This window comes from Gorilla gorilla, chromosome 14, assembly GCF_029281585.2.
Source record: "Gorilla gorilla gorilla isolate KB3781 chromosome 14, NHGRI_mGorGor1-v2.1_pri, whole genome shotgun sequence".
NCBI lineage: Eukaryota > Metazoa > Chordata > Mammalia > Primates > Hominidae > Gorilla > Gorilla gorilla.
In genome coordinates this window covers 93813284-93957462 of record NC_073238.2, presented here as the reverse complement: position 1 = coordinate 93957462, position 144179 = coordinate 93813284, and the positions used below count along the sequence as shown (strand labels likewise).

Sequence of the window (144179 nt, the reverse complement as noted above, 5' to 3'; positions counted from 1 at the left end):
TAATCCATAAGCATTTTATTGAATGCTAATTAAGTTTCAGTTACTTTGCTAGATGTTATAGCAGATATAAGAATGAAACAAGTACTATTCTTACCTTTTATTTATTCATTTGATAAATATTTGCTATCCACTGGCAACACAATACCATACCAGCAGCCGCAGTGGTCTTTTCAGTCCAGGGTGGAAGACGACCTGAGTAAATGATGGGCAATGTGACAGAACAGGATATGTTGTGCTGGCTGTCATAAAAGTAGAAGTGTTGGGTGCTGTGGGAGCATTAAACATGGAACATTAACTTAGTGTGTCTCTGCCAGGGTTAGCAAAGTTCTCCCTGAAGCAATAAAGTTTATGTTGAGACTGGAAACGTGACACCAAGTTAGCCCTTGGAGTGTAGGGAATGGAGTGTCCCAGGAAGATGGAACAACAGTTTGGATGAAGGTTGAGGTGAGTCATGCATTGGAGGAACTAAAAGAAAGTCCTAAGCCAGGTAGGACTCAATTCCTCTTTCTCATCCAGATGGTGAATCTCGAGGGCTGCTCTGCAGTGGCTGCTCGTGGCTGTCTTCAGTGACTGGGAAATATGAGCTGGTTAGGAGCAGCTCACCATCTGCAAATCACATCTCCCTAAGAGTGGGGTAGCACCAACCCCTGTCCACCCCAACTCAGCAGAGATTAGGGGAGGGGAAAGAGAGTTCAAAAAGTAAATTGTTTGGGATGGAGGTAATGTAAAGAACAAGCAACCTATAAAATATTAATTGATGATAAGAGAAAATTTCTCTCCACAAGCAAAAGGAATCACTGAGCTCCTGAGAGTGACATGAATTGTATTGCAGGCTCCTTCTCGGACATTATTAGCAGCTTCCTAGGAACAAGTTTTTAGCTGTTAGTTTAAGGCAGAGGACTAAGAACATGGGATTTGGGGCAGGAAATTCCATGCAGGATTTGGAGAATGGAGAAGAGATGGGACTAAACTACTGAATAAGAGAGGGAGAAAGTGTAAGACTTGGGCGGCCAGAGGCTCCATGAGGATAAGGGGGCACAGGGGCTTCAATTACAGCACTCATCCATCTTGTCACTATCCAAACCACTCAGGGTGACAATAGATACCTCTATCTGCATCTGAAGGTAGAGGCATCATAATTTATTAGAGATGAAGTTTGACGTTGTTCCCTCTTCTACGGTTATCAGGAAAGCCATTTTCCACCACAACAAAGGAAATTTCAGCATCAGTAGAAAGAGATGTGGTTGGGATTGAGAATAAGGTATAATAGAATAGTCCTGGAAGGATATTACCTAAGTGTCTTCAGGAGAGCAGAACAATTTTTTTAAAAACTTATAATTGTCATGGAATATTGCGCTAAATGGCACTGCATTTATGAGTTTCTTGTTATTTTAGTTAGGGCATTTGTTTTCCTATTCCTTTTTTTAAAAAAACACTTCAAATATCAGAAGTAACTTTAGGGAAAGTGATCTCAGAAAAATCCCTCATGGCTTTAATTTATAATGGGTCGGGATTATTGTTTAATTTTTGAGATGAAGAAACTACAGAAGAGACCCTATTTGGCTACTTTTTTTTTTTTTTTTTTTTTTTTTGAGACGGAGTCTCGCTTTGTCGCCCAGGCTGGAGTGCAGTGGCGCGATCTCGGCTCACTGCAAGCTCCGCCTCCCGGGTTCACGCCATTCTCCTGCTATTTGGCTACATTTATGCAGCAGACCAATGGTGAAGTATGCAGTGCAAAGTGGGGATCCTAGGAACACAGAAAGAAAACTAGTTTGAGAACAGTTGAAACAAAGGGGGAGGTATACATTTTAAAAAATAATAAAAGACTTCTTAAACTCATCTATGCAAAAGTGCCGGGATCCCCTTAAGCAGAGCATGTCATTTTTTACTGACATTATCCGTGCATGTGGTTTTGACCAATTAATGCTAGTTTCAGATGGATGGGTTTCATATTAATACTAATCGCTGAAAATGACCATTGAATCTGAAATTTCTGTGTTCCAGGACGACAGCTCCCTTCACAGGGCACATCTATGAGAATGCAGTGCTTATTTATGGCATTCTGGATAAGGCAAGCTATCTTGTTCATGTGTGAGAAACTATAATGCATCTTTCACATTTAAAGTGCCCTCTGAAGCTTTCTGCTTCACAACCTCTCTCCTTCTTTCCTTGTTACCTTTAAATTTTTTATACTTGAGCATCTCTCAAAGAATTGCAAATTCTAGCCAGAACATGATTAATTTAGTATTCAGCCTCCTCCGATGGAGCGCACTGCCGTCTGTCCTCCTTAGATAAGGGTACCTCTCCTCTTGGCTCTTACCAGGAAAAGTGAATTAAGGCAAAGACCCAGGCTGTTCCGGTGGGCTTCTTGAAAATGAATTTTTACGGGCAGTGCCACGAAGTCAGAAGTGTGGTGTTGCAAAAGCGAAATTACAATATATAGTTGATGTTATTTTAGTTGGGAAGCTCCGTCATCCCATTTTCTTCGCTCAGTTTGCCAAGGAAATATCTATTATTCTTTATTTGGAGGTGAAGGGATAAATCCAGGCGTTTCTCTTTCTGAAATTCCCTACCTTTATTTTGTTCATGTTTCCAACATCTTCTTTATTTATTTCATCAGCTAATATTTTCTTTGAGAAGGTCACTTGTCTTTAATGTTGAAATAAGAGGCACATTTATTTCCATTGCTGGGATTCTTTTAATAGAACTCAATGAAGCTGAACTATGAAGGCCAATGCCACTATAATCACGATGACTTCCGGTAATACGCACCAAGGAAATCTTCCCCAGAGTATCTTTTAGACTTGGGTCCATTTGGCTTAATCTTTATGAAGAAGGACAGCAGAAAATACAAACTTCCTCTTTGAAAGGTATTATAAAATCTCATTTGAATATATATTCCATAATTTAATTATTTGTTTAGTAATACTTCCTGTACAGAATGTGATTATCAGGTATTTAAAGCATTTAGCAATTACCTGGTATGTAGTCAGAGCTCAATCCTTGTTAGTGATAGTGATGATGATAATGTAATACTGGCACTTCAAAAATATCACCAAAACAACTTGTTGATAAGAAAAGGCTGAGTTTATTCTTACTTCATCCTAGTTTAATTGTAGGACCCCACAGAGCTCTAGTATTGAGTGGCATGGTAAAATCAGGAAGTCTGGCTTAAGAGAGGTCTTTTCAAGCTGAGGGGTAGTGGAGATTGGGGAGTTTGGAGGGCTAGGGCTTAGGGGAGTGTAGGAGGGTGATGTTAATTGGGACTGAATAATGATTATCATATAGTAGTTTAAAACTGGTAGAGTTGAGAGTTTTGAAGGATCTTGGGGAGTAAGCAGTCTTTTGAAGAGGTGAACAGGTAGATGTTTGCTTAACTGGGATTTCTAGGAAGTTGCTGAAACTAACAATAAAGTTACCTGCAACTTTTTTTTATCTTCTTGGGCAAGAGTTTTCTGAATTAGTAAAGTCACTGAAGACAGGAAGTAATAAAACAATGTTAACCGGAGTAAAGATAGCTAGTAGTGAAGCAACGTTAACATAATACATGGTAAGTTGTGTGGATATAGATGGCTTTGATTCTTCTTCCTCCTCCTCTTTTCTTCCCTCTTCCTCCTCCTCTTTCTTCTCCTTTTTCTGGCATTTTGTTGTTGAAGCTATTTACTACCAGGGAATTAGTTATTTGAGACTAGGTTTTGTGTGTGTGTGTGTGTGTGTGTGTGTGTGTGTGTGCGTTCTATAATATGGTAAATATTCTGTGCTAATTTGAAAAGAAAGAAGCTGTGTTAGGGAAAACATTTTTTGAGGCCCATTTCCAATGTGACTCTTTATATAAAGAGTGTAACCAAAGTACTGGTGGACTTCTATATGTCCTTCAAAATCTAGCTCCTCATGGACACTCCCAGGCATGCCCGAGAGGTATTGGGCTTTGCTACTTTCTTGCCTCGTCCTCCTCCTCACATTTCCAGATCCTCAAAGCAGGAGTTGCATCATCTTTGTACTTGATGCCAGGAACGTATTATGTGTGGAAGATCCAATGAAGAACAAGAAGCAGTCCCCGACCTCTTCGAGTTCTCATGCTAGCAGAGAAGGTAAATAAAACAATGGTCATTTATTTACCTTTTTAATGTTTCTGTGTGCCTAACAGAGCTGTGTAGCTAGGAATGACCCAATACATCTGTGCTGAATGAATAAATGACAAATGAAATGGGCTCTGTGATCGTTGAGAAATCTATGAGGTGGGTGTGAAAGTGGTTTTATTTTCCTGAGAAATTTGAACACACACACACACACTGCCCATTTGTTATTTCTCTTCTAAAACTGACTATTTATATCTTTAGTCCACAGTTTGTTATTAGGTTGCTGTATTTTTAAAAAATAGATATGTGGGATTTTATTCCCCCACATATCCAGTTGCCCAGGCTGGAGTGCAGTGGTGTGATCTCAGCTCACTGCAACCTCTACCTCTGGGCTCAAGCCATCTTCCCACATCAGCCTTCTGAGTAGCTGGGACTACAGGTGTACACCACGATGCCCAGCTGATTTTTGTATTTTTTATAGGGATGAGATTTCACTTTGTTGCCCAGGCTAGCCTGGAACTCTTGAGCTCAACAATCCGCCAGCATTGGCCTTCCAAAGTGCTGGAATTACAGGTGTGTGCCAGCGTGCCTGACCCAGTCTCACTTTTTATATGTTGTCTTTTGTAGCCCAGAAAGTTTAATTTTAATGTACACAAAGGTATTAATCTTTTCCTTTATGGTTAGTGTTTTTTTGTGTCTTGTTTAAGAAAAATTCTCTACCTTGATGTGATAGAGATATTCTTTATTTTCCTCTCAAAGCTTTAACATTTTGCTTCTTGAATGTATTTTATTTTATTTTATTTTTTATTATACTTTAAGTTTTAGGGTACATGTGCACAACGTGCAGGTTAGTTACATATGTATACATGTGCCATGTTGGTGTGCTGCACCCATCAACTCGTCATTTAACATTAGGTATATCTCCTAATGCTAACCCTCCCCTCTCCCCCTACCCCACAACAGGCCCCGGTATGTGATGTTCCCCTTCCTGTGTCCATGTGTTCTCATTGTTCAATTCCCACTTATGAGTGAGAACATGTGGTGTTTGGTTTTTTGTCCTTGTGATAGTTTGCTGAAAATGATGGTTTCCAGCTTCATCCATGTCCCTACAAAGGACATGAACTCATCATTTTTTATGGCCGCATAGTAATCCATGGTGTATATGTGCCACATTTTCTTAATCCAATCTATCATTGTTGGACATTTGGCTTGGTTTCAAGTCTTTGCTATTGTGAATAGTGTTGCAATAAACATACATGTGCATGTGTCTTTATAGCAGCATGATTTATAATCCTTTGGATGTATACCCAGTAATGGGATTGCTGGGTCAAATGGTATTTCTAGTTCAAGATCCCTGAGGAATCGCCACACTAACTTCCACAATGGTTGAACTAGTTTACAGTCCCACCAACAGTGTAAAAGTGTTCCTATTTCTCCATATCCTCTCCAGCACCTGTTGTTTCCTGACTTTTGAATGATCGCCATTCTAACTGGTGTGAGATGGTATCTCATTGTGGTTTTGATTTGCATTTCTCTGATGGCCAGTGATGAATAGCATTTTTTTATGTGTCTTTTGGCTGCATAAATGTCTTCTTTTGAGAAGTGTCTGTTCACATCCTTCGCCCACTTTTTGATGGGGCTGTTTGTTTTTTTCTTGTAGATTTGAGTTCATTGTAGATTCTGGATATTAGCCCTTTGTCAGATGAGTAGATTGCAAAAATTTTCTCCCATTCTGTAGGTTCCCCATTCACTCTGATGGTAGTTTCTTTTGCTGTGCAGAAGCTCTTTAGTTTAATTAGATCCCATTTGTCAATTTTGGCTTTTGTTGCCATTGCTTTTGGTGTTTTAGACATGAAGTCCTTGCCCATGCCTATGTCCTGAATGGTATTGCCTAGGTTTTCTTCTAGGGTTTTTATGGTTTTAGGTCTAACATTTAGGTCTTTAATCCATCTTGAATTAATTTTTGTATAAGGTGTAAGGAAGGGATCCATTTTCAGCTTTCTACATATGGCTAGCCAGTTTTCCCAGCACCATTTATTAAATAGGGAATCCTTTCCCCATTTCTTGTTTTTCTCAGGTTTGTCAAAGATCAGATAGTTGTAGATATGCAGCATTATTTCTGAGGGCTCTGTTCTGTTCCATTGGTCTATATCTCTGTTTTGGTAGCAGTACCATGCTGTTTTGGTTACTGTAGCCTTGTAGTATAGTTTGAAGTCAGGTAGTGTGATGCCTCCAGCTTTGTTCTTTTGGCTTAGAACTGACTTGGCAATGCGGGCTCTTTTTTCCAACTTACAAGGGACGTGAAGGACCTCTTCAAGGAGAACTACAAACCACTGCTCAATGAAATAAAAGAGGATACAAACAAATGGAAGAACATTCCTTGCTCATGGGTAGGAAGAATCAATATCATGAAAATGGCCATAATGCCTAAGGTAATTTATAGATTCAATGCCATCCCCATCAAGCTACGAATGACTTTCTTCATAGAACTGGAAAATACTACTTTAAAGTTCATATGCAATTTATTTTATTAAATTTACCTGGAATTGATATTTGTGTATGGTATACATGGCTATCTGATTTTATTTTGGTTTTCTCACATGTATATGCTGATCCGTGTCAGCTGGATACTCAAGCAGGACCATCTGCCAATCGCTGGGGGTTCTTCCTTTGTGCAACTCTCTCTTCCCTTTTACTTTGTCTTCTAGCTCTAGGCTCCTTAGTTTCCCTGAACTCCCAGCTCCATCTCCTTAGCTCAGAGAGTACACTAGGCTAGGCCTGGGTTCCTCTTCTGTGTGCCGTGACTTCAAAACTCTCTCAAGGCAGTAAACTAGAATGACCACAGAGCCCACTTCATTTGTCTTCTGTCTCCCAGGGATTATCATCTGTAGCTGTCTGATGGTGGATGTCTTGACAACATTTGTTTCATATATTTTGTCCATTTTTGTTTCATTCAGATAAGATGGTAAATCTGGTCTGTTACTTCATTTTGACGGGAAGCAGAAGTCTGAGGAGGGGAATGAGATTTGATCTAGTTAAGATCTGAAGCTGGAGAAGGCAATTTGCAAGACCTAATTTTATGGATCAACAATCTGAGAATTTGCAATGATTCAGTACAACTAGATGAGTAAACTAAGGCTAGGAGAAGTTTCTTTCTTGCTTGCTTTTTCTTTTTCTTTTCTTTTCTTTTCTTTTTTTTTTTTTTTGAGATGGAGTTTCACTCTTGTTGTCCAGGCTGGAGTGCAATGGCGTGATCTTGGCTCACTGCAACCTCCACTACCCAGGTTCAAGTGATTCTCCTGGCTCAGTCTCCCAAGTAGCTGGGATCACAGGTGCTGGCCATCACGCCCAGCTAATTTTTTGTATTTTTAGTAGAGATTGGGTTTCACCATATAGGCCAGACTGGTCTTGAACTCCAGATCTTAGGTGATCCACCCACCTCAGCCTCCCCAAATGCTGGGATTACAGACATGAGCCACCACACCTGGCCAAGAAGTTACTTTCTAGGTGTGATCTGTGCACCAATTACAGTCAGCATTCCATATCTGTGTGTTCTGCCACTGCGAATTCAACCAACATCAGATCAAAAATATTTGGGAAAAACCCAATAAAAATGATACAAATACAAACCAATACAGTATGACAACTATTTACATAGCATTTACATTGTATTAGATATTATAAGTAATCTAGAGGTGAGTTAAAGTACACAGGAGAATGTACATAGGCTATATGCAAATATTACACAATTTTACAAGAAGGACTTGATCTCCACAAATTTTGATATTTGTGGGAGGTCCTAGAACCAATCCCCAATTGATACAAGGGACAACTGTATTGCAGGTTAAGTTGCCCTTATCTGAAATGCTTGGGCCTACAACTGTTTTAGATTTTGTATTCTTTTGGATTTTGGGATATTGCATACATATAATAAGATATCGTGAGGAATGGGACCCAAGTCTCAACATGAAATTCATTTATGTTTCATATACAACTTATACACATAGCTTGAAGGTAATTTTATAGAATGTTTTAAAATTATTTTGTGCATAAACAGGCTTTGTGTACAAATGTGTCACAAATGTCATCGAAAAGCAAAGGTGTCATTATCTCAGCCACTCACACAGGCAGTCTGTGGTTGTTTGGCATCACCATTATTCCTGATTAAATTTATATACCTCTAATAAGCAATAATTTTCTTACACTTATTCACTCAGAAATACCAATAAATACCATTAATACAGGTGTATTAATGTGTTCAGGGTACCTATGCAGCAGAGTAGCACCACCAGAATACTTGAATTAGCTGCTAACAACAGCAACAACACACAACGTTGGGTTTTGGTCTCCACCTGTGAGGCTGTGTTTTGATTAAGAGGTTACTGTCCACTGTAGTTTATTTTTTTAGGTGAGAAAAAGCATCAGAGGCAGTTGCAGGACCAGGAAGGGAATCCTTTAGGGATGAGGAAACCTTCTGCTGGATGGCTTTTTAAAATGTTTCCTCCGGAGTCATCTGCCTCATTAACAAAAGTTTTTGTCTGAGAAGTCTCTCTTTGATTTCGTGAGCTGACATGACATCTTGTTCTGTTATGAATGCATGCTGCTCTAGTCCTTCAATAAGCTCATTACACATTTTCACCATGTTATCTGCAGGCACTTTTTCTGCAGTGTCACCAACAACATCATCATCATGTTGGCCCTCATTGAATTTTGAAATATTTCAGAGTTTGGATTTTCAGATTAGAGACTGTCAATCTGTACTATACAGGAAATCAGATGGCATCTTGAGTTGCATTTTTCCTGAGCTCTGGCATTACGTTTGGAAAGACAAGACAAAAAGGATCTTTTTTCTTGTGTTCATGGGACCTAGGAGAGAAGTTGTGGTTTGGACTAGGATGGAATCAGAGCAGTCCTAAGAAGAGAAGCAGCCTTCCTGAAAATTGAAGCCTAAGTTACTGCAAGGCATCTTCTGACCTATCCTCCAAAGTCCTGCAGCTTCACTTCCATCACAGTTCATTGGTAAAAATCAAGTCATAGGCCCAGCCCAGAGACAAAAGGTCACACAATGATATGAATACCAGTGTGGTTGTACAGTGGAACATCTTTGGAGACAATTACCACAATAACCCACTACATGTTTTGGAGAAATGAGAAATAAAATGAGAGACAGGATGTGACCGGATTGTGAGAACTTTGAATGCCAGAATGTAGGCAAAGAGAAATCAAAGGCTGTTGTGCATAGGATGAATACAGGGAAATTAGTGTTTTAGGAAGAGTAACTTAGTCGTGATACATATGTCTGATTAGAAGAGGGAGTAACTGGATGCAGATGGAGATGTTAGAAGGCTATTGCAGTAACTTAGGTGTGCAAAGGAAGAATTAGAGCAAAGGTGGATGCAGTGGAATAGAAAGGAAAGGATATTTTGAATATGATTTGATCAATCATAATTTTGCCTGCAGAAAGATGGCACATGACAGATATGGAAAGCAAATAAAGAAATATGCCAACTCAAGAAATACATTAAGCCAAGAAATCTTTGAGAATTCATAAAAACAAGAGAGAGAGGATAAGAGATGTATTAAAATGGGAAGCAGGAAGGAAGTAGCCGAGAATAGAAACAGGGGTCAATAAAAGTAGAAAAGGACAATGATTATACTGACCTAAATTATAAAGCAAAAAAGGATATTAACAGGGGAAGAGAAAAGAAAACACTGAGTAGAAATGCATACCATTCTGTGTAAACTCAGCATAGAAGCAAGTAGGACATAACTCTCAATGACACCATTAAGAAGACAATAATTAACTTTCACTAGTGATAATATGTAATATGTTTATGTAATAAATATTTCTAAATATTTACTATGTACACACAATGTACTTATCTCTGATACTTTTATGTACAGAGAGACGATCTTCAGACCCACTGTGCAAGAAATCTTCAATTTATTGATGTGTACAGAAAAAATGGTAGCATTGCAAGATAAATGCTAAGTGCTAAAACAGTAATAAGAAAAGATTACTTGCGTGATGGAGGAGGGAATTAATGACTTTGCCTGAGCATATCAGAGATGACATCACAGAACACTTGAGGTGAGCAGGAGGAATAGAAGTTTGGCAACTAGAGAAGGTGAATCATTGCATTCCATGTAGAGGGGATGGCTAGTGTGTGCAAAGGCAGAAGTCTTCAGAAAACATGGTGGATTGGAAGACCCAGTCTGCTCTGGGTAGAAGCCCTATACTCTGCTCACCAAGAAAGGGAAGTTGGGAAACCATTAAACTATTGAAAAGTACTTGAAATCTTTGGCATCCAGAAGGTTAAAATATCAGTTATCTGGGAGCCTGTTGGTCCACAGTAGCTCTATGTTGCTGATACTGCCTGAAAACCAAAGTATTTTTTAGTTGTATTGACAACTATTGACTACTTCTACTCTCTTTTCTTCAAAATAGTGACGTGACTTCTGGAATATTCGTAGAATTCCTAAGCAAATTAAGAGGCTGCAGAACCCAGTTATCTATATTACAGGGCAGAAAGTGATACATGTAGACAGGGAGGTACAGAAAGTATGAGGGCCTGGGGAATGCGGATATTAATTTCAACCAGATAAATAAAAATAAAGATCATGAAGGAGATTTCTTGGAGCTGAGTTTGCCATATGGGTAAGAGTTCATGAAGTCTCAATCTGTTTGGGGCTGGAGAGGTAGAGCAAAGGACATTTGAGGAAAAAAGTGCAGGGTAAAGAGTTGAAAATGGGAAGGTGTTTGAATAACTCTGTTGACTGTCTGATGTCAATCCAGCAGAAGATTTTCCCAAAGGTGTAGGGCAAGAAACAAGTAGCACGGAAAATTAGGGGCAGGTCATGAAGGCCATTAGATGCCTCTATGGTGTTTGTTGTGTAAGCCTGGGAAGATGTCAAGATCCTGAGCAGAAGAGGGGTACAACTGAGCTGTGTGTGAGAAGATTGCTCCAGGGGCTGTTTACAGAAAGGATGAATGAGGGCTGATTATTCTGTGGAGAGACTAAGGATTGAAGAGGAGGGCGATAAAGAGAGGGAGACAGCTGGGTAAGATCCTGATGAGATCCGTGCTTCGGAAATGGCAATAGGAACGGAAGAAAAGACTGTCTGGGAAGGATGGTCAAGTAGTGGGCTCAAGGAGAGGTAAGAGCCAAAGATAATGTTGAGGTTTTTTAGCTTTGATGAAGATGGTGTTGATGGAGAAGAATTGAGATATGGAATAAAAGAGTGAGCTAGGGAACATACATTTGTTTTGTTTCTGTTTTGTTTTTGTTTTTGTTTTGAGACAGGATCTCACTCTGTTGGCCAGGCTGGAGTGCAGTGGCATGGTCATGGGTCACTGCAGTCTCCACCTCCTGGTCTCAAGTGATTCTCTCCTGCCTCAGCCTCCCAAGAAGCTGGGACCACAGATGTGCACCACTGTGCTCGGATTTTTTTTTTTTTTTTTTTTAGGTGTGAGGTCTCACTCTGTTGCCAAGGCTGGTATTGAACTCCTGGGTTCAAGTGATCCTCCCACCTTGACCTCCCAAAATGCTGGGATTACAGACATGAGCCACTGTGTGTGGCTGTGTTTTTTCTTTCTTCTAAATTCTCATAGAATTTTAGTTTTGTGGATAAAGCACAATAATCTTTTTTCTTTTGAAAAGAAAATCGGCAGGCAAGAACTATGTATTCTGTGGACTATGATTTATAGCATGTAGTTGTTGGGTAAATTTCACTGTCTTTGGCCTAAGCACTCAAAAGAGAACTCTTGCTGGGACACATATTCCAATTTTGTGTTTCTGTATTTTACAAGGGAATTGAAATGCACCACTTCAGAGTGAATTAGAAGTGAATTTGTACATGTTTCTGCTTAGTGGAACTCAAATAGTTTCCCAGGGAATACGTTCTCTGTTTTTCCAACACCTTTCCCTTATTCCCCAAACAGATTAGCACATGTCTCTCATACTCCCCACATTGCCATCAGAGTAAGAGAGTGAGAGGGAGAGATCGGGCGCAGGGCATGATAATTTTACACTTGAGACAGTGATGTGTACAATCTGAAGTTTTTAAACTCTTGGAAGACTCTTGGGTGCGAGATATATTTGTGTTGCAGCACAAAACCAAACAGCACATGCAGTAATCCCTAAAGGTATCTGGGCCCATAGACTCTGCACCTGAAAGCTCTTACTGTTCAGCATTTGGAAACATTTCAAATCATTTCCTCAATGCCCAGTTTCACATTTATAACATATGATAATTAAAAAGAAAGCCCTTGTTAATATTTAACAGGACTGACAGTAGGAAATGTAGATGCAGTTTCTCTTACCTCTTCTTTTAACACCCTTCTCCCATATTTAATCTCAGGGGGTCCTTTCTCTCTTTCTTCCACTCTCTGTACTACAGTCCACAGACCCCCAGAACTCTCACACCCTCTAACTTCCCTGAGCCACAGCTGGGAGAAATTCTCTGATCTAGACCTGGTAACACTTAGAAGAGCTAGTTAATAAATTTCATCCTGAAGAAGGAGCTTCAGAAGTTACCTGTATATGTATCATACACACACACACACACACACACACACACACACACACACACACACACACACATACACACACACACACACACACATATATATGAGGCCACTTGTGTAGTAGGGTTGTGAATTTACATGCATTACACCCAGATGTGCTTGGAAAAATAAGTAATCTGATCAAGATAGTGGAGGAGAAAACAAATAGCTAAAGGTGGCATATAGTTTAAACCTAGTTTGATAGAATTTAAATAGGCCTTCGTGCTTGCTCTCCTCCCTTTTCTTTACCCCAAGAGGTGTCTGTCTGTCCTGGGAGTGTTTTCTGATGTTGGGGACGAGCCCCGGAGTTTCTCAGTGTATCCCTGCTCTGTCCTGTGTCAGTGGCACTTGTCCTGTGGGTGCATGCTGCCCCACTGGTTATCAAAGCTGTGTGAACTGGTTTCTCTTGCTTGGCCAGGACCTGGAAATTTTCCATCAATGAATCAGTTTCCTCTCAGGCCTGAGGCAGGTCCTGGTCAGATCCACAGCTCCTTGTGCCTTTGGAGCTTTCCCTCAGAGGAGGGCGAGGATCATGGGGCATCCTGAGTCCCATCCTTACACCCCTTGTGACCTGCAAGTGACCAAGAAAGCGCTACTTCACTACCTTCTGCCTGTACACTATGCAGTTTGTTTGCTGTGGCTAAGTGTTGGGTTGGTGTGAATTGCCTTTAAGGATTGTTGGTTGACTGCAATGACCCTGTGACAAAGGGGGAAAGATGGGTGATATGGTTTGGCTGTGTCCCCACCCAAATCTCATCTTGAATTGCAGCTCCCATAATTCCCAGGTGTAGTGGGAGGGACCCAGTGGGAGGTAATTGAATCATGAGGGCGGGTCTTTCCTGTGCTGTTCTCGTGATAGTGAATAAGTTTCATGAGATCTGACGGTTTTATAAATGGGAGCTCTCTTGCACATGCTCTCTCTTGCCTGACACCATGCAAGATGTGACTTTGTTCCTCCTTTGCCTTCTGCCATTATTGTGAGGCCTCCCCAGCCATGTGGAGCTGTGAGTCCATTATACCTCTTTCCTTTATAAACTACCCAGGCTCTGGTATGTCTTTATTAGTAGCGTGAGAACAGACTAATGCAACGGACTTTGCTCTTCATATGAATTTAGATCTCTGCTCTTCTGAGCGCTCATCATCACGTAAAGTGACCATGGAATTTTGGGTCCCATACTGCAATACTTTTGAGATGGAAGGGGGTATTAAAATAACTATAATTATACAATATTTTCAAATATATTTTTACTGACTGATACACTGATTTTATAATTTTGATGGAGTAATGAAATAGTTCTATTCAAAATTATTTCAAAATAAAATGCTTTTTACTAAAAATAACAATGACCTTTGTCTGTGTACAGGTAAAAATGGGAAGAATAGGCATCCCTAACCATGAGCTGAGCCTGCAAGAACCTCAGATTCACATTCCCAAGAGAGCGTCTGGTGCAGGAGCAGGGCACTCTAGGGTTGGGGCTGCAAAGCTAATGGGCACTGAGGCCGGTCCTTGGGGGGCCCCTGTGCCAGGGCTGAGTCATCCTTATAGGGTTTCTAGATCTTGGCGACATCAAGAGACACCAAGTCATACACCTCAATTGATTTTGGAGCAGTGCCCACTTGCTGGGCAAGGACCACCACCACAGCAGCAAAGGGGCCAGTGAAGCCAGTCTTACTCTACAGCTGGTTCTGCATGCCAGAGCAAAGTCTTGAGATGCTAGGGCTTTGGGTCTTTTGCTATCTTTGTAGGAATTATTACAGCCAGAAAGTATAGTCTGCAGAGAAAACACCTAGAGCAGCAGAAGAAAGAGGCCTCCCACAGAATTTTTTTTCTGCTGAGAGCCTGATGACCACAGGAAAGTACAAAAGCACTAGCTACAGCTCTTCAGTGAGACAGGGCCCTTTAAAGCTAGTAAAATATCAGAGTCAGAATGATAGTCATGATCTAGGAAATACTGCCTGGTAGAAAACAATGAAAGGAAACCAGATATGTTGGGATTAAGCAGAACAAACACTATGCTGAAATTGATCAGATGAAGGAAGTGAAACAAAGAAAGCCGTTTACTTTATTGCCAAATGAGTTGGAAAGGCTCTCTGAGCACTGTCATTAGCTACCTGCCTTCAGCTGCCACTGAAGTTTTCAAATAATTAATATGTTAGAAATAGCATTCTAGTAGTATTTTTCAAATAACTTTTGGCTTTCATTGAAGGGAATGCAGAAGCTCTGACAGAGAACATTTAAATCACAAACCCAGCACAGTTCCATGCAATGCGAGTCTTTTTAGAAATGGCTGTCATCAGTTAGTAGTGACCTCGCAAGCTCTTGTACCAGACAGCTCTCCGTTTTCTCACGGGGAGATGGAAACCAGGCAGCACCAGCCGGGCTGGTCCTTCCAGCCTTTCTAAGGATATTGAGCTTTTTCATCTGGGGAAGATAGGGAACGGCCACAGGGGTTTAAGCAGTAGAGGCATAATAACATTTGGGTTTTAGAAATCACTCTGGCGCCATTCTGAGGCAGAATAGGACAATGACTGAAGGTGATCAATACTTCTGGGATGATGGCCAGAAAAGGAGTTAAAGACTCCAGAAAACAGCATTTCTCTGCAACCAAAGAGCACTAGCGCATGACAGAAGAGGTCTGTGAGGTCAAGTCATACCAAGGGGAGTCTGCTGCTCTTGAAGACACCAAAAAGAAAAAAAAAAGAATAATTCTTTGCTCATACAGAATTTCTCTAGCTAAAGGGATTTTTTTTTTCTGTCTAGATTTGATCCAAATCGTGTTCTACAGGGTTCATTCTATTATTGTTTCAAACTGAGAGTCAAGTGTTTTAAAAATTTAGATACAATATTTCTATTTTGGACCTCTCAAGCAAACATTAAGATCAATACCTTGAAGTGAATTCAAGATAACTTGAATCTTTAAAAAAGGAAGTCAGCCATTGTTTTATAGAACTAAAGGTAAAAATCTACCAAAAGCAATAATGTGGAATGCATATAATTTTGAAACAAACGGCAATTGGGTTACAAAAATGTAAACATTTACAAACACCGTTCTGCAAATTATGTCTTATCTCCTGGCAAAGTCATTTAAGGCCGAGTAAGGGCAATGCCTCGTTATGACTCCATATCCTGAGGAGTGCTGGTCTTTCTCATTGTCTCGTAATTGCATGCGTTTTCCCTACTAAGCCAAAATCTCATATAACCAGGGTCACTCTTGGTAATCACCTAGCATTTAGTGCAATTTGCCTTCCTACCCTTTGTTGTTATTGTTTTAAAAAACAAGGCACACACACTTAATTCTTTTTTTCTTAGCACAGATTTTTTTTTTTTAAACTTGATTGGTCCACATGGTAGAACTCTGCCAGTGGAGATTTTGAAATGAGGATGAGTTTATCTGAGCAGCTGTATTCTGTTGTAGAGTATCTTGTGACTTGCCTCAAGGAAAATGTCTATATTCCCCACACTGTTTAATTGCAGCTCTTGTTTTTGACTCTTTGGGGTTGGCTGTCTCTTTACGCTATCTGATACCAGCTGTAGCAAGCAGTGGGAGAGATATCTTCTCTGAGGCCTGCTGATGTCAGGGTCTTGGACAGCTCAGATTTGAGGTCAAATCGGCCCTGGCAGGAGTTTTTCATTTGTATTGCTTGTGTACCCCACATTTCCCAGATCAGAATACTGGGAGTCAGGATAACAGCTATAAAGCAGTATTTTTTTTTTTTTTCTTTTCTCGAAGGTCTGTTGCAGTGCATTCAGAGGGACTTACAACCCATGGCAAATTGCTTTCCAGTAATCCTAGGAGCCCTCAGGGAGTGTCTCATGCTCTGTAGTCTTACTCACCATCAAGCATGTCCAGCATTTTCCTCCTTTTGTGATCCAACTTGCTGTGATGATGTTCCTGTTTCCTGGGAAACTGTGCGTGGCTACTCTGTCCCTATCACTCACCGGCAATGCTATCTTTGAGACTGGTGCTTACTGGGTGAAGCCTGGGTAGAAGATGTCTTCTGTTTCCCCATAATGCTGGTGCCCACTGAGGGGGAGATCTCAGCAGAGGACACATCTTCTGTCACCATAAATGTTGGTGCCCATACTGTGAATGCTTTCCTCTGAGTGAGACATTGCTCTCAGACTAGAGATTAACATTTTCATGGGTGTCCTCCTGCTCACAGAATAGCGTCAGGCACGGAGGGCCCATGACAATTCTTGCTCCCTGCAGGACTCTGTTTGAGGAGAATGTATACAGCTCCCTATGTCTGTCTTTCCTTGTACATTCCTGGCCTCTTCCCAGAGGAATATGCCCTCCTCCCCCTCCCTAGGAAGCATCCCAGGATCTCGCAACCTGGCTCACTCCAGACATAAGAAGACAGGCTTGAGATCTGGGTTTCTCAGAGCTGAAGCTCAAACTGGGATCCCTGCTATTTTCAGTGAGTAGACCTAGGAGGGAAATTGTGCAGGTTAAAGCCTCTTTCTTTTTTTCCAAGGGTCTGGCTTTGTCTTTGTCTTACAGCTTCTTATTGATCTACTCCTAGTCCTCAAATCAAATGGAAATGATAGTCAAATCGGTGTCTTTACTGCCTCCTACTTTTTTCTACCTCGTCCCCTCTTCTCACTCAATTTTCTTTTCCTAAGTTAACACTTTCTCCTCTTTTCTATCAATCCAAGTCTATTCTCTCTTACTCCTCTTACTCTTTTTTCCTCTCCTCCCTCCCTCCCTTCCTTTCCTCCTTCCTTCCTTCCTTCCTTCCTTCTTCCTTCCTTCCTCTCTTCCTCTCTCTCTTCCTCCCTCCCTCCCTTCCTCCCTTCTACAAATATTAATTGTGTGGCTACTGTGTAAGGTATAGTGTTATATTCTAGGGATAGAAACGTGATTCAGTCATAATTTCTTCTTCTAGAAACTTAAAATTCAACCTCACATTGTCTCTTTTCTGATTTCTTTAGTTTGTCCTGCTTTAAAGGTCCTTTCCTTCTCTGAATTCCTACTGTACACATGACATGCACTGTAAGCTTTTTCATATTTCATTATTATTTTTTAAATCCCTAGCTGTCTTGGACTTGATTGTCCCTGTTTGCAGACACATTGGATTTGGTTGATTTATATGAACGACATATAAATGTAACCATATTTTTGTCATGAAAGTCTTTTTTTGCCTTATGATATGACTGTGTGCCAAAAGTACTTTTATATACTATGTTCCTATTCTGTAAGCTGGGGTGGGGGTGGAGAAGCAATGATTGATAATGATAACCTGGAAACAACATTCTCTGAATATAAAAAATCTATCCATTAGGTGGCATTTACCTTTCCAAAATTGTTTTGCACCATCATCTCTTTTGATACTCATGGCAGATTTTATTTGCTATCATTTTAAGTCCCATTTTAACTAGGGAGACTGAGGATCTTAGAATGTTAAGTGATTTATTCAAAACTAGAGTATGACCCCTGTTCTTCTGAAAGCAAGACCAACGCAATCTCCAACACCCCTTGCCTCATCTTGCCCCCCATCACTTCTGCACACCCCATCTCACCTTCCTGCTCTCACCTCACCTCTCTCACTTTGCCAGAGGAGCTCTTTAAAAGTGATTTAAAGGCTCTGTAGTGCTCACCCTCATCACATCACAGTGCAGAAGCACATTGTAAGTCAGTTAGGTACACCTTTTCTTTGTGGTTCTAACATTGAATTTTACCTCTTTAATAGGACAGGCTATGTGCTGAAGCCATTTGCACATCTACCTATGTCTGCAAACAGCCTGTGAGCTTGAGGAGAGGGGCTGTCACTTGCTCATCTCTGTGTCTCTAGCTCCATGCACAGAGCTTGGGCCCACCAGTGTGGATTCTGGAGTAGAATGTAAGATGCCTGCAGGGTGCTTAAAGTTATATCAAGGTTCTGTGTAGAAGCAAAGACTTGAGCTCTTGCCTTGAGCTCTTGCTCCCTTATAGCAGGACTGGTCTATCCCGCTGGTGTGCGCTGAGTTGAGAGAGGGGGACTCTATGGATGAGATCACACAATATTTTGGAGACCATGAGTAACCCTGATGATTAAAATGTTTCCTTGTCTCGATCCTGAGGTCTCACAGCCCAAATGGAATCGTTCTCAATGGGTTTGGGGTATGCCTCAAGAACCCTCACTGTAGAGGATGCCAGCAAAAAGGTAGCATATATAACCTTTAATATTTAATGCAACACAACATTCCCATTCCTACATTTGATGGCACTACTTTATATCTTTTCTGGAATTCCTACCCATTGTGTCCCTTAGTTATGATGTTAATTTCCAGAGCTGCTGTAACAAAGTACTGTACCACAAACTTGATTGCTTAAAACAACAGAAATCTACCCTCTTACAGTTATGGAGGCTATGGGTCTGAAATCAAGGTGTTGGCTGGGCCATGGTCCTCTGAAGTCTCTAGGGCAGAATCCTTCCTTACCTCTGCCAGCTCCTGGTAGTCCCCTTCCTTGACTTGTGCCTGCATGACTCCAGTCTCTGCCTCAGTTTTCACATAGTCATCTTCTTCCTGTGAACATCAGTCATGTGGGATTAAGGGCCCACCCTACTCTAGTATGACCTAATTTCAACCTGACTAATTACATCTGCATCAACGCTGAACTATAACATACTTTTTTTTGGGAAATCCATTCATTCCCTAACAATTATTACAGAGGAGGGGAAGCATATTGTGTCTCGAAGGCAGTGAAAATTAGCCAAACCTAAGATTAGTCAGGATGCTTAGATGTTCTCCAGGAGCAGAGATGCCTCCTGGACCTGCTGCCCTAGAGTGGTGTGATGGTTAATACTGAGTGTCAACTTGATTGGATTGAAGGATGTAAAGTATTGTTTCTGGGTGTGTCTGTGAAGGTGTTGACAAAGGAGATTAACATTTGAGTCAGTGGACTGGGAGAGGCAGACACACCCCCAATCTGAGTGAGCACCATCTAAGCAGCTGCTAGTACGGCTAGGACAAAAAACAGGCAGAGGAACGTGGAAGGACTAGACTGGCTGAGTCTTCTGGCCTTCATCTTTCTCCTGTGTTGGATGCTTCCTGCCCTCCAACATCGGACTCCAAGTTCTTCAGCTTTTGGACTCTTGGACCTATATTAGTGGTTTGCCAGGGGCTCTCAGGCCTCTGGACACAGACTGAAGGCTGCACTGTTGGCTTCCCTACTTTTGAGCTTTGGAGACTCATACTGGCTTCCTTGATCCTCAGCTTGCAGAGGACCTATTGTGGGACTTCACCTTGTGATTGTGTGAGTCAATACTCCTTAATAAACTCCCTTTCATATATACATCTATCCTGCTAGTCATGTCCCTCTAGAGGACCATGAATAATATAAGTTGTAAAGTGCAAGAGTTCCTTGGGTTCCACAGGGGAGAACCTGTTCCCATGGGTTGACGGTGGGAAAGGGGAGCGTCAAAGGGGAAGCTCAGTACAAGCGGCCTGAGTGGGTGGGGCCATGGCAGAAAGACCTGATGGCAGATGAGGGATGTGGGAGGGGACTGAGAACTGACACAAGATATGCTGGGAGAGATTCAGGATGGATCCTTCCAGCCAGTCTGTTCTCCTGTCCAAGACTCAGAGGGGTGCTCTACACACTGTTCACCATGCTTCTGGGAAGGGAATTTAGAGTACTCAAGCATCAACTTCACCACAATAAGTGTGTTCTCATGTGAAGCCTTGAGGCCAGCTCATTTCCATTCTCGATCCATATCCAGGACTCCCCTTGCCACTGCCTCTGCCCACTTAGTTTACTTATATTACTTCTGTACATGTTTGTATGCTCTATTAGATTTTAAATTCCTTTGAGGGTAGTCATTGTATCCTCTCCATTTTTATTCCATTCTCCAGAATTTAGCACTGAAATTTACATATAGTAGGTGCTCAATAAATGTGAAGTTAAAATAAGTGTATCAGTGTATGAGGCTATTTTTGCATTGCTGTGAAGAAATACTGGAGACTGGGTTACTTAAAGAAAAGAAGTCAATTGGCTTATTGTTCTGCAAGCTGTAAAGGAAGCATGGCTTTACAGGAAAGGAAGGCCTCAGGAAACTTATTATCAAGGCGAGGGCCTCGGGAAACTTATCATGATGGAAGGTGAAGGGGAGCAGGTGCATCACATGGTGACAACAGGAGCAAGAAAGAAAGGGGGGAGGTGCCACATGCTTTTCAACAACCAGATTTTGCGTGAACTCAGAGTGAGAATTTACTAATCACCAAGGAGATGATGCTAAGCCATTCTTGAGGGATCTGCCCCAACAGTCCAAACACCTCCCTCCAGGCCTCACCTCCAATACTGGGAATTACAATTCAGCATGACATGTGGAGGAGACAAATATCCAAACCATATCAATCAAAGCATGGGAACATTTTGCTTATTTCTATAGTATGTTAAGGGCTACACCTGGTGAGAAATTCTCAGCTTAGGACACAGTATATCTGCCATCTGTGAAATGGAGATAATCTTAGTCCTTCATCATGTAAGTAATGTTATTATGAATTTTAGGGAAAATAATCCATGTTAAGGACATGCCATGTTGTTAAGGCTTAATACATGTTAATTAATATGATTTATGTAAATGCTAACAAAGCTGACCAAATCTGAGAATGACTAAGGTTAAATTGTCCATGAAAGTTTAGAACATTGCTGATTTCATTAGTTTGAACAATATCAAATGCCAAAGGAAACTTATGTGAATAAATGGTGTTTCTAGTCTTTTTTGTTTGCATTAAAATATTTTGTAACAATTTGTTCATAGCTAGTTTAACTTACCAAGTTTGGCAGGGCTGTATGTAACCTGGTGATTAAGCCAGTCAGGTGAGTGGAGAGGAATGTCTCTTGACAGATAAAACTGATACTTCTACTAAACTTCAAGTCCTGTGAGGGCTGCAGAGGACTTGGTTATACTCACCTCTGAATCATCAGACCACAGGAAAGCACTTGCTCTTAAAAGAGGCTGAATATATTTGATAAAAGAATTAATGAATGGTCCAAAGTAAAAATTCCTTGAAAATTCTAAATTATACAAAAAATATATCAAATATATCACATGAAAAAAGTTTTATGTATGCGGCTTTGAGATGTGGATGTTTATAGCAAGGTGATTATTTCTGATGGCAAACCAAAAGATCAAAGTAGTTCAGCTATTTGTGACTGAATATCTAACTAGAGTGATCTGAGTGGAAACAACCTGCTATGATTTGAGTGTGTTCCCCCTGAATTCATGTGTTGGAAATTTGGAAAGTCCCCACAGTTCGCCACCCCAGTGTGGTGGTGTTGGGAGGTGGGACCATTACAAGGTGATTAGGTCATTAAGGAGGATTAATGCTGTTCTTTGGGACTGGGTTAAATCTTGAGGGAATGAGTGAATTCTCACTCTTGCAGGACTGATTTGTATTATACAAGAGCAAATTGTTATCAAGTGAGGCCACCCCTTTCTGTTTTGCCCCCTTCTCACGCACCCACTTCCCCTACCACTTTCCCACTATGTTATAATGCAGCATAATGCCCTCACCAGAAGCAGGCCAGATGCAGCCGCCTGATCTTGGACTTTCTGGTCTTCAGAACCATAAGCCAAAATAAACTTCTTTTTTTTTTTTTTTTTTAAACAGTCTTGCTCTGTCACCTAGGCTGGAGTGCAGTGGCACGATCTCCGCTCACTGCAACCACCACCTCCCGGGTTCAAGCGATTCTCCTGCCTCAGCCTCCTGAGTAGCTGGGACTACAAATGTGTGCCACCATGCCCAGCTAATTTTTTTGTATTTTTAGTAGAGATAGGCTTTCACCGTGTTAGCCAGGATGGTCTTGATCTCCTGACCTCCTGATCTGCCCACCTCAGCCTCCCAAAATGCTGTGATTACAAGCCTGAGCCACCCACCTGACCATAAAACTATTTTCTTTATAAACTACCCACTTGTAGGAATTCTGTTATAGTAACAGAAAATGGACTAAGATACAACCTAGGAGGATTTCTGTAAAGGACATTGATTTGAATGTTTGGATCAAAATGCTTTTGGTGAATGTGAAACAGTAGGAAAGCTAAGCAGTTTAACAAGTAATAATTTGTGAAAGAATACTTACATAGACCTGGATTTCAATGTGAGTAGAAATGCTGATTTGGAGTCCTCTTTCCAGGGCCCTTAAAGTAAATATAGTGCTCCTGCTGTGTTTGCCTAGAAAATTGCCCCGCCATGTTCCTTTTACTTTGCTACACTGTACAGCCATAGTCCAGACCAAAAGGTCAAAGAAAGGCTTCTATTTTAAATGTAATCTATTAGATTGGTGCAGAAGTAATTGCAGCTTTAAATAATAATAATCACAATTACTTTTGCACCAACCTATACCAAAGAGTTTTCTCCTCCACTATAAAGTAACAGAGTTCACAAGCTCATGAAGGATATTAAATTAGGTCATCTATATAAAAACGCTTTTTGCCAACTCTAAAGTGCTACTTTTTCTTTTCTTTCTTTCTTTTTTCTTGTTCTTTTTTTTTCACAAATTACAAGGTAATTTTACATACTTGACTTTATTTGATCTTCATAATAATTCTGAGTGGCGGGTACTATTATCAACCCCAAAAGATAAAATAGCTGAGGATAAGAGATCAAATGCTTGTCTACTATAGGTCCTGTTTGACATTTTGAGTGTCTTAGTAACTGCTGAACAATGGTTGAGATGGAGGCAGGATGAGGGGGAGTCAGCAGTATTGTTGATGAATAAATGAGACCATGACGTGTGAGCAATACGAGGGTGGGGAGCCAGCTTTCCACTTTGATAAACTCGTGTGTGCAGCCACACCTGCACAGCCAACTGAGGACTCCATAAATACCACCTTGAAAGTGCAAGCAGCTTAGGCTCCAGGACACTACCTCAAAAATAAAGATCTGCAAAGGGAGGATTAAACTGCTATTTAATTGTTGCGGACACGTCCACAATGTAACAAATGTCCTGAGAGAAGCAATTTGGAAAAGAGTGAGTTGGAAACCTTGGGGGGAGAGTCAGAATCTTTAGTCATAAAACACCTGAACAAGACATAATTATTAGCCCCAAGCTTTATTTTAATGATGTACTATGTCTTAAATATAATACCAGTAGTTTGCTGAAAGATACCAGCTGCTCAGAAGGAATGAAACAAAAGGAAAAGGAAGACCATTTGTAAGGAGTCTTACAAATGGATCTTTGTACAACCTGTCATTTTGATTGCCTGGTGCTCTGGTACCCTCAAGAGACTGACAGAATGTGCTGGCATATGCCACGGGACATCTGCCAATGATCCCCTGGTCTGTGAGTGGTCCCCACTTTGATCCTTCACCCTAGTATGTGCCTCAATGCATTTCCATCATGAGAGTTGGTTGTGAGAGATGACTGGTGGCCGGTGCTCGGAGTAGGGCAATCCATCAAACATTTTCCTTGGCATTTGGAGATCTGGATTCAAAATCTGACTCTAAATCTGACAGATAACTTAGCTTTTTGACCTCTCAATTTCTTATCTGAAAAACAGGATTGAATCTAGATATTTTAAAGGATTATGGTGAGGATTAAGTAAGATTCTCTTTGTGAAAATGTCTGGAAATTAGCAGAAGCTTTTCTGAAGGAAAGGACATTTTTCACTATCCCTTTGGGAAGATCAAGTCTCCTTATTACAAATTTAATATTTATCTGCACAATCAGAACTTTTATTTCTATTATCTACCTTATTTTCTCTGTTATAAAAATATATTCTCCAACTTAAATTCCTTGAGGCAATGTGCCTTGGTGACCTGGGTGAATGAACAGATGATTTCATTTAGAGAAGGGAATAGGTTTGTGATCTTCTTTGGCCCTTTTTACTTACAGCCAATTAGAATTATTCAGTCTTTCGTTAAAGAACGAGATAAACAATAACCTCTGATGCATTTAAATATTAACTCAGTCTTGATACTCTCAAGAAGCCATTCACAAACATCCAAACTGGGTTGACATATTCATTCACTGGTTCCATCGCCAGGTATTCACTCACACTTCTCTGCTTCCATAATTGCACACACATATCTCCATCATTGTTCTTATTATTTATAAAGTTATATACAATTAGCTTTTCATAGGTTTCCTCTTCTCCACTAGATTAACGTTAATATTTGTAATAGCAAGTAGAATTCAAATGGCACGTTGCAGTTTACAAAGTGTGGTCTCATACATTTACTTCTTTTGGAGCCTCACAAGAACACCCTAAAGAAGATGAATGAGTATTGTTATTGCTATTATTATTGTTATGCTCATTTTATAAGAGAACAAGATCAACTCCAAAGACTAATTATAGGCTAGGAGAAGATACCTGTAATGGACTTCCACTTAAAGGTGACAGGTAAGTAAAGATAAACTTAGCATTTATCTATACCCTCTCCTACAAGATCCACAAAAACAGAGTTAGGAAATGGCCAAGGACAAGAGACAACTTCACATTTTGGGAAAATGTAAAACCAGTGGAGGAGAGGTAACTGATGTAGGAGAGTAGAGAAAACTGAAACTCGACTGCCTGGAGAGAAGATTTCCCAAAGAAACAGGCTGATTCCTTTCACAGAACCCTAGAAGGGCTTAGGAAAGAGAGGCTTTTGGGACTAGAAAGAATGAGATTAGAGCTGAGCATAGGAGACTTGACTGAAAGTCTATCCAAGGAGCACTTATGCCCTTGACTCCCAATCTTACCCCATATTGCGTGATAACTGTTTCTTGGACGATGGCAAGAGACATGCGTTTTATTCTCCAGAGTAGTCTCTGGCACAGCAGAGGGTCATCTTAAGGCTCTTTGTTGAAAACAGAAGGGTTAAATTAAATTATATTGGATGAATGGAGAGACTCCAGCCCCGCTGCAACCAGGTGGTTACCCCCTGCATCCAACCACCACCCTCAATTGGTATCCAGAATTTTGAAAGCCAGGTTTTTATACTTCCGGACAAACTGCATGGTAGCAAAGAAAATAGATATAGACACTGATATTTGGTTCTCCTAAATAAAATTACTCCACAATGCAACCTTAAAAGTCTATAAGCCTTATCCACTTGCACAAACTTTCTAAGCAGCTTTTTAGTAATTCACAATCGACCTTTATTATATATTTAGGGAAAGCCTCTATCATCAAAGATAGAGACAAAAACAAACATGGGAACAATATTTTGGAGGAAATATATGCAAAGCAGGATGTATAAGAAAAAATCAGAAAGATGAGAAGATATTGCATTCATGAAACAAGAAGAGAATACCATCAAAGGAATAAAGAACAAGAAAGAGTTCTTGGAAGTGTATGTGTGTGTGAATATATATTCATATAAATGTATGTTCTGTGGACTGAATGTTTGCATGCTCCCAAAATTCATATGCTGAAATTCTAACTCTCAATCTGATGGTATTAGGAGTTGGTGCCTTTGAGAGGTAATTAGGTCACAACAGTGGAGCCCTCATAAATAGAATTGACGCCCTTATAGGAAGAGATGAAAGAGCTTGTTTCCACTCTTTCTTTCTTCTCTCTGTCTCTACCATATGAGGATACAATGATAAGGTTGTTGTCAGCAAACCAGGAAGCGGATCCTCATCAGACAATGGATTTACCAGAACCTTAATCTTGGGCTTCCCACTTTCTAGAACTGTGAGAAATAAATATTTGTTGATTAAGCAACTAAGTCTATAGTATTCTGTTATATCGGCAAATAAGAATATTAGGAGATCATCCCATGAGTTCCAATATAAAATGAACAAAAATTCCAGAGAGAGAGAGAGAGAGAGAGCACATGTGCTGAGAAAACGGAGAGTATAAAATTATCAACCAAATAACACAAATGATTTTTCAGAATTAAAGAACTTAAATTTCTACATTTAAAGGGGCCCAAGCCAGCCATCCTAAGTGATTAGCATCATGAACAAACAAAAGACCAAAAAAGGCACAAACATTACTACGAAATTTCAGAACACTGGGGATAAGAAAATAATTTAAACGCCCTTAGAGGAGAAAAGAAAAACAGGTTAAATATGGAGGACTGTGAATGATAATTATATTAGACTCTTCAACAACAACTTCGGAAGCCAGGCCAAAAAGGAGAAAAACTGTCAAAATAGGAGGAAAAATAATTTTCACCTCGGAACTGTATACCAAACTATGGGTTTGTATGCATATATTACTTTTGAGAATGGAATAAACATTTTCAGATTTGAAAGATGTCAAAAAATATCTCACAAAGGTACTAGAGGATGTGCTCCACTAAAATAATAAAATACATGAAAAAACAAGACAGAATCCCCAAACCCAGAGGATTTCACAGAGTGGAGTAGCAAAGGGAATTCCCAGGGTAAAAATAAGGGGTTCCAGGCAGAGAGCTGTGTACCCAGTTAAAACAATGAGAAGTCCAAACTGGAGCAGAAGGGCAAAGGGGTGCAGAAGAAAAAGGAAGATCATTTGATATATTTATGTAGAAAATAGTACTGAGAGAGGCTGGAAACTTTATAGAGAATTAATGAAAGGAAAGCATATATATTCTACTATATGCAGAAATTAAGCAATTATTAACTCCAGGAAGACAAAAGTTATGTTTTTTTTTAAAAAAGGAAATACAGCTGAGTACAATGGCTCATACCTATAATTCCAGCACTTTGAGAGTCTGAGGTGAGAAGATTCCTTGAGCCCAGGAGTTAGAGACTAGCCTGGGAAACATAGTGAGACCTAATCTCTTAAAAAAAAAAAATTAGCCATCACCCAGGTGTAGTGACACACACCTGTAGTTCCAGCTACTTGGGGAGGCTGATTCAGGAGGATCACTTGAGCCCAGGAGATAGAGGCTGCAGCAAGCCATGATCCTGCCACTGTACTCCAGCCTGGGCAACAGAGTGAGGCTTTTGTCTCTAAAAAAAACAAAAAAAAAAGAAAAGGAAAGAAAATATGATAATAGTAGTAATGATCTAAACAGTGATCAATATTTATATGATCATAACATTCTAAAGTATAATATTTTTAAGAAGAAATCGAGTTATAATTTTATTGGGAGGATAAGGTAATGTTGCAAGAATGCTAAACCCTTACCTTCCATATAGGAAATCAATAATAACCACACATATAATTATATTTCTTAGAAATATGAAGATAAATATTATAAAAAGCAGTAAAATTATATAAAATGATTCATTCTCAAGAGAAAAATTCAGGAGTGATATGGGTGGGCATAGGATTTTTCATTTTTATTTTATTAAGCTTTGTAATATTCAACTTTTTAGTTTCCAGAATATATATTCCTACAAATCAATAAGAGAAAACTCACTAGAAAAGAGGCAAACAATTCACAGAGAACATTCAAATAGCCAATTATGGGTAAAAGTTTGCTCAATTTTACAGGTAAACAGAAAGCAACTTGAAAATTAAAACAACAATGAAATACTGTTTTACTTCTACCAGACTGGCAAAGACCTAAACTTTGACAATGATAGGTGTTGACAATGATGTGGGGAAATTACAATCATATCCTGTTTGTGGGCATGTAAATTATTCTACTTTGGGGAACAATTTGGCAATATCTTGAAAAGTGGAAGATGAGCACGTACTATGATGCAAGTTTTACTTCTGTCTAAAGTGGTTTTCCCAAAGCTTCCCTGAGGTTAAGAATCACTCAGAATGGCTGAGTGGGGGACTTGTGAAACATACATCTTCCCAGTTTTATCCCTGGAGATTATGATCTGGAAAGGCTGAGATGAAGCTCGGCATTCTGTCTTAAAGAAATGTTTGACTAAGTGTGCAATGCTGTTTGTTGCAGCATGGTTTTTAAAAACTATAATTTGGAAATTACTTAAATATCTATGAACAGATTTATGAATAAATTTTGATACAAGGAAAAATGTTGAAATAAACTATATACATTACTACATATGTATTCATTAACATGGATAAATCCGGCCAGGCATGTGGTGCACACCTGTAATCCTCGCAATTTGGGAGGCCAAGGCAGGCAGATCACTGAAGGTCAGGAGTTCAAGACCAACCTGTCCAACATGGCCTGTAATTCCAGCTACTTGGGGGGCTGAGGCACGAGAATCGCTTGAACCCAGGCAGCAGAGGTTGAGCTCAGATTGCACCACAGCACTCCAGCCTGGGAGACAGAGTGAGGCTCTGTCTCAAAAAAAAAAAAAAAAAAGATAAATCTTGAAAATGTCATACTGAATTAAAAAAATCACAAAATGGTAAGTACAGCATATCATGTATGGAAAATTTAAGCACACAAACAGTACTATATAAAGTACTGTTATATATATATTTATTTTAGTACTATATATGCTATTTTTATAGTACTCTTACAAATATTACTTATATTTATATTATATATAATATAAAACAATGGAGAAGAGTGATACATTTAAACTTCAGGAAAGTGGTTATTTCTAGAGAGAGAAGGGGCTTCAAATCTATGTAATGTTTATTTAGTGACTAAAAATGATCTGATACAAATATAACAAAATTGTGCATTGGGTACACTGTGTTATTACTTTTTTCTCTACCCTTTTTATGTTTTGATTATTTTGTTTTAAAAAGCAGCAATCAAGTAGGCTTAAAAAATTTCAGTGGTTTGTACAATGTCTCATTATGATGGAAGCACAGTTTGAAGCCACATGTTTTCAAAATCTCTTTCTTTAAGAAGTAGAAAAGGAGTAGATAGAAAATCAACGAATTCAGTGGAGGAGTATATTGGAAAAAAGCACAGGACGTTGTGTTAAAACTCCTGGGTTCTAATCCTGAAACAAGTATTTTCAAGTTATATGACTGGGGAGAGTAATTGCAGCTGGTGTTACTTTTTTCAGCTGTAAAGAATAGAGATACATTAAATACCTTAATGTAGATGGAGCACCTAACAGTGCTTGGAATGTGGTTGCTTCTCTGAATTCCCTTCTTTTCGCCTTCCCTCCTTAAACCAAATCAACAACCATGTATCTAAAGGCCGTGTAAATGTGCAAACTGCGCTGTTCTTTGAAGTAACATCAAATTCTAATGCGATAAAAGGTTATTTGACCGATCTCTAACTGTACGGTTTGTTCTTATCTAAATGCTCTTTGAACTATAGAAATCCAGGTCTGAATGACATACCTGTCTTCTCAGAGAAGAGTTGTTTGCTTTTCCTCACAAATTTTGCCTCCTAAACAAGGTGCGTGCATTAAAAAACAAACAAACCGTTAATCATGCACCTTTATGCATCTTCACATGAAAGATTGACTTTCGACTCTCTCCAGCTCTGTGGAACCTCTCAGTGTTTGCTTTACCCTCTATGTAGTTAAGCTGTTTAAAAGAACTGCCATGAGATAGCACACCTGTTAGAATGGTGGTTATTAAAAAGACAAAAGATAAATGCTGGTGAGGATGTGGAGGAAAGGGAACCCTTGCACACTGTTGGTGGGAATGGAAATTAGTACATCCATTATGAAAATCAGTATGGAGTTTCCTCGAAAAATTAATAATAGAACTACCATATGCTCTAGCAATCCCACTATTGAGTATATATGCAAAGGAAATGAAATCAGTACGTAGAAGAGATATCTGCACTTCTGTGTTTATTGCAGCATTATTCACAATAGCCAAGACATGGAATCAATCTAAGTGTCTGTCAATGAATGAATAATTAAAGAAAATGTGGTGTATATACACAGTGAAATATTATTCAATCATAAAGAAGGAAATCCTGTCATTTATGGCAAATGAATGAGCTTCAAGGACACTATGCTAAGTGAAATAAGCCAAGCATAGAAAGACAAACACCACATAATCTCATTCAAACATGGAATCTAAAAATGTTTATCTCATAGAAGTAGAGAGTAGATAGAATAATGGTTACCAGGGGCTAGGGTGGTTGGGGGTGGGGCTTGGGAAGATGTTGGTCAAAATATACAAAATTCAGTTAGACAGGAGAAATAAATTGCACAAGAGATCTATTGTGCAATAATGTGTTAAATTCTTGAAAAATGCTATGAAAGTGGATGTATTCTCACCGTAAAAATAAGTATGTGAGGTTATGCATACATTAATTAGCTAAATCTAATCATCCATCAATGTATATATACAAAACATTATGTAGTACACAGTAAATACACAAAATTTTATCTGTTAATGTAAAAGCAAAAGAGAGAACTGCCATGAATACATCTCTATTTTGACTTTTTTATTAAAAAATTTGAAAAGTTGTATAACTTTATTTCTCATCTTGACTATATTGTCAGGGCCAGCTGGTATGGTAGAAGCTTTTAATGGGGCTGTGATTAAGACTGCTCATTTGGGAGTTAATTGGAAAAAAGAATCACTTAAAGCAGGACATTATTGAAAATTGATTAAAGGTTTAACGATCTTTTAAAACTCCATATATAAATGTGCATACTTGTGAATTCATTGACCAGTAAGATGGAGCTGAGGTCTATCCTTTGTGTATGATTCTCATTGCAGGGCCAGGATTTCTTGTGCACACCACACTGATATTGGGTCCTTGATAATTCCAAGCTTGGGATTCTTTAAAAAAGAGCAAAAAGTTAAAGACCCCTGGAAAGCAATTTGAGAGAGCACAAAATTCTCTTAGAATTTTCCTATTTTTCTTTTCGTTTCATAATTCTCTATAATTTCTGAGTGGTTTTTTTTTTTTTTTTTTTGGAGACAGAGTCTCTCTCTGTCCCCCAGGCTGGAGTGCAGTGGCGCGATCTTTGCCCACTGCAACTTCTGCCTCCCAGGTTCAAGAGATTCTCCTGCCTCAGCCTCCCAACTAGCTGGGACTATAGGCACACGCCAGGATGCCTGGCTAATTTTTGTATTTCTAGTAGAGGCGGGGTTTCACCATGTTGGCCAGGATAATCTTGATCTCCTGACCTCAAGTGATCTGACTGCCTCGGCCTCCCAAAGTGGTGGGATTACAGGTGTGAGCCACCGCTCCCGGCATTCAGAGTATTTTTAAAAGAAGCTTTACATTAGCATGTCTCTTCAAAGTATTCATCTTAGTTTTCAAAGAAACATCTGTTTTAGAACTTGTATTTAGAGGTTGATGTAATAACATTAAATAATACAATAAAAACTGAGATCATGGACAAGCCTTGTGAATATAAACAACTAACTCTTTTAATTTATTTATTTTTTTTAAATTTAGAGACAAGGTCTCACTGAATTGCCCAGGTTGATCTCGAACTCCTGGGCTCAAATGATCCTCCCATCTCGACCCTCCAAAGTGCTGGAATTACAGGCATGAGTCACCGTGCCTGGCGCACAACTAACTCTTGACGGACTGTACCACCCACCTGGAGGAGAGGAAATGGATGGGCATAGTAGAGAGAAACCTAACATTCGAGAGTATTCTGCATACTGTCAATAACTGCTGGACTATTTCATAGAGGGAATGGAATGTGTAGTGAATCTGATAGATTAGTTAATTAGAGGTTGGTTAAGACCACTTCTAAATTTTCATGTATCTGAGTATAACTACAAATAAGAACTGTGAGCTCTTAACAATTGAAGTGATCAAAAATATACTTTCTCTGAAGTACAAGGAAGCTTGTGTGACTTTACAGACATAAGTGATTTTAAACAAATCTCCACTTTATGCCATATGACAGAGTAGAAATGTTCATAATCGCTTAGAGAAGAAGATAATGTTTTATGTGTCACTGGAGGAAAGTGTAAAACAAATATTTTACAGTTTTTCTCTAGCCTATTTATTGTTTTGAGTTGACTCAAATAACCTTTTTTTGGTTATTGTAATAGACTTCGTAATGCATCTTCTCAATTGTGTGGGCAGATACACAGAACTTTATATGCATGAATAATACAAGTTGACCTAGCAATATATTTTATTTGTTTTCACATTATACATAAGGCACAAATCCTAATAAAACTAGACTGGAATATATTACAAATTCATTTGGTTAGGATTCAGTTACTGAGTGAGTGAATAAATATATATGATTTAAATTAAGAATGTGCAGTCCATTACTTTCATGCCACCTCTCCTACTTTATTTTGACTTTTGCACTTATCATGTTTTATTAACATTTTGAAGTCGCAAACATGAGTAGAGTGAATGTCATATCCCAAAGTTGAGGTTAGAGGTTTGTTACATGTTAGAATATGGAAGACCCAAGAGTAAATGCAGAGAAACTTATACTCAGCATTGACTTGAGAGCATTGCCATGTCTGTGGTGCTTTGAGCTTTCCTTTGTCGACAGTGTGTACTGATGATCTAGACCAGTGGATTTCAGAGTGGTCAGTAGACTGCTGTGTTTAATCCATATTCAGAGTTCTTAAAAATACCCAACTCCAGGCACACCATGTGTGTATTTACTTCTTCGGAGGTAAGGTCAAAGAATCTGCATTTTCAATTAACCCTCCTATTGATTACCAATTCTTATACAAAGTAAAGTTTGAGGTTATCTTAGTTCCTGTTCCTTAGGAGCGGAGCCTTTGATACGGTAGTTGTAATCATGGCACATGATTTGTTGAGGAAGTTATTTTCAGAACAATCTGTGAGGTTGAGAGTGAAGCAGGATGGAGAAGAGGAAAAAGTGGAGTGATGGTGTGGTCTCAAGTAAAACGGATCCTCAGGGACAGGCTGTGAAGTTGTCTCCCTTTGAGGCAAGGGTGGCAGTATTTAGTACCTTCAGTTCAGCCAGTCACATGTCGTGGGATGCATGGGGTTAGGAGGTAGGGGAGATTTATGCAGTTCTTCCCTGGTGCCATGTTGAACCCCTACTAACTTCAACAGGGATGGCATCAAGTTCAAGAGGCTGAAAAAAGACCTGGAGCCAGCGAAAGAGACATATGGGTTTTTGAGGGAAATTACAGGGCAGCCCTGTGGTGGTGGGCTGGACGGAAGAACCACTACCACTTGTAAAAACATGCGGTTTATATAGCATTTTCACATAGCACCCTCCTCCTAGCAACCCCCACCTGGCAACCTTCCTTTAACCTAGAACAAAGGGCCTCAATCCCTGTGCAGCCTGCATTCCACAGCATGGGCCGGGGGTTCCAGATAAGGAATGAACCTCCAGGTTGGCCATTCCTGATTTCATAGCTCAGAACTCCAAACACATAGTCGTCTTAGGCCATTGGGTCATTCTCAGGTTATGCTTAAGTTATTGCTGTCAGGTGTGTCTGTCGTACACCTGGTGAGGCAGTTCCTATTCGCAGAGGGTGATCTTCAGAGAAGCAGGTGGGCAACCGTGTGTCCTTGGCAGCCAAAACTCACAGCAGCTGAGAGATGGATCCTCTGATCTGGTTAAGAAGGGTTAAGGAGATGTCGTTGGGGTATCAAAACAGCACCCTCACAGTCCACCCCTCCCCAGGTCCACTTGCATCGCATATTAAATTCACTTCAAACATGTGAATCCTGAGATCACAATTCCTAGGCAAATGTAATAGAAGGATTGATGAGATAAACTACAACCCCCACTACTGCAATTGATACTCATCATCTCCCCTCTGTATTACCCATTTCTGATCATCCTACCCTCAGCTGGCACTTCCAGCTGATGTCTAGGTGGCTTGCATTTTGGGTTTATATAGCCTTCATCCCTGCAGGGCCTGAGTTCCCAGTCAGCATGCCTTTGTGAAACTGGGGTTGTTAAACTTGCCCATTTATAGTAATAAATGGGCACGGATGTACCAAGAGATGTACCGGCAGGTGACCAGACATATTAATTTATGTTCTCATTATTAAGTGACAGTTCTACTTCCTCATGATGATGATGGTTAATTTTCCTGGCCATAAGAGTAGTTCCTTTTTCTACCTAATGGCCTATTAACATAAAAAGCCAAATGTGACTAGGTGGCAGTCATTGCCTTGACTTTAGTTGGAGTTTTGCTGTGTCCTTTGGGTGGGCATGTTCCCCATCTTGCAATAAGAACCTCTAGACTCCTAGACCTTATACATAGGGGGATGAGAAACACAGATTCTTTAAGTGAGTCATCGGAAGTGAGGTGAATGGAGCTACTTCTACCTTTCCATTACTTGATAACTGCTCAAAGGTATTCTATCTATTGGAGACACAGCACTACGTAATGGACATTCATTGAAGAAATTTACTAAATCCTGAAGAATAGCACCTATCCTCATAGGATCTCATCTTCAAGCTGGTGTCTCAGCTACATCTTTAAGAGACGGGTTCATCACTCTGTTTGGATGGGAGCTTCTTTATGATGTAGAAAGTGGTAGGACAGTGTGCCCCACATAGATATGCCCATTGCCACACCTTTTAGCCATAAAGTGGGTCCGTCGATCTGGAGTGATACTACATAGATTCCATGACTGTAGATCACACATTCCGTGAACTCTTTGATAGTGGTGCTAGCTCAGTACCTATGGGTGACAAGGGCAAACCTGTACTGTTTATCAATCCTGGTTAGAAGGCTCTGCTTCCCTTTCCAGAATGGGAGATGTCTGATGCCACCAATTTACCAGTAGGTAGTTAGCTGGTTTCTTTGAGAGTATATTGTATGCCCTAGTAAAGGAAACCTGGGTGAGGCACCAAAATTCATTCTGCCACAGAGACCCACTGGCCTTTTGTTTCAGAGTACAATTTTAACCAGATTTAACACAAGTTTGATCACATTTTTGGATCAGTTTATTGATTGCATACAGGCTATTTGATTAGACCAAAAATATGACAAATTAGTTGAATTTGTAGTTATTTTCAATTCAGTTTGGGTAAACCAAAACTACATCTATTATTAGACCAGATAATTCAGTAAACACAGATGCTAGGTATTAAATATTAGCCAGTTAATAGGGGCAAATGTATAGAGTCAAACTTTGAAAAACTTAGCTGCTATTCACGAAGAAAAAGCTCAGAAGCAGGAACTGCAGAGAGGTGGCATGGCCAAATGAGGACCTTTCTGATTTTGAAAATCTCGTTTTATAAAGTATGTTTCTTTAAAAAGTTACTGACTGATCTATAATTTTGGAATAGAAGAAAATAATTACTACCATTTTTTCAATTGTCAAATTACTTATACATTTTAAAATATAGAATAATCAGAGTTAATGGTATCTCAGAATTGGGAGGGCTTAGATCCTTACGTATATCTTTCTTTCTGGTAAAGGAACCCTGTTTATTATAGGCTGATAGTCAAATATCTTCAATTAATCATGTGATAGAAAATCTAGTACTTCACAAAATAATATACTTAATTTCTTTTAAACATTATCTTTTTACAACTGTAAGGATAATACATTTTTATAATAGAAAACATTTGGACTCAGAACTAGAAAGTAAAACAGCACTTTAAACCCCCTATTAAAAAACTGTTGCTATTTAGCATTTTGTTGTTTTCTTTTCAGTATTTTTACATGCTTTAATCTTCCACCAAAGCAGTTACAATCTTGTTACACATACAGCTGTATACCTTGCTATTTTTTACTTTAAATTATAATAAAAGCTTTCCTATGTTATTATAGATACTTTTGAAGCATCTTTTACAATGATGCATAACATTCTGTCCTGTGGTTCAACCACAATTCTACTTAATCATTCTCTTCTGGTTAGACAATTAGATTATTTCCATAAGCTAAATTTCAGAATGACAGATAATTTACCTATATATACTTAAAAAGACCCATACACATGAGATTGCCTTCTGAAAGTTATGCCATAATATTAAGACATGATGGACAATTATGTCTTTATTCTTCTGCGAATCCTAATGAGCTTTATGCTTCACTTTCAGTTTGCATCTAATTCCCCTTGATAATGTATATGCAAGATAAAAATTGAATAATTTCATTTTCTCTGGTGTCAACACATACTTCAAAAGCATAGGAACTTGTTTTACTTTGATCTTCTTGCTTTGAAAGAGCCAACATGTCCTCTTTACTGTACTTAGTTTCTTTTTTCTTTCTTTCTTTTTTTTTTATAGGACCCAACTCCATTCTTCAGTTTTTTTCTTTACCTTTGGTTTTCAGCAATTTGTCTATTATGTTCCTAGGTTTGGTTTTCTTCGTTTTTATCCTGTTTGGGTCTTCTTCAATCTGTTTGTGGATATTTATCATCAAATTTGGAACATTTGCCACCATATTTCTTAAAAAATTTTTTTCTATTCCAATATTTCTCTCTTCTGTGACTTTAATTATGTATGTATTTGACATCATTTGGATATTTGTCTCCTTTAAATCTTGTGTTGAAATTTGATTGCCAACGTTGGAGGTGGAACCTGGTGGGAGGTATTTGGGTCAGGGGGATGGATCCCTCATGCATGGCTTGGTGCCTTCCCTACCATCACCATGATAATGAGTGAGTTCTTCTCTTAGATCCCCCCAGAACTGGTTGTTAGAAAAAGAGTCTGGCACCTCCTCCCTGTTCTCTTCCTCCCTCTCTTTCCATGGGACATGAAAGCTCCCCCTTCCCTTTCCACCATGCTTGAAAGCTTCTTGTGTTCCCTGCCAGAAGCAGATGCTGGTGCCAAGCTTATTGAACGGCCTGTGAATTGTGAGCCAAATCAACCTTTGTTTATAGGTTACCCAGCCTCAGGTATTCCTTTACAGCAATGCAAAACAGACTACAACAAAAAATCAGACTCCTTGATATTTTTCTACGAGTCACTGAAGCTCTTAAAAGTCACCTTTTCTTTTCTATTTTTGTTTTGTTTTGTTTTGAGACAGAGTCTTGCTCTGTTGCCCAGCCTGGAGTGCCTGGAGTGCAGTGGCACGATCTCAGCCTCGCTGCAACCTCCGCCTCTCAGGTTCAGGCAATTCTCCCTGCCTCAGACTCCCGAGTAGCTGGGATTACAGGCATGCGCCACCACTCCTGGCTAATTTTTGTCTGTTTAGTAAAGATGGGGTTTCGCCATGTTGACCATGCTGGTCTTGAACTCCTGTCCTTAGGCGATCCGAATGCTTCTGCCTCCCAAAATGTTGGGATTACTGGTGTGAGCCACCACAGCTGGCCTCTTTTCTATTTCTAAGATGGAATCCAGGGTGTTTTTTTTTTTTTAATATAACCTTACCAGTATTTCCTTCCAATGTAAAAACTTCAATTCTGATGATGAAAAATTTACTTATTTTTAAAATAATAGTCATCACATGTTTTGGTAATATTTGTTTTTCCTTTTAGTTTGTCAACTCCATAAGGGAAGGACTCTGTTTTCTATTGAACTGTTAACACACAGTACTGTGCCTGAACATAATAGATACTCATTTGTTAAATAGAAATAGTAACTGATATTATAACTAATCTTTGTCAAGAGCTATATACTAACAGTCCTTCTAAGAAACATGTATTATTTTTAAAAAATTACTTTGTTGTGTACATAGTCATGTGTTGCTTAATGACAGGAATACATTCTGAGAATTATGTTGTTAGGTGACTTTGTTGTTGTGCGAACATCATAGGGTATATTAACGCAAACCTAAGTTGTATAGCTTACTATATACCTAGGCTATATGGTATAATTTATCGCTCCTAGGCTACAAACCTGTACAGCATGTTACTGTGCTGAATACTGTAGGAAACTGTAACACAATGTTAAGTACTTGTGTATCTAAACCTAGAAAAAGCATAGTAAAAATACAGTTTAAATAATTAAAAATCGTACACCTGTGTAGGGTATTTACCATAAATGGTACTTGTAGAATTGGAAGTTGCTCTGGGTGAGGCAGTGTGTGAATGTGAAGACCTAGGACACTACTAGACACTACTGTAAGCTTTATAGACATTGTACATTAAAACTACAATAAATTCATTAAAAGCTATTTTTTCTTTTTTTTTTGAGACGGAGTCTCACTTTGTTGCCCTGGCTGGAGTGCAGTGGCGCCATCTTGGCTCACTGCAAGCTCTGCCTCCTGGGTTCACGCCATTCTCCTGCCTCAGCCTCTCAAGTAGCTGGGACTACAAGCGCCCGCCACCACGCCCAGCTAATTTTTTGCATTTTTTAGTAGAGATGGAGTTTCACTGTGTTAGCCAGGATGGTCTCGATCTCCTGACCTTGTGATCCACCCGTCTCGGCCTCCCAAAGTGCTGGGATTACAGGCGTGAGCCACTGCATGGGGCCAAAACTATTTTTTCTTAAATAATAAATTAACCTTAACTTACTGTAACATTTTAATTTATAAAATTTTTATTTTTTTAGCCTTTTGACTCTTTTGTAATAACATTTAGCTTAAAACACAAACACATTGCCGAGTTGTATAAAATACTTTCTTCCTTTATATCCTTATTCTATAAGCTTTTTTTCTATTTTTAAAAATTTATTTTTTAGCATTTAAACTTTTTTGTTACAAACTAAGACACAAACATTAGCCTAGGCCTACATGGGGCCAGATTTATCAATATCACTGTCTTCCACTTCCACATCTTGTCCCACTGGAAGGTCTTCAGGGGCAACAACACTCATGGAGCTGTCATCTCCTATGATAACAATGCCTTCTTCTAGAATACCTCCTGGAGGACCTGCCTGAAGCTGTTTTACAGTTAACTTTTCTTTTATAAGTAGGCATACACTCTAAAAAGGTATAAAACTACATAGTAAATACATAAACCAGTAACACAGACATTTATTATCATATCAAGTATTATGTACTGTGTATGATTATATGTGTAATACTTTTATACAACTGGCAGTGCAATAGGTTTGTTTATACCAGCATCACCATGAATGCATGAATAACGTGTTGTGCTATGATGTTATGATGCGTACAATGTGCTAGGTGATGGGAATTTATCGCTCTATTACAATCTTAGGAGACCACCATGGCGTATACAGTCCATCACTGAGCAAAATATTTTGTGGCGCGTGACTGCATTTGATTTTTCTTTCTTTGACCCTTCAGGTGTTGGCTGTTGGCAGGAGCATCTCCCCAACAACATAATGTAGGTGATTGAAGAAAATTTTTAAGTTTTGAAATTCCAAGGGACTTAGAGGAAATGGATTTTCCTGGAGATGTGGCTACCTGAAAAAGAAACAGTATTAAGCAGGTGGATTGGATCCTATTTTTCAATAGGTAGACTGTGTGAGGAAGGGTTATACATCAACTTAATGGAGGGAGCCGGTGAGATGGGGAAAGCTGTGTGAAGGATGATACTCTCTGTAGCCTGTTAGAGCTTCAGACACATTGTTGAATTCACTAAGTTGACGAACGTAATTGCATTTCTTGTGGAAAACAGTGAAATATTTTTGGTCTGTACAGTGACTTGTGAGAGGGCAGAACTTGGGTGTCAGATCCCCATATAGGAACTGAGAGCAACCAGAGGAATTAAGGTCAAGAGTCCACAACAAACATCAGTGTTACCCTTTTTGAGAAAAAAAAAATCCATAAAAATTATAGGGAGAGAGCTCAATTCACAGGTGCTATGAAGCTGGGCATTTTGATTAAAGTTGAGCTAATATTCAGGGGACAGAAAGGCTGTATGTGACATTTGGGCCACATTGTCTGACAGTACTCATTCAGCCATGTGGTTGTTGCTGGGACTCAAAAGTGAGTTAATTACTTTGGTACCAAATATTGGACTCGTGTGCATCCTAATGTCCAGCTCCTGCTCATAACACAAAATAGAGAAGAAAGGGTCACTACACACATACCATTATTTGAGAGCCTCCTGCAATGGGCCATTAGAAAATATGTCATAGCATGTGTCCTAAAAAATTAGACTAATGGTCAGTGCTAGTTGCGGAAGAAGCCCTTTGTAGATAAGCATCACTGGAGAAACACAGACCAAGAGAGGTAAGGTCTCTTTAAATGCCACTTTGGCCGCCCTAGATTTCACGGTTGATAAAACTGATCTTGGAAGAGGAAAAGATGGACACGAAATTCGTTAATAGGAGGGAGTAAGACTGAACAAAAGTGTCAATCCAGGGTACCAGCTCAGACATTAACAGTGGGTTGATATGGGAATGATTGCTTTCCATGTCTCCATTCCCACTGCCAAGCTGTCTATATAAGAAGCAGCAGGGAGGAGGGGAAGAACAGGTACCTCTCACCATTGGTGCGGAGGTGACTCAAAGGTGGCCCAAGCCTGCCAACAGTGATTATTCTCACATCTGTGATTCTCTTGTGAGAAGCTGATCTCTCTAACATGTGTAAACACAGGAATTTATTTACCTCCTGCCCTTTGGAAGGCTTCAGCATCGTGTCAGATAGATTAAGAAAATATTTAAACTGCCTCGGATTCCATAAATCAATTGTCAGGTTCATTTGTGGTTAAGGCAGCCACCTTGTTACACGCAGGTTGTCCCTCAGGAGTTTCCAATAAATGAACATCTGGATAGAAGTAGGAAGAGTGATGAGGTCTTCTGGGTTTAAGAGAGGAGAAGCTCCGGAAACCATTATTGTTTTTCCCGGAAAGAAGTAAGACCACTTGTGGGGTTGGGCCTAGGGGAGAAGCCTCAGCCACAAATAAATATGGCTCTTCTCACCAATTCTTCAGGGTGAGAAGTTGTAGTGAGACAGCAGACGTGTTATTCCACTGAATTCCAGAGTGAAAGTGTAGGGCTGCTCCATATCCCAGAAACAGTGAACGTAGGCCATGGTGGGCGTGGACATCTCCCAGAAGCAGTGGACATAGGCCATGTGGGCATGGACATCTCCCAGAAGCAGTGGACATAGGCCATGTGGGCATGGACATCTCCCAGAAGCAGTGGACATAGGCCATGTGGGCATGGACATCTCCCAGAAGCAGTGGACATAGGCCATGTGGGCATGGACATCTCCCAGAAGCAGTGGACATAGGCCATGTGGGCATGGACATCTCCCAGAAGCAGTGGACATAGGCCATGTGGGCATGGACATCTCCCAGAAGCAGTGGATGTAGACCATGGTGTGCGTGGACATTTCCAAGAAACAGTGGACGTAGGCCATGGTGGGCGTGGACATTTCCCAGATGCAGTGGATGTAGGCCATGGTGGGCATGGACATTTTTTAAGGGTCTTGGTTCTCTCAGAGGTGGAGGAGCAGGAGGCAGGCCTGTGGGCTAGAGAATGCTGTGTGGGGAACAACAACCTCTCTTTCTGTAACTGTCAAGCTGAGCTGACTTACTAAACTCACAGTATTCATGAGTGTCATTGGCTTTCTCATGGGAAATAGTGCAGGGCCAAACTGAGATGGCAGATCTCATTAGGAATGGAAAAGCAGACAGGTCAGAAATATGCCAAAAATGTATGGAGGATTCTGGACTCACATAGAAGTGAAATCAGGGGAGCCAGCTTGACAACTCTTTGAGGGACAGGGTAGCCCCAAATGATGCCTGGTTTATAATAGATGCAATTTTAGTAAGATTTCTAAAGGTTACTTCTTATAGTTTTCAGTAGCCAACATGGCATCTTAGCACTCCAGACCCTTTTGGATACTATAAGTGCCAATAATGATCTTTCTGGATTCTACCTTCAACCTGATGGAAGAGACATGATATGCAATTAAAGAAAGTAGTCTCAGAAACATGTTTTTCCTACTCTTAGAGCAAGGTAGTCCACCAGAAATCTAATGCATGGCTATGTTGCCTTATTTATGTGTAATACATTTTACATTTATGGAATGGCAATGGGTTTTGAGATTTATGACTAAAAGAAACAAAGTGAAAAGCACCACCACCACCACCACCACCAATGATAGCAATACTGTTATTGAAGACTTTTTGTCCTTTGCTTTACTCGGAGTACTCTTGATAAGGTTCTACTTGAGAACATTATTTACAGATTTAGTGCCCAGAAATACATTTCAACCTCAAAGAAAATTGATGTTTCCTCTATGAGATAATTAAAATAAAATGAAAGTGAAATGACAGAAATGTTTCCTTTCTGTCCTTGTTCAATGGATGCTGACAGCCAAATTTGTTAATTATTTGTAATAATGTTATCATCTTCACAGTTAGCTTAACTTGTTGGCTACCTATAATTTTGAATTTCTATTTTCCATTTTATTAAGCTTGTCTAAATAACCTTTGTTGTAAACTGTCACAAATCCCAATTATTATTATAATCCATTCCTTTGGGGATAGAAATAAATTTGGTAAATTAAATTACTAATAACTTTATTAATGATTTGTGGATTAATATATCATACATGCTCATCATAATAGCTTAATTTTTATCCACTTGATATCAAAAGTAAGTTAATTATTTTGGTACTCAATTTTGAACTCATGTGCTTCCTAATTTTGATTATAGAACTAAAATCAATGATGTGAATAGAAAACATGGAAAACACTTACATTGTTTGCCCATATGCATGATATTTTATATTCCTTATTTCCCACTTTTTAATTTCTTTCAGATGGTTTCTATGTAAACTGAGACATTACATTTTCTATTTATCCCTTTCCTCTTTTTCTCTTGTCCAAAATAGCTGCATTTGGTCTGTTACACTTAGTTCAAGAGTAATTATTTTTCAGTTCAAGGTGACAATTTAATCTATTTTATTACAAACGAATCAAATTTTCCAGGCAGTATATTTATTTGGGGACTTACTATGCTCCATCGACTGCCAGTATAAGATTCAATAGTTAATTTATTCCTTTTGAGGAATTGCATGTCCACAGCCTCTGGGGTTTGCACTGAAACACTCCTTTAGGAAGGGGTAACACGGGACAACTTTTAAAGATAAGACAGATTTGCAGAGCTGGAATTTCATTGTAACATCAATTAGATTGAATTGTATTATATAAGCAAAGGTTATTTGCAGAGCTCCTAGTGACAAGAACAGCATTATTCTGAAATTCTCTGTTGGTTTGTGCAGCAGACTTCCCATGGGAATTCGGGGCTCATGTTCCTATTCCCTTCAGGGAATGCGCAAGGGTATGAGACTGGATTTAGTGTAGGACTACCTGAATGAGAGGTAGACATTTTCTTGAAAAGGATGGTAAAATCTGAAATACTTTCAAAAAAACTGATGGAAAGGTAATTTTCCCTGTTAAAGACTCCTAAACAGACAAACAAATGAAGTTGCAAGAGACTATGAGTTTACCATCCAAACAGAATGCTTCAAAACATCCCCTAAAATTTATATAACTGCTTAGCCATGGAAATTCTTATTGCATAGTTTTTTTCTCTGTATCTGTCATTGGCAGAGTAAGGATGTATTGGATGGAATAAATGTAATTGAATGTATTTCCAAGGCCCATCAGACTTTCAAGCATGTATAGCCATTACTTAAATGCATTCTAATAATCTAAAAGTAATAAAGGTCACAGACTCCACTCATAGGAACAAACATCACCTTTCTTTGCTCCGCATAGATCTGTGTCTCCCTTTGCTGGCACAGGACTCTTTCCACTAAATGGCCTAATTGTAGCTCAGGTATCTCCAGTATTTCTTGGGCACATAGAGAAAAGAACTCATTAATTGTACTAACTAGTGTATTAATTAGGGCTAATTACAGTGGCCTTTTCTAGCTTGCCTACTATTGCAAATAGAAATTCAGTATGGGGACCTCAAATGTAAACTTAGGGTTCAATGACCCTGAATTAAATACAAAGTCAAGTTAATTTCACCAATATAAAATGTAAATTCAGTGTATACCAAACTGTACCCTGTCATGAAGGCTTCACAAAGCAGAGAAAGGAGACAATGGATCCTGTTTTGTTTCTCATTTGGCCCTTGCTGGGTTTACTTTCATCCTTCTGATCCTGTAGGCAGCTGTGGGAGAGAGAAGGGCTTAGGACCTGGAGGAGGATACCTGGGTTTGAGCCCAGCTCTGAAATTCATTATTCACGTGACCTTGGGAATATCACTCAAACTTTCTGAGTCTGTTTCTTGACCTGTAACCTGGATACTCAATCGTTTTCACCATTGGAAGGCTGGGAAGATTAGATATGTACAAGTTTTCATAAACTAAAATGTGTACTAGCAATATAACGAATTTTAATACTTATTACATAATGACATTAATTTATATCTTACAAGGTATTCTGATAAAATTTGGGAGAGCAACCCACCAGATTTATTTCTTTCAAAGGTGTCCTGGATGCCTATGGTGGTAAATAAGTAATGATGATAATAAATAAATCCAGGAATTAAGTATTTATGTATAATACTTTACAACTTCATTTGGTGAAGCATCTTTCATGCCAACTGTATCCCCAAACAGATTACATTCAATAAAGACTTACAGTGATAAGCAATAAATACTAGCAGTGAGAGACAGACATTGAGATAAACAGGCAGCAAAAAGTGCTTTTCAGCTAAATTCTGAAAAGAAATGAAGAATTTAGGGTTGCAGAGACCCAGGAGAGATGTCACAACAGGCAGACACTTTTGGAGATAAAGTTCTCACACTCAATTTTCTTAGTGAAAGGCCTGAGGCACGAAGTACCAAAGTGTTGAACTTCTGCCTGGGTCATCTCACAGGCGGCGGGTCTTTACTGTGGGAAGAAAGAAACAATATTAAGTCTGAGAGAGGTGAATTTCAACTTCATGGGGATTATGAAGCAGGAAAATCTTTTGTAAATGGCTTTGCTTTGATCTATATGGACCAGAAGAGAACTATGTATTGGTATTTTATTGTCCATAAGCTACCCAAAAAGTGTACCTGCAGTGTTCATCACTAAAAATCAGCTGGAAATTTGATTTGCAGTCTAGAGTAAGGATTTTCAAGTTAGTTCAGGATAAACTGATTTCTGATTCTTCCATGGGTTTGCCTTTGTCTCAGTCAGTTTTGACACAATAGATGAGAATGATTTCCTTAAATGTTAATTTGACTTTTTAGTAGCCATGTGGATAACAGAAGCACTCTGAGTAACACTATGTGTTGTGTGTGTGTTTGTATTAGTCAGTTCTCATGCTGCTAATAGAGAGATATCTGAGACTAGGCAATTTATAAAGGAAAGAGGTTTAATTGACTCACAGTTCCACATGGCTGGGGAGGCCTCACAATCATGACAGAAGGCAAATGAGGAGCAATGCCATGTCTTACATGGTGGCAAGCAATAGAGCTTGTGCAGGGGAACTTTCCTTTATAAAACCGTCAGATCTTGTGAGACTTATTCACTGTCATGAAAGCAGCATGAGGGTAACCACCCCCATGATTCAATTACCTCCCACAAGGTCCCTCCCATGGCACAAGGGGATTATGGGAACTACAATTCAAGATGAGATTTGCGTGGGGACACAGCCAATCCATATCAGTGTTTGAAAGACGAAGTGGTGGCATACACAGCAGCCTCTCGAGGAGGGTACTAAAATGAGTTTCTATTTCTATATCACACTGACTGAGATTGGGGAAGATAAGAGTGGGGTAAGGTGAGCAAGCTCAAAGACTGAGGAAATGTTGCTTGGTATGAGAAATTTTACTCAGATAACCTCAGGAGTGTATAAAGAAGAGTTATTGTATTCTACTCACAAAGTGTTTTTGTTGATGATGGCCTGATTGGAAGATGAACTACCACCTGCCAATGAAAGGCAACCTTACAAAACCATTTGAAACCCAACTATCTCATGTTATATTGGGTTGTGGATAGTACAGTTCAACTTCAACAGGATACCTTTGGCTATGTGGGTGCATGTTGACAGCTTTAAGGAGGGCCACTAAAGTGTCTTTCATAGTGCTAAAAGCACCTCAAAATGAGTAATTTATTTTGGAAAAGCATATTAGGAGAGAAAAAACGTTTCATCTAGAAGCACTGATATGAGGAAGAGACTAAATAAATGAATGAAGAGATTAGTGCGGAGTAGAGACAAGCATGAACTGGTTTCACAGCTGCTTCTGATATGGCCAATAAAAAAGATAAAGAATAAAAAGAATCAAGCAGCCAGGGAAAGGTCAGCTCCTTAAGGGCAGGCCTCCTGCCTAGCAGTACACAGTTATCCCCAGTGCCTAGAATATGGTAGGCACATGGTAATCTCACATTTTGCAGTAAAAATAAATACATATGTACAGGAGCTAAAAGTATATATTAAGAAGGGAGTTGCTTGACATTAGATAGAGTCTTGATCATTTTAGCTCCATGATAGGGGTTGTCTTTGACAAAATTTCCTCTTTTTTACAGTTGTCATCTAGGTAGCTATCTCTATTGGTGGTGTTCTTTAATAGGTGTGGGAGAGAAGCCTCAAGGGACAGAGTGATCTGAAGTTGTTACATTAAATAGGTTTCCCAGGCAAAGCAAGAAATGGCCTGGAGTCTAGTCCTGGTTACAACTTTAATCATTACATACAAGCTGGCTGTGAAAATCCATCTGAATGATGAACAAAATACTTTAATCTGGACTTCATCATGTTACTTTTGCTACTTTGGAGTTCTGAATTCATCATAAGAATGTGAAAGATTTACCTGCAATGGCAGTTCCCTCGAATTCCAGTAAATCCATGAAAGAATGTCTTGCTTCATGGAATGGATGAGAGAGGGAAAACACTCTCTCAGGGAATCAGAAATAGGAGAGATTTGGGTGGCTGGGGGTGGAAGGGCAGTTCAGGTTCCAGAAAACAGAGCTATTGAAATTTGGATGAGGGTTTTAAAATATGATAAGGCCTATCAGGAGTCATAGGTTGATAGCAATCAATGAGTAAAATGACTCCTTGTGTTTGGAAAAGAAAATCAAGCAGATTTGTGGAAGTCTATGGTCTTGGATGCAAAAGGAAGCTAAAGCTACAATAGTCATTAAGTCAATGGAAGTGAGAAGGAACTTTCAGAAAATTTGATTAAGACAGATAAGGGACTGGATTCCAGGAATTAGGTTAAGAGAATGACAGTACCCCTCAGAATATAAGGTTTGTCTAATTATTCTGATATAAGGATTGTTAGTTATAAAGACTATTCTCATCATGTAGGTGGAGGACCTGGTGCCCCAATACTACAGGCATAACAGCGTGGAGATGGTTCCTCTCTGCAGAGCCCTGCATTTAGCCGCATGCCTAGGACAGTGGAAAGTGCAGGGATGTTCTTTTGCCTGTTTACCTGTGACAAGATCATCGAGTTTCTCAGCTCAGAGGGGACACTTAGAGTGGGGGAATGGGTAAGACTTTTCTGCTATAAGCGAGGAAAAGGAAGAAATGAGGAAAATGACAGAACAATCTATTCCAGGGTCAACTCTAGTATATATTATAGGAGAATTGTATTTCTTGCAAATAAAAGCAGAGACCTTCTGATGTTTGTCTTTTACTTTAAGATAAGAGAAACTCAATTGACTCTTCCTACTCTAGATCTTAAATACACACAAGGAAGGTGTCCTGAGCGAGCCACTCATGAGAAGTTAGCTAAAGTCATTTTCAGATTTAATGATTGCAGGTGTCATAATGAGTGTGACATCTCTCTAGTTCTTTAAATAGCACTGCGGATGTTCTGTGGTTAGACTGGCTGCCCCAAATTACCCAGAAGTGAAACTGCTTTTTTGGTGATGCCTATGTCGGATCCATAACCTCCATCTTTTCTGTATCCTTTTTTTTCTCTTAAGATAACACAGCACATTTGAGGATGCTTAAAGTATTTGAGTGGTGCTACTGGCTATAATTAAGTTCTTTCAGCCTTTCCATTACAAATTCTTCTTTCCGAGGTTTAATATCTCAGAGACTTCTAATCCCACTGGGCCAAACTTAGTATAGAAGCTGTCAGCAGAAATGCAAATTTTTTTGCTCACCCCTAAATATTTCTAATCAAACAATTTTTTCCCCTCATTACAGCATAGGTATAAGGAAATAGGTTTCAGGCACTTTTGAAAAGCAAGAAAAAAAAGTAATCTAAGCACAAAATCTGAGAAAAATGCATAAGAATGCAAAACCTGTCTAGTTTCGGGGTAGGTGGGCAAATATTGAAGACTTCCAGCATCAGAGAATTTTTACCTTATGTTTTTTAGCTAAATTCAAGATGTAGCCATGAAATAAACTGACAGCATATTGTTTGTTGGTTTGAAATTTTGATTTTTTGTTTTAAGGAGAAGTCCTTGTTACTTCTGTGAAAATTTAAGATGAAAAAATAATTCCAATATATCCACATAACTTGGGCTATGGTTGAAATTTTTTTTATCTTTTCCTTTGTGTCTTGAAGATAATTGAATGAAAATCATTTGTAACATTATTGGTTTATTTAAAAAGGTTTAAAAATTAAACATTTTATTTTTATTTTTTGTTGTGGTAAATAATGCATAACATGAAATTTAGCACCTTAGTCATTTCTAAGTGTACAGTTTAGTACTATTAACTATATTCATGTTGTTGTATAGCCAATTTCCAGAACTTTTCATCTTGCAAGACTGGCACTCTGTACTTATTCTGTTTTGATGAAGTTGAGTACACATAGAAACCTCATATAAGTGAAGTCGAGCAGTATTTGTCTTTTCATGACGGGCTAATTTCAATTGTCAGGATGTCCTCAAGGTTCATTTGTGTTGTAGCATGTGTCAGAACTTCCTTCCTTTTCAAGGCTGAATATTATTCACATTTGACTTTTTGGATGCTTATTCCATATTGTCTTATTTTTTTATTATTAATCAAAAGATTCTATTTCTTAAGTAGAAGGCCTTGTTATGTCCTCAAATTATTTCATAATTATTAAAATCCCTCTTTTGGGGTTTTAACTCATTAGTTTAAGGGTACAGGTCTTTGAACTTGGCTTTACTGCTTAAGAGAATGAACATCTTTTTGCAGCCAGTTTTCTAGATAGTGAAAGATGGACCTTCTAAGGTCCTTGGCAGTGGTTGTTTGCCCCTAGGTCAGAGCAGTCCTAATCGTGTCTTGTCCTTGTCCCTGTTAGCACTGCTATTGCACAGCCATTCCCCATGCTGTCTCTTTGGGGGAATTTTGCTCTCCCATATCACATTTCTGAGTATTCTAATCTCTTTGACACTTCTAAATGTGGCTGTCATGTTCTCATCTACCCCTAAAGCCATTTCTATTGTGTTCTGTAACCTTTCTTTTCAGTTCATCTTCTTTCTTCTGCCTCCTAGAGCCTCTCTAATATTTCTTGTTTTTTCGAGAAAAGATTAATACTTTCAAAATAGGTGAGCCTTTTTATTCTCTTTCTCACTGAACTCCTACCATTTGGTACAATTCCATCCAACTCTCCCCCCAATTTATGGAATACTTCTGGCTATCAGACTGATATGCAAAGACAATTGGACACTCCTTGCATTCTTGAGGGGATCAGAAACTAGTGGGCAGATGAATATGCAGACAATCCCAAGGCACTGTAATAGAAAAAGGGGAGAGAAGAGTCTTGTGATTTCTGTGAGGAGCACAGGTGAGGAAGAACTGCCCTATGTAGGAAAATGAGGTCAGATCTTATCAATAAGACAACATTTAAAAAATCAGTCTTAAAGAATAACTACCAGTAAGCTGGGAAAAAATACTATGGTTTTGGCCTAGTCTCTCTCCAATTATTTTCGTATTTAGTAAAAATATTCTTTGAAATGCACAGACCCCAAATTCCATCCCACCACAAAGACACACTGGGTACAATCCGTAACTTCTCTCAGGTGCATTTGTTATTTGCCATTACCTTGATGCCACTATATTTTCTACAAGGACATTGTATTTTGAGGTCTTCTGAGTCTAAAATGTTAAAGAATCCTGGGGGATCTGAAAAGCTGAATTCTGATGAGCTAACATGTTAGAAATTGTTATTAGTCATTTACATCTAGATACAAATAAACCAAATGAAAGCAAGCTTTGATGGGGCAGGAAAGACAGCAAGAGGGTATGAGGAGCTTGGGAAAGGGATGGTTAGAGATTCACTGGTGGAAAAGTAGTGGTAAAGTGGAAGAATAGGAAGCTTGAACAAGTGACCTGATTCTCTCTAGAAAGAAGGATACACCCTGAGTATTTTATTTTAACAGTGAAAGTTTGAGGGCTTTCCATGGTGGTCTCTAATGAGTGGCTACTCTCTTTCCCATGTGGGTTCCAAGCAAATTGAGAAATAGAGCCCAGAGCAAATATGGAATAAAAAATGTCCCTATTGCCACTAATAGAATTCAGATTGGATGACAGAGCTTAGAGTCTATTACTCTAGTGAGCTTGTTGATTTTGAACCTAGAACTGGACAGACTTGCTCCTCACTCCCACATTTTGGTGTCACTTGACTGGGATAGGCCAGATAAGTTCCCAAATTCTTCTCCAAATTTAGCAAGCACACATGCCACTCCTCTTCCCCTAGACTGCAATGAGGAAGGGGGCAGGGAGAGGCTGGAGTGACACTAACATGTTTGTTTCATAGGAAGAAAACATAAGAAATTAAGAAGAGCAGAGCATTCCCCTCCAACAAGTTCCTCCACTTAATTTCTTCTTTTTCTAAAATGGAATTCAGTATCAGCATAGATGGCATTGCCTTTCAGTTCTTTTATCTTTAACTTTGTTTTGCCCTGTGTTTTTGGCTTTGAACTTCCTCATAAGTGTGACAAGCCTAACTCTATCCCTCTTTGATTGCAGAAGTCTCATCTTTAGTTGTTGTTGTTGTTTTTCTTATGGAGGGACCTATTTCTTGAAGCACTATACAGAAGAGGATAGGAACAAGAAGTGCTAGAGTTGTTGGTGCTATTGCCAACTTCTGCTTTGGCACCATTGAACTCTCTGCTGTTCAGAGGTTGATTCTGTCAGGTATAATGCTGATATGCTGACATCTTGGCACAGTGAATGCGAAAGCAATGGCTTGTTCACTTGGTTTCTGCATTGCAGTGTGGCTGGAGTGTGTTGAATTATTATTGCATTTGTTTTAGGGAGTCACCTCCCTTGTTGTTCACTTCCCTCTACATAACATTTCCTCTGCGAGGTTTACTGGCACTGCAGGAACTGAAAAAATGAAGTAAATGGCTCCCTAGAGAAATCTTTCTAGGAGGTGTGAACCACCTGGAGTCTGTAAATGCTTGAAATTTGGTTCTCAACAGGAAAGAAAATCAATGTAAGATAGAAATATAATGAAAACAACACTTTTTTCCAGTGGGTAAATTTGGATTGGTGACAATTAGGTGTTCTGATCATCAGATTTCATAATCTGGATTGATTTGTAGAGAAATTTAAAAACCATCAATTGTTACAATGCTATGAATATGTAAGAATACCAGGAGAGGGTATTCTAATCTACGTGAAAGCCAATGCCATCGATGCTAATTTGTTTTCTGTTTTGCTCATGACACAACAAAGCGGCTGAATATAGTTTTTGCTGTTGTTGTCACTCATCTTTCAAATGAAAGAATACTGATAGTTTCAACATCATACTTTTAAAAAGTAACTTCTGCATAGATGGTACATATTGATTAAGCACACAGAGTAGTGCCTGGCAGACAGTGAGCACTGCATGAGGACTTCGTTAAATAAGTAAAGTGTTAGAGTAAATTAAACCACCTTTGCCAAAATTCACAAATAACTTAGCATTGATCATTTACAAACCAGGTGATCTTCCCTGTGTTTCATATTTTAAAGCAGCAGGGTCTCTTCTGCTACTCTCCAATAATATCAATTAATACCACTCACAAATAGCCTTCTAAGGTTATCCAAACTTTAACAAACCAATGTAAATGTAAGGAAATTATAGAGAAGACTAATGAGAATTTATATATTGATTAACAAAGGATTATGGTAAGTTAACTAAAGGCAAAGTGATTTAATTAATTTGTTTTTATTTATTATTATTTTTTTGAAGACAGGGTCTGTCTCTGTTGCCAAGGCTGGAGTGCAGTGGCATGATCTCAGCTCACTGCAACCTCCACCTCCTGGGCTCAAGCCATCCTCCCACCTCAGCCTCCAAAATAGCTAGGACCACAGATGCACACCATCATACCCAGCTATTTTTAAAAGATCTTTTGTAGAGATGGGGTTTCACCATGTTGTCCAGGCTAGTCTTCAACTTCTAAGCTCAAGAGATCTGCCCACCTCGGTCTCCCAAAGTGCTGGGATTACAGGCATGAGTCACCGTGTCTGGCTGTAATTTAATTTATAAACAAAAAATGTCACTGTTAATTCTAGAAAGAGTCAGTTATAACATTACTTACATTTGTCAAATTCAAGAATGGAAGAGAACAATGTGTGTTGCTGTCCAGTGATAGATTTCTCTGTGGAAATCAGTCCCACCACTTTGGGTCCATGGGCTATATGAAACAAATGAACCAAAGGCCTTAGAACCTTGAGGTTTGGCTAATTTGCCCATATTTATACAATGTATAGAGGTTGTTTCTACTCTGTGTAAGGTTCTATACTAGTAATCTTGTAAACAAAGACCAATATAAGAAGAGAGGAGATGGTTTGTAGTCTACTGTGTTTTGTGAAAGTTTGGGATGTAGTTGATTTGGACAATGCTTAGAATTTCATTTTGAAACATTTTCAGTTATAGCATGTTTAATTGGTTCTTTAAAATCTCTTCTTAAAGGATCCTGAAACTTAAAGAGGGGGAACGCTTATATTTTGTATAAACAAAAGTGGTGGTTCTATGATAATAGGAATCATTTGAAGATCTGTTGTTTAGAAGGTGATAAATAAAAAAGTTGTGATGAGAGAAAACATGGAAGAAGGAAAAAGCATAAAAAGTAAGTTTGGCAGTGTCCTGCCTACCAAGGAGAAATTCAACTTGGTAAGAGCATATTTTGACTTTGGGAGGCCACGGTGGATGGGTTGCTTGACCCTAGGAGGTCGAGACCAGCCTGGGCAACATGGTGAAAACTCGTCTTTACAAAAAACAAACAAACAAACAAAAACAAACAATTAACAAAACCAAAAATTAGCAGGGCATGGTGACATATGCCTGTAGTCCCAGCTACTTGGAAGGCTGAAGTTGGAGGATCGTCTGAGCCCAGGAGGCGTAGATTGCAGTGAGCTGAGATTGTAACCAGCCTGGGTAACAGAGCAAGATATTGTCTCACCCTCCTCTGCCCCACTAAAAACATATTTTTGAGGCTCAAATGGATTTTGGGAATACCTGGGGTGTAGATTGTAAATACTTAGAGCTCTTAATCAAAATCATCTATAAAGTCCTTTTTTTGTGTGCTTGACCAAAACAGTCTTTGACTTTGGGACCCAAGATAGGGCATGTCCTAGTGCTAGACAAATTTGAAGGTGGTTTTCAGACTCTTAAGCTTATAGAATTTAGATTACCCAAATTTATCCCTTCCCCCTCCATGACATGTAAAGTTTCTGGCAGCCCTCTGCTTCACACTAATGTTCATCTCAAAGAAAGGATGGAAAATCAGCTACAACGTTTTGAGTATCTTCTCTGTGCCTTGCACTTCCACATACTAATTTTTGCATCAGCCCTTTCAGGAGTATTTTATTATTTCCAGTTTGTCTGTGAAGAAACAGAAAGTCAGTGAAATGAAATGCATTACTCATCATCATACAGCCAGTGACAGTGATGCTAGCAGTCAACACATGTCCTTGACTCCAGACACCTGCTCTCTCTGCTGTTCTAAGTACTCCCCATGAAATTCACTTACTTTATATTTTGCCTGGTGCTCTGTCATGCTGCTGAGAGTTATGAGTCCTGACTTCTGTTCCATGGTGCATCTCTTTCTGCTGGTTTTTCTGATAATCAAAATCATGCTATGGTATTTAATGGCTATCATTGTCTTTTAGCAAAGGCATAGGTCTTAACCCTGAAGAGAACTAATGACAGAAATGTAAGTCTTGTCATCACTCTTTACATTGCCTGTACAATGCCTGTGGGTGGGAGAACTTAGGATGTATTTTCTTTTAAGAGTCTGAGGATAGAGCACTGCAGAACACTGTGTGTATAGCACACTGTCAAAATTGTATTGTGTGGATGAATGAATGAGTTGATGGGCAGCATTCAACCTCAACAGAAAGGCAGTTTAAGTGGATTTCCACTTGTGACAGCCTCCTTTTTACTCTTCATGAATAGCAATGTTATCTGTACAAATATATGTTTTGAGCCAAATAGAACATGGAATCTAAGAAATCATATACAGTGAGTGTGGTTGGAGCTTTTATAAACTCTGAGCGATTTACAAAGTCATGTTTTCTGACTGCAGATAACTTCTTTTGTCCCTTGGAGTGTATTTTGGTATTTGAATTAAGATAGTAGTGGAAGGCGGTTGCTGAATTCAAGCTGTGTTAAACTGCCTGGCTACCCTGCTTTATTGTTTGTGACGAGGGGTAAGGCTGGGTGATAGCAAAATAAAATATTGATGAAAATGTACTGAAAATGTGTTAAAGCAACATATTTTGAAATGTATGTAGAGCTCTTTGAAGTGAAATAATGGTTTTAAGTGAATTAATAAAGATGTTAGCTCATCTCTTTAGTGATAAAATTGTGGTGACATGTAAATTCTTAACCTCACCCAAGAGCGTAGATTCACTACAGGGTTTATTTATTAATTTTCCAAATTTCAGAATAATTTAATAGTAACAACATAGGAAATACATGCTACAAGGACTGAATTTTTTTCTTGTTAATCTCTTTAATATTGGCATGACCTAATAAAGATGCATGTGGCTATTATGAGATTTACACAATGCTAAATATTTTTAGATTGATTTCAACAAGGAAGACCGAAGACTATTCCTTCAGAAGTCTCAGGAGAACTGTTTTAGCATATTTTGATAAAAACTTATATGCACATAATAAACAACCTCAAGTGTAATATTATTTGAACAGTTAATCTGGTTGCCTTTTAACCTTCATGAAATATTAGACCTAGATTTCAAATGTAATAAAGGAAGTGAAGTGTGTGTTTGTGTGAGGTAGTTTTAATATAATGCAGATCTTAGTTTTTCCTCAGAATAACCAACTCCATTTATTTTCTTGGAAGACAAAATGGAGAAAAATATGATAGAAACAAATGGATATGTATGAATATCTTTAAAAGAACATTTATACATGAGGCCACCAATCTGTCCATTTGGCAAGGATCCATTTTAGAAGAAACTGTACTTTGATAATAGCTTATACCCATTATTTTATGTTGATGGAACATAGACAGAGACATGGAATAAGAAGGAAAGCTAGTTGGAGCTGGCTTTCCATAAGTCACAAGCTTTTTCTTTAATAGAAAAGCAAACTCCAATGTTTCAGATTCTGTTCTAAAGAGAAAAATAGAACACTGAAGTGTTCTTGCTGGTGGACTAGTAATGACAGTAAAAGATGAGTCCCATTAAAAACAAAACCAGAATAAATTGTCACTTAATTGAACACAACAATGCAAAGATTGCCAAGGGGTTTGCTTTCCCACAAGAAGTATTTTGTTAAAAGCATCCAAGATCACAATTGAACCCTAAATTTACATCAACTCTAAATCTTTATCATGTAATTGCCTTACCACTAGGTAACTAGATTAAGATGGTGACATATTTTAAATGGAATATCTAGGGATATATACAGCATACTCAATTTCCTTTATTAAAGGAATTTATTTCTGGCTGCTTTCTATTTCATTATAGCAGCTATAAATTCCTTCTTATAACACATTAATGAAAATTTTTTTTGAAGTTGTTAGACCCCAGACTACCATATTTAGATTTAGAGAGCAAAGGCCTAACATTATTTTGCTAAAGACCAAAATAGCTGGTAAAACTCTTTGCCTTCTCCTCTTTTCCCCTCAGATTTCAATTATGTTGAGTCTCAGGTTCTAAGGATTTCTGTAGGTCTAATAACTTGGCACAAATGGCAGCATTTCCATTATTTTCTGCTGAGATCTCACGGCACTGGACATCATCCTGTGCTTCTAGAAGAGGGTCTCAAACACTCTAGAACTTTCTAGGGGAAACCCCCAAAGGCATCCTCTTTTTGAGAGAAGAAAAACAATGCATTACCCTGGACACTTATTCACATAATTTTAACCCATTTTTCAGGGAGAGCAGCAAAGAAATACAGAACCACTGGACTCTTAATCTAGGTGCTCAGTTTATCATAATGATTTTTTCACAAATAGCCTTCTTGTGTTGGGTTTTGGATACTCTCTCTCAGCTGTTATCAAAGCATGGTCTGAATTGCTGGGGGTTCACTGAGATCTTCTCTGAAGTCCCGCAGTCAAAATTATTGACATAACCATGTAAGACATTATTTGTCTTTTGCACTGTGTTGATGTTTGCACTGACTGTGCAAAAGCCATGCTGGGACAAAGTGGTGGTGTCGCAACACCAAGAAAGGCAGTGATGCCTGCTCTGGCGGTGGTCATTTTGTTCTTCACTGTCAGTCACTCACAGGATGTCTTTGATGAAGCAGTAGAAATTACAAATATTACTAAGTATCCGTTCTAAGTATACCTCTTTAATATTCTACTGTTGAAGGGGGAAGTATTCAAAAAACACTGCTGGCATAACAAAGTACCATGGACATTTCAGGAAAAAGAACTGGTGGGATGGTTTGCCTTGTGAGCTGAATTAGCTCCCTTTCCATGAATTTCCATTTGTACTTGAAAGGATAACTAACAGATATACCAGAGTTACTCAGACTTGGATATTTAGCAGATATTTCTTAAAAGTAAACAAAATGAACATGTCCCTTTAAGGAAAACAACTGACAATTTTTGTTTGCAATGATAAAATTCAGGCTTTCAAGCAAAACTTAGAATTTTGGAAAACTTGTATATGCCACCATAAACCAGACAGCTCCTTAACACTTAAAGACTTTTCAGATAAAATTGGTAGCGACATTAGCAAATGTAATTTTTTGATACATTACATATATGTGTAATGGAACACATGCGTTATAATGCATTAGTTACACAAACATGCAGGAGTAAAAGATCCATTTGAAATGTAAGACCAATCGATATATTTCATTGTAACAGAGTAGTGATCAAAGTTGTAAAGTTCATTCGTATGATTTCGGTTTCCACATTACAACTAGCTTTTAAGAAACTACCTCTGCTGGGTGTGGTGGCTCGCCTATAATCCCAGCACTTTGGGAGGCTGAGGTGGTCGGATCATGAGGTCAAGAGATCGGGACCATCCTGGCCCTAACATGGTGAAGCCCTGTCTCTACTAAAAATCCAAAAATTAGCTGGGCATGGTGGTATGTGCCTGTAGTCCCAGCTACTTGGGAGGCTGAGGCAGGAGAATCACTTGAATCCGAGAGGCGGAGGTTGCAGTGAGCCGAGATAGTGCCACTGCACTCCAGCATGGCGACACAGTGAGACTCGGTCTCAAAATAAATAAACAAACAAATAAATAAATAAAATAAATAAATAAAAATAAAAAAAAATAAAAGAAACTACCTCTTGTTGAGTTTTGGGGCATATTGAAGAAGAGTGTTCTTAATTAACTGAAAGGCTTTTATTTTATTTTTTGAGACAAGGTCTCATTCTGTTGCCCAGGCTGGAGTGCAGTGACACAATATCTGTTCACTGCATCTTGACCTCCCAGGCTCAGGTGACCCTCCCACCTCAGCCTCCCAAGTAGCTGGGACTACAGGAACACACCACCATGCCAGGTTAATTTTTAAATTCTTTGTAAAGATGGGGGTCTCCCTATGTTGCCTAGGCTGATCTTGAATTCCTGGGCTTAAGTGATCCTCCCACCTTGGCCTCCCAAAGTGGTGGGATTACAGGCACGAGCCACTGTGCTCTGCCTGAAAGTCTATGAAAATGCATTTTCCTTTTTCAGCTACATGTCTGTGTGAGGACGTATTTCCTTCACATACTTCAACTAAAAATAATTATTGAAATAGATTAAATGCAGAAGTAAAGTATCCAGGAGAATTCCACCAAGTCAGACAAAAAGAGATTGACAAAAAAAATGTAAAAACAATTTCAATATTATCATTAATTTTCTTGTTTTTGAAAATATAGTTTTTTTCCAGTAGATAATAGATTTTTATTGTTATTTAAAAATAAGTTAATAAATATTTAAATATGTTCTTAATTTCTGTTTTTCTTTTTTAGACAGAGTCTCGCTCTGTCACCCAGGTTGGAGTGCATTGGTACAATCTTGGCTCACTGCAACCTCCGCCTTCCGGGTCCAAGCGATTCTCCTTTCTCAGCTTCCCAAGTAGCTGGGACTACAGGTGCCCATCACCATGCCTGGCTAATTTTTGAATTTTTAGTAGAGATGGGGTTTCGCCATGTTGGCCAGCCTAGTCTCGAACTCCTGACCTCAAGTGATCCACCTGCCTCAGCCTCTCAAAGCGCTGGAATTACAGGCGTGAGCTACTGGGCTCGGCCTTAATTTTTTTAAAGGTAAATATAATCTATCTAAATATTGCTTGGAGTCCTCAATAGTTTCTAAGAGTGGAGAGGGATCTTGAGACCAAAAAGTTGGATTGCTGCTGTTCTATCTTCCAAATAGAGAGATGCAAATCTCAAGTCTAGATCACTAATGTGTGAGAACACTGAGATGTGCTGTGATCTCCCCTTTGAGGAAGAACATATTGCCCTAGTTGCTGGGAGTGTTGTTCACTGGCAGCTTTCAGCTATTAGTCCCTTCAAGGATTGTCTCAGCTGCAGAGAGCCACCTCACCAAAGGTCGCATCCTTTCCCAGAGTGACCCGCATCTAGTGGTTGATGGATGCAGGTGTATAAAGACATGGCCATTTTTGTGTAACTCAGGGCAACTCCTAGAGTTCATTCCAACTCCAGAGCTCCTGGTGGGGTCAGCTGAGCTGTCAATTGGCCTGCATCAGTGCTTGACTTCTCTCTTTGCCCTTTCCTATCTCCTTCCCCTCCCTCCTCATGTGTTAATTCCAAGGTCTCTGCTTGGTAAAAATCCTGCACAACAAAGCCCTTAGGGTCTACTTCTCAGGGAACTCAATTTGCAACAGCATAAGGGCACCATAATAGGTTAAAAGTCAATTCTCTTTGCAGTTTTGAGTAAGGTGCTACACTTTTGGCTGTATCTCCGTACAGGGTCCTAAATTCCTTCTTAACAAGTCGTGCAAATCCACTGGCCTGTAAAAAGCTTTATATGGCCTGGAACACTGTAAGAGTTTGGAGTGAAATAACACTGTAAGAGTTTGGAGTGAAATACTGAAATATATTGATCGGTCTTACGTTTAAAATGGATCTTTTACTCCTGCATGTTTGTGTAACTAATGCATTATAACTCATGTGTTCCATTACACATATATGTAATGTATCAAAAATTACATTTGTTAATGTTGCTACCAATTTTATCTGAAAAGTCTTTGAGTGTTAAGGAGCTGTCTAGTTAAGGAGCTTTCCTAATGCATATCCTTGTGGCCTGGGACAAGCTAGTTCTGGATCCAGCAGGGTCAGTTCAGGAATGTGCACAAAAAAAGCAGGCTTCAGCTTCTGGAGAACATAGGTGAAAAAAAATGGATGCTCCTTTTTGTATGCTCTTGGATTAAAGCATCTTCCAAATTTTAGGTGTTGATGAGAAGACAAGAATTGAATAGAGAAGGGGGTCAAGAGGACAGACCAATCTCTTCATTTAACTCATCTTCACATTAAATATGCACCAACAGCCTAAGCCAAGCCAATTTAGCTGTGACCTGGACCAATAGTTAATACCATCTAAAGTGAATGGCTGTTCCCTAATCTGTCTTTCTATCAGGCATTCCTATCTGATGTAGAAAACAGAATTTAGGAGTCAGCCTCAGTTGGATTGGAGAGCATTGCATACTTTAACATTTTAAAGAATGAGGAAGCTTAGGTGAACTGTCTGTAGCTCCGTTGACATGGCGGTAACAAGAGAACATTATTTCCACTTTGGTAAGGTTAGCTTTCTTGCTCTGTGTAAGAAAACTGTTTAATAGATTCTAGATAAACAGAGGACACATGATTTGAAAATGAAGCGAAGTTGTAAACACTCTACCATTTGAAAATGACCCATCTGCATGCTGGTGAGCTAAATATTTATTCATTCATCCCATGAACACTTACTATGTTCCAGTAAATATTCTAGGTTCGGGGGTATATACTGGTGAATAAGACAAAGTCGCTGACCTTAAAGAGTCTCTTATGACAGAATAACGTTGTCTGGGTCTTAGTTCATTTGCCTGTGTAGGTAAACCTACCCATGGTGGAACAGGAAAGAATTAAAGAACTTGAAAATGTTGAAAAGCTTTTCTATTGAGATGGCAAAGCACTGAATGTAAGTCACATAGTTTGCATACTGAAGGCACTGTTCCACATGCTGGGGACTCAATAGTAGAAGCTATTTTTTCCCTGCCCTATGTTTTATGAGAGAAAGTGAAAAATAGGACACGAAAAAAATAGATACCTCTTTAAAAATTAATAGATCAAGAAAACAAAGAATAAACAAGAACCTAGAATATCTGAATAACAATCAACATGATTGCTCTATTACATATGCAGTTCTTGAAGGTGTACGCATTCTTTTCACAATACAGAGAACTTTTCAAAAATTAATCATATAGTTGATTTAAAAAATCCACAAAATAATTATCCAAAGCTGAAATGATACCGGTCAAAATATTTGCCCATAATGCAAATCATATTAGAAATAAACAACAAAAAGATAGTTTTTTTTAAAAAAAAACCCAAACATTTTTAAAGAGGGAACTAAAGCTATAATTATAGGCCATTTAGAAACAAAACCAGCAAATGGATTTGTATTTATTTCAAACCCATGGGATACAGCCAAAAGTGTACTTAGGAAATTTTATAGACATAAATGCATTGATTAGGAGATAAAATTTGAAAATGAATAAGCAAAGTATTCATCTCAAGAAGCGGAAAAAAGGAAAACAAAGTAAACAGAGTAGAAAAAAGGAAAACAAAGTAAACAGAGTAGAAAAAAGGAAAACCATATATTTGTCATATAAAATGAAGCCAAACATAATAGAAATGGTAAATAATACTAGTCTAAAATTTGTTCTTTGAAATAATCAGTAAAGTATTTAAAAACATTTGTCAAGTTATATCAAGAAATAAAAGGTGGTAAGTGTGGTGGCTTGCATCTGTAATCCCAGCTACTCTGGAGGCTGAGGTGGGAGGATGGCTTGAGACCAGGAGTTTGAGGCCAGCTTGGGACATAGTGAGACCCTGTCTCTAGAAAAGTTTAAGAAACAAAGGGAGAGAAGGCATAAATAATATCAGAAATGAGAAAATATAACATAAACTCAGATATAAAAGATATTTTAAAAATTTGAGATACTTTAATTATAATATATCAATAAATATAAAAATATTATACAATGGATGATTTCATGGGCTACTATATATAGTAGGAATCACTTGAGAAGGAATAATAAATGTAAATAAGCTAATGAAGACAGAAGAAAATGAAAATGTAAGGAAAAACAAATACTCATTTAAAAAGCACCAGAAAAGGAGAGTTTAGTGTATGAGTTCTATCAGTCCTTCAAGAAAAAAATAATTTATTTTCAGAGAATGTTAAAGAGGAAGTGCTTTTTACCTTGTTTTATAAGGATAGAATAATCTTAGTGCCTAAATTAGATAAGCATAGCTTCTAAAAGAAAGCTACACAACAATTTAACTTATGAACACAGAAATAAAAAATCGTAAATTGAAGACTTCCAAGATTGTTGGTGAAAATCTAAATTAGCGTAAGCCATTATGGAAAACAGCATGGAGTTTCCCCAAAAAATTAAAAATAGAATTCCCACATGATCCAGCAATCCCACTATTTGGTGTATCTCCAAAGGAAGTAAAATCATTACATCAAAGAGCTATCTGTAATTCCATTTGTTAGATATGAGTTCTAAATTTCCTTTCAAAGAATTAATATATCCGTATGTTCAATTCTTTGCCTTCTACTTGTAAGCTTAACTTCTTTGTAAAGCAACATTTTTTTTTCTATTTTAGATTAGTTTCTTTTTTATATACATATATTTTTTATTATACTTTCAGTTCTAGGGTACATGTGCACAACGTGCAGGTTTGTTACATATGTATACATGTGCCATGTTGGTGTGCTGCACCCATTAACTCGTCATTTACATTAGGTATATCTCCTAATGCTATCCCTCCCCCCTCCCCCCTCCCCCCACCCCACAACAGGCCCTGGTGTGTGATGTTCCCCTTCCTGTGTCCAAGTTGTTCTCATTGTTCAATTCCCACCTATGAGTGAGAACATGCGGTGTTTGGTTTTTTGTCCTTGCGATAGTTTGCTGAGAATGATGGTTTCCAGCAACCTTTTTCAATTACCTACTCCACCCTGACTCATTCTGATCACCTTCTCTACCCTACATTCCAATCGCCTGCTGCATCCTAACTCATTCCAATTACCTGCTATCTGCTCTGCCCTGACTCCTGCCCACCCCATCACTCACCCCATCATTCTCTTTAAATTAGCCAATCAGAATTAGTTTAGCCTGTGTGGTCTAACCCTAGCCAATAGAGGAACGACACACCAGCAGGGGCCACGTGCGTCAGGGATAAGAACCCCTTCCCTGCCCTTGTCCAAGTGTGCACTCACCATTGTTCCATCTGTAAGGGCACACCCTTCTATATAGAAGTAACTTGCCTTGCTGAGAATTAAAAAGAAAATTTTATATTCGAGTGCTATTACTTTTGCGGCACCGAAACTTTATGTATAACACATTTTTATTGCTGCATTATTCACAGTAGCCAAGATATGAAATCAATTTAACTGTCCATCAACAGATGAATAAATGAAGAAAATGTAGTATATATATACAATGGAATACTATTTGGCCATTAAAAGGAAAGAAATCCTATCATTTGTGACAACATGGATGAACTTGGAAGACATTATGTTAAGTGAAATAAGACAGGCACAGAAAGACACATACTTTATGATATCACTCATATGTGGAATCTAAAAATGTTGATTGTATAGAAGTAGAGAGTAGAATGGTGGTTACCAGGAGCTGGCATGATTGGAGAGGGCGGGTGGGTTGGGGAGATGTTGGTCATAAATTTTAGTTAAACAGGAGCAGTAAGTTAAGAGGTCTATTGTACAACACGACTATAGTTAATAGTGCACTGTAATGATTCTTTTTCTTTTTTTTTTTTTTTGAGACAGGGTCTCACTCTGTTGCCCAGGCTGGAGTGCAGGGGTGCAATCATGGCTCACTGCAGCCTTGACCTCCTGGGCTTCAGAAATCCTCCTACCTCAGCCATCTGAGTAGCTGGGTCCACAGGCATGTGCTACCACGCCTGGCTAATCTTTTGATCTTTTTGTAGAGGTGGCGTCTCACTATGTTGCCCAGGCTGGTTTCAAACTCCTGGGCTCAAGCAATCCTCTTGCCTCACCCTCCCAAAGTACTGGGATTACAGGGCTGAGTCCCCATGCCCGGCCTTGTATTGAATTCTTGAAAATGCTCAGGAGTGGATATAGTGTTCCCACCACAAAAATGATAACTGTGTGAGGTATTGCATATATATTAGCTAGAGGTAGTCATTCCACACTGTAGATGTACTTTAAAACATCATGTTGTACCTGATAAATACATACAATTTATCCACCAATGTAAAAAAATATATATTAACACAGTGCTAAATTAAATCCAGCAATATATCAAAAGAATAATTCATTTAGGATTTATCCTAGGAATGCAAATATGAATCACCACTACAGCTCCATCAATGAAATTAATCACAATCAATACATACTTTATTAACATTTATATAATTATTCAGGAAATATTTCTAAAATGTCTACAGTGAGGAGGGCACTATTCTAGGTATTGGGGGAAAAGTGTGAAAAAGATAGGCAAGATCTCAGGGAATTTGCATGAGATGAAAATTTAAAAATCCGTATAAATCATCTTGATAGATGCCAAAAAAACCCCTGAGCACAATATATGTGATATAATTCAATTCAAACTCAATACAATTCATTTTTCTTAAAAAGCCACTAGCAAGAGAAGAAACATTCTCAGTGCAAAGATAACCACGGATAGAGCAAACATCATACCTAACATTTCTTTAAACTCAGGAACTGGGAATGGATCTTGGTCTTACTCTTAATGTTTGTCTTTCCAGCGCAAGAAAAAGAACTAAGATGTGTGTGTGTATGTGTCTGTGTGTGTATAAAAGAAGGAGGTAGTCTCCATTTGTAGAAGAAAAGGTAGCTTAATCTAAAAACCCAGGAACATTAACTAATAAATGGTTAGAATGAATTAGAGGGTAAATGAAGTAGAAATAGAGTCCATTTGCAATATCCACAAGCTACTGAAGATACTAAGGGTTAAACTAAGTGCAAACTCATAGGATCTATATTGAGAAAATTGTAATGCTCTATTGAAGAATACAGGAAGATCTAAGAAATGTAAAGGATAGTATGCTCCTAGTTGAGAGGATTCAATAATATGAAAATATCAAATTTCTTTGTGATTTATCTATAAATCAATATAAATTCTGATAAAAATAGCTATGGTATTTTTGGAAGTCGATCCACTGTGTAATCTTGAAGAGAAATAGAAATAATAAAAAACAGATTGAAAACAAAATAAGCAAGAAAATTAATGAAAAAACAATGAGGGAAAGGACTCACCTTATCAGATGTCGCAATATTCTGTTGAGATATAATGAAAAAGGTGTGTTTATTGGTGCAGATATACACAATACAGAATAGAGACTCTAGAAACAGACATGGGCACGTGTTAAAATTTAATATAACAGTGACATTTCAGATCACTAGAAAAATGTACATATGTAACTGCATAATATTGACCCACAAATACACTAAAAGACCAGTAAAACAAAATAGAAGACCCAGAAACAGATCCCTCTTCTTTGGTTATTTTTCTGACATCCCATGCTCCAACATCTTGTCTATCTTTCTTTGATATTCTATGTTTCCTGAAAGGCATCACCTGCGCTCTCTTTCTAATTGCATTTGGACAATGGATAATGGGAGACACTAGCAGGAGATGAAAGAGCAGGAGGAGAGAAAGGGCAGGGAATTTCTTCCTCCTTTCTTTCCCACTAGCTCTATTTCTCTGGCTGCAGCTGAATTTCTCTACAACTTTAGCTCCAATGGGAAGCTTCTCCTCCATGGTTCCAGTTCTCATTGGGTTCTGGTACTTGGTTCTTTCCCTTTTTTTTAATAGCTTCTTGGTTTAAGTAATCCATGGATGCCTCAATGTCCTTTATTTATTGCCTTGACTCTGCTCAGACCTCTGTAAATATCCTCACTTAAATAGTCTGTGTGATTTCTCTTTTCTGCTGGGATCCTGTTTGATAATGTAGTTGGTATCAGAAATGAGGAAGACTCATTTCGGACCTAATAACTCATTTAGAGAACTTTTGCTTCTTGTCTCTGCAACTTGGGGCTCAACCGTTTAGAAAGCCTAGTTCTCAAGGAAGAAACTTTTCCGATGGTGATGGCTCAAATAATATGTAAGCTGAGACTACTCCTAAACTTTTTTAGTTCCTCATGACACTAAATCCTCAGACAGAGAAAGCAGAGCTTACTCTTCTTACCAGGGTGCTTGATCCTTTTACCAAGGGGATTGGGGTTGCTGTTATGTCATGAAAAAGAAACAGTATCTCTGAAACTCAGGTCATTCACTAGCGCACCTCTTATTACAATGTTTGGTGATCTCCCTCAATGGAAAACTGTGATAATGTATTTTTAATACCAGTACCATGCTGTTTCAGTGACTATGGCTTTATAGTGTAGTTTGAAGTCAGGTGATGTGATGCCTCTAGATTTGTTCTTTTTGCTTAGTCTTGCTTTGGCTATGTGGGCTCTTTTTTGTTCCATATGAATTTTAGAATTGTTTTTTCTAGTTCTGTGAAGAATGATGGTGGTGTTTTGATGGGAATTGCATTGAATCTGTAGATTGCTTTTGGCAGTATGATCATTTTCACAATATTCATTCCACCCATCCATGAGCATGGGATGTATTTCCAATTGTTTGTGTCATTTGTGGTTTCTTTCAGCAGTGTTTTGTAGTCTTCCTTGTAGAGACCTTTCACCTCCTTGGTTAGGTATATTCCTAAGTATTTTATTTTATTGCAGCTATTGTATGGCATACTACTAAGTATTTTATTTTTATTTTTTGCTGCTATTGAGTTCTTGATTTTATTCTCAGCTTGGTCACTGTTGGTGTATAGCAGAGCTACTGATTTGTGTACGTTAATTTTGTATCCTGAAACTTTGCTGAATTCATTTATCAGTTCTAGGAGCTTTTTGGATGAGTCCTTAGGGTATTTTAGGTATATGATCACACCACCAGCAAACAATGACAGTTTGACTTTCTCTTTACTGATTTGGATGCCCTTTCTTTCTTTCTCTTGTCTGATTGCTCTGGCTAGGACTTTCAGTAGTACTATGTCGAATAGAAGCGGTGAGAGTGGGCATCCTTGTCTCCCATTCTCCAACTTTTCTCCATTCAGTATAATGTTGGCTTTGGATTTGTCATAGATGCCTTTCGTTATCTTAAGGTATGTCCCTTCTCTGCCGATTTTGCTGAGGGTTTTAGTCATAAAGGGGTGCTGCATTTTGTCAAATGATTTTTCTGTGTCTATTGATATGATCATGTGATTTTTGTTTTAAATTCTGTTTATGTGGTGCATCACATTTATTGATATGCAGATCTTAAACCATCCCTGCATCCCTGGTATGGAACCAAATTGATCATGGTGGATTATCTTTTTGATAGGCTATTGAATTCATTTAGCTAGTATTTTGTTAAGAATTTTTGCATCTATATTCATCAGGAATATTGGTCTGTAGTTTTCTTTTTTGTTTTGTCCTTTATGGGTTTCGGTGATACTGGCTTCATAGAATGAGTGATACTGGCTTCATAGTATGATTTAAGGAGGGCACTATTTTCTAACTTGTGGAATAGTGTCAATAGGATTGGTACCAATTCTTCTCATTTTGAATATCTGATAGAATTCAGCTGTGAATCCATCTGGTCCTGGACTTTTTGTTGCTGTTGGTAATTTGTAAAATTACCGTACAAATTACCACTTCAATCTCACTGCTTGTTATTCGTCTGATCAGAGTTTCTATTTCTTCCTGGCTTAATCTAGGAGGGTTGCTTCTTTCCAAGAATTTATCCATCTCCTCTAGGTTTTCTCATTTATGCACATAAAGGCATTCATGGTAGCCTTGAATTATCTTTTGTATTTCTGTGGTATCAGTAGTAATATCTCCCATATAATTTCTAATTGAGCTTATTTGGACCGTCTCTATTCTTTTCTTGGCTAGTCTTGCTAATGGTCTATCAATTTTATTTATCTTTTTAAAGAACGAGCCTTTTGTTTCATTTATCTTTTGGATATTTTTGTTTCAATTTTATTTAGTTCTACTCTGATCTTTATTTCTTTTCTTCTGCTGGGTTTGGGTTTTGTTTGTTCTTGTTTCTCTAGTTCCGTGAAGTGTGACTTTAGGTTGTCTATTCGTGCTCTTTCAGATTTTTGGATGTAGGCATTTAAGGCTATGAACTTTACTCTTAGCACTGCCTTTGCTGTATCCCAGAGGTTTTGATAGGTTGTATTACTATTATCATTTGGTTCAAATAATTTTTTAATTTCTATTTTGATTTCATTGTTGACCCAATAATCATTCAGGAGCAGGTTACTTAATTTCCATGTTTTGCATGGTTTGAGGGTTCTTTTTGGAGTTGATTACCAATTTTAGTCGACTGTGATCTGAGAAAATATTTGATATAATTTCAATTTTCTTAAATTTAATAAGACTTGTTTTGTGCCTATCATATGATCTCTCTTTGAGAATGTTCCATGTGCTGATTAATAGAATGTAAATTCTGCAGTTGTTGGGTAGAATGTTCTGTAAATAACTGTTAAGTCCATGTGTTCTAGGGTATAGTTTAAATCCATTTTTTTTTGTTGACTTTCTATCTTGATGACCTGCCTAGTGTTGTCAGTGGAGTATTAAAGTCCCCCACTATTATTGTGTTGCTGTCTATCTCCTTTCTTAGGTCTAGTAGTAATTGTTTTGTAAATTTGGGAGCTCCAGTGTTAGGTGCATATATATTTAGGACTGTGATATTTTCCTACTGGACAAGTCCTTTTACCCTCTTTGTATAATGTCCCTCTTTGTCTTTTTTAACTTCTGTTGCCTTAAAGTTTGTTTCATCTGATGTAAGTCTAGCTACTCCTGCTCACTTTTAGAGTCCATTTGCATGAAATATCTTTTTCTACCCGTTTACCTTAAGTTTATGTGAGTCCTTATGTGTCAGGTGAGTCTCTTGAAGACAGCAGATGGTTGGTTGGTGAATTCTTATCCATTCTGCCATTCTGTATCTTTTAAGTGGAGCATTTAGGCCCTTTACATTCAATGTTAGTATTGAGATATGAGGTCCTATTTTATTCATCATGCTATTTGTTGCCTGAATACCTTGGTTTTTTATTTTAGGCTATTTTTTCTGTTTTTTATAGTGTCACTCTCATGATATGAATACCTTTTTTTTAAAATAGGCACATAAACCAATGGAACAGAATAGAGAACCCAGAAATAAACCCAAATATTACAGCCAACTGATCCTCAAGAAAGCAAACAAAAACATAAAGTGGGGAAAGGACAGCCTATTTAACAAATGGTGCTAGGATAATTAGCAAGCCACATGCATAAAAATGAAACTTGATCCTCATCTCTCACCTTATACAAAAATCAACTCAAGATGGATCAAGGAACTTAAATCTAAGACCTGAAACCATAAGAATCCTAGAAGATAACATCGGAAAAACTCTTCTAGACATTGGCTTAGGCAAAGACTTCATGACTAAGAACCCAAAAGCAAATGTAACAAAAACAAAGATAAGTAGATGGGACTTAATTAAACTAAAAAGCTTCTGCACAGCAAAAGAAACAATCAGCAGAGTAAACAGACAACTCACAGAGTGGAAGAAAATCTTCAAAATCTGTACTTTCAACAAAGGACTAACATCCAGAATCTACAAGTAACTCAAACACATTAGCAAGAAAAAAACAAACAATCTCATCAAAAAGCAGGTTAAGGGCATGAATAGACAAGTTTCAAAAGAAGATATACAAATGGCCAACAATCATGAAATAAATGCTCAGCATCACTAATGATCAGGGAAATGCAAACCAAAACCACAATGCAATACCACTTTACTTTTGCAAGAATTGCTATAATCAAAAAATTAAAAAAAATAGATGTTGGCATGGATATGGTGAAAGGGGAACACTTTTACACTGCTGGTGAGAATGTAGCTAGTCCAACCAGTGTGAAAAGGAGGGTGGAGATTCTTTAAAGAGCTAAAAGTAGAACTACCATTTGATCCAGCAATCCCACTACTGGCTATCTACTCAGAGGAATAGAAGTCATTACACAAAAAAGATACTTGCACACAGATGTTTATAGCAGCACAATTCACAATTGCAAAAATATGGAACCAATCCAAATGTCCATTAATCAATGAGTGGTTAAAGAAATTGTGATTAGGGCTGGGGGCAGTGGCTCACGCCTGTAATCCCAGCACTTTGGGAGGCTGAGGGGGTGGATCACTTGAGATCAGTAGTTCAAGACCAGCCTGGCCAACCTGGTGAAACCCTGTCTCTACTAAAAATACAAAAAATTAGCTAGGTGTGGTGGTTGCCTGTAATCCCAGCTACTCTGGAGGCTGAGGCAGGAGAATCACTTGAACCCGGGAGATGGAGGTTGCAGTGAGCCAACATCATGCCATTGTACTCCAGCCTGGGCAACAAGAGCGTAACTCTGTCTCAAAAAAAAAAAAAGAAAAAAAAAGAAATTGTGATTATATATATATATGTATATATATATATATATACACCATGGAATACTACTCAGCCATAAAAAGGAATGAAATAATGGCATTCGCAGTGACCTGAATAAAATTGGAGGCCATTATTCTAAGAGAAGTAACTCAGGAATGGAAAACCAAGCATCGTATGTTTTCACTTATAAGCGGGAGCTAAACTATTAGGATGCAAACGCATAAGAATGATACAATGGAATTTGGGGACTCAGCGGGAGAGGGTGGGAGGGAGGTGAGGGATAAAAGACTACAAATTGGATACAGTGTATACTGCTCAGGTGATGGGTGCATCAAAATCTCAGAAATCACCACTGAAGAATGTATTCATGTAACCAAACACCATCTGTTCCCCCAAAACCTATGGAAATAAAAAAAAGTGGGGAAAATATTAGGGCCACTAAGGGCTCAGATCCCCAAAGAATGAAGTTTTGGGTCACTTTGTAGCCAAAGTGATAAAAGAGGAAATGAGTGGTGGAAAGAGGAAGTTGTGATTGCCAGTTTTTGCTTGGAAATCAGCGACAAAAGGGACAGTAATCAGAGTAATTGAAAAGAATAATCAGAGGAGGGACAAAAGCAGCCATGGATATCTTATGGAAATTGATGGTTTGTCTTTTACTCCCCTTTCCTATTACCTTTTGTCAAGAGGACAGGTGGAGGCTAATGTTTTAAGTTAGGTTCCAAGTGGGTGTATAATTGAATTAACCTCATCCCTTGATAATACTGTAATTGACGGGATTATGTGGATCCCCTGTGTGGAGAATGAGGGCTTTATTTTTTTATCTTTTTTTTTTTTTTTTAAATCCACTAAAAGGCAAGAATAGATGCTGAGTGGCAAAAGAAGTTGACTGTGCTGGTGACTCCCACACACTTTCTCTATCCTCTACTTACCTCTACTTAGCCCTGCTCTATAGGAAGCTGAAATCTACAGAATGCCAACCTGACCTTCCCGACCTCTGGCTTCACTTTGGATTTGACTGATGGATGGCACCTGCAGAGAATCAGAGGGTAGGAGGAGATTCGAGATTGCTTCCAAGGCAGCAGCTCTGTTTCTCTGCAGTTACAGCTCCACTAGGCAGCCCTCCTCCAATACACTGCTCTCAGTGGGATCCAATAACGCTAATTCCTCCTTTTCCCTTCTGTGCTAAGGGTGGAAAGGACTTCCTGCAGTCATCGGTTGCCTCCATACCACTGTTTGTTTTCCTAACCCTGCCCTTATCTCCCTAAATTGTCACCCTCATTAAAGACTATTTAAAGCACCTGATCAAATCCTCTTCTTTGATGGGACCTTTAAAACATACATACATGAAAATTTAATTTATGTCTGAGGTAGCATTAGAAATTTGTGGTGAAGGACTGGATTATTCAATAAATGTGCTCTGCTAGGATAAATAATTTTCCACACAAAAATTAAAATTCGATCTAGGCCTCATTCTGCACACAAAAATTAATTCTAGATGCATCAAATCCCTGAATGAGAAAAAACTTTTAAATTTAAAAATAGCATATTTATGAAACCAGAATGGGGGAATATTTTTTTCAACAAGACACAAAAACCCTAAGCACAAAGGAAAAGGATGATAAATTTGAATATGTTACAGGAAATTTTTTTGTATAGACATCAGAAAACACCATTTATAGTCACGCCACAGACTGGGAGAAGATATGTGAAACATACACGACTGACAAAGATTTGTATCTAAAATATACAAAGAACTACAAATCAAGAAGAAAAAGACAAACTAACAGAAAAATTGGCAAAGGATGCAAAGAAACAATTCATGGGAAGAATATCCTAATGGTGGGAAGTCATGTGGAATGATGGTCAGCTCATTTGCAGTCAAATAAATTTTAAAAACTCACAAACTTCAGCAGGGTAGCATTTCTTAAATATCAACTTGGCATTTAGTCTGATAAGATCTAATGTTTCAAGAAAATGAGGAAAGTGGAACTCTCATAGTGTGCTGGTGGGAGTGCAATTGGCCCAACCTCTTTGAAGAGGAGCTTGACAATATCTAGTGATGAAGATTTGCATGCCATCTGACCTCATGATTCCTCTTCTTGCTATATAGTCTAGATGAAACTTTTGCATAGTATATATAAGCACACATGTACAAGAATGTTTATAGGTGTATTGATTGTAATAGAGAAAAATGGAAAACAACCCAAATAAGCTATTATGAATGAATTATACAATGTAGTTTACCATATGGCAATTAAAACGAATGAAATGAGAGCTCTATGTGGCAAAATGGATAATAATGTGAAGAGAGCGCTGAGCCAAAAAAGTGCAAGCTGCTAAAGCAATGAAAACTATTAGAGATGTATCTGAAATCTAGATTCAATACTTACATTATGCCCGTGTTCCAGGTTTACCCATGACAGTTGTTGTGTAGTTTAGTTGAATTCAAAATATGTTGCCTATTCTGGGTACATACTCCTTCAAAACCAGAAAACTGAGAAGTAAATATTAGAATGTGCTACATTTAAATTTTTATTAAAAAATTGTAATAAAGTCATTTTCACTATCTATTGATTCTTCCTTGGGTAGATTATTTTAAAAAGATTTATATTTTTAAATTTTTAATTATTTATTTATTATTATTTGTATAAATTTAAAGGGTACAAGGGCAATTTTATTACATGGATATATTATATAGTGGTGAAGTCTGGGCTTTAACACAACCACCACCCAAATAATGTACATCGTACCCATTAAGTAATTTTTCATCCCTCATCCAACTCTCATCTTCCCACCCGTCTGAGTCTTCAGTGACTATTATTCCACACTCTATGTCCATATGTATGCATTATTTAGCTCCCAGTTATGAGAACATGCATTTTTGGACTCTGTTTCTGAGTTGTTTCACTTAAGATAATGGCCTCCAGTTCCATCCATGTTGCTGCAAAAGACATGATTCCATTTTTCATGGCTCAATAGTATTCCATTATCTATCTATCTATCTGTCTATCTATCTATCTATCTATCTCACATTTTCTTTATCCAGTCCTCTGTTGATGGACACAGGTTGATTCCATATATTTCCTACTGTGAATAGTGCTGTGATAAACAACTGAGTGAAAATGTCTTTTTGATATAATGATTTCTTTTCCTTTGGGTAGACACCCAGTGGTGAGATTGCTGGATTGAATGGTCATTCTATTTTTAGTTTGAGAAATCTCCATACTGTTTTCCACAGAGGTTGTACTAGTTTACATTCCCAACAATAATGCACGTGTTCCCTTTTCTCCCCATCCTCACCAGCATCTGTTATTATTTGTCTTTTTAATAATAGCCATTCTGACTGGTGTAAGATGACATCTCATTGGGGTTTAAATTTGTATTTCTCTGATGATCAGTGATGCTGAACAGTTTTTTCATATGCTTGTGGGCCATTTCTATGTCTTCTTTAGAAACATATCTATTCATGTCCTTTTCCACTTTTAGTGGGTCTATTTGTTTTTGTTGTTGTTGTTGTTGTTGTTGTTGTTATTGTTGAGTTGTTTGAGTTCCTTCTAAATTATGGATATCATCTCCCTGTCAGATTCACAGTTTACAAATATACCATTTCATCCTGTAGGTTGTCTGTTTAGTTTTTAAATACTTTATTTCTTTATTGCAATTTTGGGTTCACAGCAAAGTTGAGAGGAAGGTACAGAAATATCCCACATATTCTCTGCCCTGACACATGAATAGCCTCCCTGAGGTAGATTATTTTTAGTATGACTTAAAATGTAAGAAAATTAAGAATAATGCATTGGCCCAGATAGTAATTGGTGAAGACTATTTTTCCTGGCAGACTGATGGCATCACTATCACTGTGTTTCCAAATGCAGACTTAGGAGCCATATTAGAGTCTTCCTTCCTTTTTACTCTCTTCATTAAAATCCAATTGCTTCTAAGTTCTAAACATCTCCAGATTCCTCCATTCCCACAGATACAGCCTTAATTCAGAAGATATCATCATTTTTTATTTGAACCACTGCAATAACTTACATGTCTTCTCTTTTTTTTTGAGACAGAGTCTTGCTCTGTTGCCCAGGCTGGAGTGCCATGGCACAATCTCGTCTCACTGTAACCTCTGCCTCCTGGGTTCAAGCAATTCTCCCTTCCTCAGCCTCCAGAGTAGCTGGGATTATCGGTGCCTGTCACCATGCCCTGCTAATTTTTGTATTTTTAGTAGAGACAAGGTTTCACCATATTGGCCAGGCTGGTCTTGAACTCCTAACCTCAACTGATTCACTCACTTTGGCCTCCCAAAGTGCTGGGATTACAGATGTGAGCCACCGCTCACATGGCCTAATTTACATGTCTTCTTGTCTCAGGTCTCACCCCTTTTCAGCTCATTTTCCATACTGCTAACAAAGTAATCTTTCCAATACCCCAAATTGGACCATATCTTAGCACCAACAAACACCCTCCAGTATCTTTCCACTCATGTTAAAATCCAAGCAACTTAGCTTAGCACACAAGTGTCTGCAGGAAGAGACTTTATCCCACATCTCCAGTTTCACATGCTGGCCCACCCCTTCCCACTCTCCCAGTTCCAAACTTTCGGAACTACTGTTTTATATCTCTTAGTCTTTGGGCAAGCAGCCACATCTACCTACAGTGCCGTGATCTTTCGAAATTTAACTTGTGAACTGCTTCCAAGAAGTCTTTCCTTGCACTTCCAGGTAAAGTTCCCATCTCTGTGCTTCCTCTGCATTATACAAGCCTCTGTTGTCGCATCATTCTTTTGTTATAACTATTGGTTTGCATGTCTGTCTCTTCTTGTTTCAACTGTCTTGTCGAACTCTAGTAAATTCTCAAAATGTATGGTGACTCTGTTGGTTGCTCTATGTAGATAATCACAGTGTTTGTAAATAAACAGATATTTTTCTCTTCCCCTTAATCCTATTTCTTTTTCTTTTAATATGACATTCCCTCCACCTTCCTATCCTAAAATAGATGTGTTTTTCTACTAATTGCTGCCAAGCTGCTGTTTTGTAACTTTGATTGAATTAATGAATTCCTTTTTATTCTTATTTGCTAAGAGCCTTACAAAATTAACATATGTAGAATTTTGTGTGTCTGTTTAGAAGTATCTCTTTATTAGACAAAGACATAAACTAAAAGTTTCCAAATTCCTGTACACGTTGAAAGGTTTAAATAAAGATTCTTGGATACAAAATATGGTCTACACAGCTCAAAATTAATTCAGTGACATAATATTATGCTAAAGTTATACTTATTTTGAATGTCTAGAATTTTTTGTTAATGGTTATAAAAATACCACCAACTTAGATATTTTTGTTTTGCTAAGATAGAATAGAATTACTACAACCGTCCACACATTCTAAACATTTAAACATCAATGGTTTCTGGAAGATGCTGTTGTCCTTTATAGTTTGGAGAAAGTTCAGATGGCTTTGGTGAAAGCCAAACTTTTCTTCCACCCACAAAACTGTCTTTTTCAGAAGTCTTGCTGGATGTTTTCTTTGTTTGCCTCTCCATATTGCCACTTAATTTGATGGTTTTCATTTTCTAGTTGAACAATTGTTCAATAGTCTGTTCAATATTGTAATTCTTACTGATCAGGGATATCCAATTTGATTCGATTTCTCTTGATTTAGTTCCAGCTGTGAGTTGCATGTCCTTTTGCTGCTAGTTTAAATTTTGAATATGTTTTCTTAACTTCTGAAGTGCTTCTTTCTGTGCATGTTCAATCATATGAACTAGATTTTCATTATATACCTTCCAGGCATTACATCCACACTGTGACATTAGGTCTAGATTCTCGATTCAAATTGCTTGATGCTCTAGCTGGGCCATAGAATTGTTTACACATTCTTGCCATGCAATAATGTCGTTTTTCTGACCGGAGGAAGGGGTTGGAAGCTCAGATAATTTCATACGGAGCAATTCAATTGGCTGTCGAGGGGTCAGTCTTTCAAATCCATTTTTCATTATGTCTTCAAAAGCAGAATAATCCAAGGTGTCAGGTAGCTCAGGTAGTTCTTAGTAGTTCAGTGTCTGTGAGTGTCCTCTTCCACAAGCACTGTACACCAGGGGTTTCATAACCTTGATAAAAATACAGCAGCACATCCACCACAACCTCTCTGGCCACCAAACCCATGACCATCATTTTGGAGACCTTAGGTTTCTATGCATTATTTTGATACACTATTGATACAGATAGCTAATATTTTATTTTTGATATTCATATCTACAATAACAAGTTAAATAGGCTTGTGATTTTCTTCAAGTGCTCTTGCTTGGTTTTGAGATCATATTTATAGCCTTATAAAATGAAATGGGCAGACTTTCATGGTCTCTCTAGTTTCTGGTGCAATTTAGAAAAGTCTTACAGATTTCTTGAAAATTTGGTAAAACTTGTTTATTATAAACCTTCTAGATTTGAGGTTTTTTTATTTTTATTTTTTATTCTTCTTTTTTTAATGAAGGAAGTCTTTTATTACTACTTATATTTCTTTATGTTCATTGTTCTGGTCAAGTTTCTATTCTACTTTTTTAGATATTTCATTTTTTTTAGATAGTTCATATTTTAACCTAGGTTTACAAATTTGCTAACAGTTGTTAATAATACCCCTTTAGCATTTTAATGTATTGTGTTTGTACTTATTTATGTTATTTCATTTTGAATTTATCTCACTCAAAATAAATTTATTTTATTAAATTTTCCAAGGAACCACATTTTGGTTTTTTGTTAAACTCTTTCTCTCTCTCTCCTATATTGTAATATATATATATATACTTTTTTCTTTTTCTCCTTTGTCTCCCAGGCTGGAGTGCATTGGTGTGATCTTTGCTCACTGCAACCTCTGCCTCCCAGGTTCAAGCAACTCTCCTGCCTCAGCCTCCTGAGTAGCTGGGATTACAGGCACGTGCAGCCATGCCTGGCTACTTTTTTTGTATTTTTAGTAGAGATGGAGTCTCACCATGTTGGCCAGGCTGGTCTGGAACTCCTGACCTCAAGTGATCCACCTGCCTTGGCCTCCCAAAGTGCTGTGATTACAGGCGTGAGCCACCACGCCTGCCATGTGTATGTATTTGATGATGTTTCTCCTTATCTCTTCAGGTTTGCAATATTGCTTTTGTGCCAACATCTTGTGAACACTGAGTTGGTTGTTTTCTGTCTTTACCTTGTCCAATACATGTATTTATATCTGCATATTACTTTAAATATTATGCTTACAAAATTTCAACAAGGAACATTTATATTGTCATCAGCTTGTAAGTATTTAGTAATTTCTCTTATTTTATTTTTAATTATGGCATTTTAATTTCTAAATATACAAGATGTTTTAGCTATATATCTGTTGTTTATTTCTAATTTTATTACATTTTGATCAGAGAACATAGTTTATATAGTATTCAATTTCTAAGAATTTGTTGAAGTTTCCTTACGGCCAGTACATAGCCAATATTTATAAATATTTTCATGTGCTCAAAAGCAATATATCTTTTTTGTTTGTTAGATTAATAGTTCTATATGTCTTATATAGTTTGAGCTAATAATTGTGTTTTTTAGATTTGTATTATAGCTTTTTGATATGCTTGATCTATGTGTCTCAGAAAGAGATATGTTGATTTTTCTCATTACAATTGTTGATTTATATATTTTGCTCTGCAGTTCTTTTTAAAAATTAATTAATCATTATTTAACTTTTATTTTCTGTTTGGGGTACCTGTTTGTTACATAGGTAAACATGTGTCATGGGGGTTTGTTGTACAGATTGTTTCATTACCCAGATATTAAGCCCAGAACCCAATAGTTACCTTTTCTGCTCCTCTCCCTCCTGTCTCAGGTAGACTCCAGTGTGCTCTGCAGTTCTATAATTGCTGCTTTACACATGTAGAGACTCTATTGTTCAATTCCTGTAAGCTCATGATGGTTGTCTTCTTGCTCTATTGCTTCTTATCAGTAAATATTGTCTGTCTGTTCTTATTAATATTTTATGTTCTAACTACTACTTTGTGAGATATGATGATTGCTATATGAGCTTTATTTTAGTTAATATTTGTCTAGTACATCTTTTCACAACCTTTTATTTTCAACCTTTCTGTATCATTTTGTTAATCAATATGTCTTTATAGATAAAATATTGGTGAACCTTCTTTATTTAAAAATCTAGGTCAAGAATTTCTTTTAATTAGTGAATTTAATCCACTTATATTAGTAAGTGGATTAAATAATTATTTTAATTGCTGTCACATAATGAGTAGTTTTTTTGATATTTTACTTTTTTTACTAATTATACTTTTAAAAAAATTTTCTCTTCTTCATTTCTGTTAGATGAAACTTTATTTTGTTGGTTTAAAATTAATGCGTTTTCTTATGGTGCTTGCACATATCCTAACATCAATATTTATGTTAATTTATTCTATTATATTCTTAAACATAAATATCGCTATAAAAATACAAGTTCTTTAGCAAGATCTTCTCCCACTCTTTTTTTTTTTTTTTTTTCTTGAGACAGAATCTTGCTCTGTCGCCATGCTGGAGTGCAGTGGCACGATCTCAGCTCACTGCAACCTCCGCCTCCCGGGTTCAAGCGATTCCCCTGACTCAGCCTCCCAAGTAGCTGGGATTACAGGCACGTGCCACAACACCTGGCTAATTTTTTGTATTTCTTTTTTTTTTAGTAGAGATGGGGTTTCACCATGTTGGCCAAGATGGTCTCCATCTCCTGACCTCATGATCCGCCCACCTTGGCCTCTCAAAGTGCTGAGATTACAAGCATAAGCCACCGTGCCGGGCATCCTTCTCCCACTCTTATCATCTTGGTATTATCTAGAATTTTAGTTATGAGTTATTACACATTTTTTTCTTTGGTTAATAGATTAATAAGCTTTTTTTTTTTTTTAACTTCCCTTATCTCTTGCAATATCCTTCTGGTTGTATCTGCTTGTTTGAGTATATTTTGCAAGAGTGTTTCCAAAATGCATCTAAGCGAGGATTCCTCTGCTTGAAAATATGGTTCTAATATTTGAATGGCAGTTGGTTGCATATAATATCTTAGGTACAAAGTTTTTTCTTCAATATTTTGAAAATATTATTCCATCCTTTTTTGTATCCAGTGTTGCTGTTGAGAAATCTGTCACTCAAATCATTTTTCTTTTATAGGTGGCCAGCTATTTCTTTGGAAGTGTTGCATTTGATCTTATTTTTATCAGATACATTAGACATAATGTGTCTAGGTATGGATCTTCCTCATCTGTACCTTTTAGCATTAAATGAGCACTTTTAATTTCAGGTCTTTCTGTCACTACTACTGGAAAATGTAATTGTTTTCTTCTTTCTATTAATTGTTTTCTTTCATGCTTAGACTGTTGCTATTCCATTAGCACTTCTATCTCTATCCTTGATGTACCTTAGCTTTCTTTTTTCCTTGCTCTCTACTTCTCATTCTATCTTTTTATTTTTTCCGATTCTGTATGAGTTTCTCAAGTAATTTATTCAACTCATCAATTTTCCTTGGCTATATCCATTCCATTATTTATTGCATCTATTAAGCCAATTATTTTTATTATATTTTGTATAGCTAATATTTTCACAAAGTTCCTTTCTATGAGTTTTTATTTCAGCTGTGTATTACCCCTTTTATCCCTTTAAAAAAGTGTACTCATTTTAAATTCTTGACATGTTTTAGTAATTTAATTTTATGTAGTATGTGTTTCTCAGTTTTTCCTGTTTTGTATATTGGCTACATTCTTCAGGTTACAGTCAATTTGGTCTATAGAGATCATGTTCCCTTGGATATATCAGCTGCCTTGTCTGGCAATATGCATTAGAGAAGGAGCTCATACCCAGGCCTCTGTTTGTGAATCCACAGATGAGTTCCAAGAGAGGAGATGGAGGGCAGAAAAGGATGGAGAGCCCTAGATACCACAGAAATCCTGGTGCTGACCATCCTCTGCTGCTACTCCACCAAACAACTCAGTGGTCAGAAATATTTCCTTAAGCACTGAGCAAAGCAGCATGGAAAAAAAAAAAGACAAGCTCCTTAGACTGTAACACATTACAGCTGGGGGTTCAAAAGAAAAGTGGTGAGGAAATGAATGCCACCAGAGGTACACTCCTAACGTTTGTAGGACCCAGGGCAGGAGTAAAATGAAGGCCCACATATTATTTGTCTAAATATTTAAAAGTTATAAATAAAGTAAAAAAAAACTGTTCGGTAAAATATATTCTATACCTCTACATTGACAAACACACCATTATAACATCATGGAAAGCTAGGTTCAAATTTAGAATCCTTGGTCTCCTTTTAGTTTCATGCCACAGTGTGGCAGTGGAGCAAACTGACCCCCAGGCTCTTCTCACTCTAGCCTAAAGAAGTCTCATGTATGTCCATAGACACTGCAACTTTGCATGCCCATGCTCTGACCACATTCTCCACCAACTGTCACCCCATGGACTAGGGGTGTACACACTGATGATGATGATGACCTAGTCTATCCTTGGAAAGGTGGGACTGAGGAAGAGGCCTGTACAGAACCTATCAATGAGATCAGGGCCATATTAATACCTGGAATATGGTCCAGAGGGGATGCATGGAGTCTGGTAAGGACAAACGGCAGGGGCCCCTCTTGCCTGGGAATACATGCAGTATTGCTGAGGGTGGCTGATTTCCCAGCATCTGGTCTCTTCACTCCTCATCTTTTTAGAGCTTTGGTGCTACCCTAATGCTACTAAATTACCTTGGGAGGGCTGGGCTCTCACCTGTGGATTTCTACCTATCTGTGGTAATTGGGTAAGCCATCATTTCCCCAATGCACATGGGGGAAGGAAGAGCAAATCTGAAGACTTTCCCCATTACATACACCCAGTCTTCTGTCATTGTCCACCCTCCCCGCTCCCTCCATACTATAAGTAAGCCTGACAACAGTTCACGATAGCCTTCCTTCCCTCAGGGGTTTCTTGCAGTTTCCATCTTAGTTTCCCAGATCCCTGCTTACTTCTTTCTCTATAATTTCTCCAAGGTATTTTTCAGGGAAAAATCCTGTAGCCAGTGCTGGCTCAACACCTTTACAGAAATCGAAGGCTCATTTCTTTCTCGTCTTTTAGACTGTGAGCTACTTGAAAGCAGGGATGGTGAATTATTCATTTCTGCATCTCAACAAATACCATAAAAACTGGATCTCAATAAAAGTTTGTGGAATTGTCAAAGCAGACTAGAGAGCTGTAATAGTCAGGCTGGGGTCTGGGTGGACCATGAGCCCACTCTAATCAGTAGGGATTCCTTTCATTGAAGTTCGAAGGAGTCAATGAGACCAGAAACATTAGACCAGTGATATAAATGCTCTTGTAGCCATGCAGCCAGTGTGGGATTCTTTATATGACTAAGAACTGCTAACATAAGCATAAATTTAATGATGATCTGGATCCTTAAGATGTTGATTCTGAGAGCTGTCCCAAAAGGAAACAGATTAGCAGAATATGTTGCATATGTTGATTGTAAAATTAGAGAACACTCTAATTAAATAGTGCAAAAAGGAATAAAGTTCAAAAAATGAGTGCATGAAAAAATTAGTGAAATCCCCATAAGGTCTGTTGATTGTAATGTGTCAATGTCAATTTTCTGGTTTTGACAATGTACTATAGTTACATAAGATGTTACTATCCGGGAAAACTGAGTGATGGGAACAGGAGACCTCTTTGTACTATCTTGGCAACTTTTTATAAGTCTATATTTATTCCAAAATGAGACGAAAGAAAAAAAAAGAGAGTCAAGCCTTCATAGCTAAAACATGAACAAAAGATTTTCAGAATAGTGTAATCAGGGGGCAATATGCTTTAAATTTATGGGAAATATGAGGAAAGTGTTACTTAATATTGTGGGTGGTACATCTGCAAAACTCTGTAGGAGTTGCTAAGGGTTGAATATACAAATAGGTATAAGAAAAGTGTAGAAAAATTCACAAGTAATTAATTCATAATTTATATGTAAAGAAAATGCTCTGTTGGCTATAACTCTCATAATTTCCTTAATGACATTCAAAGATAAAATATGCCACTGGGTGAAAATACTGGGATCTGGTGCCCAGCATGGCAGTATTATCCAAAATGGAGAAATGGTATCAGGTGCCAAATGAACTGAAAAGACAGGAACCAGGGTTTGAATCCAGACTCGGACAGCTACTAAATTACTTCCTCTTTCCAAGCTTGGTTTCCTCACGGAAAGATGGAGGTAGTAGTGGTATTTACATTGTAGTTTTCATGTGAAAATTAAATGAGAAAATGTACATAAACCAGAGCTTTCCACACTACTGTAGTAAAGAACCGGTTAAAAATAATTCTTTCAGCTGTCATGGATTAGTATTTTTGTAAAATACAGTAAAAATAAATTAATAGAAAAAATAAATGTAAAAAGACAGCTATAAACCGAGGATTCTAATTATTAGATCCAACAGATACAATACTACACTTTCAAATTACTATAAAAGTTCTTGCCAGCGTTTTAAACTTTTTTTGTCTTTTTGATAATAGTCATTTTAGTGGGGTGAGATAATACGTTGTTTGTGGAGAAGTAATATCTCATTTGCAGAACTCTTATACATTGTTGATGGGAATGTAAATTAGTAGAACCACTATGAAAAACAGTATGGAGATTTCTCAAAAAACTAAAAATAAAACTACCATGCAGTGCAGCAATCCCACTCCTGGGCATTTATTCAAAGGAAAAGAAATCAGTATATCAAAGAGATACCTGCACCCTCACATTTATTGCAGCAGCATTCACAATAGCCAATATATGGAATCAACCTAAATGTCCATCAACAAATAAGTGGATAAAGAAAATGTGGTAGCCCGGCGTGGTGGCTCATGCCTGAAATTCCAGGACTTTGGCAGGCCGAGGTGGGCGGATCACCTCAGGTCAGGAGTTCGAGAGCAGCCTGGTCAACATGGTGAAACCCCGTCTCTACTAAAAATACAAAAATTAGCCAGGCATGGTGGCACACACCTGTAGTCCCAACTACTCGGGAGGCTGAGGCAGGAGAATTGCTTGAATCCGGCAGAGGTTGCAGTTAGCTAAGACTGCGCCACTGCACTCCAGCCTGGGCAACAGAGCAAGACTGGGTCTTAAAAAAGAAAAAAAAAGAAAAAGAAAATGTGGTATATACACACAATGGAATACTATTCAACCATAAAAAGAATGAAAACCTGTCATGTACAGCAACATGCATAGAACTGGAGGTCTATTGTGTTTAGTGAAAGAAGCCAGACACAGAAAGACAAATATTGCATATTCTCATTCATATATGGAAGCTAAAAGAGTTAATCTCATGAAGGTAGAGAGTAGAATGATGGTCATCAGAGGCTAGGAAGGGTATGGAGGTCGGGAGGATGAAGAGAGGTTGGTTAATGGTTAATGGGTAAACACAGACAGAAGGAATAAGTTCTAGTGTTCAATAGCACAGTAGAGTAACTGTACCTAACAATAACTTATTGTACATTTTAAAAGGGCTAGAAGAGATTTGAAATATTCCCAACACAATGAAATAATAAATGTTTGAGGTGATGGATATCCTAAATACCTCGATTTGATCATTACACATTGTCTGCAAGTATCAAAATATGACATATACCCCATAAATATGTACAATTATTATGTCTCTATAAAAATTTAAAAATTGGTATACAAGTTCTTAAATGCATAGTTTCAAATTCTATTGCCATGGACTGGTAACAAATAGACCACACATTAGTGTGAAGCACTTAGAAAGAGCCTTCAGCTTGGAGCTTGGCTATAATAATAAAGACTAACAACAATCTCCTTGTAGATCACTTCATTTTTGTTTTCCTGTTGAAGTTCTTTTTTAAAACACTGATTTATTTTTCATTGACAGATATATCTTGTATGCTTATGGTGTACAACATGGTGTTTTGAAATACGTATACATTGTGGAATGACTAAACCAAGCTAACTAGCATATGTATTGCCTCAGATATTTATCTGTGGTAAGAAAACTGAATCTACTCTCTTAGCAATTTTCAAGTATGCACTCCATTGTTTATAATTATAGTCACCATGTTGTACAATAGATCTCTTGAACTTTATCTCCTAAGTGAAATTTTGTGTCCTTTGATCAACATCTCCTCCAGGCCTCTAGCCCTGGTAACCACCATGCTATTTCTGCTTCTGTGAGTTTGACTCTTAGATTCTACATATAACTGAGGTCGTGTAATATTTATCTTTCTGTGCCTGACTTTTTCACTTAGTATAATGGTAGACCATCTTGTTTTATTCGCATCTTTTTCTAGTTTCCTCTAAAAAGCAAAGCAAAATAGGGCCTCCCCTTTTTTTGAGTATCTGCTTGTTTCCTAGCAGGACCGCTACCCTTAGTTACTGAACTTTCTTTTTCAAGGGGGAATTCTCACTCTTAGAGGCAATTTTGAGGATAATAGCTCAGGGCTTTTCAGTGCCTGCAGTGAGGGCTTGAGGAAGTACTCTTCGAAAGTATCCTTCAAATGTAAAATGTTAGCTTTAAGAGCTGAGCTGGAGAATTCTGCAGACTGGAGGTCTATAAAAGACCAGTCTTGCAGGGAATTGGCATCTGGAAAATCCTCACATGCATGTCCATGTTGAGATGTAGCCTATATTAACAAGGCAGTGTGGCACGTGGCTAGACATGCCAAAGGTTAAGTCTGTGTCTTTGTCTTTGGATTTTAACATGTTTCTTCTTGTTTTGAGTGCTGAGGTTTGTTTTTGTATTTATTGGGGAGAGAAAAAAAATCATGCTTGTGGGAACTCTGTTGATTAGCTAATGGGCTTTTTTGTTTTTTTGTTTTGTTTTGTTTTGTTTTTTGAGACAGAGTTTTGCTCTTGTTGCCCAGGCTGGAGTGCAATGGTGTAATCTCCGCTCACTGCAGCCTCCACCTCCCGGGTTCAAGCGATTCTCCTGCCTCAGCCACCCGAGTAGCTGGGATCACAGGCATGCGCCACCAACCCCGGCTAGTTTTGTATTTTTAGTAGAGATGGTGTTTCACCATGTTGCCCGGGCTGGTCTCATACTCCCGACCTCAGCTGATCTGCCTGCCTTGGCCTCCCAAAGTGATGGGACCACAGGCGTGAGCCACCACACCCGGCTGATTAACTAATGGTTTTAAAAATTTCACTGAACAATGTTTACTGTTGAAAAATAAGAAATTATTAGGAATCCAACAAAAATAAAAAATTTTAGAATTTATGTACATTTTCAAAATGCAATTATTAAGATGGAAGGATTGAAAACAATTGACTTGGCTGCGATATGATGGGTGTATTCACAATGCTTTGTTTAGCCTCTTGTTTACTTTGTTATCTATTGATAAAATATTAATAAATATTGAGCACAATACCATCAAAAATCTTTAAAATGCAATTTCTCTAAGTATGTGAAAACCTATTTACACTTTAGCCAGTAAAAGACCTAGAGAAAAGGTTGCTTAGTTTGGGTTTTTGAAACTCTGTTTATCTGAAAATTGACATCTGAAGAATAGCATTTACTCATCTGAAACTACCTTAGCACCTTGCCAAATTGCAATTTCCTAATTAACTACAAAAGATGCTGTAGTTTTTCTAAATTATGGAAAGTTACAGGTTTGTTTTCTGGGTACCATTTGTATTTTATAATAGTATAGTTGACAAATTATTTCAAATTGCATTAACACCGTCATAAATCACACACCTCTTTCATTTCCATTTTCAATTCATACTGATTTGTGATTATGAGCTTGTTTATTATAACCATGGTTTATTATAACCATGAATCAAAACCATTTTCCATGTGAAGATACTTTAAACTGAGACATTTTAATATTTTGTCTGAAAACTAAATTTTTCTTGTTATCCTTTGAAATTAGGTTACTTTTAAATAATTTTAGCAGAAGAGTTTCTTTAGTATGATTCATCATTGAACTATACAGATAATCCAAAGTTACTGTATTACATACTTTGCAAATGCCTTGCATAGTAATTAAAGGCTTAGTGCTGAACATTTTTAAAGTGGGCTTATTCTATAAAGATGAAATTTGCTTAAAATGAAGTAAAAGTTTTTGACAAGATGACATATAAGAAGAGACAGAAAGATAAAACTAAAAGATGATATTCATGTAATACAAAAATCAGTTTATACTTTAAAATCACATTTGAGATGAAAAAGAAATACATAATAAAATATTGACTTTTATTTTGGGGGGAAAAGTGAAACAGCCATTTGAAATCATAAACGTCTTTTTGACTCAGAAAACACATAATTTAGGAATGACTTAGTAGTGAAAAAGGAGCCCCTTATGTGTTTAGCTTGCCCCTAGGTGGTGATAAAAGCCTTGCAAAATAGAAAAGACAAGCCAAAGGCAACAACAACAACAACAACAACAACAACAACAAAAGAAATATAGGCAGGATACAAAGTTCTTTTCTGAGATTCTGGTTTTGATTCTTAAGTATAACCTGACTCTAGTTATGTGTTTCTTTTTGTACTTTTGCTCATATCAACAAGTGTAATGCTTTTTAAGAGTCTCGTATCTGGTTGTTTTCCTCATTCCTTCTTCCTCCCCTCCATTTCCTCACCCAATCAGGCACAAATACAGCTTGGGACACTTCTTTTCTCAACTATCATCTTTGACTCACCAAGCTGAAGTTTTGATAGAGACCTACAATAATCATAATGATGATGAAATAACGAGGGTTATTCAGTCAGGCTATGTTAAAGTTTGTTTACTGTGAACTTATATTGCATATTCAATTCTTTGCTTACAGGAATAAAAAATAACCTGCTAAATAACTACCTATCTTGATTATCACATAACAAATTAATGCTACTGTTTCATATGCACTTATTTAATGTGAGGACATATCATTTGGCAAGAAATTATCTGAACTGAAGAAACTTATGTCCAGTATATATTCCCAAAAATTGAATACAATTTTCTTTTTAACAAACAAATGTTTCTAAGGGAAAAGCACAGTAGTTTTTTTGTTTTTAACTTCAGATGCATTTCCATTTTGTATTTTTGATACAGCATTTTCATTGAGGTTTTTCTGTGTTGGTGATAAGCCTGATATATACATTGTGAGACTAACAAAATTATAGGTGCTTAACTACTTCCCCATATGTTTAATATTCACTCTGGGTAAAGAGGCATACTGCTAAGATTGCAAGTCCTATTCAACCAGAAGGAAAAAAAAATCAACACTACTAACAAATATTCTATAAACATTCTAAAATTAAGAATACTTATTTGATACCTATTTTAAAAAGAAAACACAGACAGCAAAAGGTTGAATTGATATTCGGTGTTCTGATACTGTAGTAATTATTGTTTAATCTAGAATGAAGGTAATATTAAAAGAGTAAAGAAGTCATAGCTCATGATCTTCACATTATCTGCTTAAATCAAAAGCAGAAACAGATATGTAATACACAGGCTGTATACTGCACAACTCCAAGGAGCAGCATTTCTACAGAATACAATGTAAATGGAACTCTGGATTTGGAAAAGATGGTTCCCTGAGCTGGAGGCCTTGAGAGAATGACCAGTAAGATGTTTGTTTTCCAGAAAAGGTTGTAGAACTGTTTTCTATTGAACATGAATGTAAACTTGTTCTTATTACATAGAGCAGTACAATTTCTTTTTTTTTTTTTTTTTTTGAGACGGAGTCTCGCTCTGTCGCCCAGGCTGGAGTGCAGTGGCGCGATCTCGGCTCACTGCAAGCTCCGCCTCCCAGGTTCACGCCATTCTCCTGCCTCAGCCTCCCGCGTAGCTGGGACTACAGGCGCCCGCCACCACGCCCGGCTAATTTTTTGTATTTTTTAGTAGAGACGGGGTTTCACTGTGTTAGCCAGGATGGTCTCGGTCTCCTGACCTCGTGATCCGCCCGCCTCGGCCTCCCAAAGTGCTGGGATTACAGGCGTGATTATTCACTCTTCTTAAATGCAAGCTATAGAAAAAGACTCTGTCAGACTTAAGTAGAACAGGTATTTATTGAAAGGTTATTGGATCTTATGAAATTGGCATTAAAGGTGGAGAATCGGGCTCAGAGACTGCTCAGAAGAGAGATATTATACAATCAGAACCAAGCCAAAATCAGGTCCTAGAAACAATCAAGGGCAGAACCCCAGCTAATAATAATTTTTATCAAGTGACATTTAGATGGTAATGCCCAGGGAGGAACTAGGATGAGGCATGTGCAGCACTAGCCTTGTGCACATAACTTAAGAGGACTTCAAAAAACTAGTAATCAAGACAAATAATATTTTGATAAATACGTTAAAAATCAAAATCAATGCAAAAACCCATTATGAGCAAAATATCAAAATTTTAAATAAAGATGGGGTTATGATAAAAGATAAAAAACAGTATGAGGCACAGAGCTGAGGGGTGTGTGTGTGTGTGTGTGTGTGTGTGTGTGTGTATTAGCAAGTTCTTTTCAAGTTAGAATGAGTTTGATGCATGTACAGGACTCCAAAAACTGGAAATACTTAATGACAGCTTGAAATGCTATTCTGGTGGTCATTATTTAAAAGCTGAAAAATAATAGAGGCTGGCATGGATATGGTGAAAGGGAATGCTTACACACTGCTAGTGGGAATTAAATTAGCACAACCTCTATGGAAAACAGTATGGAGATTTCTCAAACAACTAAAAGTAGATCGATCATTTGATCTAGCAATCCCACTATTGGGTGTCTACCCAAAGGAAAAGAAGTCATTATATCAAAAAGACACCTGCATGCATATGTTTATCACAGCACAATTTACAATTGGAAAGATATGGAACCAAACTAAATGCTGATCAGCCAATGAGTGGATAAAGAAAATGTGGTATATATACACCATGGAATACTACTCAGCCATTAAAAAGAATGAAATAATGTCTTTTGTAGCAACTTGGATGGAGCTGGAGGCCCTTATTCTAAGCAAAATAACTCAGGAATGGACAAACCAAAGACTGTATGTTCTAACTTATAAGCGGGAACCAAGTTATGCATATGTAATGAGATACAGAGTAGTATAAAGCGGTGGTCCCCTACCTTTTTGGCACCAGGGACTGGTTTTGTGGAAGACAATTTTTCCACAGACTGGGGCGGGAGGGATGGTTTCAGGATGATTCAAGAGCATTACATTTATTATGCACTTTATTTCTATTATTATTACATTGTAATATATAGTGAAATAATTATACAACTCACCATAATGTAGAATCAGTGAGATCATTGAGCAGGTTTTCCTGCAACTAGACGGTCCCCACATAGGGGTGATGGGAGACAGTGACAGGTCATCAGGATTAGGTTCTCATAAGGGGAGTGCAACCTAGATCCCTCACATGCACAGTTCACAATAGGGTTTGTGCTCTTATGAGAATCTAATGCCCCCACTGATCTGCCAGGAGGTGGAGCTCAGGTGGTAATGCTTGCTTGCCTGCCACTCACCTTCTGCCATGCAGTCCGGTTCCTGGCAGGCCACAGACTGGTACCTCCATAACCTACGGATTGGAGACCCCCAGTATAAAGAATATTGGAGAAAAAGGAGGAGGGTGATGGGGGGATGAGGAATAAAAAACTACATATTGGGTACAATGTACACTCCTCAGGTGACAGGTGCACTACAATCCCAGACTTCACCACTGTACAATTCATCCATGTAGCCAAAAACCATTTATATCCTAAAAGCTATTGAAATAATAATAGAAAAAGAAGTGCCATTCTGGAACTCAAGGTAGGCTAGAGCTAAATATATAAATTTAAGGGTCTTTGTTAAGTAGGAGTTGGGTGACAAAATAGGAAAGGAATAGACCTTCTACAAAATAGCCAGAGAAGAGAATGGAGGACTGAGACCTAAAGGAAGGCCACGTTTAGTGGGAGGTAAAGGAAGAGGCACCCACGGGAGAGTCAGAAAAGTTAGGCAGGCAGTGGGATAACCACCAAGGTCCTCTGAGAGCCCACAAGAGGAGACACTCGCAAGATTAAGAGGGGTGGAAGTAATGAAGAGCATCAGGCAAGTTGTAGAGAAGCTAAGCAGTCATAAAGCTGTCCTTTATAAGCCCTGGACACATCCCATGCACTGCACAGCTTACTTAACATACATATGTATGTTAAGCCCATCAGGCAGGTATTATCCTTGTTTCCTATATGAAGAAATTGAGATATGGAGATTTTGAGAGATAAATAACTTGCTCAAAGTCACACAGTAGTAAGTGACAAAGGGATGTGGAATTCAGGTCTGTCTGAATACAAAACTCATATGGTCTGGTATTTCTTGCCAGACCCATAGTTTTCATCTCTGCTTGAAAGCAGCTTTTCTGGCTTGTCAGAAAATGCAGGTTCTGAGGCCCCAGCCCTGAAAACTCTGATTCTACGAGTCTCAATAAATGTCTTTGAGACTGTGGTGAAGTCACAGTTTCTCTTCAGTTCAACTACTTTATCTGTAAAATAAGAAGTTTAGACCAGATGATAACTAAATTCAATGATTTGTGACTAATGTCCTCAAGGAAAGCAGATAGACGGAGATCTAATGAAGTATACATGCATTTTTTATTGAAAAAGGGGCTTTATATTTTCAGTAACAGAAATTTCATATTTTTTTGTGGTATAGAAACTCTTTATGTCGATAGTCAGAAAGGTAGTATTGCAATGGAATGACTGTGCATATTATTCTCAAGCCCTGGGAATCTGCAAATCAAAACTTCTAGCAAATCATCTTAAGTACTTGAGTGTAAGATAATGCACAATACATCCCATCTCCTTTATTATTTAATCATTTGAGTTATCATTTGCTGCAAATCACCATTTTGCTCATAAAGGAGAGTATCTGCTTTATTAAAGAAGTAAATAGGAGCAAAAAAAATCATCAATGGCCTTGAAATGATTTTTAAAAACTCTCCATTAAATGAAGTTATTTAATGTAGCATGTGGTTTTAATTATCTTAGCATAGTTCAAAAAGTAGCCCATATGTAAGTCACTCTAATAATGTGCTACTAGTTTTATTTGGCACTGAACACAATGACCTGCACTGAGTGGATGCTCGATATTATTGAATGCTTGCTCGATGACATTTATAAAGCAGAAAAAATTCAAAATAATCTGGCTATTATTTATAAGCTATTTACAGGATGCTGAGGAAACTTGATTTCTGAAAATTATGAAACTACAATTAGGGACAAAATACACACATACAGAATCATAATGATATTTTACAACTTCTGGAATAAATACAATAGACTTTAAATGATTTGTATTTTATCAGTGAATACTACAGATTCCTATAACGCACCAAATTTAAAAAGACAGCTATGTATTGTGGTATAAAATTAGAGATAACTTATATCAATATTGCTCATGCATGCCAACAAAAATCTTCACAATAGAATTACATATGCAAGCTACACATATTGACTTTTCTGATGAAATTTATCATTACCTTTGGGATTATTTTATTAAACCATAACACTTGTGGTCTCTATGTATCTTTTATGGAAGGTACTCAAAACACTTTGCAAACATTGAATATCATTTTGGATGGCAGTGACAAATGACACATTAGTAATTAATTCCTATGGCAATACCCACCAGGCCACTTTCAATCATAAGACCTTATAAGATTTCTTGTAGGCTCCTTATTTTACAGTGGAATAAAAATCACTTGCCTTGTACCACAATTTCCTCCAAAGACTAATGTCTGCAAGAAAAATTATCAAAGAGTAGCTACTGAAAAATCCTCATCTGAAATGCATTTTCATTCATTTTTGTTATCCAGAGTTGAGTCTAAGTATTAATTATTGGCACAAATCTTAAAATAACAGCACACTAATTATAAGAACTACCATTTTGTGAGAGCTTATTACTGTTAGGCACTTTATGTGTATCTCATTTAATTCATACATAACAAAACCACTTCAAGCAGGTTTTGTTAATCCCCTTTTACAGAGAGTCAGAGGCTCTGCCCCAACTTTTGGAGTTATTAAGTGGTAGAGCCAGAGTTTGAACCCAGATCTTTCTGACTCAAAGTCTGGACTGTTAATCACTAAGACCAATGCATCTATAACTTCATGGAAATTAGTAGGACTGACTCCTATGATTCTGGAGCGATGAGAAACCCAGCTAGTCCTGCCGGCTGCCCTGAAGTATCAAACCATGCTCTAAGTAGTCTGCATTGTCTTAAATTTACCCAAGGGTCATAAGATATTCTTCATATAAATTATGTTAAAACTTGAAAAATTCCAATCTATAAATTATTTAATTCAACCAATGCAAATACAGACCATTTCCAGAAATGATGTTGTTGGAAAAGTTGTATCTTATAAATAATGACTGAAAAGCTCTGGCAGAGGTTTTGGAAGAAATAAGGTACTCTTTGAGTTATGACCTTTTAGCATTTTAAAGATAGCACTCCATTGTCTTCCAGCTTGCATAATTTCTGATGAGAAATATCCTGTAATTCTTGTTTTGTTGTTCTTCAGTATATAACATGACCTCTCTCTCTGACGGCTTTTAAGATTTTCCCTTATCTTTGGTTTTCAGTAGTTTAGTATGACATATATAGGGGTTTTGTAACATATATAGATTTTTTTTTACAATTATTCTTCTTGTTTCTGAGAAATTATGTGATCAGTGGTTTGATGTGTTTTATTAATTTTGGAAAATTCTTAGCTATTATCTCTTAAAATACTTTTTCTGCCCCATTCTTTTCCTTTTTTGTCTTCCACTTGTATGGTAGCTTCCACCTTTCTCCTGTGGGCTGCTACAAGTGAGGCAGGACTATTGCACCATGTCTCCCTGGAGACACTTACTTACATGGTACTTACTTACCTTTCCTTAGATTTCAGACTAACTGATTACCCTGCAACTTCTGGTGTCTGACAGAATTAAGAAAAATGATAATTTTTTAGATTATATGGCTTTTTTTGTTGTTGTTAGGGTAGGAGGGAAACTTTCCCATTTTTTTAGGTTAAAGCTGGAAGTTTCTTTGAGTTATTTTGAAAAATTGATGGCAATTAAGATATTTCTCTTAAAGATGGCCTGGAGTCCACTATAGAAATTTTATCAAAACTTTTGGTTAGCTTTTGTGGAGAAAAAGGTTCAGTTGATGTGTTATTCTGGCATATATTATAGCTTTTGACAGGTGTTTCTTCAGCATCATTTTCAATTATACGTCACCAAACCTAAGAGTAAGTAGTCATTTTTTTTCTAAATAAAATCCTAGATAGCCTGCATTTGGGGTTGTCATGTAAACATGATGACTACTTTCTACAATAACTATATAATTTCTCCGTAAAATGTATTCAATATAGAAAGTTAACAAAGGTGACAGCTTATGAACAGTTTGAATTCCACTGGCAATATTTTATTCCTTAATACCTCCTATCAAAGGAAGAGCCCACCACTCAAATATATCTGGAAGAAAGCTGAATTTGTTATAATTTATCATTAGTTGCTATGCAAAAGGGAACTGTATTTATGAAACACAATGTCTCTGAACAAAGCAAAGAGTAATCTTTTAGGAGGTTTAGAGGAATTACGGAGTGTAGAGATTTGCTGACATTCAGGAGCACTGGAAAAAAACCTGTTTGACAGATTTGGGTGGGCTTAAAACTGTTCTGTGGTTATGTGTTTTTGACTTGGAATAGATGCAAAAAACAGTATGCTTCCTTTATCGAAGCTGGAAAATAAAAACTTTTTATTCTCATACTCTATTGAAGATAAAAGTAGTTTAAGTTCATACATAGCTAATTATTTGATCACATTTGCTCAGTTGAGAAGGAGAGTTCTGAGAGATGAATGTTGTTCAATAAATTTGGGAGACGGTAAAGTACATTAGTGTATCATCAGGGTTCTTGGTTGCAAGCAATGAAAACAACTTTATTTTAGGAGAAAAAGAGAGGGAACTGATTGGAAAGATTTTGAATATAACAGAATCAAAAGGAATTTAGAGGACTACATGTACAAGATGGCCAGAGATCAAGACAGTTTCAGAGGTGCCAAGATGCAGTATTTGGGAAGCACAGACAATCTGTCCAGGATGAAACTGCTTCCACAGGCCACTGCCACTGCTGCTATAGAGAAGCCATTCATTCATTTATTCTTTTTTTTTCTGAGATGGAGTCTTGCTCTGTCATCCAGGCTGGAGTGCAGTGGTGAGATCTCGGCTTACTGCAACCTCTGCCTCCCAGGTTCAAGCGATTCTCCTGCCTCAGCCTCCCGAGTAGCTGGGATTCCAGGCATGCACCACCATGCCCAGCTAATTGTATATTTAGTAGAGACGGGGTTTCACCATGTTGGCCAGGCTGGTCTCAAACTCCTGACCTCAGGTGATCTGCCCACTTCAGCTTCCCAAAGTGCTGGGATTATAGGCATGAGCCACTGCACCCAGTCGCATTCATTTTTTCATATAAATGTTTGAAATGTTTATTGAGAATCTACTACATGCCAGATTCTGTTCTACGTGCTAGAAATACAGCTATCACAACCCTCTTGAAATTTACATTCTGAGGAGAGAGACAGACAATAAATAAACAGGTAAATATATGTCAGATAATAATGAAAGCTCTGAAATATGTTTTATCCCCAATGTAAAGGAATTGTGTGTCAAGGGTTGGAGACCTTGGGTTACAACTTGATGTAAGATATCTAGGGTGGCTCCTGTAGATTAGGTGAGATTTTTTTAAAATCAGATACCTGAAGAAAAACAAGTAGAAAGCCATTTGGATATGTGGAGGAAGAGTATTTCAGATTGAGAAAAGAGCAAATGCAAAGGCCCTGAGGCACAAACATGTTCAGGGAAACACAAGGTGGCCAGTGTGGTTGAAACAGAATTAGGGAGGGAAAGAGTGGGAGCAGATGAGGTCAGAGACCAACAAAGGTGGGGAGGGGTTAAGTCATATAGAATTTTGAAATCCATTATAAAGACCTTAGCATTTATTTTGAATGAAATAGGAAGATACTGTAAGGTTTTGAGCAGAGGAATAATGTGATATCACTTACATTTTAATAACACTGCTTTGGCTACAGTGTTGAGATAAGAAATGTGTATGAGGTGGAGGTCAAGCCAGGGCTCAGTTAGGAGCATATGGAGGCTATTGAGTAATCCCAGTGAGTTGTGATGGGGCCTGAATCAGGAAGAAGCTGTGGAGTGGTGAGATGTGATTAGTCCCCAGATATATTTTGAAGGTACCTCTGAAAGAATTTGCTGATGAATTAAATGTAAAAGAAAGAGAGGAGTCAGGGAATGCAAAGATAATTTCAGGGCTTCTTCTTTTTTCCTTTTATTCCCAAATCACTATCTGCAAGTACCAAGCCTTTTGGCCTGAGCACCTGGAAGGCTGGAGCTGTATTTACTATATTTACTGAGATGGGAAAGACTGCTGGAGGAGGAGGCTTAGGGGTAGAAATTAGGAGTTTGGATTTAGACATATTAACTTTTAGACATTTGCTATAGTCTGAATGTATCCTCCAAAATACATATATTGAAACTTAATCACCAATGTAATAGTATTAAAAGGTGGAACATTTAGGAGGTTATTAAGTCACAGGGCAGAGCCCTCAGGGATGGGATTGGGGTCCTTATGAAAGGTCTTGAGGCAGTGGGTTTGTTTTCTTCTGCTTTTTGTTCTTCTGCCATTTGAAGATATCTAGATGAAGCCATCTATGATGAACCAGAAGTCAAACTTGCTGGTTCCTTGATCTTGAACATCCCAGCCTCCAGAACTGTGAGAGAATAAATTTCTGTTCTTTATGAATTACCCCGTCTCAGGTATTTTGCTAGAGCAGCACCAATGCATCAAAACAACATTCATGTGAAGATGTCAAGCAGGTAGATGTTTATATGGCCAGTAAAATAGATGGAACAATGAGAAAGTGATTTTCTAGAAGGTAAATGAATAACTTATTATAAGGATGAGGATTAATCAATTTTGTTAAGATAATAAATGAAACCTGAGAACTCACCATGAGAATAGTATGCAGCCAATGTCCCTTTGTTTTGGCTCATTTTCTCAAGATTCAAAGTCCCACCTCCCATCATGTTCCAAGATTCTGGTAGTCCTGTGTGTGGAGGAGTAAGTTTTTGTATCACAAATTGGAGAATGATATCCCACTGAGACTTTGTAGTTGTAACAATGAGGAATTCTCCAAAACTAGAAACAGGAGTTGGATACTCTGTAGACAAACACTAACACATGTCTACTGCAGTCATCAATTATAATGTTCTTTCAGTGTGTCATGGTCCTAAAAGCATATACTATGTGTGGTCAAAATGTTTCCCATCCCTGTAGGCACACTTCTTTTTCAGGGTGACTTTGCATCTATTCCCATCAAGAGTTGGTATTTATGTCCCTACTCCTTGAATCTGAGCATATAAGATTATTTTATCAGGTGGGTCATTTAATAAATACATCACAAGGAGTGGCTTGGAAAGTGCCTGTCTTTTGGGACCTGCATTGTTGCTGTATTTGGAACACTGTAATCACAGCTATATAAAGAAGCTCAAGCTAACCTGTTGGAGGGTAAGAGACATGTAGTACAGTCAATCAGCACTTTACTTCACTGACATAGCCAAATGAAAGACATGGGGTGAGACCATCCTACATTATCCAATTCCCAATTGATTTACCAGCTAGCTCAGTAGAGAAATCAGTGAAATTGGCCCAGCCAACTAACAAAATTGTGAATGAAATAAAGCGGTTTTTTTTTAAGCCACTAAGTTTTGGAGTGGTTTGTTATACAGCAAAAGCTAACTAACGATGTATGATTCAATGAAATCCCAACCATAATCCCATCACAGCAAGTTATTTTATGGATATAAAAAAACTGATTCTAAAGTTCATATGGAAAAGCAAAAGACTCAGGATGGCCAGCACAATATCGAAGAAGAACAAATTGAAGGATTATACTACTCAACATCAAGACTTACTATAAGCTACGGTAATTGACAGTGTGGTTTTGGAGATAGAATAAAAATGGATCAATGGAGCAAGTTAGAGAGGCCAGAAATAGACACATATAAATATAGTCAACTGATCTTTGACAAAGGAGCAAAGGTAATATAGTGTAGAAAAGATACTCTTTTCAATAAATGGTGCTGGAACAACTGTACATCCGCATGCAAAAAAGTGAATCTAGACACAGACCTTATACCCTTCACAAATATTAACTCAAAGGATCACTGTCCTAATTGTAAAATACAAACTATAAAACTGCTAGAAGATAATATAGGAGTAAACCTAGCCGACCTTGGGTTTGGTGTTGACTTTTTATGTACAACAACAAAGACATGATCCATGAAAGAAATAACTGATAAGCTGGACTTCATTAAAATGAAAAACTTCTGCTCTGTGAAAGACAATGACAAGAGAATGAGAAGACAATCTACAGAGTAGGCAAAAATATTTGCTAAAGACATATCTGATAAAGAACTGTTATCCAAACTATACAAACAATTCCTAAAACATAAGACAACAAAAAACCTGATTAAAAATGGGCAAAAGACCTGAATAGACACTTCACAAAAGAAGATTTACAGATAGCAAATAAGCATATGAAAAGATGCTCAACATCATATGTCTTATGGAAGCAACAATGAGATACTGCTACAAACCTGTTAAAATGGCCCAAATCCAGAATGCTGACAACACCAAATGCTGATGAGGATGTGGAGCAACAGGAACTCTCATTCATTGCTCATGAGAATGCAAAATGGCACTGGCAGTTTAGAAGACAGTTTGGTAGTTTCTTACAAAATTAAATATACTCGTATCACATGATCCAGCAATCATGCTTGTTGGTATTTACCTAAATAAATTGAAAACTTGTGTTTATGCAAAAACCTGTACATGTTGTTCATAGAAGATTCATTCGTAAATACCAAAACTTAGAAGCAATCAACATGTCCTTCAGGAGGTGAATGGATAAATAAACTGTAGTACACCAGACATCAGAATGTTAATCAACAATAAAAAGAAATGAACTATCAAGCCATGAAAGATATGGAGGAGTCTTAAATGCCTATTACTAAGCAAAAGAAGCAAATCTGAAAACACTGTATACTATATGATTCCAAATATATGACATTTTGGAAAAGAGACAGTAGGAAGGCCAGTGGTTGCTAGGTGTTGGGGCGAGGGAGGGTTGAATAGGCAGATCACAGAGAATTTTTAGGGTAGTGAAACTACTCTGTGTGATACTATAATAGTGGATCCATGCCATTATGCTTTTATCCAAATCCATATAATGTACAACACTGAGAGTTGTACTTACTTATATAAGTAAGTACATATAAACTATAAGTATATATAAACTATATATAAGTAAGTATATATAAACTATTGGCTTTAGGTGATAATGTGTCAATGTAGTTCATCAATTATAACAAATGTCCCACTCAGGTGTGGGATGTTGATAGTGGGGGAGGCTGTGTGTATATGTGTGGGGGCTGGTGGTATATGGGAACTCTCTGTACTTTCCACTCAATTTTGCTGTAAACCCATAACTGCTCTAAAAAATAAAGTTTATGTAAAAGAAAAAAGCAGGTCAGGCATGGTGGCTCTCACCCATAATCCCAGCACTTTGGGAGGCCAAGGCAGGAGAATTGCTTGAGCCCAGGAGTATGAGAATAGCCTGAGAAATATAACGAAACTGTCTCTATCAAAAATAAGAAAGTTTACCAGGCGTGGTGGTGTGTGCCTGTAGTCCCAGCTACTTGGGTGGCTTAGGTGGGAGGATCACTTGAGCCTCGGAGGTGGAGGCTACAGTGAGCCTTGATTGTGCCACTGCACTTCAGCCTGGACGACAGAGTGAGACCCTATCTCAAAGAAAAACAAACAAACAAACAAACAAACAAAAAACAAAAAGCTGACACCTGCTTTTACTTAAAAATAATTGCCAAAGTATCTGTGTGTAAAGATCATCAAGTCCTAAATTTAGAAGTGGTTGTATAGATTATTAACAGGAGGAAGATATTCTTTTTCAACTTGAGTGAAGAATCTGTACAGATTTTGGTTCAGAAAATTGTGAAAAAGCATGTTAGTTTATTTATCTACAAATATATTTTGTGCCTGATACTGAATAGGAAGACCCCATACTGGTGACTGAGGAGAAGATGATTCGTTTTCAAGGGAAAAAGAAAAAATGAAAGATAAAAATGCAAAGCCTTGGGATAGCCAAATATTAATATATTCACTTTGGGTTTTTACCTATTAGCAGTGCTGAGCAAGCCATTAAGCCGAGGTTCCAGGGCCAGAAGATCCAGTTCACTTCTTTCCTCTCTTTACTGTCCGTGGAACACATTTCCAAACTACATATTACTTCATATGCTCCTAGAAAAGACTGAAGCTTCTGGGACAATTTCATTCTGAGCAATTAACCTACAGGCTTCTCTGAATGAATGAACACATTGATTATCATATTATAAACTCATCGATTTTTTGAAAACCAATTCAAAACTAATTCAAAGTAATTTTCTAATGAAAAATATGATTTTTAAATGGTTTGTTAAACCAATTAAACCATTTATTTGAAGGAATTCTGTTTTGCAGGTTAGGAAAAGTACTATTGTCCTATTTGGAACAAGATTGCTTCCACAAATTCTGAAGTTCTCATTCTCACAGAATTATAAGATCAGAGGGTACCGGCCTGCTAACTAACCCAAATAACGTGCCATCACTCCCCTTGGAAAATCAAAGTATTAATGCCTTTGCTGGTGAGAACTTTGATAGAGGAAAGACACACTAGCTCATGATGCCAGTCTCAAAATAATGTTGAAAGTGAAATTTGCTTCAAATTCTTGAAATTAAAGGCAGTCAGTATTTTAAATCATGATATAATTTGTGACAAATCTATTGGTTTGTATGACTTTACCAAAATAATATTATACTGTTATCATATGTATATATGTATATGTTATATATGTACTTTACACAATATATAATATGTTATGCAAATATACTCTCTATTCCAAATTTTTATGTTATCCATTTATTGTGCAAATTATCTTCTATATGCATTAAATATGGACTCTTATCTAGGCAAACTACTTCAGACTTATCCTAAGATTTCAATTTGCTTTTTTTTATATAAAAAAAAGAAAAACCAAAAAAACAAAAACTGTGTGTAAGGTTCCAGCAACAGAAGCAGTTTAGCATCTCAGAGGTATTTGGGCTAATATTCTGCCTAATGCAATCTTCCTGTTATCAGCCCATCATCAGCTCATCATCCCTTCAATAATGTAATATAAGTGACTAAACCCCTAGAGCTGATTGTATCACAAAGGGATTACCCCAGTCCCATTCTGGGAATTAAACCTGCAGACAAAGGCCAGACAGCTGGGCAGCTGCATCAATTTGACATCGGTTATTTGCTGTGTACATTAGTACAATCTGCTGCCACAGTACGGAATTGTCAACATTCTAGTTGTGTTCTCAAGATCCTGTTTTGAAAATACGAACATCCTTGAGTGAACTTTAAGTACTCAATAATACAGCCAAATTCACAGCAACTGAGGATATAGAAGGAAAACTTAATGAAACTGAAAGGGCTCTGGATTCTGCAAGACGTGTCTGTGAGTCTGAAAATTGCAGGCACTGAATTGAATCTTGGCAAAGAACTAAAAGTGTGGTCCATAATCATTCAACAATGACATCTTTTTCCTTACTCAGCTTCTTAAGAAGTTTTTTCTTCCTGTTAATTACCTTACTATTTGGAAAACTTGATTCCATTTGAAATTAGAATTGCAGTAAACGATGCCACATTTTTACTTCTTTTCCTGATTGTCTTATAACCATTTGAGCACGAATTCCTGTATTAAAAGATTTCTGCTTTGGAAGCATAATATCCAAGGGGAAGATTTTCAGATGTAATCCAAACTTATTAGATTATCAGAATTTACTAGTTGTAAGTAACTTACATATTTGCATGGAAATATTAGGGCAGAGTCTTAAGACATTTTTGTTATTGTCCAATATGAGAATCTGAACTTCTGAAAGGCTGTCAATTCCGTGCCTTTCAAAGATGCTGCATATATACCCTTTTAATCATTTTGCAGTCTTAGTGCTTCCTGTGTGACTCCCTTATCAAATGGGATTATGTATTAAAAGAGACTACATTTGAAACAGCTTTCTCAAGTAACACAATTTGCTGGTGCCTATGATGTGCCTGGTAGCTAAACACGAATCTTATTTCAATTGAACTCTATTTGGACTCTGGAATCAGGATGTTACCCAGTTTGACTTTAACACAATCAGTCAAATTAGCCTAGTCCTAGAGGCCAGGACCTGATAGATATTGGGTGAAAGCTAAACTAAATCATCTTAAGAGTTACAATAATAATGTAAACAGAAAATTATACTTACATTTTAGTCTAGAATTTAGAAAATCTAGAATAAATGTAGCTTTAGGTATAAGTTAGGCAATGCTTATTCTTTGTACCATTGATAGCAAGGAGATAAATATTAAAAAATATACAAGGCCCATAAAACATTTCCTGGAGATGAAAGTTTTTTGAAAGCTAAGTACCCCGAAGTCTAATTTAAGCCCCATTTCCAAAGAGGGGTGCTAAATATTTCATTCAAAATTTGTTAGAATTTTATCAGCACAGGTGACAAATGTAAAAATGAATTTTTCTCCTTATACTGGTTGAATATACTAAATTTTGTTTGTAATTATGATTTAAAAAACATCCTTGAAAAGAATCACAAACATGCATCTCGGTGACAGCTACCTCATACCAGTAATATCAGGTGCAATTTGTCCTTTATTTCCCAGAATTCGTCTGGTTTGTAAGGGATGGTCCTCAATTAGTTGTGCTATGTTTCCTCTTGCTTGGTAAGCATTTTTGGTCAAACAAGGAATGGCAGAGTTCCACAATTAGATCAAAAGATCAATCCTAATGTACCATTTTCTCCTCACCCTCCTGCTGTAATAAAGTGGCTGCAGTTCTCCAGGGGACAACTCAAAATCCTAGGACTGATATTTCTAAATTAGCTGACTCTCTGACCTTGCTGGTAATTGCGTTAGTTTATCAATGTTCGACACAATTTATTACTCTCCAATATGTACCAAAGTGTTTATCTCTCAACACTAACAATATTAAAAAATCTAAACTATCTATTGCCACACAAAGAAGCACCCTTTCATTAGGGAAAAACATAAATAAGTGGGAAACGTCACACGACCTGCCTCAGCACAGGAGAGGTGCGAGTCTTGAAAGGATGGGGGCAGCTGCCTCTTTCTCTGATTTAGCAACGTTACGTTACTTAAATCTGGAAGAAGAGAAAATAAGTTTTATTTCCATTTGTGTGTGTGATGCTGAAACAAAATGATGCTTCCTGCATTACAAATGTAATGGCTTCATTACTTCATTACTCCAAGAAAAATGAATGGCATTGATAAAGCCTTATCAAAGCATTTGAAAGTAAAGTGGGCATTGATAGCATCTCACTCTGGCTTTAAATGTGGTGCACTTTGATGGAGAAAAGCATTAAGTTCATGAGTCCCATTTTGGTGTAAAGAAAATCAACAGCATTCATTTAACCGTCTTCATCTTAATCGTTTTATTATATGTTATTTAAACCTTCTGTTTGGTTATAGTAGTAAACAAGCTATGACAAACTCAGTGTCTATTAGATTAACTAAAGGTAATATGATATCAAAGTTTTGCAAAAACAATATGCTGTCTGCTTTCAACATGCTGTGGACGAGGACATGTGGCATATCCTGGCTATGAACAATGTTAATAATGTGCTCAGTCAGAAGTAGGTGTGATAAAGATCGTGCTGTCCAACTTTAACTAATGTGCTGCCTTTTATCTACCTTACTCCTTCTCCCCAGAGGTAGACTGCTCTTTACTCTTTCTTCACAGATGATAGAGAAGTTAGGAAACATTCTCTACCCATCCACCCACTCACCTGCCTACTCTCTCCCACTAAACCGAATTCTTGTGTTTGTTCTTTGCTCATGAGGAATGAGTTTTAAAGGCAGCTCACACTCAAATAAAACTGGTCTGGAGGCTTGCAAAGCATTTGATGTGTTTATCTAAAATCTTGGAGTCTTTAAATTATAGGTCATGTTATTATTCCTATTACTACCGTTATTTCACTGTATTAATAATAGTTAAGCAGATGTTCTTTCAAAGGCAGATATGTCTTAATTTCTTTTGTTCCCCAGCAGCTTATTTCAGTGTGAAGAGCAAAACCTTTTTGGTAAAGGAATGATGAGATTTGAATCTTCTATGCAATTTACCTTAGTTTTCCACAACACTTAAAAAACATCTGTATTTGGGAAACTTCATTGGTTTAATTACATGCCAAAGTCATGGAAATTCTTTTAGTTTTAAAAAGTCCTTAACTTCTCTGTCTCCCCTTTAGTGTTTGGATGTTATTTACGCCACATTAATGTTGCCAACCCAAGTCAAGAAATCCCCAAAGTCTGTCCATTGTGTGTGTTGCTCAAGCTAAACTACAAATGCAATTTACACTGTTGTAGATTCACATTGAACACTCACTGAGCACCTCTCAGGAGCCACATTCTGTCCAATCCACCTCATGTGCACGTTGCCTCCTTTCATTAGATAACATAAGGAATGAGTTTTTGTCCATTTTAATAAAAATTTTACTCAGATTCTTTGATGAACCTTATAGCACTTTGTTTTAAGTAAATAATTAGATTATTTTCATTCAGGTAAAAATAAAAGAGAAATATGAGTCATAATTTTGAGCAATAAAAATCGTTTTTAAAATTGAAATAGTAGATTTTGTAAATATAAAAGGCATCTGTCTCAGTTTGTTCAGGCAGCTATAACAGAATGCCTTTGACTGCCTAACTTACAAACAACAGGAATTTATTTCTTACAGTTCTAGAATCTGGAGAGTCCAAGATCAAGGTGCCAGCAGATCTGGTGTCTGGTGAGGGCTCGTTCTATGCTCCATAGATGGCACCTTCTCAGGCTTCCTCACTTGGTGGAAGGGCAAACAGCCCCCCTTGGGGATCTTTTATAGGGACACTAATCCCATTCATGAGGGTAGCGCCCTCGTGACCTAATGCCTCTTAAAGGCCCGATCTCTTAATACGATTGCATTAGGGATTGGCTTTCAACACGTGCACTTTGAGGAGACACACACTGTCAGACCATGGCAACACCTAGTTAAAAAGGGGGTGAGCATTTACTGGCTGCCTACTGTGTTCCCTTGGTACGGGAAATAGTTTACCCGCTCTCCAAAAACTATGAATCAAGCATTTACTTTGTGACAGGCACTGTGATTATCACAAAGGATGTGAGGGTGAATAAAGTAATACTCTGGCAGGATGCTGTGGCTCACACCTATAATCCCAGCACTTTGGGAGGCTGAGGCAGGAGGATTGGTTGAGGCCAGGAGTTCAAAACCAGCCTGGTCAACATAGTGAGACCCCATCTGTAGAATAAATAAACAAATAAATAAAAATGAAAAAATTAGCTGGGTGTGGTGGCATGCACCTGTATTCCCAGCTGCTCAGGAAGCTGAGGCAGAAGAATCCCTTGAATCCAGGAGTTTGAGGGGGCAGTGAGTTATGACTGTGCCACTGCACTCCAGCCTGAGTGACAGAATGAGACCCTGTCTCAAAAATAATAATAATAAAATAAAGTAATCCTGCATGAATTCAAGAGGATACAGAGAAGTGATCAGGCCCTTTATATACAATGTTCTATTTGATACAAAAGTGGTGAGTGTAGAGTATTATAGGAACACGCAGAAGAGGTACCTGGTCCATCTTGGTTAGAGAAGGCCACGCAGACCCAATAATGCTAAGGAGGAGGCCTCTAGTTTCTATTTAGAATCCCATCTTTCTAACTGCCTCCTTCTAGCTCTCTTTCCTTCTCTCTCTGCCTCCCTTCCTTTTCCCTGCCTTCTTCCTCCTTCCTTTCACTGTACTAGATTTTTAAAAATTACGGAAGTATGACTTGATTTCTGAAGTACATCTAATAATGCAGATAGAAAGGAAAAGTTAACAAGCTCCTCATTATACATTCTGAATACTAGTTCACTGAAGTAACTGAAGAGAAGACTTTTTTATTATTATACTTTAAGTTCTGGGATACATGGGCAGAATGTGCACATTTGTTACATAGGTGTACATGTGCCATGGTGGTTTGCTGCACCCATCAAGACATCATCTCTTAATTAGGTACTTCTCCTAATGCTATCCCTCCCCTTGCTCCCTACCCCTGACAGGCCCTGGTATGTGATGCCCCCCTCCCTGTGTCCCTGTGTTCTCATTGTTCAACTCCCACTTATGAGTGAGAACACACGGCATTTGGTTTTCTGTTCCTGTGTTAGTTTGCTGAGAATGATGGTTTCCACCTTCATCCATGTCCTGCAAAGGACAGGAACTCATTCTTTTTTATGGCTGCATAGTATTCCATGGTGTATATGTGCCACATTTTCTTTATCCAGTCTATCATCAATGGTCATTTGGGTTGGTTCCAAGTCTTTGCTATTGTGAATAGTGCTGCAATAAACATATGTGTTCATGTGTCTTTATAGTAGAATGATTTATAATCCTTTGGGTATATACCCAGTAATGGGATTGCTGGGTCAAATGGTATTTCTGGTTCTAGATCCTAGAGGAATCACCACATTGTCTTCCACAATGGTTGAACTAATTTACACTCCCACCCACAGTGTAAACGTGTTCCTATTTCTCCACATCCTCTCCAGCATCTGTTGTTTCCTAACTTTTTAATGATTGCCCTTCTAACTGGCGTGAGATGGTATCTCATTGTGGTTTTGATTTGCATTTTAGAGAAGAGATATTATATGTGTATTTTTTCCAAAAAATGGGATCACCCTAAACAGATTATTCTGCAAGTTGCTCTTTCTCTCAAAACTTTATTTATGAGGCCATATTACAAACCAAATAAAAATTCCTTAAAATGCCATGCTGAAAATCAGATCTGTGTTTTCATTTGTCCCTATAATTTTCATTTTCATCCTTTTTTTTCTACTTTCTCAGTTAATGTTATACCATGCAAATTCCATTTTTTGACTATTTTTCTCACCGCCTCCCTCCCTGCTCTCCCTTCCTTCTGATGTTAACTCTTAATGACCTCCTCACTTTGAACACCTTCTCTTCACTTAATTCACTCTGAACCAAAGTCTTTTCTACGCTCACATTAATCAATTTATATTCCTCCTAACATATGTATTCAAAGACATTAATAGATCCTGTTGTTTAAGATTTTATAAAAATTTGATCATATAAGCATCTTAACATTCCATAATGAATGTAATAAAATTCGCTCAACTGTTACTCTATGAGTGAACAATTTGGTTGCTTTTAGGACATTACAAAAAAATCTTGCAACAAACATCCTCCATGTATCCTACTTTAGTCGTGGTTTTATAATATTGTATTGTTTTTTATGATTATCTCAAACATTTTAAATATAAAATTTAATGTTATAATATAACAAATATAAAATATAATGTTACCCAGTTCTCAGAAAACAAATTGAAATTCTGATCAAAATTGCATTAAATTTCTGAAGGATTGACCACATTGTGAGACTAAGTCTTTATATACAATAATGTATTCTCCATTGAGTTCTTTATCTTTCCATAAGATTTTGTAACTTCCTTCATATATGTCATGTATCTTTCTTGTTAAATTAATTCCTGGGTTAAATTATATTTTTTATTGCTATTGCAAATGGAATATTCTTCTACTTCAAATAATGATTGTCGACTAGTATTATAGACAAAAGCAGTGAACTTTTGTGTATTTTCCCTGCATCAAGACATCTTCTCAAATTCATTAATTACAGTTTGATAGTAAGAGTTTCATGGATCAAATGTAGAAATTTTTATTGCCTTTACTCTAGTATTTATACCAATTATTTGATATTTTTTATTTTAGTAAGTGAAACCTCTTAATGTTGAACATAGTAGAGGTTGGTATCATCCCTGTCTTATTGTTAATTTTAGTAAAAGTGATTTAAGTATGTATTTAATTGTGATCTTCGTAGCTCGTTTTGTAAAAGACTGTATCACACTTAAGCAATTTTCTTCTATTTCCCTTATATTTAAAATACCTAATGAAATAATTGCTGATTTTAAAAATAGTGCCTATTTGGCATCTGTCAGTATAATCATATGGATAATATTTAATTTTTTGATGTGATTATATTGTTTAATCATTTATGAATTTCTGGACTAAATACTATGTGTCATATTTCTTATGGATTCAATCACTCAGTATTTTATTTAGAATTTTTATCTGTATCATAAGTCAAATTTTTATATATATATTCTCATTTTATACTATTGTATCAAGCTTACATATCAAGTATTAGCAACTTTTACAAATGTTTTCCTCATTTTCATACCCCTGTTTATTTGGTATTTCGAAGAGTAGAAGCTACATGGAAGGCAATTTTTTTCTCTAAATGTAGAACTAGATTTCTTTAACAACAAATGAGATGTCCTTTGAGGTATTGTTTCTTTTCATGAGTTCTGCTAGAATTTATTGAAGAGGGATTATTCTTCTGACTTGGAGATTTGAACTAGATGACTTCTAAGGTCCCATCCGATCCCGACATTCATAATTACTGAATTACACAGGTGTTAGGATTGTAGCCTCCAGAGTCAGATTCCGGGGTTTGAATATAAGCCCTAAGACTTAACAGTTGTGGCAATTTACTTAACTTTACCAAGCCCAAGTGTCTTCATTTTCCAAATGTGATGACATAGTGTTTGGCAGATGATAAGCATGCTGTAAATGTTAGTAAGTAATTTCATGAGGGTGGAAACTTTCCACAAATTTATCAAAAAGAATGTTCTCCATTTTAAAGATATGGTTTATGTAAGAAAAAAATTCTCTTCTAACATTGTGATATTTTAGAAATTGTCCTTTTTCACATAATTCATTGCCTTTTTTTAAGCTACCTATTTCTTAAGTGGTCTTTTCTTCATTACTTATTTTGGGCCTTTTTTTTTTTTTTTTTTTGGCTCTGAACAGATTCTTTGGATGGTTTCAATTACTCTTTCATTATCATCTCTTTTCCCAAACAGCTCTCTCTTCTGAGCTTTAGATTCACGTATCTACCTGCCTGCTAGATGTTCCCACCTGGAGATCGATCCTACAGGCACCTCCATCCTGATACAATCAGAATGAACCTACCATTTCTCCCAAGATGTTCCCCTAATATGCTTTTTCTTCATTGCTACCTGTCTCAAGGAATGATGCTACAATCCTTGCTCATGCCAGAGATCTGGAGTTATCATAGATTTTTCTAGTCTCTCCCCACCCCTCACCTCTAATTCCCAAGTACTGAAATATTCCTCAAAGCAATCTATTGCACTCCATCTCCATCAACACATCTCTAGTTTTGGAAAGCATTAATGAGAACTTTCTTTTAGTAATAAGACACCTCTTTGAAAATGCAAATCTAATGGCCCAAGACTACTACTTCCGAATCATTTTTAGTCTAAACCTTCTAAATTTGTATCCCAGCCATTATGAATTTATTTTAGTTGCTTAAACATACCATCTTCATGACAAGCTATCAACTAGGAACTCTTATTATCTCATTCTCACACATGTAAAATCTGAGGCTTAGAGAGTTTAAGTAATCTTCCTGAGATCATGGATCCTGTATGTGAAGGAATTAGGATTTCAATCCAGGTCTCTAACTCTGGAGCCTGTTCTCTTTAGATATCGTCTGCTCCAGAAAGCATCTGGCACAACTGTTCTTTCTCCTTTATGTTCATCTGTGTATCACACAGCCTCTATTCTAACACTTACTACTCTACAGTATAATCACTTGTTTCATTCTGTATGTCTCCAAGTAGTTTGTAAACACTATGAAATCAGGGACTGTTTGTTCTTGTATTCTTAGCATCCAGCACAGTGGCTGGCACATAGTAGGTACTTAATAAATATTTGATATGTAACTGCCATGGTCTTAATGTTTGTTCCCCCTGTCAAAATCACTCATTGTAATCCTAACCATCCAGGTGATGGCATTAAGAGGTGATAATGTCACAACGGTGGAACCCTTACGAATGAGACTAGTGTCCTTATAAAATAAATCAAGAAGAGAACCCTCACCCCCTTCACCAGATAAGGACACAGTGAAAAGATGGCTGTCCATGAATTAAAAGGTGAGACCTCACCAGACACCCAAACTGCCAGTGCTTTTATCTTAGACCACCCAGCCTTTAGAATTGTGGGAAATAAATTTCTGTTGTTTATATGTCTCCCAGTATATGGTATTTGTTATAGCAGCCGGAACAGACTAAGACAATAACCCAGATGTATGGTGCCTCCATGTCTCTTGGTCATCCATGGCCTTTGAATATCTAGCAGTCCTTCTGCAATTCCATGTAAGTCTCTTATTTACCCATTGTTTCTTCTTTCTCTGCTTCTGCATGGTAACCTGCCATCTTGGTTAACCCTAGGTATCATCTTTTGGCATTTTCTCTCAAACAGTCGTGCTTCACTTAGGATATTGTGAATTTGTTAACTTTATTGAAATCTTAAGGACTTACGGGGAGGACTTTGGTAGTAACTTATAGCCTCCCACTCTTTCTTTCTGGTATTCCTTTTGTCTATGCTCTCCTGCCTTAAATCCCCAACCCATGCTTCTCCCCATCATGCTCAGCATCCAGGAAGGTAGGCCTTTCCACGATTTCCTGAAATTCTGGTAATAGATATTTTGCCACTCAATTATAGTTGAGTAAATGAATGAATGAATGATTGAATGAATGGATGGATGAAGGTGTGAATGTGTCAATAAGTCCAGGCTCAAGATTTGAGATTGGACCTACCTTATATGATTTTAAACCACCACAAAAAACTTTCTTTGAGGGTGAATCATTGAATATATTGACATGCTACATCTGATGAAGCTGTTTATATTTTATATGTGACTGTTTAGCTATCTTTTAGGTACTGTATTATGAGAAAGAATTGTTTATTTTTTTCAAAGTGCATGCTGATTTATTTTGGGCTCTGAGACTGTGGGAGAAGGTGTCCTCTACTTCTTTTTGTCTGCCACATGATTTAGCAAAACGCCGTGTGCAGAGTAGGCACTCACTTAATAGCAAGTTGATTGATTGAATAATTATTCCACCTATAAACACTGCTGTAGTGCATTACCTGATGAGTGTCTATTTCAATATGACTATGGCTATGACCTTCGTGTAGTTCATTAGCAAATGAAAAGTATGCTCATTTCCATGGAAGGAAATGAGAATATAAAAAATGTGGTTCTATTTGTAGTGCCATTACTGTCTTACTATTTGATTAAGAACAAATTCTTAGCCTTTTAATGCTACCAGTTACCTATGACTCTGATCTCAAGGCTACTGCAGTACCAAAATCCTGGGGAGGATAATATAATAACCCTGACCTATTTGAAGGGATAAAAATAGGCCACAAATGAAAGAACTCATTGACCAAAATCAATCAGTAGTAGAGGAGAGGTGATGTCTTAGAAACAAACAAACAAAAAAGCAAATAAGCAGTTTCACAATCACATTTTGTAATCATAACAATTCCCAGTGAGAATATCGCAATTCTGCTGATAGGCACATTGAAGCTGAGAAATTTTAAGAAACTCGAGTCAAATCATATAGCTGGTAAGAAGCAGTCATTTCTGGTTCACTGTTTCCCCTCCTCATATCAACCCACTGTTCATTGTATCTTGTCAGTTTTGAAATGCTTATGGTAGGATACCTAAATCCATGACACCCTATTCTAACAAAGGAAAATGAAATTACACTGGTTGGAAGTAGCAGCAGAAACCAAAAAACCTGTTAATAAAATCTTTGAACGTTACTTGTGGTCATGCCCCTGATGTATATTTACTGAATATTCTCTGGGACAGATACCCTCCTATGTCCTAGAGACATGCAAAACAGAGAAAAGCAAAGCTCTGCCATTGACAGGATTCTGGGTCATGAAAAATGAGAAAGTTCCCAGGTGAACAAGGGGAGGAAGGATGTTCCAGGTAGAGAGAAAAGAAGGTACAAAGTTAGCGAAGCATTCAGGCCTGTGCTTTTAGCGGTTTTGAATGTTTCAGTCTACCTGGAGGGCCCAGAGTCATTGCAGAAAGCAGAGTAGAAAAACATACAGAGGCGAAATCAAGGGGACTATTGAGTGGAGGAATTTGACTTTACCTGGGCTTTGCCTGTAGGTGATGGAGAAACTGCAGGAAATTTTAAGCAGGAGAATCCTAGGATTAAATTTGGGTTTTAGAAACAATTTATTGAGGCCAAGCGGGGTGTCTCATGTCTGTAATCCCAGCACTTTGGGAGATCAAGGCTGGCAGATCACTTGAAGTCAGGAGTTCAAGACCAGCCTGGCCAACACGGCGATACCCTGTCTCTACTAAGAATACAAAAAAATTAGCTGGATTTGGTGGCACACCTGTAATTCCAGCTACTGGGGAGGCCTAGGCAGGAAAATCGCTTGAACCCAGGATGCGGAGGTTGCAGTGAGCCGAAATCATGCCACCGCACTCCAGCCTGGGTGACAGCATAAGACTCCAAAAAAAAAAAAAAAAAACAATTTATTGATATTGAAGAGGAAATGTATCAGGTGTAAGTAATGGGAATGGGAGAAAGAATGGAGACTCTTTGGGTGTAGACACTATTGCTGTGAATTGAAAGCTGAAGCCACTTTACCTTTGGTAAATAAGTGGGAGATGCTACATTATTAACTTTGCTCAATGATTTGATTTGGGTTGTAATCACGTGAAAATTGGTACATTTGATAACATTTGAAAGTTATCACTAACTAGTAATTCTAACTGCTCTTCTAAATTACAGCTTACTCTAGTGATTTTATGGCTGTCTTTGTGCTAAAATTGCAATGTTTTTTTCACTAATGCCTTTTCCTTATTTGCTTCCGTTGACTGTTTAAATCCTTTCCAGCCCATTTGCCATTTATATCATAACCCTCCTGTGTTTGCTCCTAATGTGTTATAATTCTTTATAATCTTGTCCTCACCTGTTTCTGATTCCTGCTAATATTTCTTTTTCCTCCCTTGAGGAAAGTATATCCATTTTTGGTTTCAAATGCTCTTCACCTTTTGTAAATATTAAGGCAACGATTCAATTTAATTTTAAAAATAATGTTTTTCTATTTCTTCTTTTGTCAATAAATTACCTTTGCCAGCTTTTAAAAGCTGTATTGTCTCATAATTTTCTTATGTGCTCTGCTGTTCCATTTCGTTGTTCCCCAGAGGATGTGGGAATATATATTGATATAATGAATAATGTGAAAATTAAAAAAAAGAAGAATTTAGGGTCATATTCATACTCTATAGTGTTTACTAGTGATCTATTTCAAAATAAGTCATATATTTCAGTCCTGATAAATCAAATATTTAAGAAACATTCTTTAAGTGGAGAAATATACATGGAAAAAAATTACTACTGACCCTGAGAGGCCTCCTTGAAAGATTCTTGCTGTGGATGATTTAACTTCAATTTCAGTCCTGCTTCTGCTACCAAGGGTTATCATAGTACACATTGCTCATGAGGGTTCTGGGAGTACAAACGAGGGTCAGAGATCAAAAAACACAAGATATAATATTAGGTAAAATATTAGCAGCCCTGGAAATATTCACAAAGTCATACATTATGTTAGAGCTACTGTATTCCATGTAGGAAAATAAAAATGGGAAATTGCATGAGCTACTTTCTTTTTTATTATAGAAATTAAAGGTCTAATTTAGAATTGTAAATTTATGTAAATAGCCATTAATACCATTTTATTAGTTCAGGTACTTGGGGGTATGAACAAATAAAATAACAGGATTTTTATAGAGTCTACATTAGTAGTGATTCAGAGTATATATGTAATATAAGGTATTTAAAATTTATAGAACTACAAAGATGCTCTGAGAAGCCTTCAACTTCATGTTAAACCATGTTTATGAAAATTACTTAATAGATATGTTTTTTTCTTTCTTCCTACTAATTACATGATGGTGTGTGACGATACTGATGTTAAAAATGGGAACTCTCAGTTCTTTGCGCCTTACAAGTACTTCGGCACTTTTGCCATGTATGTGTTGTGCCACTTAACCTTCCTAACCTTGTAACGTAGGTGTTATTCTCGTTTTACAGATGAGGAAAGACACAGGGAGATAGAGGAACTTGCCCAACGTCACATAAGTGAGTAGTAGAACTGGGAATGAAAGTTAGTTTGGACTGTGACCAAAGCCTGTGCACTCCTGTTGACCACAAGACATTAGTCATAAGGGAGCACTGAGTATGAACAGATGGGCAGTGTAACTCCATTTAACTCATGGTAAGATGGTAGCTTTTCCCCCCACACTGGGAATGTTTACACAAAATCCTGCTGATAATTCTGCATGGCTTTTCTCTGTGTTATAATCTGGGGGGTCATCATGTACTTCATAAATATCCAAGTCTTGAACAAAATGTCACAACCTTTTGTTCTTTCTCTTTGGCATCTCTCCTGAACTTCCTTGAAAATTAGTGCCTCTAGAACTGAAAGTAAAAAAATTAAAATCACAATTGATTCAGTAAACTCGATCAACCTGAATTGTTTATTTTCTTGTTTTATTTTTGTCTTTGCCTTCAACATTGATAAATGCAGTATATATGCAAAAAAGTATAAATTATATATAAGTGCAATTTAAAGAAGAGAAAAGCCATATACTTGCTAACCCATCTTACCAAATAGGCCCATACCAATATCTTAAAGCCACTGTTTGCTCTTCCTGGAACCCATCTCTCTCCCCTTCTTCTCAGAGATAACCATTAGTCTGAGTTGTATGCTTAACACTTTCTTGTTTTCCTTCAAGATCTTACCATATGCATAGCTGTTCCTATACATTTAAAATGTTTTATTTTCCAGTTCAGCATATAACTGTTAAGATTCATCCATTTTAATGCTTGTGGTTGCAGTTTTTCCTCTTCACTGCACAATATTTTACTAATATGTCACGATTAATTCACTTCATTATCAATAGGCATTTGGATTTCCCCCACATTTTTGCTGCTACAGATATGTTTCCCATGAATATTTTTGTACATGTCTCCTGATGCACATATACAAGTGTTTCTTTCTTCAGCGTATTTGTTTAGGAATGGAATTGATGGGCTATTTATGTAATTCTTCTAATTTAGTAGGCGATGCTTATTTTCTAAAGTGGTTGTACCAGTTGTCATTTCTACAAATCCAAGCCACGGATATCCCCCATGTTCTTGTTGATATGTTGTATCATCAGAATTCATAATTTGCCTGACTGGTGGGTAGGAAATTATATCTCCTTGATGTTTTATTTTGCTCATCTTTTATTTCAATGACCTTGATTATCTTTTAAAATAATTATTGGCCATCTGTTTCCTCTTCAGAAAAAAATGCCTGTTCTCAATTTTTCTAAGAATTGTTAGCCTTTTACTTAGTATCCCTTTTCCAGAAATTAAAAATAAAGTATCTGGATAGTAATTCTTTGTCAATTGTATGCGTTATAAACATACAAATTGTTGCTCAGGTTTTGGCTTGTTAATTAAGAACTTTCTTGCTCCAATTTCTTCTCTTCTTTTCCTATGGCTAATTGCCAGACTTGTCAGAAACCTTAGGTAACAAACTGGAAAAGGAGAAGCAGGAAAAAGCAGAAAAAAACTGACCACAGTCCTTCCTTGACTCAGAGCTTTCACCCTGTAGCAGGCCCCAACTGGAGAAGACAGAACTTTAAATAAGGATGAAAGCTTTGGCAATTATACTGATCTTTACATTCAGAGTACAGAGCTGAGAGTCTGCTTGGTGACTTAAAATCAGTGTGGGATTTTGAATTACTGAAGAGTTACCAGCAATTGTGGGGCTGCCCATGTTTTTTTATCCAGATGAGGGGAAAATATACCCTGTCATGTATATCTTCAAGGGATAGTAGAAGAAAAAAGTAAGTTGCTGTATGATTAAATCCCACAAGTCCTGATTGTTTGATATACACATTCATTCAACACACATTTGCTAAGCACCTATTAAGTGTTGGATGCTAAGCTGGGCTACAGTTATAGATAGTGAACAAGATAAGCATTGCTTCTGCTCTGCGGAAGCCTGTTGTGTAATGTAGCTCAGAATACCTTTGGGAAGGAGAATGCAATTGCCCAAAATTTTCTTCAAGTCCCTCGTAGAATTTTGGCAATCTTGCATATAGGGAATATAGCATCAGTGACTAGTCACCTTACTCTAAATTTGTATGAGGGTAAACTTAGGAAGAAAGTTCAGGTAGTCTTCTATGTCACCCGCATCTGCAAATTATGCTTCTCTATACCTGAAAGAAATCAGCCAATGGCATGTGAATGTATTCATTATCATACAATGATTCAGTTTTAGCTCTATCATGGGTTAATAAGTTGCAAATCTCAGTGGAACTGTGGCAATAGAACATAAATGTAGCTAATCACTTTTCCAGAAGCTAATCATATTTAATATCAAAAGCATGACCCTCTCCACAGATAATCATATTTTAATTTCAAAAGTAAGAATACTAATAGAATTAAGTGGGAAACCAATAATAATTTACCACTGACAGGTTAATGTAGGATAAAGTGACTTGGTAGTAGCTATAAGTGGAAAAATTTACAAATATCTATCATTTAGGATAATTAAAGTACTGGAAGATAAAATAAAATTCTATTAGCATCAATGTCATTGAAACAAATACAGTTAGGTATGTACTGTGTGAAACTTCTTCGTTCTTATTTCAAATTAAATTTAATTCAAATTAAATTAAATTTAATCTTTTGAGACAGAGTCTTTGTTCCCCAGGCTGCAATAGTGATGCAATCATGGCTCACTGCAGCCTTGAACTCCTGGGCTCAAGACATCCTCCCACATCAGCCTCTTGAGTAGCTGGGACTACAGGTATGTGCCACCATGCCCAGCTAATTATTCTGTTTTTTGTAGAGATGGGGAACCACTTTGTAGCTTACCCTTTTGGATCTAAGTTAAATCAGACTATTAAAGTTTTGAGCAAGACACCAAGTCACAATAATTTCTGTGTCCTGTTGGATATGGTGGACAACATACAGAATTTATGCAGGAGGCATCAGAAAACTGGTTAGGAGTCTCTTGAACTATTTTACCCACTGAAGATAACTTAAAATTCAGATATAAAAGTATTGAGAGACAGTATACTGAGATTTTTTTTTTTTTCCGAGAGAGCTATCCTGTGCATTGTTTTCTCTGCAAGAGGGAGGAATATAGATAAGTGGTATTTTCTAAGCCCTGGCCTGAAGTCTACCTATAGCACTTACTGCACAGCTCCTGCAGTTAGCTATGCACTCTGACATACTGCCTTGAAAATCTAGATGGCAAGAAAGAAGGACCATTGAACTGTTTTGGTAACAGAGTGAAGAAGAGTGCTGCTGGGGGATTGGCTTGTACCCCAAAGTTGGTCAGCACAGAAAGTTTGTGAGTGTTTCCTTTGGGCCAGATGAGGGCCAGTTGGGAGAAAGAGCTAGCCTGGAGCCATTTTAAATTACACCCAGTGGGCTGGGCATGGTGGCTCATGCATGTAATCACAGCACTTTGGGAGGCTGTGGTGGGTTGATCACCTGGGGTCAGGAGTTTGAGACCAGCCTGGCCAACATGGCGAAACCCCGTCTCTACTAAAAATACAAAAATTAGCTGGGTGTGGTGGTGTGCACCTGTAATCCCAACTACTCGGGAGGCTGAGGAAAGAGAATCACTTGAACCTGGGAGGCGGAGGTTGTAGTGAGCTGAGATCATGCCACTGCACTCCAGCCTGGGTGATAGAGCAAGACTCCGTCTCCAAAAAAAAAAAAAAAAAAAAAAAAAATTTATACCCAGTGAAATACAGAAAATCTGAGATTTGCTTAAAAATATCCCAGGGAAATAACAATAGGTAAAAATGCTGATAATTGTTGCAACTGGATAACAGTGCATGAGAGTTCACTGTCTCATTCTCTCTTTTTCGGGAATGATCACTCATGTTCCTAAAAGAAAGTTTAGAAAATTCTACTCAAGAGGATCTCTGTGGAAAGGCAATGAAATTCCCATGGAGAAAATTTGTTTGGCAGGTACCAGTCAGCAAACTGGGGACTGAGGTAGCACAGCAGCCAAGGAAGTAGAATGCATGGTTAGTGTCGAAAGAACTTCAGGAGAGCTACTCAGTGCATGGGACTTTCTGTTGAATGTGTGAAAGTACTCTGTGTGAGAATAAGTGCTCCTTAAACACTTCCCCAGCTCAGACATTGAGAAGCCTTCATTGACAGTACCAGCCAAGCAGTAAGTACTCTATCCTAATCCATTTTTTTCTTTCTCTCTTTCAAAACATGTCTGGCAAGTAAAGGAGAAAATTAGCAAGAGAGAGAGAAGAAATGGGAGACAGGGTTAGCAACAGAGAAGAAGAAAAGGCGGAAGAGGTGAGTGAGGGAGAGAGAGAAGCTACATACCCCATTTCAAGATGGGGAGAAGCTGTGTGTGATCAGCTCCAGTGATCCCACCTGCAGGCAACAGGGTGCTTTTGGGGACAGGAAAAGTTTTCTTAATTCTAAATCAAGTTTGAAGTGTTGATTAACAAATGAGACTAGAAATTTAATTACTGAATTAATGTTTGGTTTGTGAATTAAAGCATCTGCAAGACTTCACACTATCTAGGAGTGACCTGCAAAGTCTTGGGCTTTGCCTGCATTTTTATCCAGTGGCAAGTGATGAGCTGCCTGTGTTGAGTTCACTGAGAAGTTTTTTTTTTTTTTTTTTTGAGACGGAGTCTGACTCTGTTGCCCAGGCTAGAGTACAGTGGCATGATCTCGGCTCACTGCAACCTCCGCCTCCCGGGTTCAAGCGATTCTTCTGCCTCAGTCTCCTGAGTAGCTGGGATTACAGATGTGCGCCACCACGCCCAGCTAATTTTTGTATTTTTAGTAGAGATGGGGTTTCACCATGTTGGGCAGGCTGGTCTTGAACTCCTGACCTTGTGGTCCATCCCTGCACCCCCCCCCCAGCCACCCAAAGTGTTGGGATTACAGGCGTGAGCCACTGCACCCGGCCCCATTGAGAAGTTTTAATGAGGCAGATTGAAAACAGAAAAGATGCAGAAGATGCTTTTGGCTTACATTGGCAAGCATTCTGCTTGTTCGGTCTGTTTTGTATATGTATTGTCCCATGTTAACCTTGTGGCAATCCTATGGATGCTCAAGGGAGGCATTATTCACTGCATTCTATTAATACCAGTAGATAAATTAAAATGTTAAGGAAGTTGAGTGATTTGCTCAGGATCACAATGTTGCTAAAAGATTGAAGCAAAGCTGGAACCTGGTCTTTCATTACTTTATTGGTCCAGCATTTTTACACATTATCTCCTAAATCCAGACCAGTCCTAAAGATTTAGAGAAACGGCATGGACTAAAAGTGTTAAAGACTCCTCTTAGATCATGGAGAAGCATCGGGGTTTACCTGGTGGGTTCTACATTCTAATCCTGTAACTTGGTTCTTCTAGATTCCAGGGCCTTATCACTTCTCTGGGGATCTCAGAGACTGAGAGTTGATTCATGTTTAGACAAATTTGTTGGGGCCAAAAAGCCCACCCCTTATTTTCTGGAATTTAAACAAGTGTCGCTTTTCTGTCAAACAGTAAAGACACTTGAAGGCTGTGATGTTTTTCCTGATGGCCCAAGGTTGATCAATCAATCGGTCAAAACAGTGACTCTTGTTCAAATGTATCCATTAGGGTCTCGAGGTAGAGACATAAACATAATTAGTTAATTCATATATAGATTGTTGTTGGGTTAATTAATGAGCACCTACAATGTACCACCTCTGTGCTTGGCATTGGAGATGTGATGGTTAGAAAAAAAGAGAAGAAAAAGAAGAGAGGAAAAAAAGGAGAAAAATGCAGACTCTCTGGTCTCATGAGACTTAGAATCTAGGAGGGGAAATGGACATTAATGAAAGAATCATGCAAATACAAATTAAATATCAGCTATGGTAAGTGGTAAATAGGAGAGGATATGGTGTTATAAGAATCAGTACAGGGGCTTGGGGCCTACCTAGTGAAGTTTGGGTAATCTGGAGGAATTTAACATTTCATCAACAGAGATTAACTCAGTACATTCAGTTGGGGTCAGGGGGAGAGAAAGGGAGATAAGTTTTTAGAGCTGTTCCTTCTAGAAGTGTTATCTTTCTTCCCTGAGAAAAATAGACTATTAATATAAATAGAATTAAAATTGAATTAATTTCCACAGGGAGAGCCTCTTCCTTCCATTGATCTAGGAAACATGAAAAACCTGAACTTAGTACTTTTGTAACTTCTATGCTTTTAATTTCTGTAGAATAAGCTCTTTGTTATGCTCTAGGCTTTGAGGGAGCAGGAATTAAGTCTTGGACTTAATTTCTTTTTAATGAACATGGTGACAAAAAGAAACTTTAGCAGGACTCAGCAGCAGTCTTGGCTTCCTGAGGCGAGGAAGACTGACAGGGAGGATGGGGGACTGTGAGTCAGGCAGTAAATGGGCCCCCACAATAGCCTCACTCTGGAGCGGTGTGAGGGTGGTAAAGAAAGGTGAGAAGCAGCAGCAGGCCTTTAGGAAGAGGACACAGCTCTAAAAGACCCAGGGTCTCAACAGGGCTGTTTGGGACCCGGGGGTGAATCTCCTTGAGCACTGAAATCTTCACGTCTCTCTGTGTTATTGATTCCCATGTTTAGTACCAGGCGTTGCACAAACTGCTCTGCAAAAAAACATGTTTACTGAACAAATGATGAGACTTGAACCAAGAACTTCGATAAAGTAAGGTTATCAATAGAAAGTGAAGACCTTGGAAATAATGGAGAAAGAACAAAGTCACCAAAAAGGAGGGTGGGTACAGTAGTTGTAAATTGCTGAACATCAGATTGGCCTTCAGTTTCCCGCACATGGTCAAACCTTGACTTAATGCTCCAGTGAATTGGGGAGTCTCTACCCGTTTTTCTCAATAGTGTTTATGCATGATAGTTTTTTGCAGACTTTGAAAACCCAGTTCAGTCCTGTGCGTGGGGAGAGCAGATTGATGTGTCAGGATGACTGCTATCAGATTACCGATCTTGGAAAGGGGCACTCTGTGTGGGGCTGTTGCTCTGGATACACAGCAATACCTCACTTTTCTCCTGCACTCCAGGTAGCAGGAAAGAGGGTAAAAAACTGATGAGGGAAAAGGATTGAGAGCATCCTATTCCTCTCTTGGTTTTGGTAGGAGGGATGATAACTTAGCTCTATCATTTCCTTTAAGACTTCTGTATATGCTAACTGTATTTTTGATTATTAGTGGCTGTCACACATTGGCAGCATTCAATGAAGTGTCGTATGTGCACCAAGCCATCAGTATTACATCAAATCAGTGATTTTCTATGCTCTTTAAGAATAGTCCTAACTGTACTGCACCCTCATATAACATGCATTAGTCAAATCAGAAAAATACCTTGCAATAAATAAAAAGGCAAATTGCAAAAATAGTAGTGTAACAGTATGAAAAAGGAGAGAATAGTTGCTCATTCAGGTGTTGGCAGCAAATTTCAGAGTCTACCAATTTACTTTTCTATCTTAAAATAATTTTGTTGCCTAGAACATTGCCTAATGTATTTAGGTGCTCAATACATATTTGTTAAATGGATAAATGCATTTTCAGGCACTGCTAGTACTCATTCTACAACCTTGCTGAAATTATAATTACTTCCTTGGAGTAATAATGGATTTACGGAAATGAATCCCAAACTTTCGAACTTGGTTTTAGGGCAATATGAGGCTTACTCTTTAGGGTTGAGTGAGATAAGTGTTATCCTCAGGGTGTTCTTTATCTAATCTTATTTTTGTTTGATGGCTTTGTTTGAAATTAGTCTGGGTATAGGAGTAATAAGTTTAAATCCATAATGTCAAAAAAGTTACTTGAATGCATATATCTGGGCCATTAAGACAAGCAACTGGAATCAGCTACTTCTTTTTTCTTGATTGTTTTATTTTATTTTATTTTTTGAGACGGAGTCTAGCTCTGTCGCCCAGGCTGGAGTGCGGTGTCGCAATCTCGGCTCACTGCAAGCTCCGCCTCCCGGGGTCACACCGTTCTCCTGCCTCAGCCTTCTGAGTAGCTGGGACTACAGGTGCCCGCCATCACGCCCGGCTAATTTTTTGTATTTTTAGTAGAGACGGGGTTTCACCATGTTAGCCAGGATGGTCTTGATCTCCTGACCTCGAGATCTGCCCTCCTCAGCCTCCCAAAGTCCTGGGATTACAGGCGTGAGCCACCGCGCCAGGCCGTTTTTTGTTCTTTTTGAGATAGAGTCTCGCTCAGTCCTAGGCTGGAGTGCAGTGGTGCAATTGAGAGGTGACAGCGTGCTGGCAGCCTTCACAGCCCTCGCTCCCTCTAGGCGCCTCCTCTGCCTGGGCTCCCACTTTGGCAGCACTTGAGGAGCCCTTCAGCCCACCGCTGCACTGTGGGAGTCCCTTCCTGGGCTGACCGAGGTCGGAGCCGGCTCCCTCAGCTTGCGTGGAGGTGTCGAGGGAGAGGCACGGGGGGGAACCGGGGCTGCACGTGGTGCTTGCGGGCCAGTGGGAGTTCCAGGTGGGTGTGGGTTCGTGGGGCCCCGCACTCTGAGCGGCCGGCCGGCCCTGCTGGCCCGGGCAATGAGGGGCTTAGCCCCCGGGCAAGCGGCTGCATCCCCCAGCAATGCCGGCCCACCGGCGCTGCGCTGGATTTCTCGCTGGGCCTTAGCTGCCTGCCGGTGGGGCAGGGCTTGGGACCTGCAGCCCGCCATGCCTGAGCCTCCCCCACCTCCGTGGGCTCCTGTGCAGCCTGAGCCTCCCCGATGAGCGCCGCCCCCTGCTCCACGGCACCCGGTCCCATCAACCACCCAAGGGCTGAGGAGTGCCGGCGCAGGGCACAGGACTGGCAGACAGCTCCACTTGTGGCCCCGGTGGAGGATCCACTGGGTGAAGCCAGCTGGGCGTCTGAGTCTGGTGGAGACTTGGAGAACTTTTATGTCTAGCTAGGGGATTGTAAATACACCAATCGGCACTGTGTATCTAGCTCAAGGTTTGTAAACACACCAATCAGTACCCTGTGTCTAGCTCAGGGTTTGTGAATGCACCAATGGACACTCTGTATCTAGCTAATCTAGTGGGGAGGTGGAGAACCTTTGTGTCTAGCTCAGGGATTGTAAACGCACCAGTCAGCACCCTGTCAAAACAGACCACTCGGCTCTCTGTAAAATGGACCAATCAGCAGGATGAGGGTGGGGCCAGATAAGAGAATAAAAGCAGGCTGCCAGCGCTAGCGGTGGCAACCCGCTTGGGTCCCCTTCCACGCTGTGGCAGCTTTGTTCTTTTGCTCTTTGCAATAAATCTTGCTGCTGCTCACTCTTTGGGTCCACACTGCCTTTACGAGCTGTAACACTCACTGCGGAGGTCTGCAGCTTCACTCCTGAAGCCAGCGAGACCACGAACCCACCGGGAGGAACGGAAAACTCCAGAGGCGCCGCCTGAAGAGCTGTAACACTCACCGCGAAGGTCCGCAGCTTCACTCCTGAGCCACCGAGACCACGAACTCCACCAGAAGGAAGAAACTCCGAACACATCCGAACATCAGAAGGAACAAACTCTGGACACGCTGCCTTTAAGAACTGTAACACTCACCGCGAAGGTCTGCAGCTTCACTCCTGAGCCGGCGAGACCACAAACCCCACCAGAAGGAAGAGACTCCGAACACATCCGAACATCAGAAGGGACAAACTCTGGACACGCCGCCTTTAAGAACTGTAACACTCACAGCGAGGGTCCGCGGCTTCATTCTTGAAGTCAGTGAGACCAAGAACCCACCAATTCTGGACACACAATCACGGCTCACCGCAGTCTTGAATTCCTGGGCTCAAGCAGTCCTTTCACCTCAGCCTTCCGAGTAGCTGGGATTAAAGGTATGCACCACCACACTTGGTTAATTTTTTCTTTCTTTCTTTCCTTCCTTCTTTTTCTTTTTTTGTAGAGCTGTCATGTTATGTTGGTCTCAAACTCCAGGGCTTTGTTTCAAACTCCTGGGCTCAAGCGATCTTCCCATCTCGACTTCCCAGTTAACTGAGATTACAGGCATGAGCTACCACACCTGTCGTTGGAATCAGCTGCTTCTGATCCTGACCTAAAAACTGGGTGGATGGGCTTACACTTTAGGCAAATGTCAGGCTATTGGGCCTCCTTAATACATACCCGTGCCTAATTGTAGGTAATTTCTAGGGTTCTTGCATGACTCAGGAGGAGTGAGGGTAGCTAGACAGGACGATTCCCCACAGCTTGTCTCCCTTGCTGTGTCACAAAGGGAAGTTCTAGGTAGGTTATAGGGAATTTTTGTTTCACTATGTTGATATAAACCCATACAGCCTATCCCACTCGCTGAGTACAGCTAAAAGCTCTGGATAAAATACAAAAAATATCTATCAAAGGCTCAGATATTAAAGTAAACAAAGGTAGGCAGATTGTGAAGAGGCAACTCATATGGGGAAGGGGGACAGTGAGCCCTCGTTTTTTCTCTGCTAGCTTTGCCCTGAGGGTGAATCTCAGTGTGTAGTTACTTGGCAGAGGTAGCTGAAACTTAGGAAAAATCCTGTTTCTCTGGCTGGGAGAACTAGGGAAAGAAGCATCTGTGGGCCAGAGAGTATGAGAAGAATTTTGGAAAGGAGAGCCTAGAGAAAAAGACACCTATTTCTCTGAGTGAATCCACAAAAGTATCAGACTAACCCCTAAGCTATGCATGTATGGCTCAGTCGCAAATGAGGTAGCACAGCTTGGGAGACCTAACCTGAGAGTTTAACTGCTGCTCTCAGAAGATGAACCTAAATGGCTCGAATGCATGCTAACACAAAAACATCAACACTCCTCAGATAATTACAGTAGGACCCAGAGTCTATGAAACATCACGTTCGTCTATCTAAAATTACTCAAATCAAACAAACACACATAGCAGAAAAATAGAACTAATTTTCAAGGGAAAGAAGAAAAAACAGATGCCAAACCCTAGATGACTCACATGTTGAATTAATAAAGACATTAAAGAAGCTATAATGTCTATGATCTATGAGGTAAAGAAAAACATACAGTTCAGCAGAGAAAAATTATAAAGGACTACCAAATGGAAATTTTAGAATTGAAAGTTAAATATCTGAAATAAATATTTCACTGAGTGGGTTCAACAGTAGAATGGAGATGACAGAAGAAAGAGTCAGTGAACTTGAAGACTGATCAATAGAAATTATTCAGTCTGGTACACTGTCGGTGGGAATGTAAATCAGTATAGCTACCATGAAGAACAGCATAAAGGTTCCAAAAAAAAAAAAGCTAAAAAAAGATGGAAAAATAAAACTAAAAATATAGAACTACGATATGATCCAGCAACCCCACTACTAGGCATTTACCCAAAGGAAAGGAAATCAGTATACCAAAGAGACATCTGCACTCTCATGTTTACTGCAGCATCATTCGCAATAGCAAAGATATGGAATATGCCTAGGTGTCCAACAACAGATGAGTGGATAAAGGAAATGTGGTATATATACACAATGGAATACTACTATTCAGCCATAAAAAGAATGAAATCCTGTCACTCACAGCAACATCGGTGGAACTAGAGGACATTGTTAAGTGAAACAAGCCAGGTGCAGAAAGACAAATATTTCATAATCTTATTTCTATGTAGGAGTTAAAAAAAATTTAACTCATTGAGATAGGGAGTAGAATTATGGTTACTAGAGACTAGGAAGGATAGTGACTAGGGAGGATTAAAATGATTGCTAGAAACTAGGAAGGATTAAAGAGGGGCTGATTAATGGGTGCAAAAATAGAAGGAATAAGATCCAGTATTTGATAGCACAACAGAGCACTATAGCCAACAATAATTTATTGTGTATTTATATGTATGTGTGTATATATGTATATATATACGTATATGTGTATATATATGTATATATATGTGTATGTGTGTATATATGTGTATATATATATATATAGAGAGAGGAATTGAGATATTCCTAACACAAAGAAATGATACATACTTGAGGTGATGAGTATCTTAATTACTCTGATTTAATAATGACAAATGAAATATTTATATAAACATATTTACCTCATAAGTATGCACAACTATTATTTTTTAAAAAGAAATTATTCAAAATGAAGAGAACAATGAACAAAGCAGATTGAAACAAACAACAAAAAACACAGAAATTCAGGCACCTGTGGGACAATATAACAAGGTCTAACATATGAAAATTGAGTTCCAGGGGAGAGGAGAAAGATTGAAACAATAAACATATTTGAAGAGACAATAGCCAAGCCCAATTTGGTGAACAGTAAAAATTTACAAAAAAAAGCTCAGTGAAGAGGAAATAAGATGTATTAAAAAAATCGGGCTTTGACATATTATAATTGTATCACTGAAAATAAAAAATAAATATGTCCTAAAAGCAGCCAGATAAAATAACAGCTTGCATATAGGTGCACAATGATTTGAATTACTGTGGATTTCTCATCTGAATCTATGGAGGCCAGGAGACAATGAGACATCTTTAAAGTGCTAAAAGAGCTGTTAATTTATTAATAAAATTCTAAGTCCTGTGAGATATCTTTCAGAACTTTAAGTAAAAATATTTTTGGATGAAGGAGACAAGAAAATTTGTTTCTAGCATACCTTTTTTATAAGAAATGCTAAAGGATGCTTTTAAGATGAAGGGGAAAATGGTGCTGGGGGTAAACTTGTCTTTAGGAATGTGAGAAGAACAACATGATGGTATATTGTTGGATAATTATAAAATACTACCATTTTTCTTTTTCAGTTCTTTAAAATACATATGACCAATTGAAACAGTATAACATTGTTGGGTGAGGTTTTCAATATATGTAGGTATAATTCATGTAGCAACTATAACAGACTTCAGCCAGAGGGGGACTATTTGATTTCAAGACTATTCTATTTTACAGGAAGTAGTACAGTATTAACTCTATGAAGACTGTGAAAGATAAGATACATACATTATAATCCCTAGAGAAAACCCTAAATGTAATAAGAGATAGCTAAAAAAGTAACAAATAAATTAAAATTGAATACTAAAAATATTCAAGTAACCAAAGAGAAGGCATGAAAGAAACACAGAAACAAAACACAGAGGGAAAAACAGAAAACAAAAAATGGTAGACCTAAATCCAACCATATCAATAATTATATTAAATGTTAATGGCTGAAACACTAAAAGGCAGAGATTGATATAGTGGATAAAAAAGCAAGAATCTAGGACGTACTCCCTACAAGAAATGCACACTAAATATAAGGACATAAATAGGTTGAATGTAAACAGATGGAACAACATATGGCATAAAAATTATAAATGTATCAAGGTTGGAGTGACTTTTTAAAATTTTAGGTTAAGATGATTTCAAGACTCAAAGTATTAGAGATAAAGACAGAGATTTTATAAGGATTAAAGAGACAATTCCTTAGGAAGACAAAACAATTATAAATGTCTATGCATCTAACCATAGTTTTTAAAATGTAATTTAATTTTTATTATATTTTACTTTAAGTTCTGGGATACATGTGCAGAACGTGCAGGTTTGTTACATAGGTATACATGTGCCATGGTGGTTTGCTGCACCTATCAACCCATCATCTAGGTTTTAAGCCCCGCATGCATTAAATATTTGTTTTAATGCTCTCCCTCCCCTTGTCCCCCACCTCCCAACAGGCCCCAGTGTGTGATCTTTCCCTCCCTGTGTCTATGTGTTCTTATTGTTCGACTCCCACTTATGAGTGAGAACATGTGGTGTTTGGTTTTCTGTTCCTGTGTTAGTTTGCTGAGAATGATAGCTTCCACTTCATCCATGTCCCTGCAAAGGACATGAACTGATTCTTTTTTATGGCTGCATAGTATTCCATGGTGTATATGTGCCACATTTTCTTTATCTGTACTGTCATTGATAGGCATTTGGGTTGGTTCCAAGTCTTTGCTATTGTAAATAGTGCTGCAATAAACGTGTGCATATGTCTTTAGAGTAGAATGATTTATAATCCTTTGGGTGTATAACCAGTAATGGGATTACTGGGTCAAATGGTATTTCTGGTTCTAGATCCTTGAGGAATCGCCACACTGTCTTTCACAATGGTTGAACTAATTTGCACTCCCACCAACAGTGTAAAAGCATTCGTATTTCTCCACAGCCTCACCAGCATCTGTTGTTTTCTGACTTTTTAGTAATTGCCATTCTGACTGGCGTGAGATGGTATCTCATTGTGGTTTTGATTTGCATTTCTCTAGTGACCAGGGATGATGAGCTTTTTTTCATATGTTTGTTGGCCACATAGATGTCTTCTTTTGAGAAGTGTCTGTTCATATCCTCTGCCAACTTTTTGATGGGATTGTTTTTTTTTTCTTGTAAATTTGTTTAAGTTCCTTGTGGATTCTGGATATTTGTTAGATGGGTAACTTGCAAACATTTTCTCCCATTCTGTAGATTGCCTGTTCACTCTGATGATAGTTTCTTTTGCTGTGCAGAAGCTCTTTAGTTTGATTAGATCCCATTTGCCAATTTTTAACCATAGAGTTTTAAAGGTACTGTTCAGATCACCTGGTCACCTTGGGAAAGTCAATGCCAAGTCGGCTTCATCCCTGCAAGGTATCCTCACTAGCATGGCTTCAGGGATACCTGATACATATGGCTCCTGAGTTACAGTTGGGTCTGGCATAGTTACAAGGACTATGTTCTCTCACCTTTAGCTAAATAGTAGTCAACTTTTCATTTTTAATTGTTCAGGTATTTTAAAGTGATGATCACAAATATAATACAATTTTTCAGAGAAATTCAAACTAAAGATAAAATATAAATGAAAATCTTAGCTTTTGAGTTCATTCTACATAGTCTTAAAATTTTAACAGGCTTTTCTTGTTGACAAAATACCATGCCAAGTGATGTAGAGGCAGATAATATAACTGTATGTAACTGAAAAATAATCTCCAGGTGTTATTGGCTGATTTATGTTCCACCAAAATTCATATGGTGAAGTCCTAACCCCCAGTTCCTCAGAATGTGCCTGTATTTGGAGACAGGGTCTTTCAATAGATAATTAAGTTAAAACAAGGTGAAACAAGGTCGTTAAGGTAAGGCTTTAATCCGATATGACTGATATGTTCATAGAAAGAGGAAATTGGGACACAGACATTCATACACAGTGGGAGACCCATGTGAAGACAAGGGAGAAGGTGGCTAACTATAAGTCAAGGGGAGAAGCCTCAGAAAAAAACAGCCTTGCTGACACCTTGATCTCAGACTTCTAGCCTTGTGAGAAAAGAAAATTGCTGTTGTTGAAGCCACCCAATCTTCAGTACTTTGTTACGGCAACACTAGCAAACTAATACGCTAGGCAAATGCCAGGGAAAGAGCAGGAGTAAAGTGAGATCCTTTAGGGATTAAGCAACGCCTAAACTGTCTGCAAGGGAAAGCATTTCCTGCTTTGCAAAGGTGGTCACTCATATCCCAGGATTTTATTATTAATACGTGTGAAGTTTTTCAATATGTATAAGAACATATACAGGATTTTCTTGTGTAATGAGAATAATGGAAGTAAGTTATTACTTCCATAAAATGTTGGAGTGGATGTAATTGTAGCCGAAAGGATGATTTTATTACATAAGAAAGATACTGTTGGCTAAAGCCAATTCATTAGAATGGTACACCAGTCTGTTATTATTTTTATTTCTAGTCCTTACGAGATTTCATTCTTTTAGATAAAAACATGCACATCAGCTTTGGAGTTTGATTGCCTTATGGGCATAAAGCTTTGCATATTTACCGCCCATGAATCATACCGGTATGTGAAATCCAGAGAAGGTTCAATTTTTTGCTGCTAGATGCACCTCCAGCCGTTTAATTAAAATATGTATTATTAATAAAACTATATTTAAGTCATATTTTTTACAGATATGACTGAAACATTAAGTGCAAATTGTTTCATACTTTCATAGTAATTTGCTTTTAACGTTTTGTGCCTTAATCAAGGTAGCACACTAGTCAAAGGTTTGTGGTACTGCAGACTTCTTGATGGCGAAATTGAGAAAAACAAGTGGAAAGTGGTGATTAATGAAAGGACACATTTACTTTTCAGAAAGACTCTGGTTTCATTGCAAAAGGGTTCTGTACTAAATTGGAAAGTGCAATAAAATAAAGAGCAGAAAAGAATATTTAATCTCTTTCAGTGCATAGCAATGCCATTTGCCATGTGCGTGATAGCTTTGTGCATGTTTCCAACACTGTGTTTCAGCCTGGCTGTCTGCCTTTAGATGTCACAGTTGTTCTTCCACTGAATTGAACTGACTTCATCTCTGTGTTTTCACATTTTTTTCACTTTCCAGAAAGCTTGTATAATCAGTAACACTGATTAGAGGCATTATAGCTCACTTATATAATTCTTAGCAAGGAATTGATTCACAATAGTTTTATTAAATAGGTGATGAAGGTGATGGCTGGATGGCTCTATCAGACACTATGTAGCTTGCTGTAAGAATATAGCCACGGTGAATGGAGTTTGTTATTACAGATTACAAAATTTCCAAACTCTTGAATTTGGTACAAGTGACGATGGTGGTGAGTGGTACAGAGTTAGTAGAAAGGAAGAAAGTATTTAATGACGTCCTACTATGTGCCACGTACTGTGCTAATCCATTTGCCAGTTGTTATTTCATCCTCACAACAAAGCTTCAAGGAAGAAATGCACATCTCATGGGTTTCACATGAGGAAATGTAGGCTCTGGGAAGTTATGTAACTGCCCCAGCTTTGTAGCTGGTAGATGACTGAGTCTGGGATTAAAATTTTGGCTTTTTAACTCCAAAGCTCCAGTGGGATCACTGTATAGTCTCTTGCATGTTGAGCCTCTACGAATGCATGCATCTTTTATGTCTGTTTCTAACTAACTGTATGAACACCACCACCAACCCCTCACCCCACCATGAGGTCCCCAAACGATCAACACTGCTCCTTCCTGTACACTTTCCTACTCTTGTCCTTTCATAATCCTGCAATCCTTTCCACTCTCTCACTGCTTTTCTCTCTACCCACACAAGGAAGTTCTACGTTACTTCCAGTGGAGTGATGGTGACCTTCCTACTTTGACATATTCTTTACCATAAGAATCATACATCTTCGTGTTATTTAGCATTTTTCAATTAAATTCTATTAGAATAGTTTTTTGCTAAGTGGTCTGGCTTCTAAAATTTAATTTTTAGAAGTAATTTGTTGGTGATTCTAGACCTGTAATTACAGAGTTCAAATTAATGAAGCCCCCTCCTTTAAAATGAGCTAGATGGGAAGCCATTAGCTCAGCTAAAAAGAAGACGTATTTTAGCAAGTTTTCTTTCTTTCTTTCTTTCTTTCTTTCTTTCTTTCTTTCTTTCTTTCTTTCTTTCTTTTTTTCTTTCTTTCTTCCTTTCTTTCGATAGAGATTCTGACTTTATGACATCTACTTAAATGGCATTGGATTGGATAGTTCTCCTTCAAGAAGAAACAGCGTGGAGCTGACATAGGTCATAGAAAAAAAATCCTTACTGAAATGTGTTTGCTGTAATATAGACATCTCTTTTAATATGTAAATTCCCATTGCAGAGATACTTAAATATGACTTTTTGCCTTCAAATTTCCCATTTCTTTATGCTAACTATAGAAATTGAACCTAGCATCGTGTTGCCACCAGAAAAGTGGATGCTTCTGTCTTTTCCTTAACCAGTGGGAGAGTTTACCTGTGTTTAAAGTAACAGTGATGACTGTATTAGTCAGGGTTCTCTAGAGGGACAGAACTCTCTCTCTTTCTCTGTCTCTCTCTCTCTCTCTCTGTCTGTCTCTCTCTGTCTCTCTCTCTCTGTCTCTGTCTCTCTGTCCCTCTCTGTCTCTCTCTCTCTGTCTCTCTCTCTCTGTCTCTCTCTGTCTCTCTCTCTCTGTCTCTCTCTGTCTCTCTCTCTCTCTATATATAGTTAATACTTAATAACAATATTTATAATACTTAATAAACTCATATATGAGTTTATATATATATATATATGTATATATGAGTTTATTAAGTATTAACTCACACTCACAAGGTCCCACAGTAGGCCATCCGCAGGCTGAGGAGCAAGGAGAGCCAGTCCAAGTTCCAAAACTGAAGAACTTGGGGTCTGATGTTCGAGGACAGGAAGCATCCAGCACGGGAGAAAGATGCAGGCTGGGAGGCTAGGCCAGTCTCTCTTTGCACATTTTTCTGCCTGCTTATATTCTAGCCACGCTGGCAGCTGATTGGATTGTGCCCACCCAGGTTAAGGGTGGGCCTCCCTTCGCCAGCCCACTGACTCAAATGTTAATCTCCTTTGGCAAAACCCTCACAGACACACTCGGGATCAATACTTTGTATCCTTCAGTCCAATCAAGTTGACACTCAGTATTAACCATCACAATGACCATGCTTGAACACGAAGGGAAGCTAAGCAAAATTAGGTCTGATTTTCAATTGTAGAAGAATGTCTAGGCAAAGAAACAGAAAGCCCTCATAGCCCAGGGCAGCCTAAATTCCAAGAAACGAGTGGCAAATCCCAAGTCTGGTTTTGCAGGTGCTGGCGTTTCTATGTTCTGTACATTTTTAAATTTTGTCTTTCACTGAGCATCCCTGAAGAGAGTTCCATTGGTTTCACAGTGGGGGTGCTGCCTCTTGGCTCCACAGAACTCTTAGCATGGAAATTAACCAAACTTCAAAAGTTCTTTGTGTTCTAGAAAACAAACAAAACACACTCTGAGGGACTTATTATTTGCAACACTTAAATTCTAAAACACGTGCACATGCACACACACACTTATACATATTTCAAAATGTAATGACCTGTCTTAAAAATTTTGTGACTACCCACCCCCCACCAAAAGCAGCATGATCTCTCTCAAGCCAGTTCAACCCATACAAAGTAGAAAATACCTAAAATAAATACAATTAACTGGGTACCACAGTTGCACAAACACAAATCTTCAAAGAAGAAAAGCCATAGAGGAAATAAACTAGAGCAAGCCAGCAACTCTGGCAGGAATGGGTAATGGAGAAGCCCTTTACAGAGTGGCAGCTGTTAAAACACTCATCATACCAGATGGTCCAGTTGAGCAAGGCTTGGCCTCTGAAAATGTTGCTGGGTTAGGTGATATTTTTTTCTGATGTGCCACATACATTTTTAGAACTGAAAGTGACCCAGGAGGACCTCATGGCAGCAAAGTGACTGAGGTCTGTTAAACAAGGTGTTATCTGGTGCTTTCTTTATTTGTAAATTTTCATTCTGGTTTTAGAGTCAGGGGAAGTTTAGTAAGTCTCATGTATGGGCAGATACAGATGAGACAAGACATGGAAATTTTACTTGAGCGAATTTAATCAGTTTTGCTTTTAAACTTACACATGGTTAAATAAAACATTTCAAATGTGGCAATCACTTTCTTTTTGCCTGGTAACAGTCAGCCTTGTGAGGTTGGACCATGATCTTCTGATCAATCTGTCTGCCCTGTGTAAGTACCTACTGTTGTGCTTATACACAGAGGGCAAGCAGCAAACAGACATCATAATGCTTGCTTGCATCTTTGTCCCCTCTCCAGTCTGGTTTTTGGAATGCTAATTTTAAGACTGAGACTTAAAGAAATGTAATATTTTGCTGTTATATATCGGTGCTTACCCTAAAGGGCTGTTTCCAAAAACTCTACAAAGTTTTAGCAAGAGTCTTGCAAGAGATGCCCCAGTGAGGTCCTTATTTCTGCTGATGGCTACTAATACAAGTAATTTTTTTTCTTCTCCTTTTTTTTAATTGTCTTGAACAATGCACTTGAGAAGTTGATAAATTACTTGTGAACTTGTTCTAGCTACTTCAGAAAAAAATTCAGAGACATTTAAAAATTTTAGTACATTTTTCTTGAATTGTGAGTGTTAAGTCATGTATAGGAAAAGTGATTTGATGCTTTAGGAGACATGCATAGCCTTTTCTTTCAAGAGCCGTTCTTGAACCCCAGGCTGAGCTGAACTAAGTGTCCATCTTCTGTGGTCCCACAACACATAGAGCAAAGCTTTGCACTTCTCACACTTGATTCAATCTATACATTTTTAGGCATATCTCTCTCACTAGTCCACAATCTCCTCAAAGACAGGCACTGTGTCTGATTCATCTGTGTGTTCCAATTACCTATTTTGGTGTTTACACATCTTAGCCCTTACGTATTTGTTTAACAGAACTGAAATGGGGGCAGAGGATACAGGTAACTACATTTCCCTGTAAGAACCTACATTCATTTAGAAGCATTCTTTATTTAAAAGCTGAGATTGCATGTGGCTACAAATACTTGAAAAGTTTTTGCCAGACTTCTCCTATCTCTGGGCATTTGCTGTATCTACTGATTTTTAAAAAATTCTCTGGTTGGACAATTTGTTGTACAATAATGGTCCATCATGAAAATTAACTTCTAAATCCTGAAACATAAATTTATAAAGGATTCTTCCAGTTAGAAGCACCTCTACTGTGTTCCCTAGGTGGTCTCTACCATCTGTTGATTCCAAGTATACTTACTTGTCATATTCAGTTCTAAGTATTTTCCAATTTCTATTATTTTTGTAACCAGTAAATTATTTAGCATATTTTTCACTCTACAAATGATTGTTTATTAAAACTATATTTTACTATTGATATTGCTATTTATATTGTTGTTAGAGAATATCATCCAAGTGATATGGATTTCTTTTTTAATAGACTTTGTAAAAATTTTTACTTTAAGCTCTGAGATATATGTGCAGAATGTGCAGGTTTGTTGCATAGGTATACATATGCCATGGTGGTTTGCTGCACCTATCAACCCGTCATCTAGGTTTTAAGCCCCACATGCATTAGGTATTTGTCTTAATGCTGTCCCTCCCCTTGACCTCCACCCCACCATAGGCCCCTGTGTGTGATGTTTCCCTCCCTGTGTTCATGCACTCTCATCGTTCAACTCCCACTTATGAGTGAGAATATGTGGTGTTTGGTTTTCTGTTCCTGTGTTAGTTTGCTGAGAATGATGGTTTCTAGCTTCATACATGTCCCTGCAAAGGACATGAACTCATTCTTTTCTATGGCTGCATAGTATTCCATGGTGTATATGTGCCGCATTTCCTTATCCAGTCTATCATTGATGGGCATTTGGGTTGGTTCCACATCTTTGCTATTGTAAATAGTGCTGCAATAAACATACATGTGCATATGTCTTTATAGTAGAATGATTTATAATCCTTTGGGTATATACCCAGTAATGGGATTGCTGGGTCAAATGGTATTTCTGGTTCTAGATCCTTGAGGAATCGCCACACTGTCTTCCACAATGGTTGAACTAATTTACACTCCCACCAACAGTGTAAAATTGTTCCTATTTCTCTACAGCCTCACCAGCATCTGTTGTTTTCTGACTTTTTTAGTAATTGCCATTCTAACTGGTATGAGATGGTATCTCATTGTGGTTTTGATTTGCATTTCTCTAATGACCAGTGATGATGAGCTTTTTTTCATGTATATTGGCTGCATAAATGTAGTAGATTATTTTTTTAAAGCAGTTTTAGGTTCAGAGCAAAATGTAATGGAAAGTACAGAGATATCCCATATATCTCTATCCCCCAACATGCATAGCCTCTCCCATTATCAACAACCCTACTGTAGTGGTTCATTTGTTACAATCCATGAACCACACTGACACATCATTATCATCCAAAGACCATAGTTTACATTAAGGTTCACTCTCAATGTTGTGCATTCTATGCGTTTGGATAAATGTATAATAACATGTGTTCACCATTGTAGTATCATACAGAGTCGTTTCACTGCCCTAAAAATCCTCTGTGCTCTGCCTATTTATTCCCCCTTCCCCTCTAACCTCTGGAAACCACTAATCTTTATACTGACTCCACAGTTTTGGCTTTTCTAGAGTGCCATGGAGTTGGAATCATGTAGTAGATAGCATTTTCAGACTGGCTTCACTTAGCAATATGCACTTAACGTTTCCTTCATATGTTTTTTGTGGCTTGATAGTTCATTTATTTTTAGCACTAAATGAATTCCATTGTCTGGATGTGTCACAGTTTACCTGTTTACCTACTGAAAGATAACTTAGTTGCTTCCAAGTTTTGGCAGTTATGAATAAAGCTGCTATAAACATCTGTGTACAAGTATTTATATGAATGTAAGTTTCCAACTCCTTTTGGTAACTACCATAGAGTGAGATTTGCTGGATTGTATGGCATGAGTACATTTAACTTTGTATGAAACTACTAAACCAATTTACGAAGTAGCTGTATCATTTTGTGTTCTGCCCAGCAGTGAATGAGAGTTCTTGTTGCTCCACATCCTCATCAGCATTTGGTGTTGCCAGTGTTCTGGGTATTGGCCATTTTAATATATGTGTAGTTTTTATCTTATTGTTGCCTTAATGTGCATTTCTCTGATGACCTATTTCCCTGATTTTAAAGTTTATATGAAGGGGAAAAACACCCAGAATAGCCAACACAATATTGAAAGAGAAGAACAAAGTTGGATGACTGACATTACTTGATTTCAAGACTTAACTATAAAGCAACAGCAACCAAGACAGTGTAGTACTGAAGAAAGAATAGACAAATAGATAAATGGAACAGAATAAAAGCCCAGAAATAGACTTACACAGACATAGTCAATTAATCTTTGACAAAAGACCAAAGGTGACAAAAGACCAAGAAAAGGTATTCTTGACATCTACATGCTAAAATTAAGATGTACCTAGACACAGACCTCACACTGTTCACAAAAATTAACTCAAAATGGATCACAGACCTAAATGTAAAACACAAAACTATAAAATTCCTAGAAAATAACATAGGAGAAAATCTCGATGACCTTGGGTTTGGCAAGGAGTTTTTAGATGCAACACTAAAGGCGTAATCCATGAGAGAAAAAGAATGGATAAGCTGGCCTTCGCTAAAATGGAAAGTTTCTGTTCTACAAAAGACACTGCGAAGATAAGAAAAAGACAGACTAGAAGAAAATGTTTTCAAAAGACATATCTGATGGACTGTTACATAAAATATCAAAGTAACTCTTAAAATTCAACATAACAAACAATTGACTGAAAAAATGTGTTGAGAGAACTTAACAGACTCCCCATCAAAGAAAAGGTATAGACAGTAAATAAGCATGTGAAAAGATGCTATACATCATATGTCATCAAGAAAATTGATTCTTTTTAATTTACTGATACTTCCTACGTGGTCTAGAACATGGTTGATTTTTTAAAATGTTGTGTGTCTGCCTAAAAAAAGTGTGTGTCCACTGATTGTGAGATATGAGGTTCCATATACATCTAATGTTCAAATCTTTTCCATATTTGTTTGTTTCTTAAATGCCTGAATGTACACATTTTTGGAAGAAATGTGTTTTTTAAAAAAGACCCTGTTCTGGTGGTGGCTTGGCCCAGCTCTCCTTGTAATCAGGGATTTTTGACTTTATATACTCTGTGGCTCTATTGTTGGATGCATAAATATCTGGGATTGTTACATCTCTCAGGTAAATGTATTTTTATGTTTAAGAAATATATATCTTTAGCCATAAAAATTGGTTTTGCCTTAATTTTTACTGTGTTTTATTTTAGTATTGCCTGACTAGTTTTATTATGTTTTAGTTTTTACCAAATATATGTGCATATTTCATTACTTTATACTCAATATTTTTGTTTTGTTGCGTTTTGGCACTTCTGTTGTAAATAGATCTGGATTGTGATGTTTATTTTTAAAATTTTGTTCTAATCTGAGTACAGATGCTTCATGAATTATGATGGGGTTACATATGGATAAATCCCATCATAAGTTGAGGAGTATACTGAATGCATATCACTTCCATACTATTGTCGAATCAAAAACTGGGAAGTCAAACCATTGTAAGTCAGGGAGAAAGTCAACAAGGGAGTTTAATCCATTTACATGTAGTAGTATTACTGATTTGGGGAGTACTAATTTATAACATCTTATTTTGTGTTTTGCATTTATTATGCTTTTTAATTTTTTTCTATTTTTAATTGTATTGAGGCTTTTATTGTTTTTGTTTTTATTTTGCTTTTTATCTCCCCTTTTAACTTTGGAAGTTATACATTCAATGTCTATTCTTGTGGCAATTGCTCTTAATTGCCTTTTACCATGTGTAGTTGATTTAATAATATCTGAAACAGTAAATATTCTAAACCTCTTACTGAACAACAATATTCTTATAATATTTTAATTGTAATCTACCACTGACATTTTATATTATTGTTGTTCAATATTTTACTTTCATCTTGTTTATAATGCCTTCAACATACTTGATTATTACTACAAGTAGTATTCCTGGATCTTAAGAGTTATTCTTTCTTTAGATTCACTTACATTTTTACAATTCCTTTACATAACATTTTCTTCACATACTACTCCTTCCTTCTGAATTTAATTTCTTTTTAATAGAAGTGTGCCTTTTGATTTTTTTTGGTTTTTATTGAGTATTATCTCTAAAAGGCAAAATTTTTAGTGTTTCTTTGTCTTAACGTGTTTTCATTTTTGTTCCTTTAAAAATTGTAGCTTTGCTGGCTATAGAATTTTAATTTGACAGTTATTTTTACCAACTATTTGAAGTTATTATTTCAATGTCTTTTGGCTTCTATCAGTATAATTTCTTTTTTGGCCTTTTCAATGGGTAATTCCCTCTGCTGTCTTTCCAGCTTGAGAGATTTTCTTCTAGAAATTCTACTTCATTAGTCATATTTTATCATGGTTTCTCTTTGTTACATGCTTATTATATTAAGCACATTTTAAATTTTTTTCTTCAAATTATTTTTGTAGTGCTATTTTCTCATTTGTTACATCTGCTGACCCTCCCTGTTTGGCAGATATTTTTTTTTTTCTTTCTTTCCTTGGAAAGTTTCATGTGCCTTGGGTTGAATATATTTTCCTATGTTGCAATTGCACAATTTTTGCCAAGATGTTAGAGGTTTTAATTTCTCAGTTTGGGATTCCAACACCACAGGGATAGCATTTAGCCCTCCATAACCATGCAAAGTATAAGGTTGGAAGTTTCATTTTTATGCATATTTTTTCTCAATCTGCCATGATGTCAGCACTGAGACTAAACTATTCTTTAAAAGAGAAAAGAAAGTTTATGCATAATATTTTATTCAACTGTATTAAGAAAAAATATCTGATCATTTGCTTCTAATTCCTTTTTTTTCTTGTTCTTCTTTACCCTTTTATTAATGTAAGCTATAAAAACAAACTGTAGTAGCATAATGAAACTTATCTATTGGTTTAGGATAATAGCATTGCACAGTCATGCACAACACATTCTCATTCCAGACCTGGTGAAAAATGAATGATAAATATCAATATAAATTATGTCCTATGGTTAGCAGAAATTAGGTGAGAGGGTTATAAGAAAAACACACATATACACAATTTGTCTTCAAATACAGTTTACTGTTTTTGTTTTTCTTATCATAACTTCATTGGTAATTAATTAAACTAAAGAGCTTCTGCACAGCAAAAGAAACTATCAACAGAGTAAACAGATAACCCAAAGAATGAGAGAACATTTTTGCAAACTATGCATCCGACAAAGGTCTAATATTCAGCATCTTTAAAGAACTTAAACTGAGAAGAAAAAACCAAACAACTGCACAAAAAAAATGGGCAAAGGACATGAACAGACACTTTTCAAACAAAGACATACATGAAAAAAAAAACCTCAACATAAATGATCATTAGAGAAATGCAAATCAAAACCACAATGAGATACCATCTAACACCAGTCAGAATGGCTATTATTGGAAAGTAAAAAAATAACAGATGCTGGTGAGGTTGTGGAGAAAAAGATTCCTTTTTTTTTTAGATGGAGTCTTGCTGTGTCGCCAGGCTGGAGTGCAGTGGCACAGTCTCGGCTCACTGCAACCTCTGCCTCCCAGGTTCAAGTGATTCTCCTGCCTCAGCCTCCCAAGTAGCTGGGACTACAGGTGCCTGCCACCATGTCCAGCTAATTTTTTGTATTTTTAGTAGAGACAGGGTTTCACCATGTTGGCCAGGATGGTCTCAATCTCTTGACCTCGTGATCCACCCTCCTTGGCCTCCCAAAGTGCTGGGATTACAGGCATGAGCCACTGTGCCTGGCCCCTTTAAAAAAAAAAAAGATCAAGAATTCACCAGAAACAGGGACATACAGCAGTCTTAACTACATCTACAAGCCAATAGGTAGAATTTTTAAAAATTTCTTTTCAGTGATTGGGTGAGCTTTTAAGGATATTGGCTTTATTAAATGATCTTCATCTCAGCTCTTCTCCCATGATAACATTTCTTGTCTTCGCATTGTCATTAAAACTGCAATCTCACAATTCTTATGATCATACCTGGCTTTAAAATGCATCTGGCATTTTTGATGAAACCGCTACCCTGGCTTCGAGTTCCCCCTTCATTCCTGTTTCTAGAGGTCTTAACCTTCCTTTTCAGCTTGGCTGCATATTTAAACATAATTTTTAATATCATTAATCTAGCGTCTGGAATTTTATCACATCTATAAGTTGAAGCTGGAGGGTGTGCCTACTGACCCAATCAGTAGGGTTAGCATTGAGGCTGAACTCTTATTTAAAGGGAAAAAAAGTTTATGGAAAACATTAAAATATTGTATTAAATATATTTAATAAGCTTATTAAACATATTAAGAATACACAAGAATAAGTTATTAAACATATTCATAAAAAGTCTAGTTCTGATTCCATTAAACAAATCAACAATTCACCTTGCTTTGAATATTTGCTAAAATTGTTTGCTTTTGTTCACTGAGAACAACTATCCTCCTCAAGTTCACTTGAGAGGCAAAAAATATTTACCGTTTTCGGGGGATACAAAGGACCTAATTGAGAGAAATTTGCTGTTACGTTACATTCTGCGCAAGAAGAAGGAAGAAATAAATATGTTATAATTTTATATTTGTTTTCTCATTTTAAAATTGCTATTTGAAATCCTCAGTAATATTTGCCTACAGGAACCATTTGAAGAATCTGTTTTCCAACTGAAGCCAGTGATCCTAAATACATGCCTAGACTCAGGGTTGTGCCCATGTTTGCTAGTCTAATTCCATAGGTAGTACAGTTCTAGCACATGGTAACTTCGAGAAATATGTCTTAAATAAATACCATTGCATGAATGGATGAATGTGCCCACAGCGATTGTCCAAGTATGATAGTATAAATGTGGCATATAAGCAAGTTATTGCCAGAGAATTGCTGCTTAAGAAACTGTCCCCACGGCCGGGCACGGTGGCTCATGCCTGTAATCCCAGCACTTTGGGAGTCCGAGGCGGGTGGATCACGAGGTCGGGAGATGGAGACCATCCTGGCTAACACGGTGAAACCCCGTCTCAACTAAAAATACAAAAAATTAGCCGGCCTGGTGGCACGCGCCTGTAGTCCCAGCTACTCGGAAGGCTGAGGCAGGAGAATGGCGTGAACCCAGGAGGCGGAGCTTGCAGTGAACCGCGATAGCGCCACTGCACTCCAGCCTGGGCGACAGAGCGAGACTCCGTCTCAAAAAAAAAAAAAATACAAAGTTAATATTTATTTTTATGTTAGTGTGGTTTTGCTAATCTAGACAATCTAGACTATGTTCAGCTGGGCTCACTTGTGTATCTGTGTGTTGAGGATTAAAAAAAATCTAGGCTGGGCTCACTGAAGGCAGCTTGTATGGGCATTAAGTGTCTCTCTTGGAGCTTCAGTGACGAATTGGCTAGTCCATGCATTTCTTTTAAGGTCAATGGCAGAGGCTAGGAAAGCAAGCCAATTGCTGGACTGTTAAAAGCCTCTTTGCCTCATGTTTGCTGACATCCCATTCGCTGAAACAAGTCGCATGGTGAAGACCAATGTCAATGAAATGGGAAATCTAACCCTCTTCTGAAAGTAAGGTGGAGGGAGAGAATATTTCTGAACAATAATCCAAGCTATCTCACGTGGGAAGAGTTGAAAATATACTGAAGCCTGGTTCACCCAAAGTGCATTTTCTGTTTAAGGGGTCCCTACTCTTATAGACATCTGTTTGCAATTGCAGGAAGTTGTGAAACTCTCCTTTTACAAATTTGCACTATCTTCTCTTATTGTTATGAATGGCTACTCTTTTCTGAGTGCCTACCATGTACCAAGTGATTTATATATACTTTCAAATTCTTTAACATTCCAACAAATTAACTATTTTATTCATTGTCATTTTTCATGTTTTTTTAAAAGTGGCTCAGAATACTCAGTAACTGGTATTAGCTAGTAAATGGTAGAATAGACATTCAAATTCAATTATCTTTGAAACCAAAATCCATATTTTTAATCCGTGCCATAGCTTAACTTTTACAATCCTAAAAACTTCCTCAAAGGAATGAGTTCTGAGCTCTGAATAATAATAATAATAAAACTAACATAAAGACAAGATTTGTTTTTTTAGAGGGCTTTGTTTTCTTAGCTACCAAAGTAAGAATTTTGAAAGTGAAATATCTCTGACTTATTATTGGTTAGAATATAATCAATTACTGGCCTTTTCTATGGCTTGTTCAAAGTAATATCAATTTGTCGTTTTACTTCCTTTTAGCAATATTGTCATCTTATTGCATATTTCTACTTGATTACATTTTTTTCCTGGAACCTTGACTTTCACTTTTAAATACAAATCTATTTTGGTTCAAGATGTCCTGGAAACTCAGGCCTTCATATGTTTTCAGATATCAAAAATACAGCTATAATTTTTAAAAGTAATTTTCTGACCATTAAAACATAACCTTGTAAGTTTTTAATACTTTCCTTGTTGAAAATGTCTGCAGTAAACAAATATTGCCTGACAGTTTACAACTCCAGGAAAAAATGAATGCAGAATTACCAGTGGGGGGATTATCTGTCTGTCTGTCTGCCTGCCTGCCTGTCCGTCCGTCCGTCTGTCTATCGGTCTACCTACCTCTGGATATTTACCAGTTTTTAAATGGGAAAATATTAACATTTAATTGTTAATGTTTGAATTGATGATGGAGTGTGAGTAGAGATGTGTGAACTGATGATTGAACAGAGAGGTGAGTATAGAGCAGTAATTCTAGCTATTTTGGTTCTGCTACCAGTTTTGCTTCCAACTAACTCTGCAGTCTTAGAAAAGCAATGTCATTCCTTCAGTGAACTATCAGTTTACAGCCTCCCCTGTGATCAAGCCATCCTGTCATTTATTTTGAACTTGCTACTGGTTCCTTGCATTACTGTTTTTGATGTGGAAAAACTTTACGTGGAAAGTTTATCTTTTCTTTAGGCAGAAGGAGATAGAAAGGTCTAAATCAACAACCTAATCTCACATGTAGAGGAACTAGAAAAATAAGAACATACTAAAGCCAAAGCTAGCATAAGAAAAGAAATAACTAAAATCAGAGCAGAACTAAATGAAACTGAGACCTCAAAAAAAAAAAAACATACAAAAAATAAATGAAACATTTGTTATTTTAAAGGATAAGATAGATAGACCGCTAGCTAGATTAACAAAGAAAGAGAGAAGATCTAAATAAGCACAATCAGAAATAACAATGGTGACATCACAGTGAATCCCACAGAAATACAAACGATTCTCGGAGACTACTATGAACATCTCTATGCACGCAAGCTAGAAAATCTAGAGGAAATGGATAAATTCCTGGAAATACACAGAGGGAACTAGGTTGATGGATGGGATAATTCTATTGAGGTTTTTCAAAGAGCCACGTGGATTGGGGGATTGTAGTGTCAGACATGAGGAATTTATTGATTTCAAATGTAGGTTTGTGAGAACACTTAGAGTGCAGAGTATCCCTAGCCCCTGTGAGTCCTACTTTATAACAGCCATTCCCTCTTTTTCTTGCTAACAGAATTCCAGTTTTGTTTGTTTAGCAATATTAATAATTCCAGACTTTTGTCCCGCTCAGATCACTGCTCTCTGAGTGTGAGATGCTTGGAGGTGAAGCAGCTCTCTTTTTCCTGCAAGTGCAAGGCCCATAGTGGCATGGATGCTGGCCCAGCTTCCTGACTTCATTGAGCTCTTGAGCCAGTTCTGGAACCACTCACCTCCAGACCTCTTGTCATGTGAGGTAATCAAATGCTTTCCTTTATTTTAGCTTCTATCAGTTGGGCTTTCTGATATTTGCAGCTAAGTGCATCCTAAAACAAACTGTATGTGGGAAATTTTAATTTCATTGCTGAAGAAGTTTATGTGCACTCTTTCTGGCCTTTTGAAGGCATCATTATTCTTTTCATTTAAGTTCACCTTCTTACTTGTTTGTGAATTGGTGTAGGCAGTGGAAAACAATTGATGAGCAGTTTTGACTCCCCTATTCACCTGGCACTGGGTAGAGTGAAAGGTGCCATCATTGTATCATAGTCTTCTTATCAAATTATCATAATCATATCAAGAATTTCCAGAATGCATTGAGGACCTTGAATGAAATAATTTGGATAAGAATAAACTAAATTTTTATTTTTTATTTATTTTTTATCTTTTTTTATTATTTATTTATTGAGATGGAGTTTTGCTTTTGTTTCCCAGGCTGGAGTGCAATGGTGAGATCTTGGTTCCCTGCAACTTCCGCCTCCTGGTTTCAAACGATTCTCCTGCCTCAGCCTCTGGAGTAGCTGGGATTACAGGCTCCCACCATCACGCCTGGCTAATTTTTTGTATTTTTAGGAAAGACGGGGTTTCACCATGTTGGCCAGGCTAGTCTCGAACTCTTGACCTCAGGTGATCCACCCTCCTCATCCTCCCGAAGTGCTAGGATTACAGGTGTGAGCCATCGCCCCCGGCTAAATTTTTATTTTTAAAATCTCAGTTGAAGATGAATTTATTCTGGATATCCTCTACTATTTATTTATCTATTTTTACTTTGGAGGATGTGTGATTCTTTTTTTCCCTACTATTTTTAAATATTTTAAGTAAAAATAATTGTTAAAATACACCCACAATACTCCAGAGCTGCAATTTCCAATCAACTGGGAGTGTAGGGAGAATGCAGTCAATACCAGTTTGCCTTTGAGGCAGTAAGCCTGCTCATTTA

At 37.8% G+C, this 144179-nt stretch overlaps 1 long non-coding RNA gene and 1 pseudogene across 1 annotated transcript; one reads left to right on the top strand and one right to left on the bottom strand.

The window, feature by feature from the left end:
• The first annotated feature begins 33620 nt into the window (after positions 1 to 33620).
• LOC129526262 (uncharacterized) lies at positions 33621 to 117437 on the top strand. The gene is made up of 4 exons (XR_008670891.1): positions 33621 to 33650; positions 39422 to 39461; positions 113169 to 113216; positions 117392 to 117437. It is a non-coding gene; the product is annotated as an uncharacterized lncRNA (long non-coding RNA).
• Positions 75533 to 76204, bottom strand: LOC101147561 (pre-mRNA-splicing factor SPF27-like; annotated as a pseudogene).
• Positions 117438 to 144179: the final 26742 nt, after the last annotated feature.